The sequence below is a fragment of the Marmota monax genome, unplaced genomic scaffold (assembly GCF_021218885.2).
Source record: "Marmota monax isolate L192 unplaced genomic scaffold, Marmota_monax_Labrador192_F-V1.1 WCK01_AAM20220418_F8-fsc00313, whole genome shotgun sequence".
NCBI classification, from domain to species: domain Eukaryota; kingdom Metazoa; phylum Chordata; class Mammalia; order Rodentia; family Sciuridae; genus Marmota; species Marmota monax.
In genome coordinates, this window is record NW_026695173.1 from 750,796 (window position 1) to 894,974 (window position 144,179).

The 144,179-nt window shown below is 36.2% G+C and overlaps 3 protein-coding genes and 2 pseudogenes across 4 annotated transcripts; 4 read left to right on the forward strand and 1 right to left on the reverse strand.

Annotated features, from left to right (window-relative positions):
• Positions 1-22,068: 22,068 nt before the first annotated feature.
• On the reverse strand, positions 22,069-43,626 carry LOC124081868 (nuclear receptor-binding factor 2-like; the record flags this gene model as incomplete). The annotated part of the gene is made up of 2 exons (XM_058573863.1): positions 43,558-43,626; positions 22,069-22,608 (listed from the first exon to the last, which is right to left on the reverse strand). Coding segments are annotated over exons 1-2 (609 nt in total), but the record flags the coding sequence as incomplete, so codon positions are not given.
• Positions 43,627-43,893: 267 nt separating this feature from the next.
• On the forward strand, positions 43,894-44,415 carry LOC124081873 (cytochrome c oxidase subunit 8A, mitochondrial-like). Its single transcript, XM_046428237.2, has one exon. It carries the CDS (start codon positions 43,967-43,969, stop codon positions 44,174-44,176), a length of 210 nt encoding a protein of 69 aa, XP_046284193.1. The 5' UTR covers positions 43,894-43,966; the 3' UTR covers positions 44,177-44,415.
• Positions 44,416-45,516: 1,101 nt separating this feature from the next.
• LOC124081878 (zinc finger protein 626-like) lies at positions 45,517-92,536 on the forward strand. 2 transcript variants are annotated; one of them, XM_046428241.2, is made up of 4 exons: positions 45,517-46,100; positions 52,591-52,688; positions 85,599-85,725; positions 90,432-92,536. In XM_046428241.2, the coding sequence occupies exons 2-4, from the start codon at positions 52,629-52,631 to the stop codon at positions 90,845-90,847; spliced, it is 603 nt and encodes a 200-aa protein (XP_046284197.1). In that variant the 5' UTR covers positions 45,517-46,100; positions 52,591-52,628; the 3' UTR covers positions 90,848-92,536. The 2 variants fall into 2 exon arrangements, 1 of the variants encoding a protein (XP_046284197.1); XR_006848173.2 differs by lacking the exons at positions 85,599-85,725; positions 90,432-92,536 and adding an exon at positions 58,091-58,972 and having other exon boundaries at positions 45,529-46,100.
• A 12,391-nt stretch (positions 92,537-104,927) lies between these two features.
• Positions 104,928-111,633, forward strand: LOC124081869 (ski oncogene-like; annotated as a pseudogene).
• LOC124081880 (ski oncogene-like) lies at positions 111,448-112,719 on the forward strand (annotated as a pseudogene).
• Positions 112,720-144,179: the final 31,460 nt, after the last annotated feature.

A 144,179-nucleotide genomic window follows, 5' to 3' on the forward strand; every position in this document is an offset into this window, starting at 1 on the left:
CAATGATCTGCTGATTCTCTGTCCACAGCCCTAACCTTCCTGTCCCACCAATCATCTGACCATTTGTTGTGTACTGCCCTTTAACACATCCCCATCATGATCCTGAATGTCATTTGGTGCCTCCTTCTGTGCATGCTTGTGTCTTGGATTCAGGTCTCCATCTAAAGGTTCTGAGTCACCCACACCACAATCAATAAATCACAGATTTTAATAGTAGAAAAAAATTATAAGAAATCAACAAATCTTGAAAATTATAGAAGTAAGTTCTTCCTCACCAGTAATTTAAATATCAATAAAATATTTTGAAAAAAAACTAATCAAAACACAATATGACTAACAAGATTAAAACTAAAAATATGTTAATTATTTCAAAAGATTCTCTGTAGATATAATGTCACAAAAAGCCTAAAAACAAAATTATAAAACAAATATTACATTTGAAATTGTTGATAATATTAATATAAATAAGAGACAAAGTAAAATATTATATAAAAATAATTATGGAAAATCCTTGGAATACAATAATAATGAATATATTTGCAACTCAAATAATGCTTTTCCTATATGGAAAGAAAACACAGACAAAACTCAACATCATATGTGTGGGATTCACAGGGGTGGGTTCCAATGGTGGGGAAAATGCCACCTTGTGAGCATGATCCTGTCCCTCAAAATGAAAAGTAAGTATCACACTATTTGGGACGTCATTTATCAGCATTTTTGGACTATATATGTAGTGCTAAATTGGTGTTTACACACATGGATTTAGGAAGTATTTCCATTAAGCACAGGGGCCCATAAAATTATTATCCCTCATTCAGAGTTTGCAAAACAATATAACCTGTTGAGATCAAAATTCAGAGAAAAGATTGCATGAGCCTGGGTGTGCCAGGTATGTCTGTGCAAGAGGCACAGTGCTTGACTCCAGAAGTTGCCATTTGCATTGCAGTTGCTGTAAAGGTCACTCTGGATTTGAGCTGTGCCCAACATGCCCATGTGAATATACACTTGGCACTGTCAGGAAGTTTTCATAGGTCTCTTCTCAGCCTACTCTCATGATAGTATTAGAGGGTGTTTTTTCCAAATCTTGCCTCTGACTCCTCCCAAGTTTCTGCCACCTTCCCTCCACCTAGCAAGGGATGATGCATACTCCCCTTCCCTGTCCCTGCAAAAGTCAGGACTACAAGTTAGAGACCGCATCAACTCCCTGCTCTCTCAATTAAAAATGCATCTCTTTCTGGGTCTGCATTTCCCTCTCCCAGCTCAGCTGAAAGGAAAGATGGAATTCCTTGACCCTCACTCAAGCTCCTTATCAGGGCCTTCTCTCCAGCACAGGCTATAGGCCATATACACTCTGGCTTGGGCAAGAGGGCTCCCTTCTTGTTGTGCCCTTCTGCACTGAGCAAGGAGTCTGGAGACAGGGAAGAGTGTCACATGGGCCCAGGGTCCCGCTTTGAGAATGTGCTCTAGGTACTGAGAACCTCATAATCTCCTGCTCAAATAGTTCTGTATCCCCTTCAGGGATTCTAAAACCCTTGTTCTGGGTTTGAGGTGCCTGCACGAAGACATGAGAGGTGGTCAGCAGGAGGCTGTCTGTGAGGCTGGAGGAGAAGAAGGATGAAGCTTGAACATGTGGGTTGGATTTCCATGTGTGTGAACACAAGTCCCCTTGTCATTCCCTGAGAAGCAAGGAATGAATGAGAGAGGGACTGGGTCAAAAATATATGACTACACTATAATATCCAGAATAGAACTCCAATGAATTTGAGCATTTCTAATCAAACTCTAGCTTTTTGACCTATGAAGGTTTGTTTGCCAAGCTAGAAGAGTAGACCACATTTTAGTTTATAGTTTATTAGCTTGATTTGTACATTTAAATATTGAGGCATTCACGTATCAAGGCCCCTATTTATAATCTTGCCCTAGACCAAGCAAATATTAAGGGCAGGCCTATTTACAGTCTCTCTCTTTCCTGCCTTTAAATATTTCCATGCATCTCTCAGGTGAGAAATAAGCAAGTAACTAAATGATCAAAGAACTGTCCATATCCCTCACTCTCCTGATCTCTCTCTTTCTAAATACAGATTGTTTAACTATAGAGGAACTCAGCATACTGTCACAGAGGACCTGCAGGGCTCTGAAAAAAAATGAAGACTACCTCTGCCTAAGTAAGCCTGTGATCCACAGATATTTACCTCACATATACTTTGGTCTGTGATGGAGAAAACATAGACTATTTTAAAAAGATTCTTCAGAGAGGTATCTCCAAAACAAGCAACACACTGACACCCCTGAGAAGGCTGTGACTGACTTCTGAGGGGCTCAACTAGCTTTTTGTTGCAGTGGGTTTGTCTTGGGTTGCTTATCCCATATCTTAGAATATGCAATGCACAATGTGCTATTTCTTGCAATGGGTCTGAGTTAGGAGTTTAGAGCATCTTGACTGAGCTTCAAGATTTCCCCTCCATTACCAAGAAGTCCTATATCAACTGGAACAGCCATTTTGCATGTGGTAAGCAGTTATCATATTATTCCAGAGAAGAAGCACAATGTGCTTTCTATCCAGCAGCCCCATGATCCCAAATATCCACCCTGTTTCCTGAGATTCTTGAGAAACAACAAACAAGGCACTCTATGTCTCAGATGATACTGGATAGCTTAACAAGTAGTTTATTCATGTATAATCCTTAAGTCTTAACTGAGATCAAGACTTTGGCTGAGACTTCATAATATGATGCCCATCAGTAATATCACCTGCATCCTAAGGAGGCTCTAGGAAACTTTGGCAAAGGAAGCATAGCACTGGTGAAGAACTCAGGTGCTTGCTGAGGGAAAGTATACAGAAGGGCTCACACTACTGCAGAAGTTCTCAGGCATAACTTGGGAAGGAATTTGGAGGAGGCTTAGGTCCTATTTCAATAAGCTAGCTAGCAGAATATGGGTCATCAGTGCTAATTCATCTATAGCTATGCATAAGGAAACACATAAATTACAAATGCCTCAAGATGTATGAAGTTCCTTGGGCTGGGGATGTGGCTCAAGCAGTAGTGCGCTCGCCTGGCATGTGTGCGCCCCGGGTTCGATCCTCAGCACCACATACAAACAAAAATGTTGTGTACACCAAAAACTAAAAAAAATAATAAATATTAAAAAAAAGATGTATGTAGTTTCCTTTTGTGTGAATACTTGGCAGTGACAGGAGCTACCAAGGTAGATATGGATCAGGTTTCTTGCCAGCTCAAAGCCTTTCATAACTTGCATGGATGTACTCCAGCATTTCTCTCATGCTATTTCCTGCTACCATCTCTTGATGCTCTGCCACTCAATCCTTGATGACTCTGGCAACTGTCCACAGGGAGTTTATATCTGGTGATGTAGACAAATAAATGCCTCTCTTTCCATACTAGATTGGAGGCCCTTGAAAGCAGTAACTAAGAACAGTCCATCATCTTCATCCTCAGTAATTAATATATAAAAGGCAATCAAGGAATACTGGATAACTGTGAATGATGGGAACATGGAAACTGAACCAAAGGTATTTTTTAAAAGGATATAATCATTGCATATCAACCATGACAGAAAGGGTAAATTGAAATTAATGAGACTATAGGAGGATGGTGTTTGGAGAAAAGGAGTTTCCATGCTGGAGCAATGAGTTGCTAGCCCCTGAGTGATGAAGGTGCACAGCTAGTTGTTGGAACTGACAAAAGTGAAAACTGAGACTTGGAGTGAAGGTAAGCCTGGAGAGATGGCAAGCCTCTGAAGGCCTTCAAAACCATGTTGTGTAAATTGGGATTCATTCTAGGGTCTGTATTAAGCCACTGAATTGTTTCAAGCAAGGGGACATTATCTGTAGACTGCAGTATCTTCAAAGAGATCATCTGGATCAACAGTGGAAGCAGGAAAACAACACATAGGGCAATGTGCAAGTCCAGGAGAGACAAATGATGGTGCCACAACAAGGTTATTGTGTGGAGGGCATATGAAAAAGAGGAATCAAGCATGATTCCCAGCTTTTTAGTTTGAACAACTAGTAGATTGTTGTGAAATTTACTGACAAAGGAAACATTGAAGGAGAGAAGAAAGGATGATGAATTCTGTTTTTCATGCTGAGTACAAAATGCCTGTAAGTATTTGCATCTAATATATATATATATCTTTGGAGAATGAATCAGGAAGGAGCTACACATGGAAAGTAGTTTCTATTAGACAGTAATTTAGGCACCAAGAGTTAGTAAATGTCTGAATAGAATTCAGAAAAAGAAAAACATGGTTTCTTGGACATCAGGAAACTCTCATGTGTAAAGACGTAGCAGGAAGAGCCTAGTTCCAAAGAAGGCTTCTCATTAGAAACCATATGGTAAAAGAATATGACTATCAAAGAGGTAACCAGTGGTTGGGAATGGATCATATTGTTTCAGATATGAAGGGGAGAAATTTAAAAAAAAGCAATCTTTTAAAAGCAGGATTGACTTTAGTAACAGGAAGCCAAATGATTGTGCATCCACATGTCTGTCTCCTAAAAAAAGGAAATTATTATTTGAACTCAATTAGCATTACACAAAGGAGCCTAGCAAAGCATCCTGTGCTCCGTGTCCTCAGACACGTGGACAAAACAGAGATGGGAAGGAGAGGAGAAGGAAGACGCTTTAGATGGCAGAAAGTGTCTCATTGGAAGCAGAATTAGAACTCAGAGAAAACAGATGGTAGTGAGGCAAGCAGCTAAGCATTTCTAGGAGAGGAAACAATGAAAACAAAAGTATGAGTTAAGAGAACAATGTACAGTCTAGGAAAAAGAGTTAGTAACTTGGCTGGAGCAAAAGGCATTAAGTGTTAGAAATGAGGGTAGTGCCCCGGTTATTTAGGACCTTATATAGAAAGTCTAAATTTATTTGGTTTTCATTTTCAAGGTAAAAGCAACCTAAGAATTATAATAAAATAAGTGGCACAGTTATATTTGTGACTTGGAAAGCCCATTCTGTCAGTTAGCAGGGAGGATGGTCTGGGTTGGGGATGGATAAAGAAGAGACCCAAATCCCACTGGGAGACTCTTGCAAGGATGCAGACATAAGAGATGGGTTCCCCAGGGTAAGAGAAGTGAAGAAGAGAGATGAGCTGAGCTGCAGGTATGATTGAAATGGGAGGTGGGTAGGATACCAGAAGTTTGCTTAGGTGACTGGGTAGGATACCAGATGTTTGCTTAGGTGACTTTGTTATCTACTATATACTTGCACAAAAATAGAGATGCAAATCAAACACTGATTTTGCTAGGTGTATCAGTCCTTTGGATGAGGAAAAAAGAAAAAAAAATAGATTTAGGGGAGGAGAGGGGTGGAGATTCCATATGGCAGAGAACATTGCAAAACTGGTAGGTTATTCTCTTCTCCAAAAGAGAAAAAATACCATTAACAAAATTATCTCCTTAACTGCTCTTTTACCTGAAAGTCATTCTATAGCATTCTCCTTTCAAATATCAATTTCCAACTAGTCACTGCATGAAGTTCATTCATTTATTATTTACTTCATTAAAACATAATTACAATGCACCAATGACTTGTAAGTTACCGTAACTCTGAACAGACAATTAACACAAAACTTGCCCTCTCCTCAGAGATGAGACTTGGAGTGAAGGTAAGCCTGGAGAGATGGCAAGCCTCTGAAGGCCTTCAAAACCATGTTGTGTAAATTGGGATTCATTCTAGGGTCTGTATTAAGCCACTGAATTGTTTCAAGCAAGGGGACATTATCTGTAGACTGCAGTATCTTCAAAGAGATCATCTGGATTTAGTTGGACCCAAAATTTATAACCACCCAGTTATAAATCACGTAGTTTGACGCCATAAACGTTCTAAAGAAGTATGGGGCAGAACAAAACAAAGAACAACGAGGTGGAGCACAGAGGTTAATAAATAGGGTTTAGCAGATCTGTGCCCTCCCTAAACTTTGTATGTAAAATTCATTTGGTAGGAGGAATAAAGAAAAAGAAGGAAGGGTAGCATGCTCAAACAGGTCTCTGACCCTTAAAAAGTTAAGAAACACTCTATCTTTAAGTTCATTTGAGTACTATTGAAATACTTTTTCAACATGGAAAGGCAGAGACCAAGGAGAAGCTAACAGCTTGGCAATCTGTCTAGTCCACTGATATTGGAATATATTGTCTTTTATTTTTATTTTTGTGGTACTTGGGACTGAGCTAAGGGTCTCTTGCCTACCAGGCAAGTACTCTACCACTGGCTACACCCTCAACCCTAAATTACCTTCGTTCTTACAAACATCAAAAGTGACTAATCTTCTGACTTAGTATAAGAAAAGGCAACATGATCACTAATTCTTAAAACATAGTTATTTTAAAAGATAATATGTTCATTGCAGATTTCCAGGCACGTGAGCCACCTCCCAGGGCACCACCTGGCTGACACCTTCCCACCAGATCAAATAAACCACTCCAAGCTCCACCTTTTATAATCCACCCAGAGAAGACAGGAAAAGCTGTGGGAGTCCAGACAAGGTTTTCTAGCATCAAGATGGAACTAATGACAAGCAGGAAGTTCCAGAGCCAGCCTCTGAAAAGCAGGAGGGGGGAGCAGGAGAAAGACTGGATAGGATGGCAGCATCCAATTGTGGCAGTCACTTCCACCCCCTGGATAGTCCAGAACAACAAGAAGAGGGCAGGGCTGGGGATGTGGCTCAAGCCGTAACTCGCTCGCTTGGCATGCGTGCGGCCCGGGTTCGATCCTCAGCACCACATACAAACAAAAATGTTGTGTCCGCCAATAACTAAAAATTAAATATAAAAAAATTCTCTCTCTCTCTCTTTAAAAAAAAAAAGAAGAAGAAGAAGCCAGCTAGCCCTTCCTACAAAGGCAGCAAGGGAGGGGGCTATGGCGTCAGTAAAAAGAAAAAGGTCTACTCCGCGCTTGTGCAGGCTGACAATGACACAGCGCATGTGCATGGCCTACAATGAGAGAGTGCATGAGCATGGCCGACTGGGTGTTGTGCACATGCGCAGTATCAGGCTATGGTCGTGCTGGCTGAAGTAGATACTGGTTGGTGGTGTAAATGAGTATTTTTCCTCCCTCTTACTTACACTTCGGCTTTGGTTAGACTCACCACCCACCTTGTATTGTGAGGCGAGAAGAGGAGATGAGTCGTTATTACAAATTTAAAACAAGGACTGCCCATTCCTATGGAGGTAGCACTTCCAGTGAGGCGCATGACTTAGGACTTGAGTGTTTTTGAAAGGTAGCGGGTCTCCCTTTGGTGCATCCTACAGACATTCGCTGAGTGTCTGATGCAGAGTGCCTTGTCCTACATGGAGGAATATAGAGAAGCATTGATAACATATGATTTCCCTCATTTAGGAAATTTTTAATTATCCGCATTATGATACCAGAGCAGAGACATCCTTTGTGTTTTCAAACATAATATAAATGAAATCACACAGAATATCATTTTGTTTCCCTCTAGGTTCCTTTTGGGAAAAGTCTTGAGACTTTTTTTTTGTGTGTGTGTAGAAGTCTTTATGAGACCTAAGTACATCTGTCATCTTGTACAAGCATTAACTACTGGTGGACCTTTGAATTAATTTTGCTCTGATTCCAGGCATGCTCCACTTGTGCATATTCTTTATTGGATTCTTTTCTGAGATCTATTATGAATACTTTCTCCCAATATGCCTATTTTTTTTTTTTGATATTCAGTTATGCCAGGGCCAAGAAATGTAGTCATTACATTTTGGGAGGAATGATTGTTTGACACCAAAAGTAGCATTGATCAACTGCTACCATAGCAATCTTCAGAGAATGACCAAATGACTTCAGGATGCTGGAAATAGAAAGGAAAACAACTTGGCTTCTGTCTCTGGGAACATCTCTTAAATTTTTGTCCTGATGTAATTCCCTGATCCGCAGTCATTAGCACAGTACTTTCTTGAGAACTGCCTGGAAGTTTTCTATAGGTGATCCTCATCTGTGTTGCTTGCTCAACCTTTCTGTTATATTTCAGTTCAGTTAAGTCAGCAAGTGTTTAATAGTATTGTGTTTCTGGTATGTCCCCAAAAGTATGCTTAAGATATTTCAAAGTATGATATCCTGTTCCCTCCCTCCCAAAAGCTTCTTAGACCAAGAGAATGACAGGCATATATTGTATTAGTTTTCTTTTGTTGCTGTTATGAATTACCACAAGTATCTTAAATAACTCATTAGATGAGAAGGTCAACCCACTGAAAAACTGCTGTCTGAGAGTGGAGTGTTGGGGAGAAAAAAAAAGCTTTATGCAGTGGCTTTGCCCACAAATAAGCTTCTGGACTCTAGCAGGTGGTTGAAGATTACAGATCTAGGATAGGAATGGTGAGAGAGGGGCTAATAAAAGGAAGGGATATTCATGTCTTTTCTGTGACTAGGTAGTGATCATCCAGGAAATTACATGCTACCTTTTTTCACTAAATCCATGATCTGGTGTGTCTGGGCATGGCAGCTGGCAGCTGTCTTTAGTTTTAAGTGGGGAGAAACTAGGAAGGTGGGTCTTGTCATATTAATCCTATATTATAGTTTGGGGCAAAACATTTCTCAAATGTTCAACATGTTTACTTGTGGAGCTGAATAGAATCTGACCCAAAAGTTAATACAACAAAGGAGATACACGTAATAAAAACGATAGAGATGCCAACATTCAGTCACCCATGGGACATCTGCAGTCCCAAGTGAATAGTTAGTGCTTTCAGCAAAAGTGGTCTTCAGTTCCCTAAACAGAAATGTAGGCAACAGTTATCATCATAGTCCACATATCAGAGGTATTATCTAAACAAAGCTAGTGGAAGACTAATAATTTATTATTAGCTCTGTGATCTCCAAAATTAGTAATTTAAAGTCAATAAATAGCAAGTGAAGCTAGAGGATTTATTTAAGTTTTCTTTGGTAACACATTCATTAGCTCATGGTTCTATACATCAGAAGTTCTAGTATAACATGACTGGTTGTTTTCTGCTCTGGGTATTACAAAGCTGAAATCCAAATGTTTGTTGGGCTTTCTTCTCTAAAGGTCCTGGGGGCATTCAGCCTCATTCAGATTGTTGGCATAATTCAATTATTTTGGGGCAGTAGGGCTGTGGGTCCCTATCCCCTTCCTGGCAGTCAGCTGCTGCCTATATTCCTGGGCACATGGCTTCCTACATCTCCCAACTGGCTATGGAAAATCTCCCTTTATCCATTCCTTTTCAAGCTTCAAATATCTCTGACTTGTCTGGATTTTGATTTAAAGGATTTATGTGATTAGGACAAGCCTACATAGGTAATCGCCTTTGTTTACAGTCAGAGAATTTGGACCTTAGTTGCATTTGCAAATCTCCTTCACCATAGTAACTAGATAAGGGTTTCTCCACCATAGTGACTTGAATAACTGGGAGAAGGTGCTTGTATACCTGGGACCATGCTACAATTCTACCTATCATCTACATGGGGAGATATCATAATTTCTAACCTTGAGCCCAAGTTGATTATATATAACTTCCATGTAAGTGTTTTACTGTGGCAGGACAGAGGAAGATGATAATTTGTTATAGTAGTATAGGAGAGGTGGGGAGACAAAGGGACTTGAGATTGACTGAGGGGTTGTGGGTTTGAATGGGGAAGGCATTCCTGGCTCAGAGCTTTGTATATATTAAAATTAACTCAGGCTCCCCAAGGTTTCATTAGTGGGGAGGTGAGTGTTTTTATATAAAGGACTTTCTTGAGTTAAAATGGATTTTACAGATCTTTAAGCACCTAAATTTCCCTACATCAATAATTTTAATATTTGTTTTCTTAAAAGAAAAATGTGGGGCTGGGGATGTGGCTCAGGCGGTAGCGCGCTCGCCTGGCATGCGCGCGGCCCGGGTTCGAGCCTCAGCACCACATACCAACAAAGATGTTGTGTCCGCCGAGAACTGAAAAATAAACGTTGAAAAATTCTCTTTCTCTCGCTCACTCTCTCACTCTCTCTTTAAAAAAAAAAAAAAAAGAAAAGAAAAATGTGTAAAACTTCCATGAGATTTAAAATTTTACAAAGGATTTTTACTTTAGAGATTATTGCAATGTTTTTAAAGATTGTTGAAAAAAATCAACATTGCGGATTCATGGATTCTTTTTAATATCATGGGTTCTTAAGGCAAGTTTTACTTTCCAGAAATATGCATATTGTTTCTAAAGTAACATTGAGTGCATAGTTGCAAATCTTAGGATTTGAAGAGAATATTTATGATCTAATAGTATTTTGAGCAAAGCATTTATAGATGTTTCCCTCTACTCAAACTTAAAGAAATAGTTTAATAGTACAAAAACAATTTTGTTTTATTATGCCATCAAGGTGGATCTTTATTCAGTTCAGCACAAATTACAATTAAGTGTTAATACTTGTTAAATTTTGTGTATTGTCTTAGAATTACAATGCTGTGTTTTGATTTATATTCTCAATGTAACTAATGCTGTTATTGATTAATAATGTTTCGAGAGTACAGTCTTCCATTCATTCTGGTTAATTATACTTTGAAAAAAGATTACTGGACTGGGGGTACAGGGAACAGATATTGTGTTAAAAATAAAAGAAATAGTGATAAATAACAGTAATTAATGTTTGAGCATTTACAATATTCTAGACCCTGTTCTAAGCATTTTCTAAGAAATGTCATTTAATTCTCGAACTAACTTTATGTGGGTTGTTTTTCTCATTTTACAGATCAAAAGATTAAGGGCAAATAAATAAAAAAGTACATAACTTGCCCACTTCCACATACCTAATAAGTGGTAAGAGTTAGGTTTCAAACTCAAGTGGGCTGTCCAGAGTTCACATTGCCTTTCTTTATCACTTACATTGGAAGATGGAATTAGATTTCTGGCATAACAAATTCAATGAGGCAGAGAAATTAATTTGCCCTTTTATAGGGCATTTAAATCTTCTCAAACACCTATTCTAGTTGTTGAAATTTTCTGAGAAATCTATTTGACCAACAGATTGAGTGTTACTTGGTCGACTTTTGATTTATAATGGTTAATAAGCAGTTAACAAAGCATCTTAAGTTGAGGCTGCTTTGCTTCTTGAGAAGAATAATGCAGACTGCAGATGACTAGAGGCATAGAGATGATGACAGACACTTTGGTAATTGGAGGCAGCCAGAGAATGCTAGACTGACTTGATTTATTCATTTAAAAATTATTGTATTCCAACTTTTAAAATTTATGGTAATATTAAATCATGTTACTCTTTCTATACTAGGTATAGTTTTGTATTTTATTTGGTGTATTACATTCTGTATCCTGTTTTTCACTTAGGATTATTTGTGAACATTTTTCTGTATTGATAGTCATCTCAGTCAGTCTGATAGACTTTTAAGATTAACATACTCCATTGTGTCCTAAGGAATTAATTCCTCTTATTTATTTGACTTTATTGAATATTGAGGTTTTATATTGCACTTTTTGCTATAGTAACTCTTTAGTTTTAGACTAGAATTATCCTTTTTTAAAAATCTGGGATACTAGATGTATCTGGTATTTGCTTTTTCAATGATAAGACTAAAACACATTTGTCTCCTTTTTTTTTTTGTAACCACAGACAGAAAGCCCAATTTATCCTGAAATCTGTGTCTGAGTCATGCAGGCTGCTGTCTGGAGAGAAGAACCAATGTATTTGGGCTCTGTAGTTGTGCATAGATGGGCTGAGACCCTAGGCCTTGCTGACTTCAGTGTCTCATCGAGAGAAATGTGCTTCCTTAATAGCAGCCCAGGTTTCTATTCTCTTGTGCTTATATCAGCTCTTTTAGTGCTGCAAAGAGAAGACAGCCCTTAATGTTAGGTGTTACTTCCTCTCCTCTACTTAGGGGGTTTGTGTCTCTGGACTGTTCATCTCATAAAAATTTCTTCATGTTAATAGTGCTTTCATAATATGGAAACTATATATCATTTTAAATCTTCTTTTAATCATCTGAGCCCCAGAGACTTGGTCTTCCCTTTACTAAGGTATCTCCCTCTCATGACCTTGGCTGAGGTAAAGAGGAAGGAAGGTGAAGGTAGAGTAACATAGGGGTGGTAGTAAGGGTAAGGAGGAAAGAAAGCAGAAAACCAGTCTGAACTTCCTGTGGAGGTTTACCTGGTTAGAGATTCAAGAAAGCCCCCCACTATTTTCAGAGGGAAGATCCACTCTGGAATTGTATGGCTCAGTTCTGTTGAATTGTATGGCTCAGTTCTGTTCAGGTGGTTTCCTTTCTCAGCTGCTTCTTCAGCTTGACTTCTCAGTGGATTCAGGACTGCTGAAGGGAAGAGCAGAGAATGTATTAGGCCCTCCAGGAGGAAGAGTTTGTTTGAAAAAAATCCATGTACATCATTTTCATTTCCTTCTTGACTCTCTAGCTTGGGGCTTGGAACTTGGACTTCTGGCCAGTCTTTTAGGAGTCATCCTTCTCTTACTATCAGCAATGCACTTGTCTGATTGTATGACCTCTTCCCTGGCAGGACTTCTAGACTATCTAGCATACAGTGACTTGCAGAGTGCCTGCTTTTCGTAGTGGCTTCTGGGAAAGTTGCCTACCCTAATCCCACACTGTTCCCCCTGGTCTGCCTTGAGACAAAAAGCTGATGTCAAAAGAATCTGCATTCATCCCCCTTCACTGGCATTCAACACCTTTGAGCTTCTTTGTTGAGAATGGGGGGGGGAATAAACAGAAAGGGAGAGGTGCAGTCTTGGAGCCTTTCTGGAGTAGAATAAAAAGTCAGTTACACTCTCTGAGGTTAGGGCTCTGGGAGCTGAGCATGCTCTTGTGGATGGTTCTGTAAACACTGTTCAAGGTCTTGGGGCCCAGTTTTTTTTTTTTATTTTGAATTTCCTCTTTGCTTATTTAGCAGTTCAATTTGTTTGTTTTTCTCAGATGGAAACAGTATTATATCAGTAGTCATATACTATATGGAAATCTCAAATTATTAATAAAGTTGAAACTTGAGGTGTACTTGGCCCCAGGAAATCTTTCAATTCTGCCCATTTTCCCTGGACTAGAATCTAAGTTGCCAGTACCTGTCTTGGGTATCACTTCTGATATGATCCCTTCTTAGGGTTGTCTGTCTGTCTGTCTCTAGTTCTTAGGATTTTTGTTTTTCTCTTTTTTCTTAAATTTAGACCACCCAGTAGGCCTGGCCTCCTGACAGTGCAGGGGAATTGGCCTGTTTCCTGCTGAGTAGTCTGATGGAGCACCCTTATGAAGAATTGGATTCCTTGGGAGAATGATCTCTTTCCTTCTAAAACTGGCAGGTTTCCTTAGACCTATTCCCATCACGTCCTTTCCAGTCAGTGGCCTGGACTTTCTCCTTTGTTCCTGAAATACAAACTCTAAATAGTGATTTCAGTGTGAATTTCCTAAAACAAAAGGTTTTGTATAATGACAGGTAAGTCTGGATTGAGTGAGGATGAAGGGAGGAGCCACTTAGACAGAGGGGAGGGAGTGCAGGTTCCAGGTTCCTTGGCTGGAGCCCCAGCCCACCCAGAAACCCCAAAGAGGAATCTGGGAAGGTATTTAAGGAAAGAGTGGTCAGAGAGCTGTTGTGATAGAGTGAATGCTTCTTGTTTTCCCCACTCCTCTTTCCTCTCACTGATCCCACTGAGAGGCAGCAGAGCATACATACACACATGTCCAGAGATGTAACTTCTCATGGAGTTAAACATGAACTTACCCAAATATATAACTACTCCATTCCAAAGTATTTACCCAAGAAAAAGGAAAATATTACAGCAGCTTTATTTGGAGTAACTTGGCACTGAAAATAAACCAAATGTTCATCAACAGGAAAATGAATAAATACTTTTTAGTATGTCTATATCATGGAATTCTCTTCTGCTGAATACTAGTAGGCAAATTCATTGAAATGAACTGCTGATTCATAAATCAAATTGTATAGGTCTAAAAAACTTTATGCTGAGCTAAAGAAGAACATGCTGTCAGATTCCATTTATATGAAGTTCTAGAAGCAGTGTAAATAATGGGATAGAAATCAGAGTAGTGGTTTGCCTGGGGCTGAAAGGTATTGACAAGGAAGGGACATGAGAGAACTTTGTGGGATGATGGAAGTGTTCTATATTTTGATAGCAGGTTGAATTACACCAGTATAAACATTTAGCAAACCATGAAACCTACACTTAATATCTGTGCATTTTACTGTATTTGAATTTAATCTTCATTTTTAAAAAGTTGTATTGTAGTCTGGAAAGTTTGGAAATTGCCTCTGAAATGAGATATAACCTTATTTTGGCTATTTTTAATTTGTTGTTATTAGCTTAAAGATTTCTTGTTTTAAAGCATATCAGACCTATGACACTCCAGCTTCCTCTTCATTTTCCTTCATCAGAATGCCAATGTCCTGTTATGCCCTTATGCATGCAGGCTCCTGTGTAGGTTCTCTGATGATTAGACCCTTAAAGTGCTAAGCCTTCTGCCTTAATATTTTAAGACACAGCTGATAATATAAGCAGGAACTGGCACTGTGTGGAATCATAGAAATGGTGAGGTTTTTATAATTGGTTTGATCCGCGTTTAAATCCAAAGGTAGAGTGCTGTGTGGCCTTGACTCCATCCTTCTGAACCTAGGTTTACCTTTTTTCAAAGTGGGAATGATATCACTTCTTTTGTAGCTGTTTTCAGAATTAAATGAGTCAGCTTGCGTAGGATAGCCATCCCTGAGCTTGGCACTAAGAGTAATTAGGAAACATGTCAACTACAGGTCCTGCCCTCTCTCCTGTTCCCCATTAGGCAGGATCCCCTTTGGGCAGACCACCTGCTAGAGTGCTAGATGCAGTTTTCCCTTGTATGTCTCCCCTTGTTGAGAGCAGAAGTGGGGAATCCTGCTAGAAGAAACTGACTTCAAACAATTCTTACTATGTTTTAACAGTGTCAGCATGGAAGCTATGAATGAAAATATGCCGCAGTCTGGCTGGGCACAAATCACCAGCCAGTGAAGCAGGAACAAACTTTATTTCCAAACTCGCACGAATGCTACACACACAGCCTTCCACCAGGACATACCACCCCAAACGGAAGGCCCTCCTCCAGAAATCCCTTCTTCCACACTTTCCCAACCAATGGGAACTGTCCAGGAAATCCCTGTGAGAACTCCAAAGTAGCAGGCCAAGGCAGACAGCAGGGGTCTAATATACAATACACAGCTTAACATAACCATTATCATCTCAATGGCTTGCTGGCATCACCTCCCCACCACTCCATTCTGGCAAAAATGCCATGCGTCATTCCAACTCAGCTATGGCTCTCAGCATCTCCCCCCTTCTCTTTAATTAAACACCATGCATGTGGCTTAGGGACCATGCCTGTTAGGCTGTCCAACTACATATGGTCTTACCCTTCATTGGATGAGCTGACCGCAAAGCATCAGCCTCCTCTCTTAGGTTGGTACCACTGCAATTGGATCTTACCCGTCACTGACTACCAGTCCAGCATACAGCTATACTTGTGGATAGGCCTATGCACCATTGGGGGGGTGAGATTGTTTGCCTCACCTCTGTTGGCCCCCAAACTTGGCCTTTGCTAGTGGGGGAATGAGGATCTTTGCCTCACCTCTGTTGGCCCCCAAATTTGGCATTGGTGAGAGTAGGGGGGTGAGGTTCTTTGCCTCACCTCTGTTGGCCAACAAATTTTAGACCATCACTAGCAAAAGGGAGGAGGATGCAGAACACCAGGACACCAAGCCAAATGAGGGCTTCTTTGGAAAAATTGTACCACCGGTGACACCATCAGCAAAGATACTCCAGCACTACCACAATTCACTGCACCAACAGATACTTCACAATGCATACAAGTGATACATAGTCCCGGCAAGTTCTGCAAGCAGTTCAAAGCAGAGGAACCTATCAATATGTCCATTTCCTACCAAAGTAAATTGACTCCTTGATTGAGCATTACTTGTTGAGTTATTATTCATTGATGCATCAGTTTATACAGTTTACTATGATAGCTATCGAAGAAGCTGTAGTTTGGTTTTATCTTTGTCTTCACCACCACTGGGAGGAAGATAGGAATTCTGGCAGAATCCCAGGTGGATAAGGGTACCATATGAAGAGGCAGCATGCATTTATATGTGTGTGTCCTCTGTTCTCTCTTCCTCCTCATCTGTAAAATGAGCTTATGAAATCCAACTTCATAGAATTGTCTTGAAAATGAAATGTCACCAGGAATACAGATTGCAAGGCAAAGTGTATTCACTGCATTGAGAATTGTACAAATGATATGTACAATTTTTATTTTTATAGTTAGTATTATCATTTTTCCAGGAAGCAAGAAAAATCTCAGTAAAAGCCAATATGTAGGCAAGCTCTGGGTAAAAAACTACCTCAGTGATTTCATTTCAAAGGGTATTTGGAAGTGATCAGTTAAAAAGAAAAAAAAAAAGCAAGGTGATGGAAGCAAAGACAGAATATTAGCCTCTAAGGCAACTTCTGCAAGGTAGAATTGTTCAGTATACACACTGAACAGGCATACAAGGTAACCCTTGTTTTAATTTAGAGAAAAAAAGGCTTTTGTAAGGAAATAAGCTTTTAGCCTCCATCATAAAACCTTAATATTAGTTAAGCACTTAAAGTTGTCAATGCCTTACATGAATATTTATATATACATATCAGTGTATACACATCTATTTACTCATGTGTGAAACACAGAACAGAGAGGATAAATGACTTACTTAAAGTTACACACCTTTTAGCTGGTAGATACAGTATTCAAATTTCTGCAACCTGATCCTCACACTGACCCCATTAGACTTCATTGTTACTGTCTCTAAACTGAAGAACAGAGTTAGAATAAATAAATGCACAATCCTAGAATTATAAAAATGTTTAATAAGCAGAATATAGGAAGCAATAATAAATCAAAAAACTCTCTTTGGAAAATAGCAGTTTATCACATCACTGACTTATTGGAGAATTTTTTTAAAAATGTATATATTTTTAGTGTAGGTGAACACAATACCTTTGTTTATGTGATGCTAAGGATCAAACCCAGGGCCTCACTCATGCTAGGCAAGCACTCTACCACTGAGCCACAACCCCAGCCCTGCAGAATTTCTTAAAAAGAAAAACAACATATACAATTCAGAAAACATCCTGTGAGTTATAGGTAAATATCTTATCAGATTTTTTTACCAGACTAAAATCCTTTTGATAGAGAGTAAGTCAGATGACTTTGTTAGAAGTATTCCATTCACATCTCTCAAACTAAGGTAGTTAAATTTTTCAGAGTCAATCAAGTGTGTTTCAGTATTTGAACACATATTCCACAGTGCTCAGTGGACCACGAGCCAGTATTCTCAACTAAACTTTGGGGAGAGGTTTGATTCAAAGGTAGAGGGCTATGGGGTGTGACTCAATGTAGAGTGCTTGCTTAATGTGTGATGCCCTAGATTCAATCACTAGGACCAAGAAAAATTCTCATTTTTATTTGTATTCTTGGTTCCTTCACCCTTAATTTTATCATACCTGTAATGTCCCAGCCTTTTTAAATTTTATTCCTGATTTAGTACCTATGTTAGAGAAGCAGGCTAAGAACTGATTTACCCAACCCTCACTCCAATTCACATGACTACTGAAAAATCCTAATGAACAAGACTATTCCAAATATTTTTTTTGATTCTCCAGACCCAGTGCCTAACTGTGCCACCCTCACCTTTAGAAAATGGAAGGATAATCCACTTAAGACTCTTTACTTTTTTTGAGAGGGAGAAAGGGATACTGGGGGACTTTACCACTGAACCACATCCCAAGATCTTTTTAAGTTTTGCTCAGAGCCTCACTAAATTGCTGAGGCTGGCTTTGAATTTGTAATCCTCCTGCCATGGCCTCCAGTAGTTGCTGGGATTACAGGCATGTGCCACCATGCCCGAGGTCCCCATTTTATTTTTTGATAGGACATCACTAAATTGTTGATGCTGGTATTGAATGTGACCCTATACCTCAGCCTCTGAATTCACTGGGATTACAGGCCTGTGCCACTGAACCTGGCACAGGTCAGCCTTGAGAGTAAACCCTAGCAGCAAAACATGAAAAGTATGAGCAGATAGAAAATAAGTGGGCAAGCCTTTCATCCCTGAGGTAACTTGGTCCAGTTCTTAAAGACATTTTATCTTTTAAGTCAGATTTCTGTATCTATTCTAGACAAAGCAAGTTAATTAAGATATAAATCAGATCCTTGTCTTCCACAGCCAATCTGGCAATGACCAGAAAAGAACCAGTTTCTCACTGTCCACCAGATGGCACTGGTCAGCACTGGCTTTTATAAAAGGAGGCACACTTCCCACTTTAAGGTGAAAAAAAAAAGTCAGGCGCAGAGGCTTGGAAGACTGAGAATCACAAGCTCAAAGCCAGCCTCAGCAACCCAGTGAAACCCTATCTCTAAATAAAACACAAAATAGGGCTGAGGCTGTGGTTCAGTGGTTGAGTGTCCCTGAGTCTGAAGCACTAAGATTCCATGTTCAAAGCTAATCTGGGTCATTTAGGAAACCCTGTCTCAAAAGGGCTGTGGATGCCCCTTGGTGGTAATAAGCTTGCATTCCATACATGAGGCCCTGTGTTCAGTACCTACTACTAAACAACAAACAAAGACAGCAGTGGCACACTCCTATACTCCCAGTGACTCCTGGCGGCTCAGCCTATGGGCTGATACAGTAGGATCCTGAGTTCAAAGTCAGCCTCAGCAACTTAGTGAGGCCAAAGAAACTTTGGGACACCCTCTCTCTAATAAAATATACAAAGATGCTGGGGATGTGACTCAATGATTAAGTGCCCCTGATTTCAATCCCCAGTACCAAAAAAAAAAAAAGACAAGGCATTTAAGTTAAACACACATTCAAGCTTATCCAGTTGACCTGTGAATAAGGAAAACAACTCAGTGAGACCCTGTATCTAAATTAAAAAAAAAAATAGGGCTGTGGATGTGACTCAGTGGTAGAGTGCTCCCAATTTCAATCCCAAGTACAAAAAAAAATGTATGTATGTATATTTACACATATACACATAGAATATACACATATGTAAATAATATATTTGTATGTGAGACACAAAAGTACCCAGTGTAAAAAGCAATAGGTTCCTGTATTTTAATATCTTGAAATCACTTGAAAAAAATATGTGCATTTCAATAATCCTGATAAAACACTAGAGAAGAAAACAATTTTTGAAAAAAAAAAAAATGATTTTTTTTTTTTTTTTTGTAACCGGGATTGAACTCAGGGCACTCAAACACTGAGCCCAGTCCTCAGCCCTATTGTTACATCTTATTTAGAGACAGGGTCTCACTGAGTTGTTTAGCACCTCAACATTGCTGAGGCTGGCTTTGAAATAAATATTCTCCTTTTTCAGCTTCCCAAGCCGCTGTGATTACAGGCATGTGCCACTGCGCCCTGCAAGAAACTGATTATCTTGCAAATAATTTCCTCCTATCACATTTTTTTAAACAAGATTTCCAGGTTGTATGGATTACCATGGCAATATGATCTAGATAAAAGTATTATTCCATACTATTGAGTTTTTCAAAGAAATGTTTTCTGAAAAGATGAAAATGAGAACTCGGGATCAGGCATTAACACTCAGTTACTTATCTGGATTCAACAGGTAAGTCCAGGAGGACTGCCAAGCTTGATGCAAGCCTGTAATTCCAGTAGCTCAGGAGGCATAGACAGGAGGATCAAGTTCCCAGGCCAGGCTCAGCAACTTAGCCAAGACTCTATTTTTAAAAGGGGTGGGGATGTGGCTCAGTGGTTCAACACCCATGTTCAATCCTTGGTACCCCCCAAAAGGAACAGTACAGTGAGAGGCCACCACTAAGAAGAGACAAGACCCACCTTACTCATACAGAACAAATTATTTAGGGGAAGCAAGGTATTCTAAATCCCTTTAAGTGCCTCATACTAAACAGAAAATATGTAAGAACACCTAGCAATCCTAGCCAGGAAATGTCCAGAGGCTACGATTGATGTAATAAAGAAAAGAAGCATTATTTAAATCTACCCTGGAAGGTATTCTGCTGCAAAGTAACCATCACAGTCCTAGGCAAAACACACATAAACCAGCAACTCAGGAAGCTGAGAATTGCTTCAGGTAAGCCTGGGCAATTTAGCAAGACTCTGTCAAAGGGAAAAAAAAAAAAAAATTATGAGGCTAGGCTTAAAAAATCTGGGATGTTATAACACTGAGATAAACAAAGTAAGTAGTATAACTTTTAAGATGGTTTCATCTGCAACACAATAAGACAGGAAAAATATGACTTCTGCATTATCTCTTCACCCTTCCTACTTAGGCTAATTTCCTCACTGAACATAGAAGCCTAACCCTACCCACTGAGCCCAATGAAGTCCTCACTCCCTCAGGAGGCAGTATGTGCCTCAGTCTCACAATTCCACACAGGAAGTCCATGCTTTAACATACCTAGTGATCTGCAAATAAATGTTTTGTTTACATCCTCCTCTTCTCCAATCCCTTCTCCTAGAAAAAAGCACCCACTCACTGTGCTCCACCTGGTAAAGGTGCTACAAGAATGGCTGCAAGCAGCTTAGAGCAGCCTTGGGCACTTTCCAGGTGAGTTCCACCAAAGAAAGGCTTGGAACATTTAGCTCTTGGGGATTTTCACTTGATTTTGCTGAAAATTTCCTCAGGAAATTCTACACTCCCCTTCACCACCTTTAGAGGGGAAAGGGATTGCAAAACAATAGGGGAAAATCCTTAACACACCAAAATAATAATTTGATAGCATCTTCTTAAATTCCTATTCAAAGTTTACAATAGCCAGACGCCATACAGTTCCTTGCTTTTCAACCACCAACCAGTCAACAAAGGTATAAAACACAATTAAACTTTATTGATTTCTTACAATCAAATACTGCCAACTAGCATTACTTGTTTTTATGCATCATTAAAAACAAAGGATCATTCCTTAGAATTTTTAAGTGATGCATTATATAACAAAATGTTAGAACTTAAAATGCACCCTGATTAATTATGTAAACTGGTAATTTTTTTAAAAAGCATAACCAATAATTTGGTTCCTTTCTTCATAAAATGGAAATGTAAATATTTCTTCTGATAGTCTTGAGGTCAGCATTATGTTATTAGTGCAAAATGTGGGTATTATAGTTTCATCTAGACAGCTGTGTATCCTATACGCCTTACTTAAACAAACAAAATGTGCATAACAAAATGCATACAGTCAATGCATGAGAGAAAGCATGTTTCAAATACATGGCAGCCCCTCAGGACATCATATTATTTAGGTTTTGCAATATCATTTATGGCATTATAGATTAATTATACATAACACACTTTTATACGTTTTAACCCTGAAGAAAAATAATTGGTACTTGAGAAAATTATTCTAGGTACCCATTTGGTTTGCATTGGGAGAAAGTGAACCTCCAAGAGTTTACTGTCTGCCAGGTGGGAACCATTAACTCTAGTGGGTAGATCAGATATGCAATATATTTCACAGTGACTGTTTCCCACATCCTGGCAATGCTGCTCCTGCCAATCAGCCAGATGGTAAAGCACATCTGGAATTACCTTTGTATGTGGTTTTCCCTTTTTTTATTTTTTCTTCTTTTCTGAATTAACCGTGTTGCTGTATTTCTTCTGATCTCTCCAAAAGCCTTCTACTTCAATTATTCACAAGTCCTTTCAGAAAATCCTCAGCTCCATAAGTGGAAGTTGTGGAGATGGATAATCCATGGGAGGAAGATTGGGTATTGGAATATCCTTGGCTTTCCCAGTATTTGCTGCAAATTTCTGCCAGGTTGAAAAAGCTGTAGCAGTGTCTGAATGTAGTGGCAAGCTCCATAATGCTGACTTTTCTTTAAAATCAGCAACAAGGGGCTGGGGATGTGGCCCAAGCGGTAGTGTGCTCGCCTGGCGTGCTTGCGGCCCGGGTTCGATCCTCAGCACCACATACAAACAAAGATGTTGTGTCCGCCGAGAACTAAAAAAAAAATAAATATTAAAAAATTCTCTCTCTCTCTCTCTCTCTCTCTCTCTCTCTCTCTCTCTCTCTCTATCTATCTATCTCTCTCTCTCTCTCTCCCACTCTCTCTTTAAAAAAAAAAAATCAGCATCAACATCCAGCTCCTTATCTACTGGACCTATTAGAAGTCTGGCTTTTTCAGCCTTTAGTGCTTTATTTTCTTTCCTTAATCTTTCATTCTCAGCCACAAGGAACTCCACATGCCTTTTCAAATCTGCAATTTTGGTTGCCTGCTTCTCAATAATTGTTTTATCATCCTTCGGGGCTTTGCTTCCAATACATGGCTGTGTTGGCTCACTCTTTTGCTGAAGTAAAAATAGCAGTGTTTCTGGATTCCTGTCAAAGACTCCATGAATTTCAGATAGGTGTTTCTCTGTACAAGGGCTGTAGTTCTGAGAAAAAAGGGGACTATGACCCTCTGCATCCTCATCAGAGGGTTTGTGAGATGCCTGAATATGGGTAGGTACATCCTTGTCTGTTTTCTGAGCTTTTGATTGTTCTTCACACTTTGCCCTTTTCCACCTCTCCTGGATGAGGAGGAGCTGTTTCATGTGGCTATCCCTTTTTAATTCCAGTGATAAATGAGCCTATTTCACAAAAGGAAAATTACAATTTGCAGAATTTAATATTGGAAATCTTTTACTGTTAATATATCCTATTCCAAGAGCCTTTCTGACTTAACACTTAAAATTTTTATACTGTTTGAAATTTAGTAAAGATTCAATAACAATATCAAAATAACATAAATTAGAGAAAGGTATATTTTTTTTTACTTAATTGAAAGCACCATTTATTAAGTCAAAATCCTAATCTCAATAATTCAGACTTTTTCTGACTATGCCTTACACTTCCTCCATCTGCAATGCCATGCCATTTGTAATCATCTTAGAATTGGAGAAATCCTTTCTATTTAGACCTCAGTTCTATAGTAACCAAAACGAAGTCTTCCTGTTAACAGATTTAGAAAGCTCAATGCAGGCAGATACCAATAGCAGGTTCTATAGTATCAAAGACACAAAGATAAATATCCTACGATTCAGTGTTAAGAAGCAAGTGGGTTTTCCCTGCCACTGATATCCCTCTCAGAAATTATCTCCTTATTTCAATTAGACATATATGTACTAAGTACTTCCTAGGTACCTGACATTTTACAATCAAGAAATCAGAAGCCAGGTTTGGTGGCACATGCTTATAACCCCTGCTACTTAGGAGGCTAAGGCAGGAGAATCACAAATTCAAGGCCAGCCTGCAGAACTTACCAAGACCCTGTCTCAAAATTTAAAATAGGGCTGGTGATGTAGCTCAATGGTAGAGCACCTGTCTATCATGTACAAGGCCCTGAATTCAACTCAGACCACTGTTAAAAAAAGAATATTTAGATAAAGGTATTCTTAAACCTTAACAAGCCTTACCCTAGCATAGAAAATAAAAGTCACTGGTAAAGCAAATTTTGAAGTTAAGAACTTTTTAACATAAGGCAGGGGGCATAGTGGTACAAGAAGCCTGTAATTCCAACCATTTGGGAGACTTAGGAAGATCACAGTTCAAAGCCAACTTGGGAAACTTAACCAAACCCTGGTCACAAAATAAAAATAAATGAAAAGGGCTGGAAGGATGTGGTCCACAGGTAGAGCACCCCCTAGGTTCAATTACCAGTACAAGGAGGAAGTCAAAAATAAAGAAAAAAAAAAAAAAACAATTGTCTAAGAATTCAAGAACAGACAAATGGGAGACTTCATATTTAAAAAATCTTCAACAAGCAGATTTATCCAATTGGATCCAGGCATGGTGGTGCACACATGCAATCCCAGCAGCTCAGGAGCCTGAGGAAGGAGAACCACAGTTTCAAAGCCAGCCACAGCAACTTAGGGAGGCCTAAACAACTTAGCAAGACCCTGTCTCTAAATAAAAAATAAAAATAGCTGGGGATATGGCTTAGTGGTTAAGCGCCCCTGGGTTCAATACCAGGCACCAAAACAAACAGCCCAATGATGGTCAAATATAAGCTACTAACAGGATGCAAGTTTCACCATGCTTAAAAGAGCAGGAATGAGGTTGGGGGAGAAGGTTGTTTCTGCATGCCATGATATCAACACTTCACTTAGTTTGCACATTTTACATATTTTTAATATAGCACTTAAAGACCTACATTTGATCCCCCACCATCAAACAAAAACAGAAACTCTGCAGATTTTACAATTAAAGAACTTAAAGATCTTACAAGCAGTAACGCTATGATTAGTGTTTGGAGGGTTTTTTGCTACAATACTGGTGAATGATCCCAGTGACTAAACAAGGGTTAGAGCTCTTCCACTGAGCTATATCCATAGCCCTTTATACTTTGAGATAGAGTCTTGCTAAATTTCTGTGATTGACCTGGAACTTGTGATCCCCCTGCCTCAGCTTCCCCAGTCTCTGGGATTACAGGCATTCAATACCTTAACTGGCAGGTTCTATGCTTTAAAATCCCTATGGAAGGGCTGTGGATGTGGCTGAGTGGTAGAGTACTTGCCTAGCATGTGGAGTCCTACATTTGATCCCCACCATCAGACAATAACAGAAACCCTGCAGATTTTACAATTAAAGAACTGAAGATGATTTCATTTGAAAAATAATGTTTAGGGAGGATTAAAAAGTAATAAGAACCAGGCAGGTATAGTAGTGTATACCTGTAATTCCAGCAACTCGGGAGGCTGAGGCAGGAGGATTGGAAGTCTGAGGCAAGGCTGGACAAATTAGACTTTGTCTCAAAAAAATACAAAAATAGCTGGAGTTATTGCTCAGTGGTAAAGCATGCCTGGCTCTGTTCAATTCCCAGTACTTAAAAAAAAAATTAAAAACCTGTTAGGTACTTAGTCCAAAATAATTCCCATTTTGAAAATTAGCACCTGGCAACCAAGAATGGCCTTCCTTTTAGGCCCACCCCCAAAGACTCCCTAACTACTAAAACCAGAGCAAAGGTACCAAATAACAATCACAGGGTTTTTTAACTACTCCCTTGTACCTGACTATATATTTAAAAGACATTTTTTCCAGCAGGCTGCTGTGCCTTGCAGAAGGGCAGTCTAGTAGATATTCTCTGTCAATAAACCTTTGCTTGAACTCAGATGTATGTCTCATGAATATTTGCTCCAGCTACCCTAACAAAACCTTTCAGACCAGGTGCAATGACAAGCACCTATAATCCCAGCAGCTCTGGAAGCTGATGCAGGAGGATCTGAAGTCCACAGCCAACCTCATCAACTTAGCAAGGCCTTGTCTCTAATAATAAAAAAAGAACTAGGGATATTGCTCAGTAGTTAAGTACCCCGAGTTCAATCCCAGGTACTAAAAACAACAATAACCACAAATCTCTGATCTCAGGATCAAACTCTGGGTGACTTAATTTGAAGAAAATCCTTACTTTTCCTCTTTTGGTTGATTGCTAGGAGTCTGCTATGGTTTGAATCTTAAATGCCCCAGGAAGCCCAAGTTTAGAACATTTGCTCCCCAGCTATTGGCACCATGGTTAGGTATTGGAATCTTTAATGGGTAGGGCTTAGTATGAAGTGAGCAGCTTTGCTCTACCACATATTTCACCATGATGTTCTACCTTGCCACAGGCCCAAAACAACAGGGCCAATAAAACATGAATTGAAACCATGAAACCATGAACCCATTAAACCTTTCCTCCTTTCAAGTTGAATCTCTCAGTTATGAAAATCTACAAGAGAAAATTGGTAACAATAAGCAGCAAAGTCTTTGCTATGACTATACCTGATAGTGGCTAAGAAATCTTTTAAATTGAGATGGAGGAGGTGTCATGGCTTAGAAATGTTGACTACAGAAAGCTTGTAATGTTGTAAACAGCTTAAAGTGCAATTCTGGTGCGAACTCAGAAAACCAGAATGCTGATAAGAATGTGTAAACTAAAGGCCAAGCTCATGAGGTTTCAAACAGAAATAAGGACCCTACTGAGAACTGGACTAGAGGCCATTCATGTTACATTCTGGAAAAAAACTAGTCTACATTTTATGTATGCCAAGATTCTGTGAGGCTGAATTTGAAAGAGATGGACTAATTAACTTGGTGGAGGAAATTTCAAGGCAGTGGTCTGTGTTTAGCTTTCAATTAATATACCATTGAGAATGGGAACAAAAAAGAGAAAAGAGAGATTTAAAAACTTCAGTTTAGACAGAAAAGTAGAACCTTTAAAGTTGTGGCCAAATAAGGTACCACTGCTAAAGAGATCAGTGCCATCAAAAAGAAGCTAAGGACTTTGCGCCTCAGGAATCAGCAAGACCCATCATAGATTCAAAGACTTCTGTTTGATAAGAGAGCCCAGGGGAGCCCTACTCCCACAGAGTCAGGTAATTGTTTTCCTTGTGTTCATCTTTCAAAGGAATCAGAGTCTGCCATAGCTGTGGTCTAAGCAGGCCATCTACTGCTCCAGCTGGTAGCATACCTTGTCATCCATACAATGGTGCTTTTGCAAGCACGAAGAATACAGGAGTTATTACATGGGATCCTGGGGGATCCCATCAAGACTTCAATCAGCATGTGACAGTCAAAGCCCCTGCCAAGTAGCCCTTGAAAAGGCAATGTGTGAAGCTGTGAGAGTGAAGCTAAAGCTGCAATGGAGACCCCAGTAAGTCAGAGATACCAGGAATGGAGAATGCCTGCCAAGGGAAGTCACAGGCAGAGAGTAAAGCCGGCCAGAGTGAGTGGCCACATGCACTACAGTTGGCAAAACCAGGAACAGGGCTGCCTAAACCCTTTGGAGTTCACATCATATCACTGTGTCCCAAATGCAGCACATGAAGCTACAGAACTCAGTATTTGCTCTGCTGGGTTTCCGTCTTGATTTGGTCAAATCCCTTCTTTCTTTCTATGGTCCTATTCCTCCCATTTGGAATGGGAATGTCTATCCTATGCCACTGAATGTTACAAGTATGTAACTTGTTAAATATTCCAGTGGCTCACAACCAAGTTTGCCTTGAGTCTCAGAGTAGACTTTGGATTTGGACATTTGAGTAATAAATGGACTGTTAAGACTTTGGAGACTCTTAAAGATAGAATGAATGCATTTCATTTCATGAGATGGACATAAGCTTCTGGGGGACAGCAGCAGAATGTTATGGTTTAGAACTTGAATGCCCCCTTGAAGGCTCATGTGTTGACGGTTTGATCCCTAACTGATGGCACTATGAGGAGGGAGATAACAAACTCTGTGGAAGGGGATGTGAAACAGAAGGAAGTTGGGCCATGGAAGGCATGACCTTGAAGGGGATACTGGCACCAGCTCCTTCCTCTCCCTCTGCTTCTCAAGGCCATGAGATGAGCAGTTTTCTTCACTACAAACTTCCTACCATTAAGTTCTGCTCACTGAAGGCCAAAAACGTGAGGCCAAAAATGATGGGTCTGAATGACCATGGACTGAAACTCTGAATTTTTTTTAAAGAGAGAGTGAGAGAAAGAAAGAGAGAGAGAGAATTTTTCAATGTTTATTTTTCAGTTCTTGGTGGACACAACATCTTTGTTGGTATGTGGTGCTGAGGATCGAACCCGGGCCACACACATGCCAGGTGAGTGTGCTACCACCTGAGCCACATCCCCAGCCCAAAACTCTGAAATGTTTAAGCAAAAATTAACTTTTTATCTTTCTATATTGATTTTCTTAGGAATTTTGTCAATGTCAAAAACACAAAGAACTAATCATAAGTTCTATAAATATTCAAACTCATGGTACATTTTGAGGTTTATAATCTCAGTCTGTTTTTCATTTTGTGCTTCTATGGATTTCTTCATTTACTTATTTTTAATTACATTCTATATTTCATTATGTTTCTCTGTGAGACATTTTAAATATGTTTTTGAACAAGATGGGGTATAAATAACATTAATAATGGATCTACTTCCTATATTTTGTTTACTATAAACTTTTTGATATGCCTCATCCCTATATTAAGTCTCTTTTTCCCCTTCTGCAGATACAAGACACAGCTTTCTGCCTGATCTTTATTTGTATTTTAATGACTTTCCAATTTCATGCTTATAAGTGTCTGCTAGATTCTACCATTCCTGAGATGCAAATTAATTAGACGTTCCTTGTCCAAAGAAAACCAGGTGATTATAGTTTTGATCGAGCCTTACATGCCAGATTTACATTTTTCTTCACTTTGTTCTCATCTTTTGTTCCTGTATTAATTTTGCATAGCTTGTGTATTTTTCTTCATTAACATTTAAATCTGTTGAGATGTTCTATCTGCTCTACTACTGTTCAGATACACTGTGGATGAATTTTCTTTATCATTACCACCTACCTGAATAAATTTTTCTACTTGTCACTGCTGGAATTACAGAAGTGTGCCACAGCATCAGCTGTTTTATCTACTTTCTTATCAAATAGAATGCCTTTTGCAAAACTAAAGAAATGCTTCCCTTTGTAGAACCTTAAAACAGTATAATGCATTGGTGCATACCTAAAATCCCACCAGCTAGGGAGGCTGAGGCAGGAGAATCAGGAGTTCAAAGTTAGCCTTAGCAATTCAGTATAAGGCCATAAGAAACTCTGTGAAACCCCGTTTCAAATTAAACAATGGCTAAGGATGTAACCAAGTGATGAAGTGCCCCTAGGTTAAGTCCTAAATAATAAAAAAAAATAAAAAAAATATATATATCTCACAACTGGGAATTGTGGAAGGGGCCACATGGGGTATAAGATATTGAAATCTGGGGCACTTAACCATTGAGCCACATCCCCAGCCTTTTTATTTTTAATTTTGGTACAGGGCCTTGTTAATTTACCTAGGGCCTTCCTCAGTTGCTGTGGCTGGCTTTGAATTTGAAATCCTCTACTCAGCCACCGAAGTCACTGGGATTACAAGCATGTGCCACATGTCTGTTTTCAATTTGGAATTTTTAAAGGTTATTTTAGAAGGATAAAAAACTTTCAATCTGATTGCATGGTCATAGATTTCCTCCACAAATTCAAAACAGGAACAAATGCTCACCAAGAGAAATTTGGTAAAAGAATAGGCATCTCAGGAAAAAAAAAGAAAAACTAACAATTCTGTTTAAACTGCTTCCTCCAAATATGAAACAAGGCAAATATTTAAAGTGGATATTAAGAAATGATGGTGACAGGAACTAAGAAAATCTGAAGAACCTACTAATTCTTCCAGTAAGGCATGGTAGTGCATGCCTATAATCCTAGAGACTGGGGAGGCTGAGGCAGGAGGCTCACAAGTTCAAAGATAGCCTCAGCAACTTAGTGAGGCCCTAAGAAACTCAGGGAGACTCTGTCTCAAAATATAAAAAGGGATGGGGATGTGGCTCAGTGGTTCATAGGCAACTTTAATCCCAGGTACCAAAACAAACAAAAAAAAACTTGTTGTCAATAAGTCAATTTAGAATACAATGAGCTCATTCCAACACATCAGTTTTGCAACTCTAATACATGGCTATCTTTTAAATATTTTTTAATTGTAGGTGGACCCAATACCTTTATTTTACTTATTTATTTTAATTTGGTGCCGAGGATCGAACGCAGTGCCTCACACATGCCAGAGGAGTGTGATACCACTGGGCCATAAAACCAAGTCTAAACTCCAAATCAGCCCAGTTGGATATACTAATCACATTAAGTTCTATCTCCATGATTTAAAGCTAATATGATTTAACAGGCTATCATCTTTTCTTTAATATTTATTTTTTAGTTTTCGGTGGACACAACATCTTTGTTTGTATGTGGTGCTGAGGATCGAACCCGGGCCGCACACATGCCAGGCGAGCATGTTACCACTTGAGCCACATCCCCATCCCTGGCTATCATCTTTTCTAACCTAAGAATGTCACAGAATTTAGACTAGGTCAGGGTGATATTTGAAGCCCTTAGCAGTTTCAATTATTCAAATATCAGATTAGGAGGAATGCAAGTTTTTTCCATTTATTTATTCAGTTAGCTGGAATCTTTGGTTTTGTTGTTGTTGTTTTGGTACTGGTAAGTGAACCCAGAAGCATCTCAACCACTGAGCTACATCCCCAGTGCTTTCTTAGTTTTTATTTTGAGACAGGGTTGAAGTTGCTTAGGGCCTTGCAATGTTGCTGAGGCTGGCCAGGAACTTGCATCCCTCCTCCCTCAGTCTACCAAATTGCTGGGATTATGGATGTGTGCTTATGGAACTCATATGTAACATGACTTAAATAGTTAAACAATATGTCGCTTTTGTAGTGACTAAAATTTAATAATCCAATGGATAACAAAATATAGTTTAGGAAAGATTTAATAATACTGAATTCACAAGCCTTAATGTTGTACAAAAAAAAAAAAAAAAAAACAACATAAAACTCACCATAAAATACACAGATTTATGTGGTACCTGCCATCTGCCCATCCTGCAGCACAAATATCAAGTGTTTAAAATTCAGACTCCTTTAAACTATATTTACTATGAATTGACAGACTTCTTGCAATTGGCTCATAAGTTTTTAGGAACATGGCTGTGTATAAGATCTATATACCAAGGTGCCATTTATGCCATCTTCATGTTTCAGACAGAAGACTGGTTTAGGAGAAGCTGGGAAATCCATCATATTTGAAAAATACTCTTAAGCTAATTTTCTAGGTGATAAGCAGAATGATCTAACATGCATATGCAGGACAACAAACACTACTGTTGTGATTTTCATTCTAAATAAAGTGGTCAGAGATACTGGGAAAAACAAATTGCTCTTCATTTTTACAATCAGTATTTCTTAAAAAGACAATTTACCCGCAGCCTTCTTGTGACAATAAATAGCCTCTTCGTATTTCCCTGAAGCTAATAAATGGTCTGCTCGTCTGCTCTGCTGATGAGCCTAGAAGACAAACATCTATAAATTACTATTAAGTGCAAAACATGACTTTAGATAACAACAATAGACATTGAGGTGGAATACCTACTTACTGTAAGTCTTTGGGTTCTATCACTAGCAACTGCCCCAAACAAACCAACCTTTTAACAAGATAAATGATACTATTTGTTGTCACACCTCAAATCATCATCACAGCTTTATGTATATCAGGATCTTTGAAAAGAGTAGATAGAACCTAAAACTACTGCATCTAAATAAACCCTCTCCCAGTTAACACCAGGCACTTCAATGACCCACATTCTTCAACTCCAGAGGTTAACTAGAAAGAGTCACAATTATAGTATGTTACTAAAAAAATATATATATTTTTAATTTTTCAAACTTCTTTCAAAATAAGAGTTATTTCATAGACAATTCCACTAGTCTTCGGGTAGGGAGAGGGAGCATGGAATGAATAGATGAACTCTAGATAGGGCAGAGGGGTTGGAGGGGAAGGGAGGGGGCATGGGGTTACAAATTATGGTGGAATGTGATGGTCATTATTATCCAAAGTATATGTATGAAGACACAAACTGGTGTGAATATACTTTGTATACAACCAGAGATATGAAAAACTGTGCTCTATATGTGTAACAAAAACTATAATGCATTCTGTTGTCATATATAAATAAAAAAACTAACTTAAAAAAAGCTATTATCAGAGAACCACTTATCATATGGTAAAATTTAACTGTTATTATTATCAGTTCATTCTTCCCTTTCAACATAAAGCTGCTATTTGTCTCAGAAATGAGAAATCTGTGCTGGACATGGTGGTATTCACCTATAATCCTAGCTCCTCAGGAGGCTGAGGCAGGAGAATAACAAGCTCAAGGTCAGCCTCCGAAACTTAATGAGATGCTATTTCAAAAAAAAAATAAAAGGAACTGGGGATGTAGTTCAGTGCTAAAGCACCACTGGGTTCAATTCCTGGTACCATTTAAAAAATTAAAGAAAAAAAATTTGCACTTGAGGCACTATGATACCAATACCTAGTATTAAAGTGATTTTTTTAAAATCAGATACAACTCACCAAAAGAACAAAAGCAAATGACAATATTCTAAAATCAAATGACTTAAGTATCCCCACATGTAAAGGTAAACAGATTAAATAAGCAATACTGGCCTTTTATTTATCTATATATTTTCATGGTACTAGGGATCAAACCCAGAAGTGCTTTACCACTGAGCTACATCCCCCAGTCCTTTTAAAGTTGAGTCAGTGCCTTGCTAATTTGTTTTAGGGCCTCATTAAGTTGTGATCCTCTGGTCTATGCCTCCTAAGTTCCTGAGATTATAGGCATGTGCCATCATGTCTGGCTATTGTATGAATTTTAACCACAGAGTCAGACTAAGCAAAAAATATGTTCAAAACACATAAATGTTTTCAGGTACCTAGAAATGACAGGCTCTGGCGAAAGAGAATATACATAATTAAGAAAACTAGTAGATACAAGAAGTTATGATTAACATTGTTTCTCTAATGAATATATTCTGATATTATTGTTAAGGCTTTTCCTTGAAATCCCACAGACCATCATAACAAGGAGTGGCAAAGTGTAGACCTATACCTACCAAGAATCGGGGGCTCTGGTATCAAATTCTTGCTCTCCCACTGAAACAGTTAATTTATTCCAACCTTCAGGGCCCATTTGCTTACCTATAAAATGATGGATTTGGAACTGATCCATGGTACTGAAGTTTTAAATGGAATTCAAATCGTGAGCACTAGGTGAAGATGCAAATTCTGGGTCATTAGGTTTGGAATAAGGTTTAAGATTTTACAAAGGTATATAGCTAGTTTTATAGCTGCTGGCTCACAGATACATTTTGAGAGGCAAAAACAAGATGCTATTTGAGATTACTGCATTCTAGTACTGTCTCTATGATCTTTGTGCCTTTGGGGACTCCAATCACTTTCTACCCTGTGCTATGGATATTTGTGTGCCTCCATAATTAAACTTCAAGCTATGATGACAAAATAAATGGTTACTTGAACTTCTGAACAAGAACAAAAAGTTCCTAATAGGTGAAGTCAGGACTTCTTAGCTCTCCCATCTTCCCTAAAACTTCCCCATGAAAAAATCTAATCTCCAACTCTGCCCATTCAGGATTTACCTCTCACTATAGTCTCAGATATAATATTTTCTAATAAACACACTCATCTATTTAGGTTATTTCACACCACAGCAAATTCCTTTTTTAAAGTATAGTTGCTATTAAATTCTTATTAAATATCTACCAAGTGCAGACAGAGTAGAGCCCAGATTCCAACTCTCAGCTTGAACACTTTTATAAACACATGAACTTGGTTGGCTTTAACTATCTGCCTCAATTTTCTTATCTATAAAATGAGAATTATTGTGAAAATTAAACTAATTAGCACCCCTAAATGGTTTGTTATACTAAGAACCATGATAGACAATGAAAGTGGAGTTTTTTTTTTTTTTTTTAATCACCAAGCAGTTGACAATCCACAGTGGGACACACCTGTAATCCCAGCGACTTGGCAGGCTGAGGCAGAAGGGGCACAAGTTTAGGATTAGCCTCTAAAATTTAGAGAGACTTTAAGCAATTTAAGAGAATCCTGTTTCAAAGCTGGGGGGGGGGTAGTTAAAAAATAAGCCAGACATGGTGGCACATGCCTATAATACCAGAGGTTTGGGAGGCTGAAGCAGGAGGATCAAAAATTCAGAGCCAGCCTCAGCAATGGTGAGGCACTCAGTAAATCAGTGAGACCCTGTCTCTAAATAAATTACAAAACAGGGCTGGGGATGTGGCTCAGTGGCTGAGTGCCCCAGAGTTAATCCCCAGTAATCAAAATAAAAAAATAAAAAGTAAAAACATCTGGGTGATGTGGTGCACATGTGTAATCCCAACAGTGCAAGAGGCTGAGGCAGGAGGATCTGAGTTCAAAGCCAGCCTCAGCAATTTAGCAAGGCCCAAAGAAGCTCAGGGAAATCCTGTCTCTAAATAAAATATTTTTAAAAGCCCAGGGATGTGGCTCCATGGAAAACACCACTGGTTCAATCCCTTGTACCCCCTCCTCAAAAAGTGACAACATAGTTGGGCAGACTACATTAAAGTACATTTTTTTAATAACTAAAGATACTGCAGGAAACCTATTTTGGTAATAATTTTCTTATTTTCAAAAGAATCATTAAATATTTCCCATTTTAAAACTGATCTCCTTAAATACTGTTCTTAATTGAATCAAGTCATTAAAAGTAGCTAAGGTGTGATGACGAAAACCTGTAATCCCAGTTGAGGCAGGACTGTAATCCAAGTCTCAGCAATGTAGAAAGGCCTGAGCTAAAAGAAAAAAGAAAAGTAGTACATGTATAAATTTTTGTTATTTCAAAGTAAAAATTATGATTTTTTTATAATCCATGACTCCTATGTTACAGTACTCATATTGCCTTGTCCACTAGACACCTGAAGAATCCCATTCAGATTTTTTTTGTTGTTTTTGTTTGTTTGTTTGTTTTATGTGGTGCTAGAGATTCAACCCAGGGCCTTGTGCATGAGAGGCAAGCACTCTACCAACTGAGCTACATCCCCAGGCCCCAAATTTCAATCTTAGAATCAGATACTAAGTTAATAATGTCTCAAGGTTTTAAGTAATGTGACATTCAGAAACTTGGAAATACAGGTAGAAACAGGTTTGTAAAGAGAAGTGAAGCAGTCAGCCTAAAGAGTCAGAGAATCCTGACTGAATCTGAGGCTCCCTATGTTCTTAGACCCATGTATACTATACCCCTTCTTTTCCTGCTCCTTTGTTTAGAGTCCAATAAATCAACTCTTTTTGCTTAAGCTGATTTCAAATGGGTTTTCATCATTTGAAACCAACAAAAACCTAGCAAATATAACCTGTTACTAAGTGGCTGATCTCTCTAACAAATATTTTCTTTCTACATCTACTGGCTTTGTTTTTGGAACTGCGATTGGACCCAGGAGCACTTTACCACTGAGCTACAGCCCCAACTCTTTTCACTATCTTTTTAAATTTTGAGATAGGGTCTCAAAATTTGCTGAGGCTGATCTAGAACCTAGAATTTTCCTAACTTAGCATCCCAAGTTACTGGGATTTACAAGAATGTGCACCTGGCTATAGGCCACTTTTAAAATATACATTCCACACTGCACTCTTACCCAAAGGAAAAGAGTATCATCTTTGATAACCTTCAATTTATTAGTTCATTTAGGGGAAAATTGTATACACAAATGAAAAGAAACAAAATGCTAAAAAGTCCACAGAGGAAAATATACCATACTCCTGACTTTATAGTAGGGTTGTCTGTTAGGAGTCATCCACTTCCCACTTCTTTTCTTTTTTTTAGGAGAGAGAGAGAGACAGAGAGAGAATTTTTTAATATTTATTTTTCTTAGTTTTTGGCGGACACAACATCTTTTTTTGTATGTGGTGCTGAGGATCGAACCTGGGCCGCACGCATGCCAGGCGAGTGCGCTACCACTTGAGCCACACCCCCAGCCCCTTCTTTTCTTAATCAATAGACAACTAGCAAGCAGTATCTACAACCAGTAAACACTGAATGGACTACTCAGCATAATAAAAAAAAATTACATTTAAGATATTCAAGTCAGAAGTGGTGGTTTCAATCTCACAATCATTATCCACTCTAAATTTCAATGTTTTCATCTGTAAAATGTAAAATACCTCATATAGCTATTAGGAAGACAAGATAAATAATATACATATTGCCAATCCCATCACTTAGTAATTGCTGGACATATTTTAGTGCTCCACTGCCTTTTCCTAGAGTGCTTCCATTAAGCCCAGCCTCACTTGTGACAGGAGGTTAATTTTCCCTAAAATTTTCAGGGCAACAAGGAAAGGATTCAAACAGCCCACTTTACATTAAAAATTTCACTGTATATAATATAAGACAGTCACAAAGATGCCAGGAAAATGCAAGACTATTCCTCCTTGGACCATCATATAATTATTTTTCTTGGATTAGAATCTCGAAAGCAAGTGGACTCATTTACCTCAAATAAAGAGAGAACTGACTACTCTGGAGGGAAGCTCAGTTACTCAAGAAACATTCCAAACACTTAAGAGACAAACATATAGGAAACACTTTGACCTGCCTTTGCAGCACAGTTAAGTAAATCATGACCAATGGTCATATGTAAATTAAAACGTTACATCATCTCCCAAACTGGAAGCAAACAAACCAAGAAATAGAAATGATCTCACATAATTTTTTCCAGTACTGGAAAACTAAAAACAATAGTCCTTTCTCCCAATTTTGTAAAATTTTAAGACAAGGTCTCCCTAAATTATCAAGCCTAGCTCAAGAAACCTCAACCTCTCAAATTGCTTGGATTACAGGAATGTGCTTTGCACCATTTATCTCACATTAAGTTTTAACATGTTACCACCTCACACTACCAAAATTAAATGTATGAAATGAAATGCCTAAATAGACACTAAGAAATTTTATGTTACTATCTTTCCATATTGACCAAAAGGAGAGGAAACCCTCTGGGGAAAAATAATAATAATAACCAGATGAAACAAACCTACTCAAAGTTGAAAGACTATTTTTTCTTCAATGGAAGTGAAATTTATTTTTCTTTTTAACAATTTTTTTGGGGAAAGATGCATTATTTGTACAAATTTCCTTTTTTCCCTTGTTTTGGCAATACTGGGGATTGAATCCGGAGTACTGTCACTGAACTACCCCCAGAAATTTTTCTTTTTAACGTTGAGACAGAGTAACACTAAATTGCAAAGGCTGGTGTCAAACGTGTGATCCTCCTGCCTCAACCTACCAAGCTACTGGATTACAGGTATGCACCACCATTCCCAGCTTGTTCTAGTTAAACATTGGAATGACTATTTCAATTTCTTCCATATCTTAAAAAATTTCATTGTGAGAAATAAGCCTTAGGGCCCTTACTGTAAAACTAACATAAAAGAGTCAATACTACAGTGGAGGCAATAAATGCTGACATAGGATCTACAGTTCAATATAGATAAGGGCCAAGGTGAAATTAAAATGAGAAAATTAATAGAGAAGCACTGCTAAAAAGCATCCAAAGCATGAGTTTGATCCATATTTTACTCAGTACCCAAGAATATATTAGGTCAATACCTAAGTAATTACTTAATTTCTCTCAATGTAGGTTCATCTGTAAAACTGGGAAAAAGTTCTTACTAAACCCCAAGGATCCCTGAGGACACATGATTATAAATCCATGTAATAATAATCCTGTAATAAGTCCTTATACAATGAACTTGAACAATACTAGAATGTGTTTAGCAAAATTTTGATAGAGGCCTCTCAATTGTACTTAACAACACAATTATTTGTTTTGTATGGTACCAAAGACTGAACCCAGGGGCACTCAACCATTGAGCCACATCCCCATCCCTATTTTGTATTCCATTTAGAGACAGGTCTCAATGAGTTGCTTAGCTTTTAACTAGCTATTAACTCCCAATCTTCCTGCCTCAACCTCCCAAACCCAGCAGCAGGGATTACAGGCATGTATCACCACACCCTGATATTATTATTATTATTATTATTTTTAATTTTGAAACAAGGTCTTGCTAGATTGCTTAGGGCCTTACTAAATTGCAGAGGCTGGCTTTGAATTGCCAATGCTCCTGCCTCCAACTCCAGACCTGATGGGATTATAGGTGTGAGCCACAAGAGTCTGGCTCACTTTTAAAACCCTTCAAGTAAAAATTAATCTCTATTCCACTATTATGTTCCAATAAATAGCTAGGTAATAAATCAGATCTCTCAAATCTCAAATGATTTAAGAATTCAAGATGACAAACATGCCACTTGTCACATAGTTTATGGATTATGAAATTGTGCTAATCTTTTAAATATAATTATTTTCAAAAGATAACACAAGCCTGGCATGCTGAAACATGCCTGTAATCCCAGTAGGTGGGGAGGCTGAGGCATGAGTTCAAAACTGGCCTCAGCAACTTAGCAAGTACCTAAGCAACTTAGATTGACCCCGTCTCTAAATAAAATTACAAAAAAGGGCTGGGGATGTGGCTCAGTGGTTACACGTCCCGACTAATTTTTCGTAAACTGCTGACTCTGTGCTCTATTTTTACCACAATCACCAGTTTCAGACTTTTACTAAGCCATGACACACCTGTAGAGCAGCTGACGGAGGCTATGTGGCAGGCTGTAGCCAAATAAAGTGAAGCTAACTGGAACTGAACCAATGGTCATTTTGCAAGGACACTTGAACTTTGAAGCACTTTGTAAATGGCTGAATATTTCTAATACCCCTTTAAGTTTCAGTATTGAGTCACCCAACTTTCATTGCAAACTATGTCACCTTAAAACAAGAAAGGTACAAGACAGTATTCTGGCTTTTAAAAACTCCCTAATGTAGTCCAAAGTTTTTAAGTGTAAACAACAAAGGGGGGACGGGTCAGGAGAGGGGCCAAAGTAATAAAACTGGAAGAGTTTCTCAAACAGCTAACCTGCCAAAGTTAGGTTGGAATAATGACTTTAGATGATACCAGTGACTTTGAACCACAGCTGTGGGTTAGAATCTTAGGCTTTAAAGCTCAACAAATTCAAAACTGTATAAGGGAGACTTTAAGTTATGGGCTTATGGTCTTATTATAATAATGGCTAACTCATACTCTACTATGTATCAGATGCAGTACCAAGTGGTTTGCAACTATTTCCTCCTTTAACCCTAACACAAAACCTGAAACACAGCGAGATCAAGTAATTTGCCCCAGGTTAGGCATCAATTAAGTGACAAAGTCAGAATTTACCCAAGCAGTCTGGCTTCAGAAACTATTTTCCTAAACCACCAGGCTCCATTGCTTCTCTATATAGTGTGAACCAGTTCAAGGCTCTTCCAACACAGTAGGGTTGAGAGGTCCAATGTGAGAAATTAATCCTCCATAGTCCTTTTTCCCAATTCCACCAGCACAAATGAACTGCAAGCCCATGACTAAAAAGTTCTTCCTGTCTGCAACCTTAGGTATTCTAAGTTTTATAGATAAATAGATATCTATGTATCTATATCTCTCCTAGATTAGAAAACTCACAGATGCAGCGGCCAGTCTGGAAAGAACCATTTCTTATTGCTTTAAAGACTTTAGACTACCAGTACTTTTTCTGAGAACAACAAACAGCTTTTATACTTTATGATGCCTAAATTGATGAAACTGAGCTAAAAACAGAAGGTCGTGTTTTTTCCCCCAGCTATCCCTAATTTATTCGGGGAGAAGAGAGACTATTTATGAACCCGAAGGAATACAGTAAGTAGGTGAAAAGAAAACTGGAGTTAGGGGTTTTACTCCACCTCTCCAAAGTCGGGGAGCTTAGACTCGGGCCCCCTGTGTTGAAACTTACAATCAGCATTACACACCATTTCTGTCCTAGCCAACTCCCATGCTTCCCAGGCTTCAGAAAGGCTGCTATGTGGCACTTGGAGGCATCTCCCCCGCCACAGCAGAGGTGAGGGCATCCCCAGTAGGCCGCAGCCCGGGGCCCGGCAACAGTAGACACCAGAAGTCAGTGGGAGCTTCCCCGCAATCTCAGAGGAGGGCAAACTCTGAGGCGGCTTGCCCGGAGCCTCTATGAACTCAGGGCCTGCCTGTGGCCCTCAGCCTCTGCGACTGTCCCTCTAAGACTGCCCCCTGGCCTCAAGGGTCTGTCTGCACTCTGAGGACTGTACCCCACGCATGAGGCAAAGGCACCCACCGTGGACGCAATCCTGTGAGCCACTTACCAGGTTGAGTGGTGCTTCCCTTACTTCCAAAGACCTCGGCGCGAGCAGCGTCGCCAGGGCACATGGAGGGAAGTAGAAAAAGAGCGAGAGGCAGCCTTGGAGACAGCCGCCTCTCAGGGAGCCCAGAGAGATTGTGGTAGGCGCAAAAGAAGCAACCTCCCTACCACTTCCTTTTCCAGCGCCTCAGGCCGCCCCCTGAGCACTGCTGTGGCCACGATCAACTTCTGACGTCACTCGCCAGGGGCTGGTTCAAGGTGGGAGTGAGGACGAGCTGTAGGTGGGGCTCACGGAAAGCGGGCGTTCGGCTGATGTCTGCTTCAAGAGTTTTGTTTTGATTTTTTCCCCATGAAATATCTTCTGAAAGGGTAGTCAGATGTTTTGTGAGAGGTGCAGGCTTTTAGTACCTTAAGATGGCTATCTTCCAATATTGACTTCTCTCATTTCCTTCTCGCCTGACTTTTTTCTAAATTCACTCTGCTTAGCTACATCCTCTCTTGCACTTGTGTACCCACCTTTATCCTTGTACCTGTTGATGTTTTTCAAAAAATAGATCTGAGGGCTGGGGTTTTAGCTCAGTGGTAAAGCGCTTGCCTAGCACATCTGAGGCACTGGGTTCAATCCTCAACACCACAAAAAATAAGTAAATAAATAAAGGTATTGTGTCCATGTACAACTAAAAAAGCAAATTTGAGCAAAGTTAAACCATATACTGAACTGGGCCATGATGGGAGTTAACGTGAATTATTCAGCAGGGCTCTGCCTTGAAGTTGAACACAAACTAATAAAATAGCACGTGTTACAAACAGCCAAGTATAATGATGTATTTAACAATTACATTCCAAGCCATGGTGTTAGCGGTGTTTACTGATGATGAGTCCTTGCTTCCCCAATGTTGAAGTACAACACCAGAGAAGCATGCTGAGACAAGGTTAGAGTGGAAAGTAAAAGCTTTATTAAAGGAAAATACTTCTCCGGGAGGAAGAAGGGGACCCAAGAGGTGGAATCCATGGAAGGGAGAATGTGTTCCCCTTTTATAGCTTAGGTCTTCTTTAACTTTCCCACATTCCTGTCCTCTGTTCTGTTATCTTACAGTGATGGAATGTAAGTGTGAAGGCCCAAAGGGTGGGGCACAGGTGGGACAGAGGAGTAATCTGGGCTGGAAGGACTTTTGGGTTAGCATCTCCAAGTTTGCTGGGAGGAGTTTCATTAACATTTCTTTGGGATTGGCTCTGGACCTTGGGGAGCTTTTCTCTGACTCCATTCTCAATGTAGTCTTCATTTTGGGTTTTACTGGATGTTAGACCCGATTTACCTAACTACAATGACTACCTATCTTTAAATCTGTCTTCAATGGCACAAAATTATGTCATGAAATCCACTGACAAACGTGATGTATGCTGCAAAGATGGACCAGAGTTGTAATGAAGAATAACCAAAATGCAGTTGGGTGGTGAAGGAAATTTTCCCAGGGGTGTGTGATTTTTCAGATGGAACCTTTAAAGAGCCAGCTAAGGAAAGAGCCTTTCAAGGAAAGGAAATGCACTGCAACTCTAAGCTGAAAGAAAGAAAGAAAGAAAGAAAGAAAGAAAGAAAGAAAGAAAGAAAGAAAGAAAGAAAGAAAGAAAGAAAAAAAGAAAACAAAGGCTGCCTGGGCAATTGTAGCAAGACCCTGTCACAAAAAGGGCTGGGGAAGTAGCTTAGTGCTAAAGTAAGTTAATGCAAGAACATGAATGGCCTTAAGTACCATCTCTCTTTCTTCTTTTTTCTCTTTTTGAAGGGTTCAAGGGTTGAACCCAAGGGTGTTTAACCACTGAGTTATATCCCCAGACCTTTTATTTTTTTTTATTTTGAGACAAGACCTCACTAGGTTGCATACAGCCTCACTAAATTGCTAAAGCTGGCTTCAATTATGTGATTCATCTCCCTCAACCTCCCAAGTTGCTGGGATTAGAGGCATGTGACACTGCAGCTGGCTTTTAAGTACAATTTTAATGCATAATGAAGCACTTAGATTTTATTCCAAAGTTCATTGGAAAATAAGTGAAAGTGTTTTTTCTTCTCCTTGTTTTGCTTTGGTTTTTTGCAGTGCTACTACTGAGTCTCAAAGGAGAAGCATGTAAATGGACAGGTGGCACATATTTGTGTCTATTGAGACACGCAGGAGTATAATGGTCCACTTCATGCTTTGGAGCTCTGCCATTGAGGCTTATTTTTAAATGGACATTTTTTTTTTATCCCTAATCTTGGAGGAAACAGGATTGCCCTTCTTCCACATCCTAAACCCAGTTATCTATCCTTGAGCACACATCTATCTCAGGAATAAAGTAATTCAGATTTTGGGAGTTGGATCCAGAAGATTTAAGAAATCTCCCAAATTAACAAGTGAATTGTGACCCCTATTAGGACACACCTAGAATGTACCCTTTGAATAACCTTCAAATATCCTCTGTTCCCACTGATTGGTAGAATCAGACTCTGGAGACAGAAGTTCCCTGTGTTTTTACTTTTCTAACAAAGCAATAAAATTTATTTTTCCTTTTTTTTCTCAAAAACCATGTCTCATTATTGTATTGGCAACAGGGGCAAGAAGCAAATTTTTGGTAACAGAAGAATGGCAAAGTTGAGGCAGCCTCAATAATTTAGGGAGACCTTCAACAACTTAGTGAGACCTAGTCTCCATATTAAAACAAATAAAAATACAAAGGACTGGGGATGCAGCTTGGTGGTAAAGCACCCCTGGGTTCAATCCCCAGTACTGGAGGTTTGGGGGAATGGTGGGGGGTGAGAAAGAGAGTGCCCAAGAACTTTTGGAATGCAGGAAATACCCATGAACATTTGAAATGCAAAACAGGAAACACTTGGGCAACCCATGCATGCCCTTGGCCCAGGTTCTTGTCTGAAAAAAGTAACAGGACACGAGGAAAATAAGCTAGAGCTAGAAAAACTGGTGTGAAATTTTGTAATGGCTCTGTCTTCTGTCTTCAGCCCTTAGCTATTGCAACCAATGGGTTGCTGTTTCTCCCTCTGAAAATGCCTTGCATTCTCCCTTGGATATCTATCTGTTTTCCTAAATAAATTTGTGTCTCTGGTTGGCGTGCACTGAATTTTTTTTCATTCTTGTATGCCAAGGACCCCACTTGTCCTGAGTCAAGTTCCACTCTCTGGGACCTCCTCTAATGACAGAGACCCTCTTTTTCTTTTAGGTTCCTAGAATCAACTTAAAACATTATTAATATTGAACAGATCCTGCCCAGAAGCTATTTGTAAGTGTTCTTCTCTGCCACTTTAACCTTTCAAAACGTGCTGTATTGTAACAGTGGTCCATATTGTGCTTTGAATATAACCCTGACTGCTCTAGCACTGTAACATATTTTTATTTTTTTTTTATTTTTTATTTATTTTTTTTTAAATGCAACATACAAACTTTATTTAACAAAAGTAACAGGTAATGTCAAATAGGCACTTATATTAAAGAGAAAAACTGACTAGAAGAAATTTTATCTTAAACACCTTACAATAAGCTACTTGCAGTTGCATTTAACTGAGCTCTGTTGCTGTGAAGAATACAGCTCATGCACAGGTATGGATGAATGATTTGTACATTTTTCAAGTATTCACTGAATACTACCTTATATACACATATACATTAAATTTGAGAAAGATTTAATTGATGATCCCAGATAGACTTCATTTTTGTTGCTGTTTTGGAAGAGGTCGTCTAAAGAGAAGAATATGGGGTTCTGGCTCATGAATCATGTAATGAACCCAGCCTAGACTCTGTTGGACACCAAGTCTCCTCCACTCCTCTTCAGACATTAGATGAGTTTTGGGTACCTGTTTGGAAAGTTCTCTGGGTAACATGACATGCCAAGAGTTAATAATCCTCAGTTTTCTTCCTGCAAAGACAAGACTCCCATGATCCGGTACTCATAGTGCTCGTCGAAGTACTTGTCCGAGTAGTAGATCTGCTTATGGGCCATACTGCCGGCGCGCAGCGGGGCGGAAACGAGACGGAAACCGGACTGCAGAACGGGCGAAGCGGAACGCACGTCCGTCCGTTTCAGGACAGGGCAACGACTCGACTAAAACCCTGTAACATATTTTTAAAACAGACCTGTTTCTTTCTCTTCTTCTCTCCAAGCCTGTCCCTAATCTCTACTCCCTAATCCCAAAGGAAACAAGATTACCTTTCTTCCCCATCCTAGGCGGAGTTATTTGTCCCTGAGCACACACCCACCTTAAGAATGAAATAATTAGCCATTTTGACTTCCTGACCTTGGGCTCCTGCTGCAGATTGTCTGTGGTCTCATCCGTGTGATCATGTCTGTCTTGACGCCGCTGTTGCTGAGGGGCCTGACAGGCCCGGCCCGGTGGCTCCTCGTGCTGCGCGCCCAGGTCCATTCCAAGCCGCCGCGGGAGCAGCTCGGGACCATGGATATCACCATTGGGCTCACCTCCTGCTTCCTGTGTTTCCTCCTGCCGGCCGGCTGGGTCCTATCACACCTGGAGAGCTACAAGAAGCGGGAGTGAAGGGGTCTGTTCTCTCCCTCGCCCTGTGACCTGACCACCCCTGCCAGCCCATCCTGACCATGTCTGCATTCCTGGCTGGCTTCTCCTGGATCATGTCGTTCAATTCCAGTCAACTCTTCTGTAATCATGATTTCTCAGTGTTTCCATGGTGACATCTGGGACCACTATATTGGCCCTGCCTGGTGGGGTTCCCCTTGTAACAGTAAAATCTATTTAAACCTTGAAAAAAAAAAAGAATGAAATAATTCAGATTTTGGAAATGGCTTCAGATCTCAGAAATTACTATCTTCCAAATTAACAAGTGAATTACAACTCCTACAGATTTGGAATGTAGCCTTTGAGTCTGTTGGCAGCAGGTCCACCCTGGCCCCTGGAGCCCAACCTCCACTAGTTTGTTCTGCATGCCAGTGTGGCCAGCTCACAAGGCCATGGCGAACTTGCAGTTTTTGTGTTCCTGCTTGTCTGTCTGAGACATATGTGTCCCACCGGAATGCCTTGACCTTTTCCGGTCTGATGGACTTCTTGTTAAGGGAGGTTTCGGTACCTGACAATAATAGATGTTGAAACTAAATTTCTCCCCCCTCCCTCCTGCTTTTGGGTAGTTTTCCACTTCTGCTGCTTGGGGTATAAAAAAGTGTGTTAGCAATAAAGTGTGTGACTCCTGGATGAAGAACCTTGGTGTCCTCTGTGTCTTTTAACCTCGCCTTCCCTCGCCGGACTGGGCTCCCTTGGCTGGATGTGGCAGAGTCACCTCTTTAAAAGCCTCCAGTTTCTGCTAATGGCAGATTCACAGCTTTTGGGAAGCTGTGTTTCACCTTTTCTGATTAAGCCATAAACCTTTTTTCTTCTTCTCATAACCATGTCCTCATTGTTGTGTCAACAACAGGGACAAGGATTGAGCTTTCAGCAACATGATAGATATATCCTGGCCCTGAGACTCTTCCTGTGAAACCAGATATGAACATTCCAGGTCTTTAAGTACGAGCAAAAGAAAAATAAGACCCAACACATATATTAGCACTGACCCCAATTGAATGTTTAGATTTTTGCTCAACTGTTTATATATTTATTTATTGGTAGCAGAGATGAGACCCAGAGACACCCAACCACTGAGCCACATCCCCAGCTCTTTTTTTGTGTTTTACTTAGAGACAGGGTCCAGCTGAATTGCTTAGGTCCTCTCTAACTTGCTGAAGCTGGCTTTCAACTCCTAATCCTCCTTCCTACTTCAGCCTCCTAATTGCTGAGGTTACAGGTGTGACCACCACACCCAGCTAAACTTTCTTGTTTTCCTGTGGTCTGCATTTAATGGCAATAGTTAACCCATGTGTGGAATATGATCTTCTACTGCAACTGCAGATTGTTGTAACAGGAAGAAATATTTTTCTTTGGGGAACTAGTTAAATCTCAGCAGTAGTGAGAAATTCCAAATAGTTGTTTCATTGGTTATTTGGTTTACCAAACAGGAGGTGGCTCTTTGGCTTCAGGCACAGAAGGGAATAGCCAAAGCTAAGGGAGAGTCCAGCAGAACCTGACAACCTAGACATTGAGCAGGGAAGGGTGATAAAACCAGAGTGATTTTTGTTGTTATGGCATGGAAGGGAGGTTGGCTTAACTGAAGTGATAGAAGGGGTTATATTTTTGTTTTTGTTCTTCTCTTGTTGATGTTTTTTCTTTGTTCTTGAAGGATTTGCAGGATGCAGGCATCCTGAGGGAACTTGAAACTGCAATGTTAGAAACACTCAGCATCTGCTCTTGGTGAGGAGTGAGCCAGGAAACCCTTCTAGCTGTTTCAACAGGCATGTTTTCCCACAAAGGTAGAAGGACACTTTTCTTGTCAGAAGAAGGGAATAGTGCCTCCAGCTGCCTGAGCAACTGCTTCAGAGGATGCCAGAGTTGGAAATGGGTTGAAAGCCTGGTAGATGTGAGTGCTTTTGCTTCACTTTTCTTTATATTGGAATTGTAAGGGCTTTGCCTGAGTTTCTCAGCAAAACATATCACATTTGGGTCTTCATCTTCTCCCTCTCCTTTCTTTTTTATTTTGTTATAACATTGCTGATAGTGTTCAACAGCAGAACACTAATTCTAGATTTTTATGATTCATTTTTTTTTCTGAATAGCATTGTTATTGGCCAAAATATAGGGTATGAACTCTAGCCCTAGTGCCTGTAATTGCCAGGTTGCCCATGAGGGGAAGGTGTTCCTGGTATTGGCTGATGTGGGTGGGCATGGCCAACATATATGCTCTGTTCTTTCCAGGTAGACTGCTGATCCCATTCAGGGAGGCTCCCCTACCTCTACAGAATGGCTTGGCCCATTCCTTGCAGCTGTGTAATAGGGGTTCCCTTGATGCTTTCACTATATCCCTTGTGGCTTTGAAACTTACAAGTTGTTTTTTCTTTTTCCTTAAGATTTTTTTCTGATCTTCTCTAATCTTTTTCTTAACCTGCTCCTTATCTTCTCTCTGATCTTCTCCCTGATCTTCTTTTCCCTAACCTACTCCTCCTTGATCTTCTCCCTTATCTTTCCTTTAACTTTTCCCTGATCTTCTCTGATGCTCTTTATCCTAAATTTCCTTCCTCATTTTCTCCATGATCATTTTTTTCCTGATCTTCTCTGATCTTCTTTTCCCTAATCTTCTCCTAGCTGATCTTATTCTCCCTGATTTTCTCTTTCCTGATCTCTCCTTCATAATCTCATTTTCTCTGAATTATCTCTATAAAAGCTTACTGTTTCTGAAAAAGGGCAGAATCACAGTCTTTGAGACAGGAGTTCCCTGTGTTTGTCCTTTGCTAGCAAAGTAATAAATCAGCTTTTTCCTTTTATCAAAACAGTGCCCTTGTTATTGGGTCAGCATCAGGGACAAGGTCTGAGCTTTTGGCAACTGTTGAAGTTGGGATAAGATATCTACAGAAAGAGAATTAAACCCTCTATGGATGAGCATGTTTCCTGGGAATGATCCCCTGCCCTTTCTGTTCTTCCTCCCTCTGGCTTCTTCTGAAAGTATGAAATCCAGCATCTTTACCCTGATCAGGCCCAGCTGAGGAAAGTTCAATGTGGCAGCTTCCAGGTTTAAGCTGCTGTGCTTCCACCTCTTCACCCAGCAGTGTCTGTGAGCCCAGATCCAATGTAACTGCTGCAGGATGCCTGCAGTAGGTGACTCAGAGTGTTGGACTGGGGTGGAATTTTCCATTGCTACAGTGCACTGAATGGGGAAGTGACGGGTGAGAAAGTCATACTGCTGACTTCTGTCTGGCATTACTCCCTTGTGTAAAATGGGGCAACTGGGGGTGAAGCAGGCTCTGCTTAGGTATGGATATAACATGAAACTGAAGGATAACCAGTATTCTATTGAATTATTTGAGAAAAAAAAAGTAATATAATTTTCTTTTTGTCTCATGGCAAATAAATATGTTTTTATTTTAAAATTATATATATATATATAATTTTAATATATAATTTTATATATAATTTTAATATATATATGTATATGTATATATTCCTTGATAGCCATTATACATGTAATGTATTTAACAGATGTAACTTGAGTATAATACTTTTATGTGGTATTTTGTACTCTAGTTAAATCAAAAATCTTTCTGGGCTCTAGAAACCAATTTTTCTCAAACTTTATTATTTTTATTTTTTTGAATGTGCCTCCTCTTTCCTCCTAGGCCCCAGATTTACACTGTGTTGACAAGTATAGCTCTAGCTTTATGCTATCATGTAACTGTACACTGTCATGGTACACACATACTATAATTTCTACAGGTCTATGCTGCTTGGTGAGGAGTACTTCATATATACATAAACAGTTTTCATGAAGAAATAATAGCAGTTTCTACTCCATCTTTACTTCATGAGAATTTGTTTTGTGTTCTTATCAATACTCTGTATTCTTTTGGTTGTTGTTGTTTCTTACTGGAAATTTCAATCAGGGGCACACAGAGACTGGGTCAACATAGTTGCTTAGGGCTTTGTTAAATTTCAGAAGCTGGTTTTGAACTCAGGATTATCTTGCCTTAGCTTCCCAATCCAATGGGATTAGAAGTGTGTGCCATGGATCCTTGTTCTATTTTATTTTTATATTGAAATATATATTAATTCTGAAAATAATTTATTCTTGATATTAAGAAAGCATAGAATATCATTTTTTTTCCACAAATAACCACCTTTTTTTTGGAAAAGATGTCAGTAGTACCAGATGTATACTTTATTGTTTTCTAAATGGAAAGTTTATTATTATTAATATTATTATTATTATTATTATTATTATTATTATTATTAAGCTATGTATGAGTCACAAAAGTTTATCTGTTCATATTATATGGTATATACTCTTTTCTATAACTTCATAGCATACTTCAATGTGTATCAAAATGACCTGTTGCGGGTTGGGAGGGAAGAGAAGGGTTCATGGGGTAAGAAATGATGGTGAAGGGCTGGGATTTTGGCTTAGTGTTAGAGTGCTAGCATGGGTGTGACTTGGGTTCAGTTCTCAGCACCACATAAAAATAAAGGCATTGTGTTGTCTCCGTCTACAAAAAAAGACTCTCTCTTTAAAAAAAAAAAAAAAAACTTTATTAAAAAAATAAGTGATGGTGGAATATGATGTATATTATTATATAAATACATGTATAAAGAAGTGAATTCATGTAAATATACTTTGTATAAAACCAGAGAAATGAAAAATTGTGCTCTATATGTTTAATAAGAATCGTAATGAATTCTGCTGTCATATAAAATAAAAAGTAATTAAAAATGAAAAATAAATGATGGCATTATGTTCTAATTGGAAATAAATACTACTCCTTTTAAAAATTAGGAAAAAAAGGTCTGTTTGTCAGTGATAAACTTTATTAAGTATAAAACGTATCCTGAATATTTGGTAATACATAAACCCAGACTTAGGTATTTATAGTGTTTCAGCAAAATTAAAAAACTTACTGTAGAGATCATTTCTTCAAACATACACTCATAATTATATGAGATGCATTTTATACATATACATATATACTACCATTATATACAATTAATAAATGATTACTACCTCTCACATTACCACATTTATTTCAAATTAATTTGTCTTTTGAAAGCACCAATGTATGACACTCATTGGATATATATACTTGGTGTGCCTTCAAATTTGTCACTTTATGTATTATGTTCTTTTCTTTACTCTCCTTTTTATAGAATTTCTTTTTCCAAATTATTGAGATTAGTGAATTTTAGACAATTCAGTTTAACAGTGCAGTCTGTAGATTTTCTTTTTAACCTCAGGTAAAATACATCCCACTTTTTGTGGGCTTATTGCTATGTAAATGATTTCTAAAAACCTGCATATATAACACCCTAACCTGACCTTACTCTGGACTATTGATATCTGAGTGGAAGGGATCTCAAAGTGATCCATGAAAAAGACAGGATCCTGATGGGTCAGGATGTGAGATTGGTGGATGCTGAGTATACAGTAGTGAGTATTCATGAAAAAGTGTTGGTGGAGTAGATATGGGTAGAGAAAAAAAAGTGCTGTGAAGGAAACAGGGAAAGAATAAGCTCAAGGGTTCAGATTTAAAAAGTCTAGTGGTGGATCAATAGTAGCATGAGGGTAAGGGGTAGTTTCTTTGGAGGCAGAAATAAGGTACAAGCAAAAGAAGAAGGTAACTCTGTCACAGTCCCCAAAAGAAAGAGTCAGATGAGTGGATTATGTGTTTATTTCTTCCCACATTGGAGTGGAATTGATAATTCACAGAGTATGTTTAAGTAGGTAGTATAAAACCATTTCCAAGTAGCTTTACAAATTTATGTGGCCACAATCAACATTTGACAATTCCAGTCACATAAAATTTTGTACTTTTTCATCTCTTTTATTTATTTATTTATTTATTTATTCATTCATTCATTCCATTTTTTTTCATTCACTTTGCTTTATTGTTATTGTGTATATATTCCTGGTGAGTATTCAATGATACACACACACACACACACAGGTATATGTATATATAATGCTAACTTCTATAACACTATATTCAAAAACATTAAAGTCAGCCAGCCTCAGCAACTTAGTGAGGTAGTAAGAAAATCAGCAAAACCATATTTCTTTATAGAATATTTTATTAATGGCTGAGAGTGTTTCTTAGCAATAAAGCATATCTGATTTCAATTTGTAATATGAGAGAGAGAGAGAGAGAGAGAGAGAGAGAGAGAGAGAGATCTTACAAAAATGAAAAAAGTAATCAGTGACACTCTTAGTGTCAAGGATGTAAATAATTTAAAAGTTGGAAAACACATCTGAGTTATTAACTGCTGCTTTGGAAAGTTAGTCTTCTCTCCAACATATAAAAGTGAGAGAGGAATTCTTTATTAAGTTTTGTATAAGAAAAAAGAGGTGTTTTGATACAGTTTTTAGTTGACCCAGACTGAGTCAACTTTAGTGGGTGATTAGGGTTCTGCCAAGATGATAGATCTTTGAGTTATTTGGAATAATGTGATTATATCTAGTCTTCAAAAACAAAGATTAAGGTCTACTATAACACTATATTCAAAAACATTAAAGTCAGCCAGCCTCAGCAACTTAGTGAGGTAGTAAGAAAATCAGCAAGGATTTGGTCAAGGAAAAAAACATTTAAATGAAAAGTAAATGTATGAATAAACACATAAAACAATATTTAAGAAAAAGTTAACATTCAGAATATTTATGCAATTATATAATCACCAGTAATGTAAAAACAATGACAGCTAAAGAAAAAATGAATCAATAAAGGAACAAATAAGTAATGGAATTAATTAATTAATTAATAACTACCAAGTGCAAAGATGTAAAGTGACTGGAATTGTCAAACTCAGCTTGTAGCCATGACAAAGTGTAAAGTTACATGGAAATGGTGTTTTACTACTTACTGAGACATACCTTATGAACTATAAATTCTACTTCTAGGTGAGAAGAGTTGAACAAAGAACCCATTCACCTGGCTCTCTTACTTGGGAACTGTGCAAAAAATTACCTTTTTCTTTCTCCCCAAATTTTATTGCTACTTCCAACAACACTACCCCTCTACATTCATACCATCATTGTAGACTTGTAGCATATGAACTCCTCTACTGCTCAAGCTTTTTCTTTTTTTATTACTCTTTTTCTCCCTACTCCCATATAGTCCACCAATACTTATTTTGCAATGCAAAATCTGCATACTCAGCAATCTCCAGTCTTACATCTTACTATATCCATTTCCTGCCTTGTGCATGACCATTTTGAGATCCCTTGCATCAAGACATCAATAGTCCAAACTGATCAGATTTGGGGGTAAAATGTGCTGAATATTAGAGGTCAGTTACACAAGAAGAACGCTATAAAAAGTGGGCTTCATTTAAGGGTGAAAATAAAAAGAAAATCTATAGACTTCACTAGTTAAAATAAAGGATCCAAAATTTATGAGTCTCAATAATTTGAATTATACCTGTGAGTCTCTTATTTTGGGGGAAGGGATACGGGGACATTGCTAATGAATTTAAAGCTCAACCTGTTTTTTATGAGACAAAGAACAGAGAAGTAAAAAAAAATTAAAGAAACTGTGATATCATTTTCGTAAATAAAAATATAGACATATTTATTCACAAATTGTTTAACCTTATAAACAGTTATAAATGTCAATTCACTTCCCTCTGGGTTAGGTCCTAGTATTGGAAGAAAACTTTGCCTTAAAATAACCGCATTCACAAACCCTCAAATAATAATAATAATAATAATAATAATAATAATAATAATAATAATGTGACATGGGGACGATTTCAGGGTTGTGAAGCATACCTATAATATAAGTTACTTGAAAAGCCATCAGGAGAATTTTATACACTGTCTGAAGACATATATGTATAAATTATATATAAAAAGTGTTTATGAGTTCTGTAGTGAGGGTGCACAAGCCTAATACACAGTCTTTATTTTTTCTTGAGTATTTACCATTAGTAGTTTGTTTGTTGGTTGGTTTTTTAATGTGGTGCTGGGTGTCCAACCCAGTACCTCTTGCATGCTTGGGAAACACTCTACCACTGATCCATAACACTAGTCCCTAAAGTCCGTTACTAATTTTTTTTTTTTTTCAGGGAGTGTAGGTGTGTAGTCCAGGGGGTTGAATCCATGGCCTTATATCAGCAAAACAAGCACTCTACTGACTAAGCTATATTCTCAGCCCTGATCTCTAGTCTTTTAACAATGACAATGGCACAGCCTGTCATTCAGACTTTGAGTCTGTGCCCACTTGGCTCAGGTTGGAGGCAGTGCATGAAACCTTGACCAATCAGTCTCTTTGGTGAAACTGCCCAATCCTCATGCAGCCTGTGATGAGGGGGCGGGCTTCCACAATCTTCTGTTCCTTTGGTGTCTGGAGCCAGCCATTTTTTCAATCTTTTTGTAGGCTTTCTATTCTGGATCCGGAGCCCAGGTTTCTGTGTTATGCAGAAGCTGAAAACAAATCACAGGGAGATCCCTGAGAACCCTGAAAGCCAGGAAATGGTAAGTGTGCCTTGTTATCTTGAGACTGGGTAGGAAGGTGGCTTAAAGCTGACAGGAGTGGCAATGGTGGAAATTGGCAGTCATGGCTAGGGACTCTTCCTGGTCCTCTCCAGAATCTTGTGGCTAGAGGGTCTCTTTGGGGCAGCTTAGCCTTCACCTGCCTCTGACTAGTCTAGTGATGCTTATATCAGCAGTTGAAAAACTGGGCATTTTGTTCCATAATTGTATGGTGGATTTCAGCTTCTTTCTAAAACCCTTTGTGGGCTTCCATGTGCCATGAGTCCAGCATGTCTCCAGATTGCATAGTAGAGACTGAAATAATTATCAGGAGAGAACCACAATTCCATTTGTTGCACTCATGCATGAGATAGGCTATTGATTTTAGGGCTTGTTACTCATGAGGGTTTGTCTATTTATTTATTTATTTATTTTATTGTGTGTGTGTGTGTGTGTGTGTGTGTGTCTGTGTGTCTGTGTGTGTGTGTCTGTGTGCGTGTGTGTGTTTGTGTGTGGTTTTCTTTTTGGTACCAGAAATTCAACCCAGAGGCATTCATCCACTGATTCACATTCCCACCCCTTTTTTTTTATATTTTTATTTAGAGACAAGCTCCCTTTGAATTTCTTAGGGCTTCATAAATTTGATGATGCTAGCTTTTAACTCATTCTCTTTATGAGTCCTGAGATTTTTAATGTAGGGGAAGCAGTATCTCAAATCCAGAAAAAAATTGAAATCCAGAACTTCAGTTTAGCTCTCCATAGGTCTCAGAATAAACTCCTAGTTTTCTAGCTCTCTGTTCACATATCCAAAATTAGGGTTCTCTGTTCACAGTGAATAAGTCTAAAATAGAATAGATAGTATGACCATGGAATGGGGATAATGCGCCTCACTCTAACACACCTGGTGGCTAACTGAAAGATATGTTAATGAGCACCATTAAAGCCTATTTCTAATGTAAAAGACCTTGAAGCCCATTTGTGGGAACACCTTTAACAAAGTCCTTTGTCCAGGGGGGATTCCTGATTGAATTTGAAGAAAAAAGGATTGGTCACCACAGAAAGAATAAAAGTGAACCCATATGGTAATCAGGATAGGATTTCTTTTCCAAAGCCTATTCTAAATGCATTATGCTCCATGTTCTGCCCAAAACTATTAATAAAGTTCTAAGATGGCATACCAAAATGAGTTTTTTTTTTTTTTCTGGTACCATTCCTCATACCACATGGTGGGAGTTCTATTTCTTAGATTTTTCTCTTCAAAATTTATGAGACAAGCACCCAGATGCAATTGGCAAACTGAGAAATTTTGGCTCATCTCAAAACTCCACTTTCAGCCTTATAAATCATTATTTTCCCATGTTTTATTTCAAGTGGATGCATCATTTATGTTTTTCTACAAGAACTGAAGGGCATTTTTAAAAGATTTTAATTCATCACTCTGAGATTTTCATATGAGAAGAAAGCAGAATAAAATTAGGTGACATTAAAAAGAATGAATCTCTCCTAAATGAGGTGTATGTGTCCCAATTAAGAAATTTTAAAAACCGTAATGGGTCATCAATTGAGGGTTTATTTATTTATTAATGTATTTGTTTGTTTACTTATTTATGGTCAGACCATTTTATTAAAATAACCCACAGAAGGGGTTGGGGTTGTGGCTCAGCCATAGAGCACTCACCTAGCAAGTAAAAGGTCCTGGGTTGGATCCTCAGCACCACATAAAAATAAATAAATAAATAAATAAATAAATAACCCACAGAAACATTCCAAAAATTTCAGGAAACTCTTCTGGTGTGGCAGAAAAAATAAAAGTGGGACTAACTTGAATTTAAATCACATGCTAGTTCAATCTCTCTCTCTCTCTCTCTCTCTCTCTCTCTCTCTCTCTCTCTGTACTGGGGATTGACCTCAGGGCCTCATGCTTAGAAGCAAGCACTCTACAAGCTTAGCTATTTACTTAGCCTCATGATTTTGGGGGAAGAAGACCAGGGACTGAAGTCAGGAACACTCTACCACTGAGCCACATTCCTACCCTCATTTTGTATTTTACTTAGGGACAGGGTTTCACTGAGTTGCTTAGTGCCTCACCATTGCTGAGAATTCATGATCCTTTTGTCTCAGTCTTGTAAACAGCTCATATTACAGGCATGCGCCACCATACCTGGCCAACTTTAATCTTAAGGGCTAAAGTACACAGCAAATTAGATCAAAGTACATGTCAATAACTTGGTACATTATTATATATAGACCTATATTTTATTTACTTGTATGTGGAGCTGAGAATTGAACCCAGTGCCTAACATGTGCCAGACAAGTGTGCTACCACTGAGCCCCAGCCCAGCCCCCCTGGTACATTTTTTATGGGGGACATTGGAGATTGAACTCAGGAACACTTGATTATTAAGGCACATCCCCCAGGGTTATTTTCTTTTACTTTATTTAGAGACAGGATCTCACTGAGTTTCTTAGCACCTCACTTTTGCTAAGGGTGGCTTTGAACTTTTGATACTTCTTCCTCAGCCTCTTCAGCAACTGGGATTACATGCTTGCACCAACACACCCAGCTCTTGGTACATTTTTAATACCTGTTTTACATAGATTTTAACGAGTAGCCTCAACTTTTTTTCTAATATATTTTTGACTTGAATCCATAACCCAGAAATCAGTGAAACAGAATCTATTTTTTATCTCCAACACTGCTTTCAGTTATGACAGAGTCTGAGTTAAGATTCCCCATTAAAGAATTTACTATGTGTTGGGTCTCATTCTGACCTCACATATAACCTAGTTCTGAGTTTTAGAATATCTGAAACAAGGTTCCCAGAAATTCCAAATATTTTGGAGTATTTAGAAAACACCACTATCTGAGTCTTGCTTTCCAGGGAACAGTTTGGATTTTAAGTGTGTAGCTTCTGAAGGGATGGACTAATTGGATGCTTTGCAGCTGGAAGGCATTTTCTGATATACTTTCTATCTAAAAGGTACTTCATTTGTTTCCTTTTATTAGATACTGTGAATAAAGATATAATAAAAATAGATGTGTGGCAATATGTTTAGCAAAAGGATCCCAATTCCTTTACATATATATCCAGAGTTATTATTAGTGGATTGTATGACTTTTTTATGAAGAATTATTATTTATATCTTTTTATTTTTTAAATACTGGAGATTAACTCCAGGGCACTTTACCAAGTCTCCAACACTTTTATTTATTTATTTATTTTTGAGAGAGGGTTTTACTGAGTTTCTTAGGACCCTTGCCAAGTTCTTGAGGCTGGTCTTTAACTTGAGAATAAACCCCTGGTTTTCTACCTCGTATCCTCTTAAGCAACTGGGAGTACAGGCATGTACAACCTTGCACTGCTACCCCAAATTATTACTAGTGGATTATGTGGCATTTTTATTTTGGGCTTTTTTTATTTATTTATTTTACAGTGAGGGTGAGAGAGAGAGAGAGAGAGAGAGAGAGAGAGAGAGAGAGAGAGAGAGAATTTTAATATTTATTTTTTAGTTTTTCGGCGGACACAACATGTTTGTATGTGGTGCTGAGGATCGAACCCAGGCTGCACCCATGCCAGGCGAGTGCAATACCGCTTGAGCCACATCCCTGGCCCTTTATTTTGGGCTTTTAAAGAACCTTAACGTTTATATAAAAATATATTTATTAAATTTATATTGTCACCAACATTTTTACATATTTGTCTACCCTGGAATCCCTATTAATTATGAGATATTTGCTTGGTTTTGTTTGGTTTGGTGCTGAGTATTGAACCCAGGGGTGCATACCACTGAGACACATCCACATTACTTTTTATGTTATATTTTGAGACAAGCTCTCAGTAATTTGATTGTAGCCTTGTCATATTAATGAGGCTGTCTTTGAACTAACAAATCTCCTGCATCATTTTTCATAAGTTCTAGAATTTCAGGCATATGCCACCATACATGACAATTTTAGGTTTTTATATTAGCCATTCCAACAGCACTGCATGGGCTGCAGAATTCTATTTGATTAGTGCATTAAATCCCTGAGGCAAGTTTATGTGAAGTAGCCAGTGTAGGAGTGTTGTGTAAAGATTAGCAAGGATTGTGGAATGTGATAGACCTTATTATCTAAAGTACATATGTGAAGATAGAAACTGATATGAACATATTTTATATACAAACAGAGGAATGAAAAATTTTTCTATAAGTGTAATAAGAATTGCATTTTTAAATACAAGGCATTCCATTGTCATGTATTTAAAAAATGAAACAAAAAAAGATTTCTTTATATGTATTGCTGAAAATCAAACTCAGTGCTTTGCACATGCTAGCAAAGTAGTCTACCACTGAGACACAACTCCAGCCCATGTACCCAGCTTTTTATACTCTCTTTGTAGTAATCAGAAACAACTTTAAAAATTAAAATTGCATTTATATCACTTTTCCTAGTGCAGTAATGTATTACCAACTAAACTTATTCTTAGTATTTTTAAAAAAAAATAATATAATGGATGACTGTTATTTTTTTCCAGAGATTATTTTAGCACTTCTTTAGGGAATGGTGAAGGGTCTTCTCTTTTTTTCAGAATATGGATATCTCCTATTATCAAATGGGCCCATGCTAAGTGAGTTGAAAATAATTATTTTAAAGTTCACACAATACACACATTTCCAAGACTATAGGGGCAAGGGAAAGAACAATATTCACAAACAAGAAACTATTTCCCATGGAAGCATAGTATCAGTGTCCAACCTGGAGTGTAATCCAGATCTTTCAGTGATAAGGTAGTGTAAAAACCACAACAATAGATTTTTGGGATCCTCTAAATTACCCTGAATGGCTTTAAATCATTTACTCTTCTTCAAAGTAAAATTTCTGCTACCTACTTAAAAAAATAAAGCACTATGAATGAGAAAGGTGAATGAGACTTAAGTTCTGTGGAAGTAATGAGGTTGACCTTTAATTATAGTTTATAAATAGTCAAATAAGGAGGGCCTTAGAGTTGTCTCATCTTTTCCAACACATGATGTCGAATACTTAGATGAGCTGACATGAGATAATGAAAATGCATTTCAGGGAACTGCTATCACAGAAATTTTCAGGGTAGAATCTTGGAAATGTGGGAAAAATATATTCATATACATATGCATTTCTATAAAAAATAAGTGATAAGTACATGAGTATGAGGGTAAATTCAGTGTGCCTCATGCATTGTAGGTTGAAGGTAATGATAAAGTAGTAACTGAAGAGATCCAGAACTCTATAATTGTGGGAGACATTAATAGCAATTTAGAAAAAGAAAATACAGTTAAATCCCTTTAGATATACCTCTGTCCTGTGTTCTTCTTATGAATTTGATTCTGCCAAATGAGATTATATGAGTATGGTTCTCTAAATTTATGTTTTCTTTTGTTTTTAGGATTTTGTCAGCTATGTCATGTAAAGCCCTGTCCTAAACTCACTTTGGGGGCTCTTTTACCACCTGTTCTAGAATGCAGAGCAGAGACCCACCTCACTCATTCTGTGCAATGAATTGACTTTTGTGAATCTTTGCAAACAATGATTGGAAGAACAAGCATATTGGATGGTCTTTCATATCCTATAATATGGTTGTCAGACCCTGTGGGGTTAAAGGGTAGTTGCTTGCTATGTTAGAGAAATCTTCCCTATGAGAAGGGCTTATCTATATTTTTTGTTTGGAAGTCCCATAAACAGAAGAGAAGCATTTATGGTTACAAACACAGGAATGCCAGAAGCCATTAGATGTGAGAAAATACAAAAAATAAAATCCTCTCTTAGAGCTTTTAGAGGTAAAATGTTTATTTCTGTTTTCTGTAAGAAAACTAAAATTTCTCTTTGGCCTGACAATATTTTGATGTTTTAAACTTGTTTGGAATTTCTAACTGTGTTTTGAATTCACCTATGCCTGGCTATCTCTTGCCAGATAACCACACTCTCTAAAACCTTACTGGTGCCTCATAAATCCTGGCTCCCACTGACCAAATAACAATTCTAAATCTCAGTGGCAGTTCATAAATTCTAATGTTTGGAGCTTAATTTATTTTCTTCCTTGAAATGTTAGCCATGTAGATCCTTAACCTGCTATCTGCCTTTGTGTTATGCTTGTCAAAATCTTGTTAGCTGTAAGTACTCTAGACACCCACCTCCTTTATAACTTTTTGTGCTGTAAAAACTTTTTCCTGAAGATCAGGGGGATGATCTCTAGCATGGTTTTTTTTTAAGAGATAGTCCTGGAGAGATTTTTTGTACACAATACAATCTTGTTTAAATTGATGTAAAATTGGAGTTGCTGGTCTTTTCTTTGTGTTTTGGTTCAACATTAACCTTTTTTTAACTTCACTGTAAATAAAACCAAAGAACACCACAAAACTCTTGTAAATGAGCAGGTGCATAAGAGTCATTCTTTACTGAAAGCACATTATTCATTATAGAAATGATATAAGCTTAAAAATTAAAAGATAGCTCAAATATAAGGGAGTTTAGGAGTTAGAATTTTTTTTTCTTTCAGAATATAGGTAGTAAAGTAGGACAAAAGAGAAAATGTGAAGCATAAATATATTAAGTAGTATTCAAAAAAATTACCAAAATATTTATTACAGAAAAAAAATCGTATCTATAGAAATGGTTCAAAGGAAGCTTTTTTTTTTTTTTTTGGTCAGGAATAAACATTGGACAGGAATGGAAGTTTTGGTTCTCTTTTAAGTAGTTTTACTCATAGTGAATAATCTTTATACTATTTCTGCACTTTACTGGTTGGAATTAATTATAATTCATATGTCTGCAAAAAAGGTACTGAATGCAGAGAAATATTATTCCTCATGTTTAAATCACCTACATTATTTGATCTTTCCCTTTTTAAACAAAAAATCTGCATAAAACCATCTCTTAATAAATATCTCTATCTCTATATTAGCAGCAACTGAATTATAAAATATGCTATGATAACTTGTCTCTTCATGTACTTAAAGACTATGAATTTGCTGCTTAGCCTTTTTGTATAATTTTCTATGGTTTTCTCTTGTTATTTATATCTCTATGCAAAGTTTTATACCAAGCTCTTAGAATGTGCCTTAATTCCTCTGTGTAGCAATGTAGGATCCATGTCTTATTTGTGACATTTTGTTCCCAGAACTGTGTCTAAAGGGAAACATGTACAAGATGATTATCCAGGAAAAAATATCTATCTAATATTATATTTTATTTTATATTTAATTATATATTTATATATACATATTATTTTTATTATTTAGAAACACACTTTGGTCTGAAACTACAGTGATACTAGTGTATTTTACTTGAATTGGTTGTGAGAAAAAATCTAAAAAGTCTTTTCTCTTTGTTGGTTGGTGATTTCTGCAACCTCAGGAACCTAGTAAATAATGGCAGAAATAAATAAGTAACTCTTTAGTTTGAGGCATCAAACTAGATGATGATTTGCTTCTGCTTTCTATCTTGATCAATAGAAACATACCTTTAAATTTACATGGAACACTTTTGGAATTCTGTTCTGTTAGTTCTTCTAAAAAATCAATGAAAGTGAAAAAATAATGCAGGAAAGATAAATAATTAATTTCAACAATTCACTTCTTAAAATAAACAATTTTTTTTCAAATTACCAAAAATTCTGAAAAGTTAGAAAAGTTAAAAGCTTTAGAAATAGTCTAAGGCAATTTCTCTTTTGCTCAGGACAGTAGGCTATATCTCCAACTCATTCCTCTCTAGAATTCGACTGTGTGCAAATATGAAAAACAAAAGTGCTAAGATGCCTCACATGGCTTATAAGTTTTAAAATCCTGACAAGAGCTCAAATCTGCCATTTTTCTACTTTACAAAATACAAAATCTTCAATCTGTATACTTAACAAACATTTGCAGAAGTGTAATTCAAAATGACCTAAAAAAATGAAAAAAAAAATCATTGAAGGACTAACCCACTGACCATGAAGGACTTATAATATTGAAGTCCTTATATTAAATGTCTTTTTATCATTGTCAAAATTTTATGTGTTGACATTATCAATATATTAATCAAAATTTAAAAAAAAATAATAGTAACTATCTTAGTTCCTATTTTACTTGGTCTTTAAAAATTAGTAGTAATTAATATTAATAATTTAATGCCCCATACTTGTTAAAGTATGAAACATATACTTTAAAAGCTATGGCTATAGCAAGTGAAAAATCCAGCCTAATTTCCTTTTAAGATTGGGAGCTATCTCATCACAGAGGAATGAAAAGTTAATTTCTGCTTCATTATAAATTACTGTGATTTGTAAACTTGCTTGAAATGCCTGCCAATGCCTTGAACTCACCCATGTCTGGTGTTCCCTGATGAGATAACAACTCTCCCTGAAAATTTAGTGATGATTCATAAATTCTGGCTTTCTCTGACCAAATAACAACTCATTCTGAAACTTTAATTGTGCATTATAAATTCTGATGTTGTAATCTAAACTTACTCCCTAAGTACTGAACCATTTAGACAATTAACCTACTACCTGCCTTTGTATTAAGCTTGTCAAAATCCTGTTATTCGTCTAAGTTCTCAAGACTCCCCAATTTTGCAACTTTTTGTGCTATAAAACTTCAGTCCTAGAGAACTAGAGTGCTGTCTTCTTTTCCCATGGGTTTCAGGAGAGACTATTATGCTCAAATGCAGGACCCCCAAAAGACCATCAGAGACCAAGATCAATGTAAGCAGCAAAGAGGTGTTTATTGAGAGCTAGCTCAGTCCTCCACACAAACAGCAACTGGTGGCTTAGAGGCCCTGAGCCCAGGGTTTGCAGCAGTTTTATGTACTCTTTGGGGAAGACAGGTACCTCACATACACCATAGCATCTCTTAGCAAATCATCACAAACCTTGGGAAAATCATAAACAATTCTAAAACATGATTAGCACATTCACAGGTGGGAACAAGTTGGATAAGGGTGATTGGTTACTACAAGATGGGGATTCATTTGAACTGATTGACTTAGGCCACAAGTGGAGTATGTGCTGAACTATATGGTTTCCCAAAATGTTCAACCACCATAAACTATTGGAAGGGTCATCTGGCATCCCAGGTATTTTCCCTGTCTCATGCTGATTGGTGGCTGCTAGGGAGTTGCTATGGGTCCCCACCTAGCCTGACTGAGTCAGGGAAAGCAGGCACAGCAAATCTCTCCTATTATTTGTAGATAAACAACTCATCAGTATGGGTATGTGCCTAGGAGTGCTCTATGTGTCTTTCCAAGGACAAGGGTCATGCCCCTTTCCTTGGACAGTCTTTGCTCTGAGGTAGAGGCTGGTTTCTCACCTTGTAACTTATGTTTTTTTAGTGTAATTTTTATCTCTATCTGGACACAATGCCTTTTTTTCACTTATTTATTTTTATGTGGTCCTGAGGTTTGAACCCAGGGTCTTGCACATGGGAGGTTAGCACTCTAATGGTGAGTCACAATCCCAGCCCCTTTGTGTTGTTTTTATTGGGCATTTTTAATTTAGGGGGTTTCTTCCCAGTTCAAAGTTTAATCTGTCACCTAAAAAGAACAGAGATAAAAAAATTAAATAAAATTTGATAGTTATTGTCATTATTTTATATTAATTCCTGAATAATATACAAGCATATATAATCCATAAATTCAAATGACCTTATATGTAAGTTTAAATGAAAATGTTCTGTTGGTTGGGTTAGTTCCCACTTATGTAAAAAAAAAAAAACCTTGCCTTAAAATAACAGCAGCCTGAGACTCTGGGGTACATTTCTCAGATTAAAAAAAAAAAAAAAAAAAAGAAAGCAGCACTCAACGACTTGAAATTCTAGCCCTTATTCATGCCTGGATTGGATAATATTCCTTGTCCTGTCACTCAAAAAAAGGGCTCACGTCTGTCAGATTCAATGTTCATGATCTGAAGCCCCTTCCAATCAAGATCATTTTGTGGGAACAGTCCAATCCTGTGTGTTATCAGGGAGGAAGTGGGTGGGCTTTCACTTCTTATCTCCTGAGTCCTCCATTTTTGCCATTTGTAGTCTCACACTTCAGAGTCACAGGTTATTCTGCTGTGCAGGAACTGAGGATCCCAAGTAGCCCTACTCCTGAGAACCAGGCAATGGTGCGTGTGCATTGGCCTAGCAAGGGGGGCTGGGGGAGGAAGACTATTGGAACCACAAGACTGGCTGTGTTGAAAACAGGAGCTAGCAGATTGGTACTCTAGGCAGTCTCTGGAGTCTGCAGGCTTAAGTCCTCCACCGGGTTGCTATGTCCTCAGTCCTACTGGCCAACCACGTGGGGTACATGTCAGTGGCAGAGACTCTTTGCTGTCTTCCTTATGCTCAAAGGTCATCCTCAGCATCTGCATAAAATACTATGTGGCAGGTGTGTTCCTGCAGCTCAGATTCTGAAGATTGACAGATGAAATAATTATGAAAATAAAATCTACAATGGCCATTTTCCTTCAAGAGAGGAGCTGTCATTTTGGGGTACCTAATTTCCTCTTGATCTAGCTAATTTTCATTTTGACATTCTTTTATTTTTATTTTCTTCATTATTATTATTTTGTTAAAGTTAGGTGAACTGAGGGATACTGTACTACTTAGCCATATCCTTGGTAGTGAAGCCAAATTTACAGACAGGTTGTTAGTGTAGTTAGGTAAATTGGGACTAATATCCAGTAAAATCAAGAATGAACACCATATTGAGAATGGAGTCCAGGAAAAAGGGAATTGAAAATGTCCCCAAGGCCCTGATCCCATCCCAAAGAAATTTTAATGAAGCAGCTCACAGTAAACATGGATATGCCAATCCAAAAGCCCTTCCTGCCCAGATTACTCCTTCAGCCCACCTGTCCTCCACACTTTGGGCCTTCCCACCTATATTCCATCACTGCAAGATAACAGAACAACAGCAATGTGACAGGAATACAGAATAGCTGAAGGAAGACCTTAGCTAAAAATAAAAAAAAAAAAATCCCTTTCATGAATTCTACCTCTTGGGTCCTCTTTTTCGTATGGGGAGAAGTCTTTTCTGCTGTCATTTAATAAAGCTTCTACTTTCCACTCTAAACTTGCCTCACAATGCTTCTCTGGATTTATATTTCAGCATTGGGGAAGCAAGCATTCTTCACCAGTAAACAGCCCTAACAGTAGGTTAAAATTTATTTTGAGAAAGGTCCTATCTAAGTTGCTGAGATTATTTTTGATGTGGTTTGATTTATCTAGACTTTGCTATTGCAATAAAGCATACTGTTTTTACATAAATATTTATTCATATGGGGATCTCATTTATATTGTGATCTTTGATGATTATTTTAATATTATAATTTCATAATATATGTGAATAGTAGGTCATGATAAGTTCTTATTTTGCTCTTATAATTGAAAAGATTTTTGGCTAAAGTTACATATAACTTTGTAGATGAATTTTAAAAATTTATGCTTTGCTTTCTTACTTCATTTAAAGTAAAGCTTGTTGATTTTTTTTTTATTATTGCATTATTGTTATATTTAATAGTCAGGTTTATTTTAACATAACCATAAAACATGGACTATAATTTGCTCCCTTTCAGTATCCAGTAGTTCCCCTTTCCCTATTCTCCTACTTTCTTCTATCATATATTTATTTGTAGTTTTTTAAAATTATTGCTTTATAGAATACACATAAAAGTAGACTTCACTGTGATATATTCTTGTTTGTACATATAAATTTTGGTGAGCTATGTTGTGGGTAAATTTGAAGGAAAATTATCACCTTTATAATGATGAATTTTATTATCTGTACATGAGATATATAATTTAGTCTTTTATGTGCTTTTCGTGATTTTTATTTTCTCATAAGTTCTACATATTTTGTTTCTAAAAATGTGCACATGTGAAATACCACTTGCATAAGGCACCTATGTAAAATTTATATGCTGTGTTTTAGAATGGATATATTATGAAATGTGACTGGCCCTAGTGACCATTTTTCCTTCAAATTATTATTTATCTCTTCCAATATGTGTATTGTATTGAGCAATGCCCTTCAGCTTCAAGTGTTTGGAAGAGTACTATTGCATACTTATATGTTATCATGGTCACATATGCTCTACTTTCAGTAACTCTCTGTGATGGGGAGTATCATGTATATTCAATAGCAAAATAGTTTCCACAAATAGGTATGAATTTAAACTTCTTTTGAGTTAAAGATTATTCATTTGTTTTAAATGTTCAGCAGTATTACTTAATTTTTCCCATGATGGTTTTTTATTTTACATTTCTTTAATTTCTAAAGATTTTGAATTTTTATAGTTAATAAACATATCTCATGTATAAATTTGCAGTTCAAACTTCTGGCCTTTATATTTTTTTGGATTAAAAGATGAGAAAATGGATTAAAAAATGCAGCTAAACTTTGATATCAAGAAAAAGAAAAAAAGTTTAAATTATTTTTAAAAATTGCCTTTTTTCCCTCATCATTTATTATAGGTTTATTGTGTGATTGTAAGTGTAGGTTATTTAAATTGGGTTCTAGGGCTTATCTTTGGAAATTATTACAGGAAAAATAAATAAGAAATATCTCTACGCTATGGCTGCAGGAAAATGAGTAAATTTCCTAAAATCATATGGTAATTAAATTGTTAAATGACAGCTTTATTAAATATCCACTCCTTAAGAATTTTCTTCTGGAATATTTTTGGTAGTGAATCATGAATTCTATTATCTGGATTTTGCAGTTTAATATAAAATCATATGGAATGAAATTTGGGAAATCCTAAAAATTTTCATACACAATTTGTTGTTTACTTAATGATATGTTGTGGAGATAGCAATTAATGAACATATTTATTTTTAGAAATAGTTACTTTCTTTTCAGTTTCTAATAACCTTTAGATTTATTAACTTACTGAGTCACTCAGGGCCACTGATGTGGTTTTAGATTTTTTTTTGTTTTGTTTTGTTTTGTTTTTATTTTGTAATCTCCAGGCATTTACCCTTCTAAGAAATCTTCTTGAAAGCTGTTTTTATTTTTTTTAAGGCTTTGGCAACCCAATCATTTTTTTTTATTGTTGGTTGTTCAAAACATTACATAGTTCTTGATGTATCATATTTCACAATTTGATTCAAGTGGGTTATGAACTCCCATTTTTACCCCATATACAGATTGCAGAATCACATCAGTTACACATCCATTGATTTACATATTGCCATACTAGTGTCTGTTGTATTCTGCTGCCTTTCCTATCCTCTACAATCCCCCCTCCCCTCCCCTCCCCTCTTCTCTCTCTACCCCCTCTACTGTCATTCATTTCTACCCATTGTATATTTTCCCCTTTCCCCTCACTTCCTCTTGTATGAAATTTTGTATCACCCTGAGGGTCTCCTTCCATTTAGATGCAATTTTCCTTCTCTCTCCCTTTCCCTCCCACCTCTCATCCCTGTTTAATGTTAATCTTCTTCTCATGCTCTTCGTCCCTACTCTGTTCTTAGTTACTCTCCTTATATCAAAGAAGACATTTGGCATTTGTTTTTTAGGGATTGGCTAGCTTCACTTAGCATAGTCTACTCTAATGCCATCCATTTCCCTGCAAATTCTATGATTTTGTCATTTTTAATGCAGAGTAATACTCCATTGTGTATAAATGCCAATTTTTTTTTTTTATCCATTCGTCTATTGAAGGGCATCTAGGTTGGTGCCACAGTCTTGCTATTGTGAATTGTGCTGCTATGAACATTGATGTAGCAGTGTCCCTGTAGCATGCTCTTTTTAGGTCTTTAGGGAATAGACCTAGAAGGGGAATAGCTGGGTCAAATGGTGGTTCCATTCCCAGGTTTCCAAGAAATCTCCATACTGCTTTCCAAATTGGCTGCACCAATTTGCAGTCCCACCAGCTATGTACAAGTGTACCCTTTTCCCCACATCCTCGCCAGCACTTGTTGTTGTTTGACTTCATAATGGCTGCCAATCTTACTGGAGTGAGATGGTATCTTAGGGTGGTTTTGATTTGCATTTCTCTGACTGCTAGAGATGGTGAGCATTTTTTCATGTACTTGTTGATTGATTGTATGTCCTCCTCTGAGAAGTGTCTGTGGGTTATTTGTTATCTTATTGTCTAATTTTTTTGAGTTCATTGTATACTCTGGATATTAGGGCTCTATCTGAAGTGTGAGGAGTAAAGATTTGTTCCCAGGATGTAGGCTCCCTATTTACCTTTCTTATTGTTTCTTTTGCTGAAAAAAAACTTTTTAGTTTGAGTAAGTCCCATTTGTTGATTCTAGTTATTAACTTTTGTGCTATGGGTGTCCTATTGAGGAATTTGGAGCCCGACCCCACAGTATGTAGATCGTAGCCAACTTTTTCTTCTATCAGATGCCGTGTCTCTGATTTGATAAAGGGGCTAAAAGCATGCAATGGAGGAAGGATAGCATCTTCAACAAATGGTGCTGGGAAAACTGGAAATCCATATGCCACAAAATGAAACTGAATCCCTTTCTCTCACCATGTACAAAAGTTAATTCAAAATGGATCAAGGAGCTTGAGAGCTCTGTTTTTGAAGAGTATCTTAACATGAAAGAAAAAAAAAGTAGTTGTGTTTCCCCTAAAATCTATTCTCAATGCACTCTCTTCAAAATGGAGAGAAAATAATATTTCCTCAGACTGACATCCCTGTGTTAGGAGCTAATAATACATTTATGGTCTTTGAAGAAATTTCATAGAGCTCTTTCTCTGGGTAGTTTTCTGTGGGCTGCTGAATTGCCAATTAATATCTAGATACCCATGTTTTTTCATCCATATGATGGGAATAATTTTAGAGGGCACAGATGAATAATGCTCTTCATGGAGGCTATAAATACCTATATGTTCTGTAGTGCACAGCTGACAAAACCCCTGGAAGACACTGTGCAGATACTAATTGGTTAACAATTATCTGCCACTCACTTAAATTTTCTTTCAAACGCTTGTAATAACTTTTTCACTTTAGTCATCTTTGTCATCCACATTCCCGAGTATAAATGTTTAAATCTTTCTTTTCTAAATTCCAGGTTCCATTTCTCTTGTGGTTTAATGTGGTGCAAATAATTATGTTTTTTTTCTTTCTTTTACACTGTGTTTCTAATAAAAATGTTCTTTGCTCCAAGTCTATATTTGCCAAGTCCAGCTATGTTTAGAAAATGACATAGAAAATTGTATTTAATATATAAAGGAGAGTTGAGAATACTTCTTGCTTGTGTCTCACTTCCTTAGAAACTGAAACAGAACTGTGCTTGGTCCTGAGAAGGGAGCACCATAACCAATCATATATATATATATAATTTGATTGATTGTATAGTCTCTTCAGAAAACTCTCTGCTCAGATCCTTGGCCCATTTCTCGATTGGGTTATTATTATTATTATTATTATTATTATTATCATTATTTTTTTTTCTTACCTTTTTGAGTTCTTCATGTACCTTAGAGATTAGTGCTCTATTTGATGTGTGAGGGGTAAAAATTTCATTTTAGGATGTAGGCTCTCTCTTCACCTCACATATTGCTTCTTTTGCTGAGAATAAACTTTTCAGTTTGATTCCATCCCATTTATTGATTATTTTGTTTTAATTCTTGTGCTATAGGTGTCTCATTAAGGAAATTGGGGCCTAATTCCACATGATGAAGATTAGAACCTGTGATTTATTCTATTAGACACAGAGTATTTGGTTTAATTCCTATGTTTTTGATACACTTGGAGTTGAGTTTTGTGCATGGTGAGAGATAGTGGTTTGTTGAATAGGCTATCTTTTATCCAGTGCATGTTTTTGGCATCTTTGTCTAATATATGATAATTGTAATTTTATGCGTTAGTCTCTGTGACCTCTATTCTGTACCATTCTTCTGCATTCTGTTTTTTTTTTTTTTAATTGCAAATGCAATGCTGTTTTTGTTACCATTGCTCTGTAGTATAGTTTAAGGTCTGGTATAGTGATGCCACTTGCTTCACTCTTCCTGCTAAGGATTCCTTTAGTTATTCTTGGTCTCTTGTTTTTCCAGATAAATTTCATGGTTGTTTTTTTTTTTTTTTTTTTTGTATGAGAAATGCCATTGGGATTGTGATCAGAATTGCAGTAAATCTGTATAGTGCTTTTGGTAGCATGGCCATTTTGATAATAATAATTGTGCCTATTCATGAGCAAAGTAGATCTTTCCATCTTCTAAGATCTTTTTTTTGAGTTTTTTTCTTTTTTTTTTTATAACTTTCTTTTTTTTTGAGAGAATTTTTTTTTTAATATTTATTTTCCTGTTCTTGGCAGACATAACATCTTTGTTTGTAGGTGTTGCTGAGGATCGAACCTGGGCCTCACGCATGCCAGGCGAGCACGCTACCGCTTGAGCCACATCCCCAGCCCCTTGATTTTTTTCTTTAGGGTTCTGTAATTTTCCTTGATTGATCCTTCACCTCTTTCATTAAGTTGATTCCCAAGTATCTCTTTTTTGCAGTTATTGTAAATGGGGTAGTTATCTTTTTTTTTTCTCAGAAGATTTTTCACTGATATATACAAATGCCTTTCATTTATGGGTGTTGATTTTATATCCTGCTACTTTGCTAAAATTTTTTATTAGTTCTAGAAGTTTTCTGGTAGAGCTTTTGAGTCTTCTAGGTATATAATCATATCTGGCATTTGCAGGTAAATGGATAGCATTGGAGAAGATAATGCTAAGTGATGTTAGCCACTTCCAAAAAAAAGGCCAAATGTTTTCTCTGATATAAGGAGGCTGACTCATAATGGGATAGGGAGGGGGAGCATGAGATAAATAGATGGATTCTCGATAAAGAAGAGGAGTGGGAGGAAAAGAAAGTGGGCAGAGGATTAGCAAGAATGGTGCAATGTGATAGAGACCATCATCAAAAGTACATGTACAAAGACACAAATTTGTATCACCATACTTTACATACAACCAGAGACATGAAAAATTGTGTTCTATACATGGAATTAGAATTGTAATTCTTCTGTTGTCATTTATTTAAAAAAATCAATAAAAATATGAAAAAAAGTTCATAAATTATATACATTAAATGTGTTCATGTTATATATAGAATATATGTGTGTGTGTGTGTGTGTGTGTGTGTGTGTGTGTTTATAGATCTAGGGAAAGGCAAGTCTCTTTCCTAAATTTTAAAAAAAAATCAATTAATTTATTAATTTGTTCAACTTGCTAATAGAGCAGAATGCATTTCAGTTCATAGTACAAAAATGGAGCACAAAATTTTATTTCTCTTGTTGTACAGAAAGTATAGTTACAAAACCCATGTAACTCTACTTTGTGTACAACAAGATTTTCATCTCATTCCACCATCTTGCCTACCTCTATACCATCTCCCATCACCTTTCTCCCCTTTGTCTTATTCAAAGTTTCTTCATTTCTTTCATGCTACCTCTCACTTTCCTCATTGTGGATCACCATCCACTTAGCAGAGAAAACATTAGGTCTTTGGTTTAGGTAGATTGGCTTACTTGCCTTAACATGGTATTCTCCAAACTCCATCCATTTACTTCCCAAATCCATAATTTTATTCTCTTTTAATGCTCAGTAATATTACACTGTGTATATGGATATTTTCTTTATCCATTCATCTATTGAAGAGCATATAGATTGATTCTATAGTTTACCTATTGTGAATTGTTTTGCTATGAACATCAATATGGATATGCCTCTGTATTCTGCTGTTTTTAGCTCTTGTTAGTCTAAACTGAGGAGTGGGATAGCTGGGTCAATTTTGGTTTCTTTCCAAGTTTTCTAAGGAATCTCCTTATTCTTTTCCAGATTGGTGTCACCAATTTAGAGTCCTACCAACAGTGTAACAGTGGGCCTTTTCACCACATCCTCACCAACATATATTTTTGCTTGTATTTTTAATAACTGCCATTCTGATTGGAGTAAGATTAAATTTTGGAGTAGTTTTGATTTGCAGTTCTTTAATTGCTAGAGATGTTGAACATTATTTTATTTATTGATTGATTGTTTATCTTCTAACAAGTGTGTCTCTTTAGTTCCTTAGCCCATTTTATTTAATGATTGGGAAATTTGGGGGTTTTTTTGGTATTAAGTTTTTTAAGTTCTTTTTATCCTGGAAATTAGGTTTCTATCTGATGTGCATGTGGTAAAAATTTGCTCCTATTCTCTGGTATCACTTTTCACCTCACTGATTGTTTTTTTTTTTTTTTTTTTTTTGCTGAGAAGAATATTTTCAGTTTGAATACATCCCATATAGTGAACTTGCTTCTATTTCTTGTGCTTTAATAATATTCTTAAAGATGCAAAATTTTAAATCCCTTACCTGGGATTACAGGAGTATGACATCATGATAGTAACACAATTCACCTTAATTTCAAGCCCACTTTCTTAAGGGGCTTTCATCCTAGGAAGAAAAAGAAAATGTTATAGACTGGCCATTGGATCTAAGGCCATGTCATGAAATAAGGAATATACCATTAATCAATTTAAATAATAGACTCAAATCTTTGGATTTGGGGAAAAATACACACACACACACACAAACACACACACCATACACTTTCTGGTTAAATCTCCCTGCCCTCACTGAGGGCAGTTTCTCTCTAGATTTTTATATCTCAGGAGAAATATTGGTAAAAATATGTCTTTCACCTGTAGCATAAAAATAAGTGATCATGTCCTTCATCTTCCTGAACTCAGGACAAGCATAACTCTCAAATATAGTTCTGTGAACTGAGATTTTCTGGAGTCTTGACATAGTTTTGAGGGTGCTGTTTCAAAAATACCTATACTTGATTAGTAATATTTTAGTCACATAATGGTAATTTTCACATAGTGGAAATTTTGGGTTATACTATAAAACTCAATTTTTATTATTTTTATATGATTTCTAAAAAACAATTATTTTTTCACCTAATATAATTTTAAAGTTCAATCTGTTTCCATACAAGAGAAGTTAACTGAAATTTTACAGGATTGTCAGTGAATTATTTCCATCCATAAATAATATATTTACATATAATTTATAAATTCAAAAGACCTCATATTCAAGATTAAATGCAAATGCTTTTCTGGTTTGGCTGGATTTTATTTTTCCAAAGATACCTGCCTTAAATTTGCTGTGGACTGAGGATCTGGATTTCAATTCCCAGAGCCTCAAAAGAAAAAAAAAATAAATGTACAGACAAGACCCTACAATTGTGACATCATTTATTTCTGGATTTGAGGTTATCTCCTGTAACTCAAAAAACTCACTATGCTCAGATTGAGCATATGAAGACATAAGTTGTGTCCAATCAGGAGCCCTTATATAAGCATTTTCCAATCTACACATATTCAGTAAAGAGAAGCAAGTTTTGACTATCTGGTGTGTAGTCTGCCAGTGTGGGTATCCATTTCTAGGCTACCTCACTTATGTTCAGTGAACATGATTTTTTCTCCTGTATAGGTACTTATTGATTTATAGAGGAGACACTTGGTTCCTAAAAATACAGTAAATGATGAGTGTGTAGTGAAATCCTGAGACTGGGTGGTGAGTCTGGTTGAAACTGGCTGAACTGACTATGGTGGGAACTGGCAATGGTTGGCTAGAATCCTTGGTGTAATCTTTGGTTTATGCAGTCCTGTGTCTTCTTCTGAGAAAGGCCAGCAATGAATCTCCACTGGCCAGTCAACTGGACCATATATTAACAGTAGACCCTGGAAGTCCTATAGTATCCTATAGAATATCTTCAGCACTTACCTTAAATTCTATGTGAGAACATTTGTGGCAACATTTCCGAATCTTCTTAGATTGTGTTGTGGATTCTGGAGTGGGGAGATCATCACAATCACAACTCCATGTATTTTTTTCCTCCAGGAGAGGGGTGAGATACTCTCTAGGTATCTCATTTTTTCTTTCCTCCTAAATTAATTATCCTTCTTTTTGGAGATTGTGGTGTTGTGGATTGAGCCAGAGGTACTGTACCACTTTTTTATTTTTATTTTTATTTTTTAATCTTCAAACTTTTTTATTTTTATTTTATAATGTTCAAACAGTTGCTGAGTGTGATTTTAAATTTGTGCATCAGTATTGTGAGTGGTATTTATATATAAAATTTTAGTTTCCTGTTCAATGACAACTTCCCCTTATCCCAGTATTATCAGTTACTTTTTTGCAGTATTATCAGTTAATTTACCCACATTATATTTCAAATGAACATGGTATTTTCAATTGTTATACCAAAAACTGAATGAGACTTTTAAAATATTCTTTTCTCTCTTGGTGCAGTTATACATGCATATTAATTCCAGAGACTCAAGTGGCTAAGTCAGTTAGATTGCAATTTCAAGGTAAACATCAGAAACTTAGGTAGACCAATTAGACAATTAGAAAAATCTTTCTCAAAATTTTAAAACATGGTCGGTATGTAGCCCAGAGTTAACATGCTCCTATTTCATATCCCCAGTAACAGAAAAAAATCAAAAAAAAATTTGTTGTTATTGTTTATGAGCATTTTATATGATTGAAAATTATAGAAGAATCACTTGATCTTGGAAAAATCATGTTTCTATACTTCCTTCGTGTCTCCAAGGACAGACAACCAGAGTGTCTTTATGCTCAGATTTCCTTTTGTGGAATGTATATGAGAGCATTCTCATTCCCTACTCTGGTATTTTCCTGGAACTGTGTTTTAGAACTATGTAATATGAGGATCCCACAGCTGGCAAATCTAATGCCCCTTGTAAGTCCAGACCAGTACTTGTGGCTTTCCTTGTTCAAGAGCAGTATAAATGTAGAGCATTTAGTTTCTCAAAGAAGTAACTGAGAGAACTCTCAATTTCCATTTTTTAAAATGTCTTCACTAATTTTATAGTCTAGCATTGTGTTTCTTTCTTCCATATTTATATAATTGGAGTCTACTTATTCTTCCACTTTTCCAGAGTAGCCATTCTAACAGCTGTACTCATGCAGAAGATCTTATAGTTGGATGGTGCACTAAAATTCTGATGCAACCGTTTTAGATTCCAGGGTGCCTTATGCTAACTGGAAAAAAAAAATGATGTACACCTATTTTAGAAATAAAGAGGTATCTGTGATGTAATCATTTTTCTTCACTAGTATTTGAGATTTTAGCCCATTAGAATATTTGCACACCAATGTGAAACCACTCTTTTTGATCAAGGGAGATTTGCACCTGCACAGTTACCAGTGCTTTCAATGCTTTGAGATTTCAGATATAGTCCATTGAATGGAAAAAGTTAATATCAGGACAAATTACTTACAGAAAGAATTGGTTAGGTCTGGTGTTATTAGTTAAATGAGCTGGGTGAGAGAGCTCAGGAAGTGCTAAACTGCCACTTTGGCATTCAGTGATGGTCTGTATTTCCCTGTTAATTTTTTTGGTACTGTCTAGATAAAAGTTCAACTGTTAGCAACAGCTATTTGCAATTTTAGAGAATGTTGGCAAATCCCTCTAAGAGATTAAGGGATTCCCTTAAGATTTAACACCTCTTCCACTATGGTCTAAAGGAATAAAGCCCATGGATCTTGCATGGCCATACAAAACCACTTATTTTCACTCCCGTGGAATTGATACTCATGTATATCTTATTCCTGCCTCTTTGTGTACAGTTAAATTATCATTTAAACTAAAGGCAACTTACAGTTAAATAATATGTTTCAAACCCAAATCAATCTTCCTTTATTTATATTAACACTGGATTTAGGCATTTTGTTCCAGTAATTTTGCATACTACTCAAATCAGGAAAATCCTCAAGTGAATTCTACTTATCTCTTGGTAGATATTTTTCTTTTTAGTTTTCCAATGCCTCTAATTCCTTTACAGTTTTAAGAAGGACTCAAAACAGGAGTAAATATTTATATGGTGTATCCATAAATGGAGGGAGGCTTATATTTTGCTTTTATTTTTATTTTATTTTTTAAATTATTTCTCTTTATATCTGCTGTTTGGTGGATGCTTGTGTATAATTCCAGTGTCCACAGACATTCCCCACACAAGTCCCTTCTTGTGATCTGTGCCTCTTGTTCCAATATCTACCTTGAGGTTGGATTGTAGCATTCACTCACATTAAATATTTTATTGATATGTTTTGATTTATATAGTTATAATCATTAACAATAAAAAGATGTTTGCATACATTTGAATTGACCTATGTAGTTTTCTTTATTGTGATTTCTTTATCTTAAAATTACTACACTGTTGTAATATTATAACATGCATTAGTGTCAGGTAATGATCACTAATACATTTGCTCTTATATATGAGAGAGTTCTTGCCTAATTTTATATACATTTAACTTTTCAGGAAAATTTTAGAATATTTTGCTTTGATTTCTTCTTTAACAAAAAATAAAGCATGGTAAAATTTGACCAGTTATTATTAAAGTGTAACTTGGGAAAAATGATCATTTTTATAATAGTTTTATCCTTTGTGAATATGTTGAATATTTGACTCTTTTATGTACTTTTCTGTATTTTTATTTTCTTAAATACTGCATATTTCTTTTGTAAATATACTTACATATGAAATGCAACATTCATATGACATCGGCTTAAAACATGCATGGTATTTTGTAGGATTTGTCAAACTGGATATAATACATCAATGAAAATTCTAACTCCTAGTATTTAATTTTTACAAAATTTAATAATTATTTCTTCCTGTTTAACCATGTCCCTTGGTTTCAACTCTGGAGGAATATGGCTGTATTCTCATGTACAGTTGCTGTAATTTTAGTCTCTGTTTCTTGTGTGGGTGTATCATATACAATTGATTACAAAACAGTTTCTACAAATGGGTAATAAAAGCTTAAATTATTGTTTTCTTCTTTTTGTGAATGCATTTATTCCACATATTCATCAATACTATTTAATTCATCTATATGATGTGATTTTATTTAATGTTACCTAATTTCTAAAGTTTTTGAGATTTTGATTATTGAACACTTAGATATATCCTTTTTTATACGGCTCTTCAAAAATTTATTCTGATTTTCTTTTGCAATCTGTTTTATTTCTTCTTCTTATAAGTGTTTAATTACATGTGAGGAAATAAGTTTTTTTTTAACTTGTCAGTTTTGCACCTTTTAATGTAATCATTTGATGAATAGATTTTTTTGTATTAATATTTTGTAATTTATAAGTTTATGAATTATTGTATGATTTTGAAAAAAAACTATTTTTTTTTATTTTGTGATATTAGGGATTCAACAAAGTGTCTTAATGCTGAGTATATTCTCAGCTCTGTTTTAAATTTTATTTCCATATACGGTTTGCTCAGTTTCTTCAGTTGGCCTTAAATTTTGAACTTCATGCCTTAGACGCCAGAATTGTAGATATTTCAGGTGTGCACCACCATATGCACCCTATCTTTTGTATGTAAACTTTTTTTTTTTTTAAAGAGAGAGAGAGTTTTTTTAATATTTATTTTTTAGTTTTCAGCGGACACAACATCTTTGTTTGTATGTGGTGCTGAGGATCGAACCCAGGCCGCACGCATGCCAGGCTAGCGCACTACTGCTTGAGCCACACCCACAGCCCTGTATGTAAATTTTTCAGCTCTGTACGTTCTTATATATTTCAGTATTATTTATTAATAACTTATATTCAGCATTTAATGTGTCAAAATATGTTGTTATATTTTATGAGTGAACGGAAAAATAGCATTTTATTTTTATTTTTTTTAAAGTGAGAGAGAGGGGAGAGAGAGAGAGAGAGAGAGAGAGAGAGAGAGAGAGAGAGAGAGAATTTTTTTTTTAAATTTTTATTGTGGGTTGTTAGAAACATTACATAGTTCTTGATATATCACATTTCACACTTTTATTCAAGTGGGTTATGAACTCCCAATTTTACCCCATATACAGATTGCAGAATCACATCAGTTACACATCCATTGATTTACATATTGCCATACTAGTGTCTGTTGTGTTCTGCTGCCTTTCCTATCCTCTACTATACCCCCTCCCCTCCCGACCCCTCCCCTCTATCTCTCTCTACCCCCTCTACTGTAATTCATTTCTCCCCCTTGTATTTTTTTCCCTTTCCCCTCACTTCCTCTTGTATGTAATTTTGTATAACCCTGAGGGTCTCCTTCCATTTAGATGCAATTTTCCTTCTCTCTCCCTTTCCCTCCCACCTCTCATCCCTGTTTAATGTTAATCTTCTTCTCATGCTCTTCATCCCTACTCTGTTCTTAGTCACTTACCTTATATCAAAGAAGACATTTGGCATTGTTTTTTAGGGATTGGCTTGCTTCACTTAGCATAATCTGCTCCAATGCCATCCATTTCCCTGCAAATTCTATGATTTTGTCATTTTTAATGCAGAGTAATACTCCATTGTGTATAAATGCCACATTTTTTTATCCATTTGTCTATTGAAGGGCATCTAGGTTGGTTCCACAGTCTTGCTATTGTGAATTGTGCTGCTATGAACATTGATGTAGCAGTGTCCCTGTAGCATGCTCTTTTTAGGTCTTTAGGGAATAGACCTAGAAGGGGAATAGCTGGGTCAAATGGTGGTTCCATTCCCAGGTTTCCAAGAAATCTCCATACTGCTTTCCAAATTGGCTGCACCAATTTGCAGTCCCACCAGCAATGTACAAGTGTACCCTTTTCCCCACATCCTCGCCAACACTTGTTGTTGTTTGACTTCATAATGGCTGCCAACTTACTGGAGTGAGATGGTATCTTAGGGTGGTTTTGATTTGCATTTCTCTGACTGCTAGAGATGGTGAGCATTTTTTCATGTATTTGTTGATTGATTGAATGTTCTCCTCTGAGAAGTGTCTGTTCAGGTCCTTGGCCCATTTGTTGATTGGGTTATTTGTTATCTTATTGTCTATTTTTTTGAGTTCTTTGTATACTCTGGATATTAGGGCTCTATCTGAAGTGTGAGGAGTAAAGATTTGTTCCCAGAATGTAGGCTCCCTATTTACCTCTCTTATTGTTTCTCTTGCTGAGAAAATTTTTTTTTTTAGTTTGAGTAAGTCCCATTTGTTGATTCTTGTTAATAACTGTTGCGCTATGGGTGTCCTATTGAGGAATTTGGAGCCCGACCCCACAGTATTTAGAACATAGCCAACTTTTTCTTCTATCAGATGGGGTGTTTCTGATTTGATATTAAGCTCCTTGATCCATTTTGAGTTAACTTTTTTGCATGGTGAGAGAAAGGGATTCAGTTTCATTTTGTGGCGTATGGATTTCCAGTTTTCCCAGCACCATTTGTTGAAGATGCTATCCTTCCTCCATTGCATGCTTTTAGCCCCTTTATCAAATATAAGATAGTTGTAGTTTTGTGGATTGGTTTCTGTGTCCTCTATTCTGTACCATTGGTCCACCCGCCTGTTTTGGTACCAGTACCATGCTGTTTTTGTTAATATTGCTCTGTAGTATAGTTTGAAGGCTGGTATCACTATACCACATGATTCACACTTCCTGCATAGCATTGTTTTTGCTCTTCTGGGTCTTTTATTTTTCCATATGAATTTCATGATTGCTTTCTCTATTTCTACAAGAAATGCCATTGGGATTTTGATTGGCATTGCATTAAACCTATAGAGAACTTTTGGTAATATCACCATTTTGATGATGTTAGTTCTGCCTATCCATGAACAGGGTATATTTTTCCATCTTCTAAGATCTTCTTCTATTTCTCTTTTTAGGGTTCTATAGTTTTCATTGTATAAGTCTTTCACCTCTTTTGTTAGGTTGATTCCCAAGTATTTTATTTTATTTATTTATTTATTTATTTTTTTGAGGATATTGTGAATGGAGTGGTTGTCCTCATTTCCATTTCAGATGATTTGTCGCTGATATACAGAAATGCCTTTGATTTATGCATGTTGATTTTATATCCTGCCAATTTGCTGAATTCATTTATTAGCTCTAATAGTTTCTTTGTAGACCCTTTTGGATCTGCTAGGTATAGAATCACGTCTCCTACAAATAGTGATAATTTAAGTTCTTCTTTTCCTCTTTTTATGCCTTTAATTTCTTTCATCTGTCTAATTGCTCTGGCCAGTGTTTCGAGAACTATGTTGAACAGAAGTGGTGAGAGAGGGCATCCCTGTCTTGTTCCAGATTTTAGAGGGAATGCCTTCAATTTTTCTCCATTCAGAATGATGCTAGCCTGAGGCTTAGCATAGATTGCTTTTACAATATTGAGGTATGTTCCTTTTATCCCTAGTTTTTCTAGAGTTTTGAACATAAATGGATGCTGTACTTTGTCGATTGCTTTTTCCGCATCTATTGAGATGATTATATGGTTTTTATTTTTAAGTCTATTGATGTGGTGAATAACATTTATTGATTTCCGTATATTGAACCAGCCTTGCATCCCAGGGATGAATCCTACTTGATCATGGTGCACAATTTTTTTGATATGTTTTGTATCCGATTCGCCAGAATTTTATTGAGGATTTTTGCATCTGGGTTCATTAGAGATATTGGTATGTAGTTTTCTTTCTTTGAAGTGTCTTTGTCTGGTTTAGGAATCAGGGTGATGTTGGCCTCGTAGAATGAATTTGGAAGTTCTCCCTCTTTTTCTATTTCCTGAAATAGCTTGAAAAATATTGGTATTAGTTCCTCTGCTGTATACCCATCCGGTCCTGGGCTTTTCTTAGATGCTAGTCTTTGGATGGTTTCTTCTATTTCCTCAATTTATATTGGTCTGTTTATGTTGTCTATATCCTCCTGACTCAATCTGGGCAGATCATATGACTTAAGAAATTTATCGATGCCTTCACTATCTTCTAATTTATTGGAGTATAAGGATTCAAAATAATTTCTGATTATCTTCTGTATTTCTGTAGTGTATGTTGTGATATTGCCTTTTTCATCCCGTATGCTAGTAATTTGAGTTCTCTCTCCTCTTCGTTAGCATGGCTAAGGGACTGTCGATTTTATTTATTTTTTCAAAGAACCAACTTTCACTTTTATCAATTTTTTCAATTGTTTCTTTTGTTTCAATTTCATTAATTTCAGCTCTGATTTTAATTATTTCTTGCCTTCTACTTCTTTTGATGTTGTTTTGCTCTTCTTTTTCTAGGATTTTGAGATGAAGTATGACATCATTTATTTGTTTTTTTTTTCTTTTTTTAAGGAATGATCTCCAAGCAATGAATTTTCCTGTTAGAACTGCTTTCAGTGTGTCCCATAGATTCTCATATGTTGTGTCTGTGTTTTTATTCATCTCTAAGAATTTTTAAATTTCCTCCTTGATGTCTTCTATAACCCTTTGATCATCCAGTAGCCTATTGTTCATTCTCCAAGTGATGCATGATTTTTCCTTCCTTCTTTTATCATTGATTTTCAGTTTCATTGCATTATGATCAGATAAGATGCATGGTATTATCTCTACTCCTTTATATTGTCTAAGAGTTGCCCTGTGACATAATATATGGTCTATTTTTGAGAAGGATCCATGTGCTGAGAAAAAAGTTTAACTGCTTGATTTTGGTGGTATATTCTATATATGTCAATTAAGTCTAGGTTATTAATTGTGTTATTGAGTTCTATAGTTTCCTTATTCATCTTTTGTTTGGAAGATCTGTCCAGTGGTGAGAGAGGTGTGTTGAAGTCTCCCATGATTATTGTATGGTGGTCTATTGGACTCTTGAACTTGAGAATAGTTTGTTTGATGAACACAGCTGCACCATTTTTGGGGGCATATATATTTATGATTGTTATGTCTTGTTGGTATATGGTTCCCTTGAGCAGTATGTAGTGTCCCTCTTTATCCCTTTTGATTAACTTTGCCTTAAAATCTATTTTATTTGATATGAGTATGGACACTCCTGCTTGTTTCCGAAGTCCATATGAGTGATATGATTTTTCCCAACCTTTCACCTTCAGTCTATGTATGTCTTTTAATATCAAATGCATCTCTTGTAGGCAGCATATTCTTGGGTCTTGTTTTGTGGTCCATTCTACTAGCCTGTGTCTCTTAATTGGTGAGTTTAAGCCATTAACATTTAGGGTTATTATTGAGATATTGGTTGTTCTTCTAGCCATATTTGTTTATTTATGTTACTAAACATGGTTTGTTTTCCTCTTTGATTATTTCCCCCCCCTTTACTGTACTACCTCCCACTGTTGGTTTTCATTGTTATTTTCCATTTCCTCTTCCTGTAATGTTTTGCCAAGGATGTTTTGAAGAGGTGGTTTTCTAGCTGAAAATTCTTTTAACTTTTGTGTATCGTGGAAGGTTTTAATTTCATCTTCCATCCTGAAGCTTAATTTCGCTGGATACACAATTCTTGGTTGGAACCCATTTTCTTTCAGTGTTTGAAATATGTTATTCCAGAATCTTCTAGCTTTCAGAGTCTGTGTTGAAAGATCAGCTGTTATCCTGATTGGTTTACCCCTAAATGTAATCTTCTTCCTTTCTCTTGTAGCTTTTAAAATTCTCTCCTTATTCTGTATGTTGGGCATCTTCATTATAATGTGTCTAGATGTGGATCTCTTATGATTTTGCACATTCGGCGTCCTGTAGACTTCTAGGATTTGGGATTCTGTCTCATTCTTCAAGTCTGGGAAGTTTTCTCATATTATTTCATTGAATAGATTGCTCATTCCTTTGGTTTGGACCTCTATACCTTCCTGTATCCCAATGACTCTTAAGTTTGGTCTCTTTATGTTATCCCATATTTCTTGGATGTTCTGCTCATGGTTTCTTAACAGTCTTGCTGAACTGTCTATGTTCTTTTCAAGTTGAAATACTTTGTCTTCATTGTCTGATGTTCTATCTTCTAAGTGTTCTACTCTGCTGGTAGTATTCTCAATTGAGTTTTTAAGTTGATTTATTGCTTCCTGCATTTCTAGGATTTCTGTTTGTTTGTTTTTTATAACCTCTATCTCCCTGTATAGTTGATCTTTTGCTTCTTGGATTTGTTTATGTAATTCATTGTTGAAGTGATCTTTCATTGTCTGATTTTGCTGTCTAATGTCTTCCTTGATACTCCAGATCATCTGAAGCATGTATATCTTGAATTCTTTATCTGACATTCCATCTGCTACAGCTATTACCACTTCTAAAGTTGAGTTGACTTACATTGCTTGTGGTCCTTTTCTTCCTTGTCTTTTCATACTGCTCACATTTCTTTCTGCTTGGTGAAACTGTTGTGTTATTGAAATTTCCCCCCTATATATTTATATTGCTCTTGTATAGTTGAAAAGTCTCCCTTGCAGGGTCGGGCGGTGGCGGTGCTCCTCCTCCAATTGGTGTGATCTGTCTACCACGCTGACGGGCTGCTGGGCTTATTCTGCCAGTCGGTCGCAGGTCTGCCTATCTTGTAGGTGCGGCCGGCGGCTCTGCTCTGCCCCTCCTCCAATTGGTTTGATGTGTCTGCCACCCCTGCAGACCCCTGGGCCTGTTCTGCCAGTCAGTAGCAGGTCTACCTACTTTGCAGGTGCGGGTGCCGGCTCTGCTCTGCCCTTGCTCCAATTGAGGTGATGTGTCTAGCATGCCGGTTTGTCGCTGGGCCTGTTCTGCCCGTGGGCGGCGGCTCTGCTCGGCCCCTACTCCAATTGGGGTGACGTGACTACCATGCTGGCGGGTCGCTGGGCCTGTTCCAGCCATGGGCGGCGGCTCTGCTCTGCCCCTCTGGCTTGATGACAACATGAGAGAGACTCGGGTGTTTGTGACTCACTTTCTTTACCAGGAGACCATCTGTTTCTGTCGCCACTGGTATCTATGAAATTATCTCCTCCACCGCTTTCTGATGACATCAGATCTCTGCCATGTTGGTATCCCATGTGAATGGCAGCATTTCGTTCCCTTTGCCGGGTGACTAAAGCAAAGGGTGGGTCCTGATCGGCCCTCACAAGCCCCGTCTCAATCCTATTGCCACTGCCTATGAAGGCTCGGTTGGTATTTACCTCCAAAGTATTCAGCAGCACCCGGACCGAGAAGCAGTTTCCGCGGGTTCTTTAGCCCTGGGCCAGAGCAGTTCTGGGAGCCGGGATTTGGCTGCTCCGTGCTCGGTGTATGTTGTGATAGGAGCAGTTTCCAAGAAGCAGTTTCCACTGGTTCTTTAGCACTGAGCCTGAGTCATTTGTCTGCGAGACGCAGGCGAATGGTACCCTGAAATTACCTGTTCTGTAGCTGAATGAGCTGCAATCAGTTGAAAACAGGGATGGTGATGTCAGTTCTCCAAGATGGTGTCCGCTGCCTTCCTCTGTGTTCTGACCTGTGTGGAGAACCAAATTGTACCACTTCCCTCCCTGTCTCAAACCCAGAATTCAGCACTGAGCACAGTGACTGCACAGCTGGCAGGAGGCCGCAGAATCCACAGCGCTGTATCTTTGTGTTTCTATCTCATCGTTTCCCAGCGTGTGCCGCAGACTCTAGCCACGGAGTGATTTGCTGAATAAGCAGCGTGACCCTCTGTGCGGACAAATCTCTTGTGTTTGAGCCCCGGTAGCTGATCCTCGTGCGATGGAAATCCTTCCTCTAGGTTTTGGAGCACCCCAATTTTGCTGGAAATTCCTAACAAGATAGGTTTTAGCCTTTCTAACTCGTCATTCCCCTGCACAGTGACGTGGTACACGGGGGTGATGCACTCCCTTCGCCGCCATCTTCCCTTCCCCTGAGAGAGAATTTTTTAATATTTACTTTTTAGTTTTCATTTTATTATCACACTGTTTTCCCAATATCCTAGGATGTTTTAAGAGTTTTTTTTGTTGTTTTTTCTGTAGTTCCACCATTTATTTTATTATGAGGTTTACCCTGATTGATTTAACTTCATAACATCAATCATGTGGCATCATGGTATTTTGGTCAGCAGCAGACTTTATGTCCAACCATGGATCTAGCAAATATCTTAGCCATGTACTAGTTAATACCAGTTAGATTCTGTCATTGCACTCAGAAAATTGGAAAATTGTAGAAGATTCTTAGTATAAATTTTCCAGAGTGTATTTCCATAAAGTGAGAAATCATATATGCATATATTTGCAATTATATACTGTATAATTGATATAATTTTTATTTGTTGAATTTTCAAATTTGCTAGTGCTTTTTTAAATTTTATCTGCTTTTCTTTTTATTTGTACTGAAGATTGAACCAAGGGGTGCTTAACAATGAAGCCACATCCTCAGCCCTTATTTTTTTTATATTTTATTTAGAGACAGAGTAGTGCTGAGTTGCTAAGTGCCTCACTACATTGCTCAATACAATATATATAAGACAATATATAATATTGTCTTAGAATTTATGCTCCTTTTTTCTTATCCTCCTCAGTCCCTGGAACTACAGTTGTCCATCACTAGACCTGACTCATTTGCTTTTTAAAAGCACCAATATTGGTATTGGTAACTCTGTGTTATGTTTATCTTTAATAGTTTCTAATTTTGCTCTTTTTCTTAAGACTTTCTATACTTTCATTATTTAAAATTTACTTTTCATTGGGGTGGATGATTTGATAATAAATTCTAGTCATTTTATGACTTACTAATATTTTTGTATGTTTTATTTTCATCTCAGGTATAGATGAATTCCAATTTTTGCAGCTGTATGAAGGTCTAAGTGAAACATAATAACCTGTATGCATATTGTTAAAGAAATGGAACCACAATTTTACCCAGTTTTCTTTTTTTTTATGACTTTTGGACTGTATATGTCCAAAGGACATAAAATCAGCATAGTACATTGACACAACCACATTAATGTTTATAGCAGCACAATTCACTGTAGCTAAGCTATAAAAACAACCATTCAATAATGAATGGGTCCATTCAATGATGACAGGATAAAAAACTGTTGTTTATGTACACAATAATCTATGAATCAGCCATAAAGAAGACTGACTTTATGACATTTGCAAGGAAATGGATGAATCTGGAGATTTTATGCTAAGTATATAAAACAATTTCTTTAAAACCAAAAGTTGAAAGTTATTGCTGATATGTGAAATCTAAAGCTCATAAAGTGGGGAAGGGTAAGAAAAGAAGATCAATAGATTGCACAATGGTAAACAAAAAATAAATAAATGAATAAATAAATAAATAAATAAAAAGGGATGGGGAAAGAAATATAAAAGATATATATCTCTAAGTGAATTCTACCATCATAGCCACCAACAAGGACAGAATTTTAATTAGGATAAGATATATCCCATGCTTGCATAATACTATAAAATTGATTTTACTGTCAGGTAGAACTAGAAAGAACCAATAAAATAAAAAAAAATCATATTTATTTGAAGAGCTATATGTACATTCTACTATAAATATCATACAATATAAACATTGATCACAGTTTCTCTCTCTCTCTCTCTCTCTGTGTATGTATATATATATATATATATATATATATATATATATATATATATATAATTTTGTATGTTAAAAATGTTAAAGTTATAAAAAGAAAGATTCAAACAGGATTGTTGTTGCTTTTTTATATTAATAACATACATAAATCCAATAAAATATTTGAAATTAAATAAACTCTTGAATATTTCCATTAAGTGGTCTGTCTATCTTGTTACATTTCAAAATTTGTCTTATACCATTGGTATTGGAATTACTAGAGATATCACTATACATTCAGAACAGCCACCTCTATCAGAGAAATAACAAATAAGATTTTACATTTTAGTAAATCTCTGATTAGTGGTTGTACAATAAAAATCTGAGGATTCCCTTTCTTAATTACCATAATTTTCTCATCTGAAAAATATGTATAATTTAGATCATTATATAAAAAAATTACAAAATATATATTTTTGTGATAATGCCTGAGTTTTATATTGTGTTTCATAAATTTGGAGTATGTGCATTTTTTTTGAACTTTAAACACTTTTTCTGCAGACGTAGATAATAGTATCATTGTGTTCCAAAACACCACCTACATGATAGTCTACTAACTCTCATTTCCACTTCAATTACATTACAGAATGTGCAAATTTTCATGTGGTAAATGTGTTATTTATTTACCTATTCTTATTTTAGGAATGGTTAACATTTAGGGATATAGCCATTGATTTTACTGAAGAGGAGTGGGAATGCCTTCAGCCTGCTCAGAAAAATTTATATAGAGATGTGATGCTAGAGAACTATAGAAACTTGGCTTTCCTGGGTAAGTTTAATTTCCCTTTAAAATTATTAAATTATAATTATTATTTAATTTACTTCTGTTGCAGAGTATCTTCTGGGAACTTCTCTATAAGGATGAGTTTCAGATTTTTGTTTCAAAGAAAAAGAGTATTTTTAGTACAGATATTTTACTCTCTCTCTCTCTCTCTCTCTCTCTCTCTATATATATATATATATATATATATATATATATATATATAAAATTTTACTCTTTAATCTGTCTCTTTCTTGGTGTGTTACACATCCTTCACTTTAGATAAGTTGTACCTAGCATAATTTAGTGATGAAAACTATTGTAATGTCAAGGAGAATACCAAATTAAAAAATGTTGAAATAGTTGTTATTCAGCAGAAGAAATTTTCAGAAGCTTAGGTTTATTTATTTTGATTGTAATCATTGAACATATACTGCCCTATATTTATCACATTTTTAAATTCCTTGTTGTTCTCTGCTTTCTTCTTTAGTGATGTCCCAGTTCATTCAGATTATCCATCAAAACTTACCTTTTGTTGTTAGGGCCAGAATGATCTGTTTCAAATCTTCTTGTGAGGAAACCCTTAAAGAAGCAAACAGAAGAGAGAGACACACACACAGTGAAAAGGAAAAAAAGAAAAAAAAAAAACCAAAAAACGGCCACCCCTCTTCACAGCTGCACATATAATACCCCAAAATTACATAGCTTCTGATACCATGACTACATTCTAAGCCAGTGTTTCTTTAACCCCAAGTGCTATCTAACAAAGATTAGGTACAGTTATTATACAAAAATAGAGCCCCTTCTCCCTAAGGACATTACCACAGAAACTAGATAGTGCACCTGTATAGTTGTCTTAATTGCTTCAAGTAGAAACTGCTGGGCATTAGAATTGTGGGACTCAGGGTGACTGTTACCATCACCCTGACCCTTTCCTGTCTATTTCCAAGGTCGGAATACCTAATATCTCCCCTCTTTTTCAAGGCCTTTTGAATAAATAATATTATTTATCTCCTTAATAATGGTGGGGGCAAAAAATAGGGCAGGAATAGACAGTAGCCAGTGCCAACATCAGTAAACATCCACATATGAATATTTTTGACCCAGATGAAATTGAGTAAACATGAAGTTAACCAATCCAACAAATCCAAAATCTATCATATTGATGAAACTTATTGATGATATCTTTAAGGTAATATAAGCCTTTTGAAATGAAATTACTATTAGAAGTTAAATTGATTGAACACATGTTATTAAACTTCTGATATCCTTTATGATGTAACAATAACAGACAATCAATTGCAGCATTTTTGTCAAGTATGGCTTTACAATGTTTTTTTTTTTTTTTTTGGTTCTTCATTAAGCATATTTACATCCATGGAGGCATGACTAATACTGTTTATGATAGCATAGGTGAGCTTTATAGTAGTTTTATAAGCCTGTATAGCTAGTTCAGGGAAACCCACTAAGGAGAATGTCAAAGCGTCAAATTCTGCCTTAGAGAGAAGCTTCACTTAATCATCACAGTTTTTATCAAGAGGAATAGACCATTTATGAATAAATTGCACAGGATGGTGACCTATTAAATACTATATGGATGGTAAGGACACATTATTCTGCTAAGACAACACTGAATACCATGAGACATTTTTGCAGGTATATAATAATTCCAGACAAAAGCATTTACAGAGTTTTGTGTGAGTTTAGAAATCAAAGCTGTAACAAAGTTTTCTAGAGTACATTCTAACCCTATTTTAGCCAACACCTTTTGAGCTGAGGCTGTTAATGGTTTTAAATTCCTCCAATTAACTAGAATTATAGTATCTTGGGGTCCTCTTTTAATGTTTCTCCTCTTTTGAGGAGAATGATTATTCTCTTGTTTGGATGGACTCTTCTCTTCCAGGGCTAAATGAAACTTAGGAATCAGGTTGTGAAGTACCTAATGTACATTTATAATTGCTATTTTTCATGCATGAAGATAGAGTCCAAACAGGACATGTTGGCATAAGCGTAGCATTCTATGCTTTTCTCCACATGATCAAAGACATAGGATCTTGTCATACTGGTCAGGTGGAACCTCTTGAGAATAAAATATCTATTCAATGCAGATGACCAATTATGAATATTAACTTTCTGTTGTATATTGAGCACATTAACTGTAAATAAAACAAAATTTAATGCATATTAACATAAGACAGGCTAGATCTTTCTTTGTTTCTGTTTTAAAAGTAAAGTATTAGGATACAATTTTCTCACTCAACAAAAGCTCATCCAAAAGAATTATAAGAAATTTTATGATTTAAAACTCTATCTTATTGATTAAAAATTGTGCAAAAAGATGAGATGTAAAGGCAGGGGCATTATCCATCTTTAAACAAATAGGGCCTCCAGGAGCAGATCATGCTTGGTTTCTTTCCATGCTGTTTGCTGGAACTGACTTGAAATTTTCTTGTTTTAGATTCAATGCTGTTAGTAATTTTTTTCTTTTCTTTTTTTTGCAATAATGCATTAGTAATCATAAATATTTTTATGTGAATAAATCATTATGATTCTATTTTGTAATTTTAAAATATTTTTTCTATTTTGATTAGTGATTTAATTTCTGGATCATTGTTTTTTATTGTGGCATGCTTGGATTCTTTTCATACTATATATATATATATATATATATATATATATATATATATATATATATAGTCTTTGACTATACTATCAACCCTACACTTCCCACTTCTCTTTATATATCCTATAAGTCTTTTAGTTTTTACAGTAGTTTACAAGTTGTTTAGACTTGTCTTAAACTTGGTACTGCTTAATAAGCCTCTCCCATATTGGTAGAATTTCAGCTTTGCACACTAGGAATGCCCCTGTCATTTTTTCTTAAAGAATTATTCACATAAACATTATGCTTATTGATGTTAGTATTTTTCAATTTCACTCTCTAAACTTTCTTTAAATAGTTATTTAGTGTTCTTTGAGTAATTCATAACTGTCAGTATCCTAATGTTAAATTCTTAATGTCTTTTTTTTTTCTTTTTTTGTCACTTGGATTAAGCCATGCTTCTCTTTGTTTATATTTGCTGTACTATTTTTATTTGTTCATAAAGGGGCCATCAGTAGATTATATAGTCCATTTTTTTTTGGAAAAAAGCATAAAAACTTTTAAATAAATAAAAATAGGCAAGAACAATGCTGCCTCCCTGTAATATTTGCTAATTGGGAGGCCATGCAAAAGTACTTCATGTTTGAGGGAAGTCACAGAAATTTAGAAACAGCATGGCTCAAACAATATTAAAAAGACTTGTGTTGTAGTTCATGATATAGAATTTTGGGGGTAATCTCAAGCACTACACATGAAACATTAAAAGTTAGATGACCTAAAGATCCAGAATTTCCAGTACTAAATATGTATCTATGAACAATTAAATCACAAAATTGAAGAGATACCTCTGCTTTTGTGTTTAGTGCAAACATTTTTTTCAGTATTAAAGCTAGGGTTTCACTGTGTGTGCCCATCAATATCAAATGTATAAAAATATGTAATTATATACTATTATTATTTAATAATAAAATATTTTGTCTTTTAATGTGTTATAAGGAATATATGCAGGACGTTGCATTAAGTGAATGGTGGGAGGCAGATATTAAGTTGCAGGAGCATTTAATTCACATGTGGAAGTCAGAAATTTATTGAGTAAAATTTTGCTCACCAGGTACTGTCTTTTGTGTAAGGTTGATATTGTAGTCAAAGTCTCCATATTTTTATTTTATTGAGCATGATAGGGTCAAGAGTTTTATGTTACCACATAGTGAGTGTATTATGTTCTTCATAAATACTAGTAGAAGAAATACAATAGCTTGTAAGAACAAAATTGATAATTAAATGAAATAATGGTTGTGTTAATTCATTCTATTTAGTCATTTTACCTTGTATATATAGTATAAAATACCATGATATATTTATAAATAAATAGTTGTATTTATCAATAAAGAAAATTCTCATATCACACAAATGTAAGAATATAAAAATCAATTTATTTTTCTTGATTGTCATGTGTTGACTTCATCCAAGTATTATGGCCATAGGATATGCAAGGTTTTTATAGTCTTTTAAAATGTGTTTATGAAAAATTTTATAGACATATATGTGTATATTTCTTAGTAAATTTTTTGTTCATATTTCTTTTTAAGAGTCCATTGTCTCTTTACCCTTGTTGAATATTTGTGGTATTATCACTCAAAATCTACTAGTTATTTTCATGTCTCTATGTCAAGGTAGACAGAAACCATTTGTGGACACTCTTTGAAAAAGCTAGAAATGTTTGTATATGTTTTACATTTCTCTTATTCTACTGACAGTGAAGGTAGCTGGTAGATATTTCCTAAATACACAATACTATCTTATGCAGAACAGAAGGCTGTTAATGATAAACATAATATACTTTTCTACACTTTATTATATTACTCTTCTAAATGATGTACTCCAAATGGATACTTGGTCTCTACAAGAATTTGGTTAATATTCTCAAGGTAATTTTGTCTGTAAATTTTTATTGAACTAATATATTATTTTTTGATTTATGGTGACTTTGGACTTACTAATCTGCTACACTCCTGATGTACTTTTTTTACCTTAATTTCATGTTATGTATGCAAAATATATTTATCCCAGTCTAATAGGTATTGTTTTTTTTTCTAATTTTTGTTTACTTAAGCCATGACTCCTAATCATACCCAAGAATATTCACCACAAAAGGGCCTAAAACATATATTTCATGAAGTGATAAGTGCAAAATATAGAAGTTGTGATCTTGACTATTTACAACAAATGAAAATATGGAAAACTACAAGTGAGTGTGAACACCAGAAATCATATAAAATATCAGGCCTTGTTCACCACCAGAGAATTCATACTGGAGAGAAGCCCTACAAATATAAAAAATGTTGCAAAGAATTTAGTAAAAAACAAGGTCTTATTTACCACAGAGGAACCCATAATGGAGAGAAGGCCTACAAATGTACAGAATGTGGTAAAGCTTTCAGTCTAAAATCACTCCTAATTTGTCACTGCAAAAATCACACTGGAGAGAAGCCCTACAAATGTAAAGAATGTGGCAAAGCTTTTGGTTGAAAATCAAACTTTATTTGCCACACCAGAACTCACACTGGAGAGAAGACCTACAAATATAAAGAATGTGGCAAAGCTTTCAGTCGAAAATCAAACCTTATTTGCCACAGCAGAACCCACACTGGAGAGAAGCCCTACAAATGTAAAGAATGTGGCAAAGCTTTTCATCAAAAATCATACCTTATTTGCCACAGCAGAACCCACACTGGAGAGAAGCCCTACAAATGTAAAGAATGTGGCAAAGCTTTTCATCAAAAATCATACCTTATTTGCCACAGCAGAACCCACACTGGAGAAAAGCCCTACAAATGTACAGAATGTGGCAAATCTTTTCTTCAAAAATCAAACCTTATTTGCCACAGGAGAACTCACACTGGAGAGAAGCCCTAAAAATGTAAAGAATGTGGCAAAGCTTTTCGTCAAAAATCAGACCTCATTCACCAAAGCAGAACTCACTGGAGAGAAGCCCTTCAAATATAAATAATGTGGAAAAGCTTTTACTCAAAAAAGCAGGCTTTATTTGCCACAGAAGAACTCACACTAGAGAGAAGACTTCAAGTGTAAAGAATTTGGTAAAGCACTCAGTCAAAAATCACACCTATTTGACACAGGAGAACTCACACTGGAGAGAAGCCCCACAGATGCAAAGTATGTGACAAAGTTATTACTCAAATATTACACCTTATTTGCCACAGCAGAATTTACACTGGAGAGAAGCCTTACAAATATAAGGAATGTGGCAAAGCTTTTATCAATTAAACAGGCCTTATTCACCACAACAAAACTCACACTGGAGAATAGACCTACAAATGTGAATAATGTGGAAAACTTAATAAAAAATAAAACTTTATTCACCACAGCAGAAGACATCCTGGTGAAGGTGAAATGTGAATAAAGTGATCATACTTTTAAAGAAAGACTAAACCTTTGGGCTGGGGTTTTCGGTCAGTGGTAGAGCGCTAGCCTCATATGTGTGAGATCCTGGGTTCAATCCTCAGCACCACATAAAAATAAATAAGTGAAATAAAGGTATTGTGTCCAACTATAACTAAAAAATAAACATTAAAAAAGAAAGACTAAACCTTATTAACAACAGAATTTATACAGAAAAGAACCCCTACAAATTGAAACAATTCAGCAAAGCTTTTAATAATAAATCAATTATTTTTCATCACTAGGCTCTTTATTTTGGAAAGAAGACATATAAATGTAGTGAATGTAGAAACATTTTAAATTATTTATCATACATTACTGGACATCAGAGAAAACACACTGGAGAGAAGCTCTACAAATGAGACAATTGTACTATTCCTCTAAGAAAGGGATAACATTTAATCCTCTCCACAATAACCATAGCATAGACAAAGTTTTGAAATGTGAAAATGGACAATGTGACAATGCCTCTAAAATTTATTCACCAATGCTCAACACCTGTAGATACATACTGGTTAGAGACAATACAAATGGGAAAAAAATTGTAGCCACATGTTTCTTAAACACTGCTGATTTTTGGAGAATTCATTGTGCCCAGAAATCCTAAAGGGTTAAATAATATTTCCATAACTTATTCAAATTTTAAATTCTTTGAACATCTGAAAACTCATACTAGTAGTGAACATTAAACAGATTTTGTCCAAATGTATGCCTTATATAACAATGAAACATTTGTAATAAATGACTTGACAAATGTGAGAGTATAGTAAAGTTATTATCTATATATTACAGCTTGATGTATGTATATGAGGATCATTAAAATACAGAACTCATTTAAGTATAGAAAATAAGTAGTTGTCTTTTAACTTTTGCTTAAATTTATTAAGCATTATCAAGTTATTTTGTAGAAATATCAGTCATAAATATCCTACATGCATAGTGAAGAAACCTCATCTTTGAAAGAATATAATTGTTTTTCTAAATCAAAAAATTACTATTTTCACTTTTGAATACTGAGAAAAGAATTATATGAAATATGTTTTTGATGTTTAACACTGAATTGTAACATTTTAAACTGTATTTTTTGTATTTCAGTTTAAATTTAGGTATTTTTAAACACAGAGCCACATTCCTAAGCCCTCCCTCCACTTTTTCAAATTTTGAGACTGTCTTGCTAAGTTGCTTGAAACCACACTAAGTTTCTGAGGCTGAATTTAAACTTCTGAAACTACTCAGCTTCCCAATTTGCTTGGATTACAAGCATGAACCATCATGCCAGGTTTACAGTGCATTATTTGTTACCTATATTTACCTTATGTATGCAATATGTCTTTATGACTGAATTTATTTATATGTTAACACTCATTTATTGCATCCTGTTGTTAAATGACAGACATCACAGTGTTCCACTTGTCTAAATGTTCTATGTGACAGTAACACATACTATTGAGTAAATAATATTCTAGCATCTCTTACTACTTCTACAGATTTTAATCAAACTTAATGTGGAATACAATTTGCATAAGTCATATCATTATTTATTCTGTTTGTATTTATGGTGAAATTAAGAGTTATAAGAAGGATATAGATATAGGGAAATAAGCCCCAGATTTTCATATCTTGAATTATAAATTTTAAAATTTTAACATTTTAACATTTCCTAGTGATTTGAATAGACTGAATTTCCACAAACTTAAAGGTAGCTCTTATGGGAGAGAAGAGCTTTATCTTTCTTGTGTGTGCATAATGGCCTTCTAGACTTCAGCCTCATTGGAAACATTTTTTTTTTCTGTTAATGAGGTCAATAATCAGTGTTTTCTTGTACATTAGTAAATTTTGACATCTTTGTTATTCTATAGGTAGTGTTATTTCAGGGCAGGAATCAGAGAAATGGATGTGGATACAAGGTTGAGTGAGGCCTTATACTTATGACAAAATAATCAATGAGCTATGTTTTATAGTCTCATTTTCTATGGACCAAGTAGTAAGAGGTAAACTGAAGGTTGTATGTAAAGATTAAGTTAATTATCATAAAATGTTGGCAACCAGCTACAATAGGGTAAAGTCTTCTTATACATAGAATCCATACAAAAAGCATATTGAATATCATTCACAATTTTATTAACATTATATAATTCATGAAAAACTCAGTTTACAACAACATATGCCTAATAACAAGGTCTGGGGACATTGTACACTCTCCAATATAGACATATTTATACCAATACATGAAACTATACTAAATGAGAATTAAAATCAATTGGATCAACACAGAACAATATACAAATGAAAACTTGTAAAGATTTAAGCAAGAGACCAATGGTGGATGAAGTGTGGCTTCCAAATGGTTTGGGAAAAATGGACATAGAATCAGTTAAAGGTAATTGAAGAAAGATAAGTTACCCACTTTTAGTTAGAACAGCATTTGAAAGAAAAAAGAGTCACAAAGTAAGCAAAGATTATTCAAATCCATTTGTATTCTTTGTAGTATTTTCCAAAAGTTTTCTACATATTTTATTGCAGTCAAATTGGGAAACAATCCAGAAAGTTAAAAAAGACATGTATTGCTCCTCTGGTTTTAAAAGCAAGAAAAGGAATAGAGAGAGATTTATTGAGCTAGAAAAAATTACTAATTAGAGGTTTTTAAAAAAAAGAACTCAGATTACCAGAGTCTAAGTATAATGTATTTCAGCCATCCCTGGCTTCACAGGGCATTTTCCCTTACCAAAGAATTTGTTCACTTACATACAGCTTAAAGAACATTGCTGTTTTTAATCAGTCTTTTTCATTAATAACAATGATGTACCTTTCAACAGTTTCCAGCCACAAAAATACACAATTTCAGAAATCTTCTGGTTCATCCTCCATATATTCTGCCACAATATTCATGAGGACAAGATAATATAAACCTTTTGGCAGCCCCATCAAGGCATTCACTTCTTTTAATTTTAAGGCCAAACATATAATGCATAGAAAAGTATGATACATGGAGCAACATAATTTTACATGGAACAGCATAATTTTACTTAGTAAAAATATTTTTTTTCAAGAAAAATATATCTCAACTCCTTTGTCTTGGGATTACATTAGAAAAAATATGAGGTAATTATACTGTGTATTATGACATTTGGCTATGAGCCTTAAAATTACCTTAAAATAAAAAATAATATTTAATGTTTATTTTTAAATATAGTTTTTATATTTCAAACATTCAAATCAAATTCCACAGCAATCAATGATACAAAAAACATGAGAAAAATTACTGCAGTTTGGTGTCTCATCATGACATTTCAATACCTGCTGTAGATTGCTTGTGGCTTCCACTTTTAATTTAAAATATAATAATTTTTCCATACAATTTGGGTGAAATGGTGGACAAAATCTCCTGAATTTTTTCCTGGGCAAGCCATCATACTTGAAACAACTGAACCCCAAATCAAAATATGTTTACTCTACGTTCTAAATATATCCGTTCTTAACTAATCTAGCATAAAACAAATCCACTTTCTTCTGATCGAATATCTTGAGCCCAGTGGTATGGAACCTGGGAGCTAAAAGAAGTATGACATAAATAACGAGGTCTTTTTTTTTGCATAAGGCAAATTGCACTTTTTGTATTTGATTTATCTGCTTTTGAAGATCTACATTTCTCTTCCTACAATGGTATTATGATTGATGGTGACTTGTGTGATTAGAGGAGGCTTAAAATGCAGCTACATGTGTTTGAGTCCTTTCACTAGTAAAATAATACTGTAATTTGTACTCTAATAGGAGACTCAAAATGGTGCTAGACAAACCTTTTTTTTTTTTTTTTTTTTTAATCTGCCTCTTTATTCATGGTTTTCTAACGGTTTTGATCTAGTCAGTTCAGACCATTTCTGATTAATGGGTGTCATCAAGATGTAAATTCCCTCTATGTTCAGTAGCAATGAGATAATTCTTCCCATTAAAAATAAAAACATTCTCATAGAGTATTTGCTATATTCTAAGGAACCACTCTTGATTTTGCTTTACTAAACAAAATAAATTCCACATATTTAAGTCCCAAAGTAAATGGCAATGCATTAATCTAAGCACCATTAGGAATATAAGAATTACAAGATATCACTTTGAAATATAAAAAAATAAGAATCATAAATGCTCAGCCATTACCATCTAAACTATACTAGAGATTTTAAAATGTGATCTTCGATGTTCTACTCACTCTCATAGTAAGAGGCCTTAGACTCAAAAATATTTAATCACTCACAAAAGGTCACTCAGTGAATGCATAACAGTTCTTATTCTAAAGCTTTTACAGAATTTTTTGATAATACATTGCAAAATCCCACCTGTCTTCTTTAGAAATAAGACACAAAGTTTGTTTTAGTCTGTTTTATAATGCTATAGAAAAATACCAGATACATGCCAATGTATAAAAAGAGATATAAATGCATAAAAATATTTTCTGAGGTGCTGGAGTTGTGGCTCAGTGGTAGAGTGCTCACCTGACACATGCAAGAAGCTGGGTTCAATTCACAGAACAACATAAAAATGAATAAATAAATAAAATAAAGGGATTGTGTCCAATTACAACTTATAAATAGTTAAAAATATTTTTTTGTGTACAAAGTTCTGAAGATTTATGTGCATTGTACCAGAATCTTCTCAGCTCCTGTGACAGCCCCTTCACCTGCACTACACATGAGATGGCATTATGGTGAGGGCTCATTTGATAGGTAGAGAGAACATAATGAGAAAGGAAGTCACAGAAATTCATAAAGAAGAATTGCTCTTTTTGTAACAACTGGCTTTAATAAAAACTCTCCTGTGTCTCATGAAAGTTACATTAACCCTTTCCAAGAGCATCTCCCCCAGTAATCTGACCACAACTTACTAGATCTCACTTAAACATTCCACTATTTTCCAACTTTCTCCCTTTGAAACTAAGTTCCAAACACATGAGCATTTGGGGGACATACTCAAATCATAATGAAAGTAATATGAGAGAGACAATTGTAAAAATGAGACATAAATGCCATTTCTTAGTAGTTATAAAGATTCTAGATACTACTATAAAATGCTTTAGAGTGTAGAAATTATTTTAGGTTGATATTTTATTTTAAAGACAATAGGGGATTTAATTAAATTACTTTTTGAAGAATGAATGAATTTGAATGTGACAAGACTAATGGGCTAAGTATATCAAAATAAGGGAAAACTCTGTGCAAAACCTCAATGGATGTTTAGTAAACCATGCCCTAGGAATAAAAAGAGAATTCTGGGCTTTATGATTATGCTATATCAAGCCAAAAGTTTACTGGAAAAAATCTTGTGGCCCTCAAAACCAGAGAAAATATTTATATGAAAGATGCAGTGAACATCAGTCTCAAGAGCTTCCTACTTAAACTATCTGCTTCCAAATACTACATGATTCATAGTAATTCTCAGGAGTATTATCTTTCTTTCAATTTCAATTTTTAGCTTTCTATGTAGTTACCACACCATCTCATGGCCAGATCAATATTTTCTTGAACTTCTTCATACATTAATCTATACACTATCTCACATATGCTTGTTTCTAGATTGTCAGGGATCCCTCCTAGTGAATTCTGAGATGTGTGAGAGGTTGAACAAGCATAGAAATTTGCTTATGAAAAATAAGCCATTTAGTAGATGGGAAGTAAAAGGAAAAAAGATGCAAAAGTCCTCATCTAAACTTGTATGTGCTGATACTACACAAGGTTATTTAATGATGTCTAGTTTGGGGTAGGGAAGCAAGTTTTCCTATACACTATGATACAAAGTTCATCAAATATGGTTGTTACAGACTTTTTGAGAACACCTAAATTTATCTTAGTAATTTCTACATTGAAAAACTACTATTACATTTAAACAAAACTATCCATTGCAATAAATCTGAAACAGTTCTTTAATATTGCAGAACAGAAAATTGATGGCATCATTCACTGAATGCCAATATTTCCAATAACACCTCACACCACAATATATGTACCTTATGTAGTTTAACACCTATAGGGGTTCTTAACAAAATGGATAGATAATTAAAGAGTGAAATGAGACTCAGAAACAATTAATTATGGTAAAAATTATTATTACCTTATTTCAAATACTAGTGCAACCTTTTGCTTTTTTTCCCCCAAAGTTATTTTTTTTTTAACCTTTGGTATGACATTTCACTTTATTTATATAACATGATAAATAGTACTGTTTTTTCATATGTTATCTCTGATGCATCTCATATATATTTGCATACCTCAAGACCTTAGCAGATTTCTATACACATTATTCACTAGAGAAACAGTAGTTACTTCTGAAATCTATAGTGCTCTTTTCAAATGAGGTCTTGCAGTTTTTTTGAAATATCTGAAAAATTATAATGAACTTATTTCTAATTAGCATATATTAAATGCCCAATAAATATTTGTGAAAAGGATGAAGAAATAATAATAGCATTTATATAATCTGTACAATATGGTATGTGGTATTTCATGATTTTAGCTACAAATTATTGAATATTATAACAATCTTACTATGTAGGTATGATGAAACAATAATAAATAAAAATTGCATGCTGCATTGTTAGTAATTCACCAAACAATTTTTTCACTACCAGACAATCTGATGTGTGGTTTTTGTCAACTATTATATTATGAATGAATGAAGCTTAGTAAATGAATAATTGGAACTACATACTTGCTTAGGGTGCCTATCACTCATTGTTAAAAAAACCTTTAGCTATATAAAATTTTAATACTCTATGTCACATTGTGATATAATGGAATTTTGATAAAATGTACCTTAATAATGCTTAAGTCTGGGGCTGGGGATGTGGCTCAAGCGGTAGCGCGCTCGCCTGGCATGCGTGCGGCCCGGGTTCGATCCTCAGCACCACATACAAACAAAGATGTTGTGTCTGCCGAAAACTAAAAAATAAATATTAAAAAAAAAGAATAAAAAAATTATATAAAAAAATAATAATGCTTAAGTCTTTCATTGAGTCTTATATCAGTTTATGAAGTAAACTTGCTATATGTGATTTACTCAATTCTACGTGTCTTATGTATTAAGAAACTATGGAGAATGCAAATTAAAGTTAATATACTAATATTAACAGCAGAATCACCACAGGAAAGATGAAAACAAAGAATTGGGAGATGCCACCATTATAGATGTAATTTTCTCAACATCTTTTCAATGTACCTAACCCACTATTGATACCAAAATTAATGAGCAACCTCTTCTCATGCTGAATGTGCATGATGCTATTATATAAAATGAAAACAATTTCAAATGTGTCAGAGATGCATTTTACAACATTAGTTGAAAATACAATTGATTGTTCAGTGTCTCACTGTGTTTGACTGCAGCAAATACCTTCTCAGTGTGCAAGATAAATGGGTAAAAATTAAAAAAAAATATCAAGTAAAATTTGTGTTAAAGAATAACAGCTATTTTTTCATAAGGAAACTGTTAATGTCTTTTTGAAACAACATGACAATAAACTGTGCCCTATCACATAACGGAAAGCAACAATTCTGGTAAATTTCTTCATTTTATTCTTTGAATATGCCAAGTATTATTTGGCAAACTTCCACATATATTTTTTTTTAATTTCAGAGGTGTAAATTATACCTGGTTTTCTCTAAATTGCTACTTATTTAATATAAATTAGTTGAGAAATTATTTCTGCATGTGCTGATAGTGAAATATAGTGAGGAATGGAAGTCATTTAAAGCTCTATGAATTGTAATCCCAGAATGGTGAGAGGAAGCTGTATGTAATCACAAGAAACATATTGAGTACTATTAATTTGTTCCAGATATTTATTTCCCTTAGTATCCACTTTTCACATAAACTAGTGCTTTTAAATGAAGCTGACTATTAAATATCATAGAAAAGGCCATCAGAGTAATCAGAAGAAGAAATTTAAAAGAGAAACAATCAAATCATAAACATCTGGTTTAAACAAGAACTGGTCAACTGTTGGATCTTAGCTTTTGACTTTACTAAATTTTCTCCTATCTTTCTTTTGATGATAACTAAGAGGATGGTACTTCTATTAAGACCATTACCAGAACAATTTACAGCAATTTGTTTTTCTAAAACACGGATAAAATTGACTTGCTAACTCAGGATAGAATCTAATGAGTAAATCTTGTTATGGTAAGAAAAAAAGTATAACTACTCAACAAGAATATTGGCCTTTTCAAGAAAAAAAAATATTAGGGTGAAAACCAATTTGGAAAGATAGTATTGAATATTTTATATCAAAGAAAAGGCAGGAATATTTAAAATAGTTTTGATTATAAGATGCATGTAAAAAATATAGGTAGTTTTCAGGTCTGATGTGGTGGTACATACCTGTAATCCCAAATATCATACAGGCTGAGACAGAAGGATCCCAACTTCAAGGCCAGCCTTGGTAAATAAGTGAGACCAAGTCTCAAAATAAAATATCAAAGAATTTTGAATATATATGAGTGATAAAGCACCCCTGAGTTCAGTCCCCACTGCCATATAAAACAGTAGTTTCCAAAATTTACACCCAAATCAGAAGCCTACACTCTATCTGCAACTATGTAGTTTTAAAAGGCCATTAAAGTTAACCATACCTAGTACTAGTTGTCGGATTATATTGATCACAATCTTGAAATATATACCTAGAAGACGCTTCACAGTGTATTAGGTGTTCCCATTATTTTTTTATAATTGCAATGAGAGAGGGAGGAAAACCAATTTATCTTATGGGGCCACTTCTTTCTCTTCAGGCCTAATGAATCAAATATTAAAAGGATTTAGTGTTTAATTAATTATCATTTATGATATGTGTTCTGTGATTTTCTGCTTAATCTACTTTGGACACTTTTTTATTTCTGATTATCAGCATCTGTACAGACCACCACACCCCACTTCATTTTTTAATAGTTACAAGTCCCTGTGTTCATGCTTCCTCAATTAGTTATTCTCTTTTAAAAATGATTATGTGTTGCATTCTTTGTCTACAGAAAATTTATGAAGGTTAAAAACCCATAAGCATTTTCACAAATGTGACTTTAAGGTACTTTTCATCACAAAACACACACCAGAAGTAAGAATGATTTATTTCTCTAATTTATTAGCCTTTCTGACATCCAATATCAGGACAGGAATGCTGCTCATGGAGGGATGTTCTTCCCATCAAGAACAATCAATACTACTTTCTTCTGTCCCATCAAATGTTACAAAAAGTGCACATTTTACTGTGTTTCAATTCAGAACTTTACTTTCCATCATTTGTGTTTAGTGGGTTTTTACTTTCTTTTCATCACTTTGTTTTTTTTTCTGTATTGTCTAATTAATTTTTTTTGTGTGGTGAGGAAATAGATCACTAGAATCTTCTAACACTTGCTACATTCAATCACTTGAGTACTCTCTAGCTAACATTTCTATTAAACCATCATTTTAATGGTAGAACTGAGGTATGCTAACAAAACTATTTTTAAGATCTACTGCAGAATCAGAATAACTTTCTTGAGCTCTGTAGTTAGCACCACTATTTCTGTCCACAAACTCTGCTCCCTTTGTTTTATTTTTCTTCTATATTGAGTAACTCTCTTTGAAATGAGGAACAAAAAAACAGCTTTTTAAAATGTTATCATTTATGAAAATCTATTTTTATTTATCATTTAAAGGACAGTCTATTTCAGTTTAGAATACTAGGTTGAATACAAGTTTTCCTTTAATTCATGAGGTTATTCTGTATTTACCATCTATAATTCATCATTAGTGATAAATACTTGGGTCCTATTCTTGCTTTTTAAAGCTGAATATTTTTTTTTCTTTGCAGAAAATTCTCTTTTTTTTAAGCATAGCTACTTGAGAAATTCTGGACATATATTTATCATATTTAAATTTTATTTTCTTGATTATAGCATTCAATCAAAATGGAATATTTCCAGACCTGATCTTCTTTCCAGTATATACATGTAGGAAACTGGATAAAATATGGAAAATAATATGTCTGTTTTTCAGACACCAAAAACAGGCATAGCAGGTGAGTTAAACCATAAAAAATAAGTTCAGACTGGTGAAGTGAACTATAACTATATTTTGAAAATTGTTCTTAATAAGTGCAGTTTGATAAAATGCAGTTAAAACTTATGGGCAAAGGGGAAGTAAAAATAATCAAAGCATACCACTGTAAGAAAAATTTGAAGTCTGGCACCTGAGAGCAGACTGTGGGGGAAACTTCATGTTATGATAGGAAAGAATCCCTGACTTTCCCTTCACCCTCTCACCCATTTAACCTCACCAGAAACAACCAAGATGCTTACAATAAAAGGTTTCAAGTTCAATAGTCCCACTCTTTTCAAATACAAAAAGAAGTTAAAATTCAACTGAACACAAAATCTTGTGTGAAAAATTATGGGGATCTGAAACATCATATAAAAAGTTAAAGATGATTCTTTGTTGTTGTTTTTTTTTTTCATTGTTCTTGTTGTTGTTGTTGTTTTGTATGTGTTTTATTTTGTTCTGAGGGTGTGGCTATTTCTTGGTCACCTGAACTCAGCACAGAAACTGTTGTTTTGATGAAGTATCAGTGGCTCACCCACATTAAATACAGACACATATTAAAAATATTTAAAAAGCCTAATTACCAAAAAACATGTTGCTGCTTTCTTCATCCACATTTTGCTATTTAAACTATTTTTTAAAATTTTTGATTTTTTTTAGTCTTGAAAAGTAGACAGTAAAATAGCTTCTGGAAGAATTTACAACCAACTGCATGAGGGTCTGGGAAGCTGAGAGGCTGGAGAAGGGCTGGGAGGACCCAGCAGGAAAGGGTCTTTCCGTTTGTTACTGGAGGCCAACTATAACTAAAAAGAGAGAAAAATCAATAAGTGTTTGTAAATCAGGAAATTATATAGATTATTAAATTAATATCAGTAATAAAAAATTATATTATCAAGAAAATAGAGAAATCATGAACAGGATTATAAAAAATAGGTGTAAGTTTTATTTTTAGAAGTTTATTGGTGATACATAAAAATAAAGATGAATTTTATATTTTGATTTTAAATGGAAGGCAGAGAAATATGCAATTCATATAGTATTTCAAAAACCTTACTTAAGTTACAAAAGTATAATCAATTGATAGCTTCTACTTATTTTACTCTCTATCTTCCTTGGCATTTCCCCTGAGGTCACAATTGTAGAGTGTGACCAATAACTAAGCAAATAACTAACCAAGAAGACAGTCACTGATATTATACTCTTTTTCAGAAAACCCCAATGAATTTCAAAGCAAAGAAGTGATACAACACCTATTCATTTTTTCTTTGGAAAATGGTCCCTCTTTTTAATCAGATAGAAGAGGAAATTTGCCAACCTTTATCAACATGTTACTAGAAATGAGTATGAGTTAGCTTCATTTAGAAGTAAACTGAAATAAAATAATGCCATTGCACAGTATCTTTTAGGTATAGCCTTGAAAAATAAAAAATGAAAAAAAACTTTTTTCCAAAAAGTAGAATACTTGGCAGCATACTTCATCCTTAATTTCACGTGGAAGAAGAAGTTACCTCAGGTAAAATGGTACATAAACTAATAGGAAGAAATAAAGACTTGGTCAAGGGTCTAGGAGAAACTTTTGAAGACTAAAATTTGGGGGATACAGTAATCAGGATGGATCTCTGAGCAAGAAAATGCGTTGTAAATATCATGCAATTTCATGCTATCACATACCAAAGCACATACATCATGGACATTCTAGTAGACAACCAAGTTGACAACTTTACTTGCCTCATTGTTTTTATCCAGCCTTGGATGATGCCCAGGATGAATGAGGACTGAGTACCATAGTGGTTTCCAGTCACTGCATTTTAGCTATCAAATGCTTCTTCCAAATTTCCAGCCAGCTAGGAGGAGGGGTCTATCTCTAGGTTCTTGACACAGCATCATTCTTTTCATCATTCTTTCATAATAAATTAACAAGTGGACCTCTTTTAACCCAGAAATAATTTTAACCAGAAAAACCCAAACATTTTTTTTTTACATTTTGCTTTTACAGACAATAAATGCTAAGCAAGCATCACTAATAAAGTGCCAATAGATCATGCCTAAAATTGAATCAGACCACACTTAATGAAAATAAAGATATTACTATTGATCTATGAATAACAAAATAAACAAAAATCTGCTGCCCTGGTAGAATTCTAGAACAGGTGATGGGGTTGCTAATACTTCTTAAATTTCACATCATTATATCAAGTTGTGCTACCAAGAGATAAGACCACATAGATCCAGGAATAGGGTGTCAAAGTTGAAGAGTCTTCACTTATGATCACTCCCATTAACCCACTTGGCAATTATATTTTCTTAAACCATTCCTCTGCATACTCCAGTTTTAGAAATCCTATTTTTTTAAGTAGACACTTTTCCAACAGGATGCCTAACAAGATTCCAAGTAAAATTTAAACTACACCTGAGGACTTTAAATTCTATGTACTAAGAAAACAGAAAGCAAGAGGAGAAATTACAATCCTTGCTAGGTAAATTCAATCTCGTTATCCAAAGGACATTGATTCCATGTTGCAATGGAGATAAGAATCAGATGATTTAATTTGAAAAAAGATGATCCAATTCTCTACTTTTTAGTACTCAATTGCCCTACAGGAATTGTAAACAGACCAGTACAGTAGTTGTGTCTTGAGAAAATTATGGTGAGGAGGCTCAACTGATTTGAGGATGAGTATGAGTTTCACTCAATCAGCTAAGTTATAGATACCAAAAGAAGTACATTTAGGGGATCTAAAATGAAAAGCAGAAAAGACACAGATGACCATTAATTTGACATTCAGTCTACACAGCTGTCAAAACTGTAATAATTGCACTGTTTTCCCTTCTTATCAGTTTTCTTCAGGAATAGAGTCTCACCAGTACCATAAACTAAGTACAGAACTTAGATTGAAAAGTAAATTTTTGTGGTGTCACTATAGGGAACTGTTCTTTTTGGCACCATTGGGACTGAAGGATTCATTTCCCAGACAATTGCTGAAAGTGGTCTTTTCAAAATATTTTCTTCAATAGAAGAGAGTTTTTTTCTGGCTATGACCATTCTAGGCTTCCTACACTCAAGACTATTTGAAACTCATGTAAATCACACTCCATGTCTCAAGTAGGAACAAATATTAGAGTTCAAGACAACTCCAAAATTTCACTTTGACTAAGTTGAAGCCTCTTTTGAGATTAGACTGCAACCTCAGATTCTGTGTGCTCAAACATGCTTCCTTCCCTTTATTTCCATTGAGCTTATCTGAAGCACCCTAACATATAGACTTCCAAGATGCCTAGTCATGGTATTAATCTACATCCTGTGGAGCCCTAATTAAAACTCAAATGCATCCTTCATTTACTTTCAGACATTCTGTTTTCCAGAAGTTCTTGGAAGCCTTTTGCCACTGGAGATAACGTCCTCTTTTCATGTGGATGTTTATCTCATTTAATGTTTCTCTTTGACTGTTACTTTAATTCATAGTGGGTTAAATAGACTTGTATATTTGAAGATCCAGATCTCTAAGTAAAATAGTTAGCTTAGTTTATGGGCTTATAATACACAATGAAAAAATTTCAATACATTTTAATATGAATTTAGATCCATGAATAAAATTGGAGGAAATAAAATAGGCTTTATAATGATGTAATTCTACACTACAAAATTATTATTCTTTTTCAAAAATGATAAGAATTTTGGAAGATAACATGGCACCAAGAAAAAGAATCACTACTTTTTTATATATAGTATTGCTTGAAAAAGAATAATAATGTCACCATAAATTTATTACATAATATGAAACAAAAAGCTTTATGAACAAGTTCTGTTTATTCTTGTCAAAATATATTTGAAGCAAAAATACCAAATCCATGAATCTCCTCAAAATAATATAAAGATAAAAGGAATAGCATTTCTACACAAATCATGTAATTTTTATGATATTATGTAAATTTTCTAGACATAGATGTACAAGCTAAATACACTGATATTCTTTCTCAAGGCACATTTATTTTGAAGCATAGTTCCATAAATCTGCAAATACAATTAAATTTTACTTATTATACACAGATCAGTACCTCAAAAGTAACCAAATACCTGGAAGTAATTAATTTGGCATATTTCTATTTCCCAGACAATAAGGTCAGCTTTAATATAATATATCTTCTACCTTTTCAGTGACACAGAATTTTAAATTTTAAGTAAACTTCTCCTGTAGGCTCAAAATTCACCATATAACTATGGTACTAATACAATTAGTGATGGAGGTTATAAGAAAAATTCTTAGTACTTTTAAGAGAGTTGTTTTAAATGAAACACTAGATCAACATATGATCCTTCAAACAAATTATAATAATGCATGCACAGAAATAAATTTGGAATAAAGAAGGTATAGACATTTATTAGCTACAAGACTTTGAAAACACATGCTTTGGACCTAAAAGACAATTATTTTGCTTTGTAATTACAGCAGTTTTCATAGCTGTGTGAGGAGTTTTAGGTCCATGTTTATGTTTTGAGATCTCACATGCTTCATTAATTCAGATGTATTAATGTAATATATGCTTATATGAGTAATTTGCAATTATATGCCTCTCTCTCTCTCTCTCTCTCTCTCTCTCTCTCTATATATATATATATATATATATATATATATATATTTTTTTTTTTTTTTAGAAATTCTTGGTAATCACACAGTTTCTAAATTAGAGAGCAATTACCATGCATGCTAGAAAATGCACAGTGGTTTAAAAAACTTCTCATCCCAGAGTCTAGCCTTAGAGTTTTCACATAGTTGATGGTCAATAAATTTATATGGTTCATAAATTTAAGATCTGTTGAATCTTATCTTGACACTCAAGATGGTCAATGTGAAACCACAACATTTAAGACTGTATTTTCCTTGAATATTATATTAAATACCCAAGGAAAGCAGATGAAGTGACCAGAAAAGAGTGTAGCATTTATAGATTTATACTTTAAAAAAATATTTTAGGAAGTATTCTCAATTGAAAACTGATGTTTGAAGCCTACGTTCTATACTGCATGCTTTCACTTAAGTTGTGTCTGTGGTAAAACATCAAAATAGTCATATGAAAAGTAGGCACTTTGCCTATTACTTACCATTTAACCACAACTCACATTTTGAGACTGTACATACTAATTGAATGGACAGGTGTGTGACAATGTCATATTTCAGGGAAAATGCCTAAAATGGTGTAATAATTATTAATAATACTCCTGTCTTATCCAGGACAGTAATCTGGTAGGTAATATCTCATACTAAGAATATAATGTTGTCCATAAGATTAATTTTCTAGCATATTTTAAATGTAGTCTCCAAGGCAAATTTTTATTTAATATGATCAATTCTTACATTTTTTTAAAAAAGCTACATAATTAAAAAATGAAACTTCTGAGATCTTGACTATGTCCAATTTGCCTTTATGTCTGGTTTCCTGCTTGTATCATGGTGTTTTGATGACTTTTTTTGGAGAAGATTTTGAAGCAAATAAGTGTGATACCTTCTGTTTTCTTCATTTTATTCAAGATTGTTTTGATTTTTTAGGGTCTTTTGTGAATTTTTGGATGTTTTTCTCAAATTATTCATTTTTATATGTATTTCATAGAATATATGAATCATTTTAAACTTTGTGGAATTTTTTTAAAATTAATTTTTTCAATCCATGATTGCAAGATATCTTTCATTTATTTGTTTCCTTCTTCAATTTTATTCATCAATAATTTTTACCAGCATTCAAATCTTTCAATTATATGGTTGAGTTTTATCCCTTTGTGTTTTTTTGTAACTATTGTAATGAGGTTGTTTTTTTTTAATTCAAATATTTTATGAAATTTATTTTACAACATTATTACTGTGGTAAACATTAGTATATCACATACTCAAATATCATGAAGAGAGCAAATTCTACATACTCTTATTTAAAAAAATCAAGAAATGAGATTAAGAGTATGTTGATTAGCTGAATCTAGCAATTCTAACAATGATTTCATTTTTTTTTATTGTTCAAAACATTACAATGCTCTTGACATATTTATTTCATACATTTGTTTCAAGTGGGTGAAGAATTCCAATTTTTACCAAGTGTACAGATTGCAGAATCACATTGGTTACACATCCACATTTATACGTACTGCCATACTAGTGTCTGTTGTATTTTGCTGCTTTTTCTATTCCCTACTATCCCCCTTCCCCTCTCCTCCCCTCCCCTCCCTTCTTCTCTCTCTACCCCATGTACTGTAATTCATTTCTCTCTCTTGTTTTCTCCCCCCTTTCCCCTCACCTCCTCTTATATGTAATTTTGTATACCAATGCGGGTCTCCTTCCATTTCCATGCAATTCCCCTTCTCTCTCCCTTTCCCTCCCACCTTTCATCCCTGTTTAATAATAATCTTCTTCTCATGCTCTTCCTCCCTGCTCTGTTTTGAGTTGCCCTCATATCAAAGAAGACATTTGGCATTTGTTTTTAAGGGATTGGCTAGCTTTACTTAGCATAATCTGCTCTAATGCCATCCATTTCCCTGTAAATGCCATGATTTTGTTATTTTTTTAGTGCTGAGTAATGTTCCATTGTGTATAAATACCACATTTTTTTATCCATTCATTTATTGAAGGGCATCTAGGTTGGTTCCACAGTCTAGCCATTGTGAATTGTGCTGCTATGAACATCGATGTAGCTGTATCTTTATAGTACACTCTTTTTAGGTCTTTGGGGAATAGTCTGAGAAGGGGAATAGCTGGGTTGAATGGTGGTTCCATTCCCAGCTTTCCCAGGAATCTCCATACTGCTTTCCAGATTGGCTGCACCAATTTGAAGTCCCACCAGAAATGTATAATGTACCCTTTTACCCACATCCTCACCAGCACTTAGAAACCACAATTATATAACATTTTTATTTACAATTAAAATTTGTTTTATAAAGAAGAATCATTAGTCAACTAGACACCCAGACAATGAGACTTGAGACATTTTGTCCTTCTGTCATGTTTCTAGCAAGTTGTTTTCACTTACAGTCTGTGTAAGTTTTCTAGGGCTGCCATAACACAATAATATAAAATAAATGAGAGAAATTCATTTTTACACAGTTCCAGAGGCTGGAAGTTCAAGATCTAGTATTAGAAAATTTTATTTCATCCGAGGTCTCTCTCTTTGAGTTTAAAACAGTTGCCTGATCATTGTTCCTCACATGGATTTTTCTCTCTATGTTCATATATCTGAGTCCTAATCACGTCTTATAGTGACACTTGCCATATTGAATTAGGGTTTACACAGAAGACTTCAAAGGCCCTTGTTCCAAACAAAGTAGCATTCTAGGTACTGTAAGTTAGGATGTTAAAATACAATTCTGAGGAGTCCCAGGCTATCTTCAACAGTAACTCTAATTGTGGTTTGGACAAGTTCTGTTTCCCACCATCTACATGGGGTACCATGTTGTCCTTTTCTACATCCTCTGTTCTGCTCTATAATGTTCACTCTTGTTTTTATATTTAATTAAAATTGTCAGGGGTCTTGACCTTTCTTTATGTGAAATGTAGTGATACTGAGGTGGCTTTAATATTTTCTTGATTGCACAGTGACATTTGCCTACCTTTCCTCAAGTTGCTAAATCCCCAGATTAACATGAGTGTTTTTTCTAGCCTGAAGTAATAAGAGTAATTTCAAGTTATTTCCCGTTGTGGGTCCATCCAAGTCTAAACTGAAAATTGGATCCTGACTATCCATCTAATTGGGTCAAAGCCATCCTTCACCAGCCCCAGCTTAGCACAACTACTGAGTGATGCATAAAGGTCCAATACATTGTGAATTGTGTAAGGCCACAGAGGCAGGAGAGGAATAGAGTATAATGTGAAAACTTTACCTGGAAAATAAATGACCTACTTATAATTTCTATATCCAGATAATTAAATAATATTTATTTTAAAATATTTTTCCTGTTAATAAACTCACCATTGTCTTATGTGTCAGTAGGGTTTAAATCCTTTAAAAGTCACTGTTGAAAAAAATTAAATTTTATTATCAAAGGATTATCAATCCACAAAATTAATTATAAAAATCACTAGTGTTTAACATCCAAAAGTATTGGCCCATTTTTGTGACTGGTAATTCTATGTTGTTGAAGAAGAACATTGAAATAAATTATTAATGCATTTTTATTACATATGACTTTTATTATCATTCATTGTTGTTAATTATGTTATAATTTACCTTATTGAACAAATAGTTGACAATTTTATATTTGTATTAAATATTTTCAGTGACATGGGAAACTATATGCTTTTCTATTACAAATTTAATAATACAGCATTGTAATTCTTGAATATTATAATAATTTATTATGCTTAGTTACTTTTAAATTATTTGATTAAGTACTATATAGAAGTTAATGCTTCAGTTTATTCTTACAGATTTTGAGTGTCTCTGCAACAAAATGAATCCACTGTTGTTGAACCTCTTTAGAAATAATACCAATTTAGTTACTATATTACTTAGCTTTAAGTTTCAGTTTGCCATTTTTCCTAGATACTCAGTAAAATATTTTTTTCTTAATGTTGTTTTGTCTTTAGTGTGTCTTTTAAAATTATAACTTTCACTGATACACACTGAGAAAAGCAAAAATCCCTCCAAAGTCTAGATTGTCATCATCCAATAAGTTGAAGGCCCAAATTGAACACACGTCTCAACTATACCAGTGAAGACAGAATTCTACCAATTTTTAACAGATATTTTGGTAATATACAGTCAAGATGAACAGATACTTTACCATCAGTTGGGAATTCAGCATTATTTGTATGTTACTATGTCATATTTTAAATATCAAGTGCAAAAAGTGAATTTAGAATGAATAAAAAATATGTGAGTGCTTTTTGTTTTTTCTAAGTTTTAAAAGTTTGAGAACTAACAATTACTTATAAATAATAAACATAAAAGCTCTATATTTTATACTTAAAAGCTACCTATTATATAATTTTTCATAATTCTTTTCCAAAGGAGATTTGTAATCTCTGAGATGAAAAGTGCTTTACTTGTAGTCATAAGCTATACATAAAAAGTAAATGCAAGCATTGGCAGAAAGTCATAATTATTCATATTAGTTATAGGTTTACAAAGTCACATTGATTTATAGCCATCGGCAGTGCTGCACCTACCCGCCATCCAGCTGCCTCCATTCATGATGCCCTGTCCCTTCTTCATGCCTCTATTCTGCAAGACCATGTTGGATGGCAAGACCATCTTGTGCTTCGTGGTGGTGATGAGAAGCACCTGTTCTTGCCTCAGGTCCTCATCTAAGTGCTGTGCAACTTCTTGCTGTAGCAGATCAACTCGATGTGCCAAGAACTGCACATCTGCTTCTCAGGTTGCAACTTCCTACCAGCAGGAGATCGCCATCATCGTGGAAATCCTCCTGCAGGTCTAGCAGGAACACTGATGCCCAGCACCTGTCAACAGGCTGCTCTAAGGCAGCGCCAATCTGCTGCCCTGAAAGAACCTGGTGGCCGGCACTGGGGCTGGGCTTGGAGCTCAGTGAGCACAGCATCCACCTGTATCCTGTGTGCTTTGGCAAGTGCAAGAGGCTTCTGGTGGCCAAGCTCTACATTAGCTATGCATGGCCTGCATCCAGTGCCTCAACTGCCACCTAATGTGCCCTCCACAAAAGTTCATGGCACACTCACGCAAGGCTGTGGAGAACAGCACCTGCCATTGGACCTCGGAGTCAGAAAAGTGGACACCAAATCTTGGTGAGCCAGGACTACACAGGCAAGGAGTAGCAGGTGTGCCTGGGCCGCTTGTGGACGACATAAAGGAGAATTTCAATTGGCAATAGGTTGCCCCGGGTCTCCTCCAAGTCCTCCCAGCCCCTGTAACATCCAAAACACATGCTGCTACCTTCCAGTATTCTTGCATCTTCTGAGAAGGAAAAGTAGTCCAGTTGCTTGTGGATCTGGGCTTCATTCACACTCTCCAGTGTCTGTCTACTTTCAGACTCTGGTTACCTGTAGTTTCAAAAAGTGAAAAAGAGTGCTCCCCACATATGCTGGCCCTAATCTAATGCAGCTTTAACTGCTACAAGAGCTCCTAGACTCCTGTGGCCTCTACCATTATTGTGGCCGTTGCACCATGGTCCTTGCACCATCATTCCTACATAATGTGGTCAGCAGCCCACTCATCACCACTGTTGTCTTGGTCCCAAGCCTCTCACTATTTTCATCCAGCCATGGAAGCAAAAGTGAAAGCTGACCACAGTCACTCCATGTACCCTAGAGATTCTTGGACCTGTATCTGCTCCTGAAGAGGACAAGGACTCAAAGGACAAAGTTGAAATCAAAAATAGAAAGGAATTCATCTCCTGCTTGTCTTCACTGTCCTTTACCTTGCCCAGCTCTGCCAAGGAGCTCAGTTGCCCAGGAGTTCAGCCCTGCCTGCCGCTGCCCCAGATGCTGCAGCCAAAATGGTCATTCTAAGCAGGCTGGAGGCAGAGCTGGAGCACTTCTAAATGGCCCAGAAGGGTGGGCTGGACAACAGGAAGCCAAAGAAAAGTTTGTGAACAAGGTGATCAAGATGCATGTGAAGCAGAAGAAGCTGAGGGTGGTCCTGAAGGCCAAAAGAAGCCTGGACAAGGAGGTGAACTTCCTGCATTTGGCCAAAAAAGAGAAGCTTCCCATTATCACAAGAATTGCTCTATGACAAATTTTAAGGGGTGGACTACACTGGTGTGTCACTCAGCTGCAGAAATTTAATTAATTCATTTGAACTGATGCATAGTATTTGTCACATGGGTATGTGAAACTGTATCAATTAGTAATGTGTTAAAATGTATCCAGCCACTCAAGAAACCATGAAAATTTAGTTTGTTTCCATTCTCCACAAAAATACTAAAACACATTTGAGGTGTTTTCATTTTTTCCTCTCTGTATTTTGATGATGCCCTAAGAATCATTTATTTTCCTAGTCCCACATGATAAAACAACATCCTCACTCAAGTCTTTCATGCATCACTGGTTTTACTTGTGTAGGATAGATTCTCCATTGTGTGGTATCTTGATGAGAGAGATGCATTTCAAATTGTAATGTTCATTTTAAGGTTAATTTGTGTAAAGTTTTCTGCAACATACTGTTGTAAACTAGGTATGTGAGTGTCTGACTTCATATAGTTATGCCAGCACCAGAGGTCATTTTGTTCTTATTCATATACTAATCTACTTGATGAAACATGGTCTCAAATGATTAATTTAATTTGGATATTCCTTGATTGCATTCTCTTTTTTGAACTGTTTCTATTTATTTGGATCATTTTTCCTTTAGTTTCATTTTTTTTTTCACCTATAACATGGGAAAAATGAGAGTATGCATCCTCACTCCCCTAAGAGTTTTATAAAAAAGCTTCATGTGCACTTTGTAACAGAGAAGTCAAAATCCTCATTACCTACTATTTGCCAAATGCAGGATAACTGTCAAATACATATATTTCATACAAAGTTTGTCTTGGAGAGAGAAAAGCTCAGATTAAGGTAAGACAAGACAAAATTTTGAGTAACTTGAAGTCAGGACCCAGCAGATGCAGGACCTAGAATAGGCAGTGGAATCTTTCAGGAGTTAAGTCTAGAGAACTGAATTGAGGAGCAATATTTCAATAGTTGTAAAGTCAATAAACATGGGTTTGATCCTGAGCATTAACTGTAGAAATAGTATAAATAGGTATTCCCCATATTCTAAATATTTTACTTAGACAATGTTTCCATGAAATAGAACAAATCATTTATCTCCATCTCAAGGTTCAGATGGGTTACACAAACTGCCCAAGGTCACACAACATGAGTCACAAAAAAGAAAGGTGAATTCATGATTATATGTTCACAACTTCTGAGTGTTCAACTATTCTATTTCAGGTATTGAACTAACTGGTTTCTGAGTGATCTTGTTTTAGATTGAGAAAACTCCAACCATTGGGTTATGTGTGAGGTCCAATTATTGCCATTTTTAGGTTTCTTTTCTGAAATTTTAGGATAAAAATGGAAAGCTACTGAAGTCATAACACAGCTATTTGCATTTCTGGATAAAACAGGAGATTCATTTGTTGCCACATAAATTAGAGCAGAAAGTTACTGAAATACTTAATAGTAGGATTGAAATATTTGGTGGCAGGTAGCAGTAATTAGTGAAAAAAATGAGTTATTTGATGTTTGTAGACACACAGCCTTCTCAAACTTTATACTGAAGTATAAAATTCATGCATGTATTGTTATAAATTTCTCTTGGTATTGCATGTGTCTATCTTAATGTTTAATTCAGCAAAAGTATTTTAAATAAATAAATAACATTGTCCTCAGTGACAGTACAAAATTGAAATTTTCCATTTAAAAGTACAATGAGACTAAAATATTTATAATGAGATTAGCAGTGAACTGAAAAACAGCCATACAAATATTATTGTTTTTTTTTTCTTCTTTCTCTCTCTCTCCTTTCTTATAGTTTTATGGGGTACAAATAATTCACCTTCGACATCTTATTGTAAGCCAGAAAAATGCCCATAATACAGGTAAACATTTGAAAGCTTTGGAGATGGCCTAAGAGTTCTCTCTTAAATCAGACATCTACTTTTTACTTAAGAATTTCACTGCTCAGCTCCAGCCAGTGTGAATCTTAAGATCAGACTAGTAAAAATTTGAACATACATAAATGTAGAGGTATCTGTGCCTTAAAAAGAATCTATTCTTTTACATACTGGATAAGTTGGCCAATTATGAAGGACAAAATTATCTCTGAGCTCTGCAGGTGGGAACATGAGCCCCGAATAATTTTTCTCAATAACAGCAGTTGGGTGCATGGACTAGTGTGTGTGTGTGTAATTGTGTGTGTGTGTTTGCATGCACATGAAAGCACACACATTTTGAGGCTTAAAGCCAGTGTCTATTTAAACTTTAGCCCTACCAGATACAGTTCCACCATGGGAAAGTTAATCCCAGTGTCTCCCTTGTGAACTAGGGTGTTTCTGGTTCTTTTCACCACCTGGCTGGGTTCTAGAATGTTTTGACTTCCTGTTTGAGTCTTGAGCCTGCACACACATGGATCTTAGATGGTCCATAAGGAAGCTGTAGTCAACTTTCCAATGGGGTGAAAAAAATACAGTCACCTTATGTGCCCCTAGGAAGGCTGATTGCTCTTGTGCTCAGAAGGTGGATGTTCAAGGGTGCAGAGAGAGTTGGTACATAATATTTCTTTTAACAATTCAAACTGATTAAAAATAACTAGCATAATGTATTGGATCTTGTCACCTAGGTATAAATTTATGAATTCATGATATTTTTCTTTAAACAGAAAATCCTCTAGCTAACTTAGGAAGATACTGAACTACCAGTTCATTGTTTTGAAAGTTGGGCAATAGAGGATAAAAATTTAAATACATATTTTACCTCTTTTATAGCAATGGGGAGAATGGCAGAAGGGCAGAGAGATCTTGCTTTTATCATTTTCTTTAAGAGCCAAGGGGCCATATTTAGGGATAGTGGCCCTAAACTCTGCCACTATCTTGTATACTTGTTTACAATTTGCCATTCAGCAGAATTTTGAACTGATTTCTAATTCCTGTTTTCATTTCTAAACTCACAGCCTCATGTTTGGTGGTGATGATGGATTTCTGGTGCCCCAGTGTCAGGGAGAATAAGTGAAAAGGACACCTTGGAAGAACTGGGTCATTCCAGAGGTGAGAATTAAAAGTAAATTAATTAATTTATTTTCATATTGAACCCTGCTTTTTGAGTGTGCTAAATATAGGATTCAACAAACAACCAAAAGATAGAGTCGGTTTGCTATCATTTTTCCATAGTAAGAGAAAAGAGGAAAAAAAAATTGATTTAAGCTACAGTCTGAAGCTGAGGTTGGAGACCCCTGGCGAGGGTTCCTGGTTTTTAGGTGAGGAGGTCACAGGAGTACTGCTGCCTGGGGATCAAGGCTGAAGTTTCTGGAATGATGGAAAAAACCTCACCTGATTATTTTCCTCAGCAAATTCGTTTTTTTAAAATAATTTTAATATTTATTTTTAAGTTTTCGGCGGGCGCAACATCTTTGTTTGTATGTGGTGCTGAGGATCTAACCCTGGCCGCGCGCATGCCAGGCAAGCGTGCTACCGCTTGAGCCACATCCCCAGCCCCTCAGCAAATTCTTAACTAATAACAGGAGCCAGCTGAGAAAACACAGAGGTGCTTTGACCACAGCAGATCCCAACCTCCTCAGAAATTTCCAGGCCTCTTGTTCTCTGTTGGATTCCAGACAGATAAAATTGTCCTGGCCCTGCACCATTCCTGGCATCATCTCTCCTGTGAATCACCATAAATCAGGGCTGGGTGTGAGCAGAGGGATTTTCTTTTTTTGATTGACAAGCTGCTTCCCTGGTGAAATTTGTCTTTGCTTACTTAGTTAAAAATAGTTGGAGGTGGGAAGGGGTTCTTGCCTGAGTCCTCCACATCACTAGTATCTGCTTTGGATTTTAAATATTCCTATGTATTATTATTATTATTTCATCCAGAAGTTTCCATGAACATGCTGATGTGGGCCTCTGGGGGCCAGAGTGATCATAAGTTACACCATTATTTGATGGATCCCACTGGGGGAGATGAATTTCTCAAAACCTCCATTACCCACTGCACTCCCAATTAATTTTAATACAAATACCGGGTTTGGCCTCTCCTGCACACTTTTAGCCATAATACATGAAGCCATACTGCTTTGGTTAACCAACCTCAGGAGTTGCAGGGGCATGGAAGCTTCCGGATCTCTGGGAGGCTGGGGTAGATTTCTTGCCTGGCTCAGGCAGGACTATTTACTGCAGGGGAATCTTAACCTGCACTTTCTACCTTCCTACCACAGAAATCCTGGAAACATTGATTCCTTTTTTTCCCAAGTCCCTCTTCTGTCTCAACTCTCTGGCCAGTGTGTCACCCAACCACCCCTATAGTTCTTTGAAATTCTCTCTCTCTGTGTGTGTTCTTGCAAACACATCTTTATCCCCCAGAACCTGATGTTACCTCTTTATCTGCCTCTTTGTTCACTGAGGAGTTTTCTCCTCTATGAAACCTTCTAGAAGAGACTGGATGATTGCATAGCTCAGTTCAGGGGAAGAGGAAAGTTGCTGTCTTCCAGAGCAGAGTTGCTGGGCAGGAGGGCTTATTGAGAGTCATGTTAAAACTAGAGTTTTGATTTGAGACTAGATTTCCCAATTTTCCAGTTTCCTCTGTGTTTCTTTCACACAAGCATTGAAGAATGAATTTCACAGTCATTCATGGAAGGGAAGACTCAATAGAGCAGGATGTATTTAAGTGAAAAGAGATAGAACTCCTATCATGTGTGAAAAGACCTCACAGCAAAATACCCATTCTGTTGTGCCAACTTAGAAGTTTAGATATGGTACTTGGTAGAGCATAGAGCAAGATATATATTTAATAGGCATGAAGAAGTACCAAAACTATTGTGGGTTTACCCTGATCTTTCTTCCTATAACTTTATCTGGGTTCACCCTTACCTTCTGTTTTCCACCTCTAGAATAAAGGATTTAGCTGGAGGTGTTCCCACAGGTGAGCCTCAAGTTTTTTTTTTTTTTTTTTAATATTTTCTTTTAGTTGTAGATGGACACAACCATTTATTGATTGACTGATTTTAATGTGATGCTGAGGATTGCACCCAGAGCCTCACACATGCTAGGCAGGTGCTTTAAAACTGAGCCCTAACCCCACCTTAGCCCAAGGCTCAAGGTCATTTATATTTGAAATAGACCTTTGCTTTGGAAGAAGTGCTCATTATTATTTTTTCCCTTTAGCCTCCAATTTTAGTTCCTTTGTTTATGACTGACCATTGATATTCTTCTTCAAAGTGTGGGGATCACCCTACACAAGGTGAATGAGAGTTAATCCTGCTCTCAACAGGTGTCCCTGAAAGCTACTAATACAGTTGCAATCCAGTGGAAGGTAGAGGAACTCAGTTGTACAGACTTATTTTCTCCTGAAAAATACTAGGTAAGGAAAGAAACTGGAGACCCAGCCCTTTCCTTGAATTAGTCAGCATCCAAGCCCATTTTCATGACATGTTATGCTCTAAACACACAGTTGGGTGAGATCTTATCCTCTGTTCCAACTGTGAATTCCTTGAGGTTACATATTTTAAACAAAAATTTATGCGAGGCTATTAGGTTACTGTTTGGACTGAGCTCTTACACTAGGCTCCAGCAGACAAGAGCAAACCAAAATGGAGTGATTTATGGTAACCAAAGCTTTAATAAAGGAGATACTTCAAAACAAATAAGTTTTGCTGAAAATATGAGATTATATCTGAGTAAATGTAATAAGGAAGTCCCTCTGCGTTAACCATAACAACAACAACAAAAAAATACTAAAGTTAACCAATGTATGTCCTTTTAAATTGTTGTCTTTCATCATTTCCCCCTTTCCAAACACAATTGTTTTCCAGAGGGAGCTCTCCATTTTGTAGGATGCAGTTGGATCCTATTAATGAATCATAAATAAAAGCCAATTAAATTTATTACTAGGTTTGTTGTAATCTTGTCATTTGACCTCACATCTTTATAACTTTTGCAGCCACCCATTCCATACATAGAGCTATTTCCTACAGTATCTCCAGTGCTCTATGTCTTTTATGCCTCTACACCTCTGCTAAAACTGACTCTCCTGTTTTCAACTCTCTTTGCTCCCTTTTTACTGGTCCAACTCATCCATTTAAAATCAAGTCCACCTGTGGCCACCTCTGTGCTGGTCATAGAGGCTTGCCTGCTTCTCAGGGCTCTCACATGGAAGCAAATTCACTGCTGTGGGTTAGTTTCCTGCACCAGATGTGACATGTTGTTTAATTCTTTCTAGTTCGAGGCTCAGCAAGGACATTTTGAATTAGGTGGTTCCTGCTCATGTTTTGGAGACTATGTTGGTGAGAGGTATCAGGTTGGGTCTTTGCTTACTCTTTAACTGCCAGGGCTTCTGGCTGAGCTGAACTGCATGAGGATAAAGAGAGTGATCTCTTGCTAGATGAAAATATTTTTAACCCTCTAATCATCCTGACTCATTTGACTCAAAAGAACTTGTCAGAAACTCTGTATTCCCATCAGATGAGCCTAAAGTCATTTCTGCTGTGAATGGTGGCAGTGAGTACTTCCATCATAATTCAGGTGAATCCACATTGTCTCCCTGGGAAAGCACAAATTCTCTACTCTCAACTCTACCGTGTAGGCTGAGACATATGCATGCAGATCCAGGAGACTCATTTTGTTTCAGAGTAGGTAGAGAGGTCAGGTGAATCTTAAGTTTTGCTATTTTCCTATGGCATGGTCAGGTTTCTTTATTGTGGCCTTTGCTATGTCAGCCATATATTTGCATGTAGGTTGCAATTAAGATGGAAGGCATCATGAGCACTTGACAGACTCTGACTAATTCTACACTTAAAGTGTGTCCACTGTGCTGGACATGGTGGTTCAGGCCTACAATCCCAGTGACTCATGAGGCTGTGACAGGAGAATCATGAATTCAAATCCAGCCTCAACAGAAACAACAGTGAGGTGCTAAGCAACTCAGTGAATCCCTAATTGTAAATGAAACACAAAATAGGGCTGGGGATGTGGTTCAGTGGTTGAGTGCTCCTGAGTTCATTCTCTGCTATGTCCCCCAAAATTTATGTCCACCATTTATTTCCATGATCTTTTCTGCCTATGGATCAAGATCAATAAATTCCTTTTGTTTCATCTAATGCCCTGGTGTTTTTGTAGAATGTTCTCTCCAAAATAATTGACTAGGATTAATCATGTTGGGATAATAAACATGAACTCATTTTTATTTCAAAGCCTTCTTTATCAACTGGTTGACTTTATTTATTTATTTATTTGTTTGTTTATTAAAAGGTTGTTTTTTAAAATATTCATTTTTTTTGGTGTAGATGGACACAACACAATGCCTTTATTTTTATGTTGTCCTGAGAATCAAACCTGGGTCCCACCCATGCTAGGAGAGTGCTCTACCACTGAGCCACAAAACTGGGATTTTTACTGAACCCTCTTCTCCTTTCAACTTCCTCATAGAAGGCCCAAGGGCCTTAGAGTGGACATATGAGTCTGTACATATCATAAATGCAAGTTTCCCATGCACAGGTGGAGTCAACAGCCCAAAAGAGCAGTTGTCCATCAGATAAATATAGAGACTCACCATGTGTGTATTACACATTGTTCATATATGGAGGTTATATTGTACATAATGGGTATACATGGATTATATCATTATTATGCATATTTTTAGTGCCTTAGGATGAATTTTCTTTTCCTTAATGTGTTTGTTTCTAATTTGATTTTGCTTGAATTTTATTATACCTTTCTTTCCAAAAGCACAACCTACATTCTGTGTGATTTCCTAGTATTTGGCAAATATATCTAGGCACTATTGGATTTTACAAATTCTCTTATTTGCACATTTGTTTTATCATTTTGAGTACCTTTGTCTCCTGGAAAAATTATCATTATTAAATGTAGAAGAAGCCTAAAAGTAAAATAAAGGGAAAATAAAATATTAGAGTCATTATAAGTTGCATATCAACTCATGGACTTCCTTGTCCAACGCTGCTTTCTTCATTTGGTGACCCTCTTTGTGGAAGAGTGTGTCAGAGTAAGGTCATAGGTGATAATTGAACCTGTTTTCTGCAGTTTTATTTTCAGAGATGAATTTAGGTGCTTCCATTCCAATGAAAAATTATGCCAAGATAGAGAGTGATGCTCTTTTTTTTAGTTTTATTAATTTTATTTTTTAAATACATGACAATGGAATGCATTACAGTTCTTATTACACTTATAGAGTATAATTTTTCATACCTTTGTATATAGAGTATGTTAATGCAAATTAATGCCTTTATCCATGTACTTTTTTGCATTACAATTCTTATTACACATATATACCACAATTTTTTCATATCTGTTTGTATATAAATTATGTTGACATTCAATTCGAGTTTTCATACATGTACTTTGAATAATGATGTCCATCACATTCCACCACCCTTGCTAATCCCCTGCCCCCTCCTTTTTCCTCCCACCACTCTTCCCTATCTAGACTTTATCTAATCCTCATGCTCCTCCTCCCTACTTCACTATGAGTTAGCCTCAGTATATCAGAGAAAACATTTGGCATTTGTTTTGGGGGGGATTGGCTAACTTAGCTTAGCATTATCTTCTCCAACATCATAAATTTACCTGCAAATGACATGATTTTATTATTTTTAATGCTGAGGAAAATTTCATTGTGTACAAAAGCCACAAGGGTCACCTGACAACACACGTGATTTTCCAGAGCATGTCATTAATGATGCTACAGGTTTCTGCAAACAGAAGATAATCAGAAGAAAAATTCTGTTTAGCAAGTGGAAAATTGTATGCAGATTCTCTGGCCATCAAGGGTCAGGTATGGTGGCTCTGGAATGCGATTGACTCCTTTTATCTCTATATAAGTTTGTAGCTCCTACTTCTGTAGTGATTTGCCTTCATCTTTGCTTGTCTCCAACAGCAGATAGAGCCTGTGTTTGGTCTTATCTGTATTTCCACGGCCTTGTAGCCCTGGCCTGCCCTTCTATCTACATTTTCTTTTTACATTCTGAACTCTGCTCTATTCTCATGCCTGCTCTCCTGTTATTCCCTATAACTGCCATGAGGAAGCCCAGTCAGTTAGGGTCCCAACCCTATGATGAGCATCTTTCAGACACATGCTACTTTCCCTTAAATTTCATACTTTTTAACCTTCTGTACCTGACTTCCTTGACATTATTACATTTTTCTGCTGGGAATGTGGCCTTTTTAAGTTAATAGCACATAGATCTTTCTCTGGGGATTTTCATGGGGAACAAGTCTAACTCAAAACTGGATTGTTAACTTAGACACGAAAATGAAAAGTATCATATTTTATTTATTTATTTTATTAGTTCTTTTTAGTTATACCTGAGAGTAGAGCCCATTTTGATATCAGATAAAAACATAAAATATATCTTATTCTCATTAGGATCCCAGGCTTGTTGATGCACTCAATGGTGACATTCTCTGTGTTGTGCTCCTATATATACATAGAAAAATTTTATCAGGTTCATTCATTTTTTTACTATTTCCTTTTCTTACCAGTTTCTCTTTTTACTTCATTTCTTTTTGTCTAATACTTGGAACTTCTATTCTTCCCTTCTTCCCTTCTTAGTGTAGGTTAGCTTCCAAGTGTCAGAGAAAACATTTGATCTTTGTGTTTTGGGGGATTGACTTATCTCACTTAGCATGGTAATATCCAGATCCATCCATTTACTGGCAAATGTTATAAAGTCATTCTACATAATTGCTGATATATATATATATATATATATATATATATATATATATATATATATATATATATACACACACACACACACACACACACAAACACACCTAGGTTGACTAGGTTGACTCCATAGCTTAGATATTGTGAATTGTGCTGCTGAAGACATTGATGTAACTGCCTCACTATAGTGTGTTGAGGATAGCCTCTTCAACAAATGGTGATGGAAAAACTGGAAATTCTTATATAGTCAAATGAAATTTAATCCCTATCAGAACAGAACTCAAAGCATATCAAAAGCCTTGCAAGTAGACAAGAACCCCCTTCATCTAGTAGAATAAAATGTAGGCCCAACACTCTAACATCTAGGCTCAGGAACTGAATTCCTAAAATACACTCATAAAGTTCAAGTATTAAAATCAAACATCCACAAATGGGATGCCATCAACCTGAAAAGTGTTAAAATTGATGAGCAGTCATCCTGGATAGAAAACTTTGTTGCAAGACCAGAAGATTTTGAGATAATGGAAAGCTTCATTCCACATAAGGCCTTGTCTCTTTAGCACAGCAGCAGGAATATAGCCACTTACTGAGGTGTATGAAAATGGAATTTAAGAAAGTCTATCAAAAATGTTAGCTTTGAGGGTTATGGTTAAATAAAGAAATCCTTTTCTTAGCCAGGCTTGGTGGCACAGTCCTGTATTCTATCAGTTGTTGAATCTGAGAAAGAAGGACCCCAAATTCAAAGCCAGTCTCAGTTATGGCAAGACACTAAGCAATTCAGTGAGACCCCTGTCTCTAAATAAAATACAAAATAGGACTGTGAATGTGGGTCAGTGTTTGAGTGCCCCTGAGTTCAATTCCTTGTACAAAAAAAAAGAGCAAGAAATAAAAGAAAAAGAAAGAAAGAAATTTTTCACCATATGAGGATGATCTGCTTGCAGTCAACCCCAAGTATTCACTCATATTTTCAAATAATATATTGCTCCATTAAACCACCTCACCTCATGTGGAAATGAGGTGTCCACTGAGATGGCTCCATTTTGTAAATAAGTCACCTATCTGGGATTCAAGATTAGCAATGAGCATAATTTTAATGTCCGATTTAAGGCTGGTCATCTTGATTCTTATTGAAGTCAGGAACCAAAAACTGGTAAATAGGTTTCTAGAAATGTCAGTGTTATAATTTAGATATTAGTTTTCCTTCAAAAGCTCATGCACAAAACAATGAAAGAAGGTTTAGATTTTAAATGATTTGATTATGAGAGTCTTCCCTATTCAGTGCATTAATACTCTAATAGGGAATGAGTGGTAACTTGAAGCATGTAGGGAATGGTGGGAGGAAGAAAGTCCCTGGGCTCAGGCTTTTTTAGGTTTATGTTGTGAACTTCTTGAGCACAGCATTTCCTGCTTACTGGCACAATTTTCCCAACTACTTTCCTTCATCACTCTCTCCAGTCATGATGTTCTGCCTCATCTCAGGCCATGAGAAATATAGTTAGGTATCTCTGAACTGAGACCTCTGAAATTGTTAGCCCCTAGAAAAAGCTTTTTTCTCAAAAACTTTTCTGGTACAGAATTTTGGTCACAGCCATACAAAAGGTAAATAAAACAGTCAAATTCTCCCATATTTGAGGAAAACTCCTGTGAGGACTTCAAAGGAACACACAAAATATTTTGTTTATTTTAGACGAGAGAGAGAGAGAGAATTTTAATATTTATTTATTTATTTTTAGTTCTCGTTGGACACAACATCTTTGTTTGTATGTGGTGCTGAGGATCGAACCTGAACCACATGCATGCCAGGCGAGCACGCTACTACTTGAGCCACATCCCCAGCCCCCACACAGAATACTTGACTCATACACCAGAATTCCAAGCTTTCATTGACAAGTTAAAATTGCCAGTCTTATAGCAGCTCCTGGTCTAAGATGTCTGAAACAGAAAAGGTGTTAATACTATATGTATAAATGAGAACCAAGGTATATCCTTGAAGTTCTCATACACACATTAAAGACATACTGTGATCAGTGATCTGTTTGTCAGAACAGCTTGCCCATACAGTGAAGAGTGAGTTCTCCTTCCTTTGGGGAATGATTGCTACTTGTTGCATATGATAAGAGGTTGAGAATCCCACTCTGAAGCATTTACTTTGGGGAAAGATTTCAACAGTGTACAGCAGAGATGAGAAATTTCAGAAGATTTCACAAAGTAGGAAATATTCAAATGACACATTAAACATATTAATATGAATGTACAAGGTAATATTTAAGGAGTCAAAATTCAAGCCAATGGAGACTATTTTACACTCACCAGGAAGAAAATAAATCACACACACACACACACACACACAAACACGACTAATGTCACAGACTTGTTAAATTATTGGAATTGTCAAGTATATTGTGGCAAAGTAAATGGCAAAGCCACTTTGAAAAATGAGTTGTTCTATCTACTCAGGTATACATTATGAACCATTAATTGTAACCTTAGTCAGAACTGAAGTAGAAAAAAACAAATCTATGAGAATGCTCTAACTGGCCCATACGACTGCTGCCTTTACTGCTGGGAAATGTTTCTCCAGCTGGCACAAAACTCAGCAGTTCAGGACTCTTATACATGGACAGTGAAACACAATTTTCACTCAAGTTCAAACACAGCCTTAGCAACATCTCAGAGAAAAGCAAAAGGTAGTGGTCTCTTGAATGCCAAGGACCTGAAGGATAAGACAAACTAGAAGGAGAAAAATAAAAAGGTGGTAGAGAAGGAGGCTGAGGGAAGGAAAAAAACCCTGCTGAGGTTGTAGAGGGGAATAAATAGGATGTAGAAGATGTGAAAAAAAAAAGATAATGCAAAGCCCAGTTGGCAGAAATCAGAAATTGAGGTGACAGGAGGAGAACCCTTCCATGAATTTTGGGATGCAAATTCCCTTGGAAAATAAGAGTGGGGAAAAAAAACCTAGGATGTGAACATTTTACCTGCTTGTAGCTTGAAGAATAACACCAGAAGTGCTAGGCCACTGCATTACATCCCACCGAGCCCTCTCCATTATCTCTAGATTTACTTCAAATCCTCTTCTATCAGACATCTACAAGCTGGGAAAGGGTCAGGTTTGAAAAGAATCGGTCAGCTTCCCCCCTTTTTTCCTTTTTCTGTATTAATGAGTAGAGAGGAAGTAACACTTCTCTTTTATTATTTGCTTGTTTTGTTTAAAGAAATGCATAGGAGCCAGGTTTGTTGCTCAGTGGTAGAACAATTGTCTCATACTGGTTTATATACTCAGCACCACCAGAAATTAATAAATACATAAAATAAAGATATTATGTTTATCTACAACTAACAAAAACTATTAAAAAAGAAAAAAAATAACACTAGATAGAAAAGAATAATAATACTTACCACTGAGCTCTATAGAAGGGGATTAAGAGAAAAAGGGAATCAAGTGGTTTTCTGGGCATGATTAATGCTATATCTTTTGATATAGGAAATATAACATGGTATGTTTGTTTGTGGTAATTCAAGGATCTCTATCATTTTTATGTTTGCCTGTTCTTCTTGTGCACAGTAAGATCAAATTTGCTACATAAAATTTGTAGGAGGGAGTAAATGGAGAAATTTAAAATGACATTCAGGAACACATTATAAAAATTGATATGAGAAATTTGTTGATTGTGATACTTGTATTGTGCATTTTTACACATATCATAACAGTTTATACTTAAGATATATACAGGTTAATATTTTCAAATTAAACCTTCATAAGAGTGTCAAAATTAGGATGTATCTAAATCTGAAGCTAAAAAGAAAATATACAGGTAGAAATTAGTAAGCCATAAAATGACTAAAAATGTATTAGCAAATCATCTATCTCAATAGCTTAAAATAGTAAATTTTATGAATATAATATCAAAAATTTTAAGCAAAAGAACAAAATTATTAAATATTGTAAATGATCACACACAGAAAGAATTACCAATGTCAATGTGATGCTTTATAAAGTTAAAAAGTTGGGTGCTATGATGAACCCCTGTAATTCCTGTGACTCTGGAGGTTGAGGCAGGAGAATTATGCATTCAAAACCAGCTTCAGCAAGACACGGTTTCTAAATAAAATACAAAAAAAAAATTGCTGAGTGTGTGGCTCAATGGTTACGTGCCTCAGAGTTCAATCCCAGGTACAAAAACAAAAATAAAAACAAGAACAAGCAAATAAGATGGAAAGCGCTCTGGCAAATTTGAAAATTCAGCAAGTAAAAATTATATCAATCATTTACCCTATAATTTTACATATATGCATAATAATTATATCTTGCTTTATAAAAATACACCCTAAGATTATTTTTCTATTTGCCAAATATCTGAGTATAATGACAAGAATTGTGATAGTAAAACAAAAGTGACTCCATTTGGTTTTGTGACTCCATTTTGTAAAACAATCATGCCAAGTAGAAGGGTCATGATCAGGGCAAGATATTCTTTTTCTTTTTGTTATAGAAAACTTTAAGGACATGGAACTACCTAATGGGGCATTGTTTCTAAAGCTAGGGTAATGGGCCTCTGTTTCTGTAACTGGGGTGACTGGGCAAATTGTTACTGGCTAAGTGCCCCACCACCAGACTGCACTGTCTCGCTTCAGAAACTTGGCTTATTTGCATTGGCTAGACCCACCAAATGTCCCTTTTGCAGTTTTCAGGCTTATAAAGAGCGCCCTTGCAATTGTTCAGGGATTATCACAGTAACAACTTTATGTTCTGGTTAGTCATCACTGCTGTGCTTCCATAAATGTTTGATTCAATTAAACATGAGTGGGATGATGCTTTAACTGTAACATCTTTAACTATAGCATATTTTAACTAAAAATATTTTTATATTTAGAACATTTTAATAATTTTTAATCCATTGATTTTTTTTCTATTTATACCTTAAATAACCCTTATAAATTTATGAATTTAGATAAATTAATCCATTTTAATAAGATGAAGTATTTTCTTACTTATACTAGTTGAATTGAAATGCAGTTGAAAACTCTTTACATCTAGTATGTAGAATTATACCTGTTGGGACTTTTAATTTATAGTAACCTTGTTTTTCTGATAACACAAAATAATTTCAAATTTCTTTTTAATTTACCAATTTTTGAAAACACAAACATTTTTTAAATTTTTTACCTTATTGAATTTAAGGAGTTAAGAGTACTTGATATTATATTTAACAGTTAGCATTTTCAATTTGTAAACCTATTAGATGTTTTAACAAACATATCTGTGATTAATTTCATACGTATCAGATCTAATTTACATATTTTTAAATAAAGTATCAGACAATTGTATTAAATTGCATTAGTAATTTTTTTTTTCTTGTTAATGAAAAATCCTGCAGACAATGGATATTAGACACTTTGTAGACAACATTTTAACAACTGTTTAATCACCTAGAAAAAAACCTGGTTCATTGGTAATTTTAAAGATATTTTTAATTTTATTTATTTTCTTAATTTAAATTTAACCTTTTAAATCATATTAACCAAAGGCATTTGGATCCATTTTTTTTAAATTTATGAGCTCATATGTCTTTTTTTTTTTTTTTTTTGGTATCGAATATATGTAGATATGGCAACGCATGGAGATGGAGACTATAATGGTGCACCTACACAAAGCAAACAGAAAAACAAAAGCTTTGTAGCTTATTTTTTTTAAAAAAACCTATTTGATTGAAAGTTAACCCATATAAACTGGCCTTAGAATAAAGCAGAGTGTAATCAAAAAAACATTAAACTATGAATTTCAGATCAAAATCATCAATTTAACAAATACAGAATTTTAAAAGCCTTTCTGACCTTTTTCCTAAGGTGGTCCTGGTCATCAAAGCTGAAAAGAGTTAAGGGAATATAGACAAATGAAGGGGTCTTATTTTTTCCTGAAGAAACTTCCCAAAGATGCAGCTACATTGGGAAAGTCCCCCAGGTTTGGGTTCCATTTTATTTATTAATTTTTTTTCTTAAAGAGAGAGTGAGAGAGGGAGAGAGAGAGAGAGAGAGAGAGAGAGAGAATTTTTTAATATTTATTTTTTAGTTATCGGCAGACACAACATCTTTGTTTTGTATGTGGTGCTGAGGATCGAACTCGGGCCGCACGCATGCCAGGCGAGCACGCTACCGCTTGAGCCACATCCCCAGCCCCTGGGTTCCATTTTAAACTGTTTTTTCCTAATAGTGGTCACCAAAATTTAGCCAGACATTGAAAAATATTTGGACAATTTTTTTAATAGTTGGGAGTTATTCATGCTGGCAAATACTGAGAAACAAAAGCCAAATTTCCTAGAAAAAAATATGCTTTTTGTTATTCAATTTAGGAATAATAATTTTATAAAACACTCTATTTCCAATCTTTCCTCTATAGGAAATGACATGATGTACCCTGTTGACCATCTGGTCCAGTTGCTAAATGAAGGCAATCTCTAGAATTATTTATTTATTTATTTATTTATTACCTTTTTTTTACTATTGTCATTTTTATTCCTGTTGGCAGCTCTTAACATTTTAATGCAAGCTTTGGTGAGCACAGTTAAGACCTTTTTAACCATTTTTTTTTAACATCAGAAAGAAACTGAGGTAGAAATTCACACAACACAAAGGGGACAAACAAAAACAAACCCAACAGACAAAGACACTGACAAAGACAAAAACCAGAGCCAGATGTGACTTAGGGAGGCCAGTTCTCTGTAGAATTTTCTTGTCTCATGATGTTGGTGGAGTGAAAGAGTCCTGATGAAAGAAGAGCAGTTATGAAAACAAAAAGGGTTCATGCACAACACACAGCTAGACAAACAGAACAAATAACCAGCAAGTTAGACAATGACAAATGACAAACAGCAAGATAAACATTGGACAAACAACAACCAGTGAGGTCACACAGGAAGACCTCTAGTGGGGCAGAGACTATGTCTTATTCTGCCCCCAGGAACAGATGAGACCCCACTTGGAGGCCTGTCTTGTCCTGCTCCTGGCACAGAACAAATGAGGTCACACAGGAAGACCTTCAGTGGGACAGAGATAATTACTCTTGTCCTGCCCCCAGGCACAGATGAGGCCCCATAGGGGAGCTTTGAGGGAGACAGTGATGTCTTGTCTCATCCTGTTCCAAGAATCTGTGTAAATGACTGCATCCAATCTGTCCTTGTTGTCAGAAGAGTCAACTCACCAGGTCTGACATGCCAGCAGATGGCTTCTCAGAGTGTCATAAAATGTATTAGAATAGTCCCCAGAGTGGGGCTGAGGAATGTCTCTCAGGAGCTCCCCTCTTCTCTGGGGCCTGAAGTCAAAGGACCAACATTCAAGACAAATTTGGCATGAGGGTAGGGTAGAAATGGATCCCGGATGAGCTCCCAGATGTTATAGTTAAAGCCATCATCTGTAGGCAGATCATAATTAAACGGTATTAAATTAACTGTAAAGGGGCTAACGTTATGGCTTAGCAGTAGAGTACTTGCCTTGAATGTGTGAGCACTGGGTTCAATACTCGGCATTGCATAAATTAATAAATAAAATAAAGATATTGTGTTATGTAAAAAAAATAAGTGTAAAGTTGTAAACATTAAAGTTAAAGCCCAGTATTCTTAGTTTGAGACAGATAATACTGACTTGCTGGATGATTAAGGCAAAGGCTTAAACATTTAGCTTAAAATAAAGGGGCTAAGAAAACCAAGATGTTCTTGCTCACTGTAGTGGGCTAAATCATATCTCCCCAGATTTTCTGACCAACTAGACCTTCATAAAGTGATATTGTTTGGAAACATTGCCATTAAGTTGAGATAAGGTCACATTGGATTAGGATGGGACCCTAAATCCAATTACCTATATCTTTATAATAAGAGAGATCCAGGGAAACACACATGGGGAAAGATACTGTCTGAAGGCAGAGAAGGAGTTAAGCTTCCTGCCCCAAAGCCAAGGAATGCTAAATATTCCCAGAAACCACAAGAAGCTGAAGAAAGACCCAATAGAATCTCTTCTTAGAATCTCTAGAGGGAGCAGGATACTCTGGACAACTTGATCTTATTTCATCCAGCCTCCAGGATTGTGAAAAAATTTATTGATTGAGTTGAAGCCACACTGGTTGTGGTATCTTGCTTGGGCAGCCCAAGACATCCTGCCTCTTGGTCTTCCAAAAGCAGGCAGGTCACCCTTGACCTTCACCCTGTTTTCCTTCTCATGTCCCAGCAAATGTCCTTGAACAAAACACCTACCTCCTGCAATTCCTTTTCTCACATTGAGAACACCTCCGTATCACTAGCTCTGTTTGCAAACTTCTAAAGACAAACTCCCCTGTGGCACTGTTTCCTCATAGGACCATCTTGGTTCCTTTCCCCGTTCCACCAAGCCTCTTTAAAAACTAACCTTACCTGCTTCCTCTCCATCAGACACATTCCTAAATCCTCCAAACCACTTATGTAGATGCTTCTCATCCTCCTTGAAATCTCTGTGGCCTTGGGTCCTCCCTAGCCTCCTACTTTTCCTAGAATCTGAAATGTGAGTGTCTCATCCGAGATGAAGATTCAACTAAGACATTTTATTGGGGGGCTGCCCAAAGAGGAAGAAAAGGAGAGGCAGAGACCAGAAAGAGGAGAGAGGAGGGAAGAGAGGAAGAGGAAGAGAGTATAGAGAGGAGAAAATGAAGAGTAAGAGGGCAGAGAGGAAGAGGTCAGAGAGTGTGAGCTTCCAAGCTTTGGCTTAAGTAGGGTTGTGTAAGTGACATGGCAAGTCAGATTGGCAGGATGACTCAGGAACAACTAGTAGACACTGTGTCCTGTGGAGGTTGGTCAAGAAAACTTTTGAATTTGGTGTTCTTTGGAGAGGAAGGGTAGGGGTAAGGGATTATGTGATTTTTTTGTAGTATTTTATTTTATTTTTTAATATTTATTTTTTAGTTTTCGGCGGACACAACATCTTTGTATGTGGTGCTGAGGATCGAACCCGGGCTGCACGCATGCCAGGCGAGCGTGCTACCACTAGAGCCACATCCCCAGCCCGGATTATGTGATTTTCTTGCGAGATGAAAACTTAACATCAGCGGGGAGTCTCCCACACACCCAACAGAATCTCTCTAATATCTGGTTTTGGACTCATTTTCCAATTCCCCTACCACTGCTCATTTTCCTGTTTCTCATCTTTCTGCCCCTGTCCCTGATTTTAGGCATTCAGGTGAGTTTAGGTCCTCAAACTCCTCACCCACCACCTTCTTAGCTGACTTCCTTGATTATCACATCTATGTTCACAAATTCTTCTGTCCTATGATCTATTTATCACATACTTTGGAGAGTCCCCAGTACATGCCTGAATGAATTCACCACTGAAGCTCAAATGTACATCAGTGGGATTCATTCAAATGTACATCACTGGGATTTATGTGTCCAGAGCTGTGTTTAATGTATTATCTAATGCCTAGCATAGATGTTTGTTTTTCACATACTAAATGAATGAGTGAATGAATTGATAGCTATTTTTTTTTTACAAATAGCCCATTTGCTGACAAACTCAATTAATCCAGCAATGCATTTGTTTCTCTACCTGCACCTGCAGAATAGCTCCTCTTCTCAGTTTTTACCCAGCTTTTCCCTAACAATAATGAGTTTGCAACCTTGGGTCATTTTCATTTCCTCTCTTTCTCTTGTTCTATATCAGTCTTTTGAACTCCATATCTTTAAAGCATTTCAAATCTCTCTGGTACTTTTTTCCCTATCCCAATTCTTAGATTCCAGATTGGTCACTTGTTTTTGAAGTATTTTCTGTATCCAATTCCATCTATTCTATTCTTCATAATGATAACCCAAATTCTCATATATTTATCACTTTCTCCCAGCCCTCATGGTGGTGGGGTTGTTGAGAATTTCAGTCATCGTGTATGCTGGACTCAAATTGAACCCAATCTCTTCTAGTTAATTGCTGGAGATTATCTCAGCTGATAACATCATTTTCCTGGGCCTCTTTTGTAAAATGTGAAGATAATGGCACTGATAAGGGCACAGTGCCTGGCACATAAAGAATGTCAGTAAATATAAAGGTCATGAGGATAAGGGGGGTGGCCACATTGGTGATAGTGACAGGGGTCAGAAGTCCAGTCCCCTTTCTTTCTTGCTCAAGCTGTAATATTTCAAAAGCTTCTGTAAATCTTAATCACATGACCATCCATTCATGGGCAGCCTCTTATATCCCAGGAAGAAGAACCAAGAATTGATCAGTCAGGAGGATGCTAAAAGCATCAAAGAATCATTGATGCACAGATTGAATGCAATAATCTTTGGAGATATTTTAGAGAGGTATAAATTATGGCACTAAAATTAGAATGGATTCTTAGGTTACCACCTGAAGATATTGCAGCAGACTTGAAAAGCTGGTATTTCTCTATCCCCTTTAATTTATTCCTGTCCAAGTTACCTGCTCTAGGTGACAAACTGTGAGCTAAGATGATTTCTGTTACTTCCAAACAGAAATATTTAACTGCCAACCCACGTTTCTCCAAATTTTCTCTGCTAAGCAGAGCCTGTCCTTTCACCTTTGGTGACACTTAGTGTGAGCAAGAAATCATTTTCTGATTTTCTAAGCCACTTCAATTGGGGTTACTCATTACTGCAGCACAATCTACTCTATACTGACTTTCTGGGGTCAGGAACCCAAGCCAGGGAGGGATGCTGTGGCATCAAAGAATCTCTTAGGCACCCTTCCCACCTTGAGTTATATGCTTAATAAAGTGGACTGCAGATGTTTAGATATGATGAAGTGATGAGAGCTTTGTGGTTTTGTCTTGAAGGGGCAGTGGTGCTGACATTAATAATAGTATAGGAATATATACCTATACTAGTACCTATACCCTAAACCCAGTATAGGAAGATCACCTCTGCTCTGAGGCGTCCTTACCTACACCACTCCTGCACTGGGCATGGAGTAGGGTTTCATGCCAACACACACCTGCTCCCCTCATGTCCACCCTTCCTGCCACATGTCCTCTAGTTACTTACCAGGACTCTCCCCATAATGATTCCATGTTTTCTTCCTTCACACACCATGTTCATGGCTCTGTCTGCATGGAGGCCTTTATCTCTTCATCCTCATGCCTTGGTCTGCAAATGACAAAATACCATCTCAAAGAGGTATTTCTTTCCCTGGCAGGATATTGGAGCCCCCTTTCCTATGTCCCCATCACAAGTTATGACAGATTTTCTTGTTCATTATTTTCAGAGGATGGTATTTGCATATTTTTTATTTATTGAATGCAATTACTTCTTAAATGTCTTATTAGCTTTTCCACTGCTGTAAACAAAAGAACTGACAAGAAAAATTTTAGAGGAAGAAAATGTATTTGGGCTCCTGGTTTCAGAGATCTCAGTCCATAGATGGCCCAATTCCTTGCTCTGGGCCCAAGAGGAAGCAGACCATCATGGAAGAAGACCATAGGAAACAGAGAGAACTTCATTAACCATGGACAAAATATATGATCCCAGGGACCCATCTCATTCAGCTACCTCCCACGTGCCTACAGTTACCAGCCAGTTAATTATGAATGCATATCAGTATATTAAGCCATTAATTAGGTTACAACTCTCTGAATGTTCTTGCATTGTGTCACACATGACCTTTTGGGGGACACTTCATATCTAAACCATAACATTAAATGATATATAAAAACATAAAAAATACATGTTAATGAAGTACTCTATGGTGTTTTGATATCTGTATACATTGTGTAAAGTTTAATTCAAGTTAAAACATCATTTCTTCTTAAACATAATTTTTTATGATGAAACTCTCAAGATCCTTTCTTCTTGCTTGTGACATATGTAGCATGTTACCATCATCTGTAGCCAAGCAGTACTGTAGAACACCACAAGTGTTTACCCCTGTCACAACTTAGTACCCACGGATCAACCTCTCCCCATTTTCCCTCCCCACCACCTCCCCAGCCTCTAGTAACAACTGTTCTACTCTCAACTCATATGAAATCAACTCTTTCAGATTTCACACATGATCTCACTCATGCAGTTCTCGTATTTCAGTGCCTGGCCTGTTTCACTTAGTGGAATGACATCCAGGCCCATCTAATGTTCTTGCTAATGACAAAAATTTCATGCTTTTTATAGCTAAATAGTATTCCATTGTGCTGGCATAACACATTTTCATTGTCTGTTTCATTACTTGATGGACATTTAGGTGGTTTCCAACTATTAGGTATTGTGAACAGGGCTGCAATAAACATAGTTGTATAGATTTTTTTAATACTGACTTAATTCCTTTAGATATATACCCAAAAGTGGGATTGGTGGATTATATGGTAGTTCTATTTTAATTTTTAAGGAACATATATAGGTTTTCCATAGTGGACCTACACATTTATATCCATGCTCACAGGGTGCAGTGGTTCCTATTTCTTTGCATTCTTTTAGTCTTTTTGATAATAGCCATGTTCTCTAGGGTGAGGTGAGATCCCATTATTGTTTTAATTTGTATTTCCTTGATGATTAGTAATATTTATCATTTTCATGCATCTTTTGGCCATGTGTATATCTTCATTTGAGAAATGCCTATTTAGATGTAGTGCACCAATTTAATCAGCCTATTTGGTTTTGTCATTGAGTTTTTGAAGTTATTGTAAATCCTGGATATCAACCAGATATACATTTACAATATTTTTTTTACACAAACTGTACTCTTTTCGTGGGTAGCTGTCACTCTCTCTATCTTTTTTTTTTATTCTAGTATACAGTTCCATATTAAAGTGTTTGATTTTCTGTATTATTTTCCTTTTATTTATTTATTTATTTATTTATTTATTTATTTATTTTTATTGGTTGTTCAACACATTACAAAGCTCTTGACATATCATATTTCATACATTAGATTCAAGTTGGTTATGAACTCCTAATTTTACCCCAAATACAGATTGCAGAATCACATCGGTTACACATCCACATTTTTACATAATGCCCTATTAGTAACTGTTGTATTCTGCTACCTTTCCTATCCTATACTATCCCCCCTCCCCTCCCCTCCCATCTTCTCTCTCTACCCAATCTACTGTAATTCATTTCTCTCCTTGTTTATTTTCCCATTCCCATCACAACCTCTTATACGTAATTTTGTATAACAATGAGGGTCTCCCTCCATTACCATGCAATTTCCCTTTTATCTCCCTTTCCCTCCCACCTCATGTATCTGTTTAATGTTAATCTTTTCTTCCTGCTCTTCCTCCCTGATCTGTTCTTAGTTGCTCTCATTATATCAAAGAAGACATTTGGTATTTGTTTTTTAGGGATTGGCTAGCTTCACTAAGCATAATCTGCTCTAGTGCCATCCATTTCCCTGCAAATTCCATGATTTTGTCATTTTTTAGTCCTGCGTAATACTCCATGGTGTATAATTGCCACATTTTTTTTTATCCATTCATCTATTGAAGGGCATCTGGGTTGGTTCCACAGTCTAGCAATTGTGAATTGTGCTGCTATGAACATCGATGTGGATCTACATATTGTGGGGTCGGGCTCCAAATTACTTAATAGGACACCCATAGCACAAGAGTTAAAAACAAGAATCAACAAATGGGACTTACTTAAACTGAAAATTTTTTTTTCTCAGCAAGTGAAACAATAAGAGAGGTAAATAGGGAGCCTACATCATGGGAACAAATTTTTACTCCTCACACTTCAGATAGAGCCCTAATATCCAGAGTATACAAAGAACTCAAAAAATTAGACAATAAGATAACAAATAACCCAATCAACATTTACAAAATTTTCTCCTATTTCTTAGGTTGTCTCTTCACTCTACTAATTGTTTCCTATGATGTATAAAAGATTTTTAGTTTGATTTTCATATTATTTACAAAACTATTTTTTAGATTCCTGAACTCTTGTAATCTTGTCCAAAAAATTACTGCCCATTTCAACATCTGGAAAGATTTCTTCTATATTTTGTTCTAGTAGCTTTATAGTTTCAGGTCTTATGCTTAAGTCTGTAATATATTCTGAGTTATTGATTGTAACTGCTGAGAGACAGATATCTATTTTCATTCTTGTACCTGTAGATATCCAATTTCTAGCACCATTTATTGAAAAGACTACCCTGTCTCTAATGAATGTTTTTGGTGGATTTGTCAAAAAATCATTTGGATGCAAGTGTGTGGGTTTACTTCTAGTCTATGCTGTTTCAGTGGTTTGTGCCTGTGGTTACCATTGCTGTGCTGTGTTTATCACTACAGCTTTGTAGGATAGTTTAAAAATCAAGTAGCAGAATGCCCCCTCATACTTTTTTCTTCTGCTCAAGATTGTTTCAGCTATTTGGAGGTTTTTTTGTGTGTGTTTGAATGTGTGGTTCCATATACATTTTAGATTTGTTTGGTTCTATTTCTACAAAAAAAATGTTCTTAGTGTTTTGATATAAATGGCATCAAATATGTATGTTAAGTTTGGCACTAGGGCATTTTAACAATATTGACTCTTCCAATCCATGAAAATGTATTTCTTTCCAGTTTTTTTTTTTTTTTGTGTGTGTGTGTGTTCTCTTCAATTTCTGTCACCAATATTTTATAATCACATTGCAGAACTCTTTCACTTCTTTGTTTAAATGTATTCCTCATGATGTATGTGGGGGCTATATGTGTGTGTGTGTGTGTGTGTGTGTGTTTGTGTTTGTGTGTGTGTGTGTGTGTGTGTGTTTAGTGATTATATATAGAATTGCATTCTGGATTTTCATTTCAGATAATTTACTATGGGCATATTGCAATGCTAGTAGTTTTTGTATTCATTGTGTATCCTACAACTTTGGTGAATTCATTTATTAGATCTAAAAGCAATTTAATGGATCTTAGGGATTTACTATATAGAATATTATGTCATCTGTAAGCAGTGACAGTTCAACTTCCTTTTTTCCAATTTGGATGCCTTTTTTTTCTCTTGCCTAATTGCTCTGGCTGGCATTTCCAGAACTCTGTTGAGTGACAATGATGAAGATGGGCATTTTTATCTTGCTCCAGATCTTGAGACTGCTTTCAGCTAATTTCCATTAGTTATGGTGCTCACCAGTGGTTTACTAAAATGGCCATAGTATGTTAAATTATGTCCCTAATAGACCCAATGTTTTCATCATGAAGACTTGATGTATTTTATTAAAGGCACCAACTGCATCTACTAAGATGGTGATATGTATTTGTCTTTCATTCTGTTGATGTGGTATATCATGGTTATTGAGTTTCCTGTGTTGAACTTCTTGCATCCCTGGGATGAATTTCTCTTGATTATGAGGGATAATCTTCTTAATTATTCTTTATTGCAAATGTATGTTGTCACTGTCTTTGTCCATCATCCATAGGCAGGGCTGGATAAAGCTGCATGCAAAATGTGGCAGAGGGGTTTCCTTCAAGCCAGTCCCTCAGTAGAAGACTTTCCAGATGGAGGCATCAACCTTTTCACCAAAGTTTCCTCCTCAGCATTTAGTTAAATTTTGCTCTTAGACACAGTAGGAAAGAGGGCAGTGGAATGAACACACTGTGTTCTCCAAGTCTCATGAGGTTATGGTGGAACAGCAAGTACCAAATCTTAGAGACTCCAGAAAATACACACTTTATTCTCACGTCATGTGACCATGACCATGGTCACAGACTCTCCAATACAGGATTTGATAGCAATTTCCCAATTACTTGTGATCTGTGATCTGAGTCAATCCCTGTCTCAAGGCAAATGGGGAAGAGTGATTGTATATGAGGTGATGACTCTTGATGTTGTAGAGATAAAGGAGGCATGACATCGAAGACAGTGGAAACAGTTGTATTTGGCTGCAGCCAGGTTCATAGGGTGCAGCTTTCTATAATCAAATAATCCCCTGAACCCCGAGTTAAGGTAGTTTCAGAACTTTATACCCAGCATGTAAAAGGAAGGGGCTCAGAAGTTCAGTCTGAAGAAGTTCACATTTAAAAAAAAAAAAACAACTTTTCTTTCATTGTTTTAGGCAAGTTAAAACTTCAAGGACAACACATGAGAAGGGGGGGCTTCTTCTCCCCTTTCTTTCCCCCCTGCAAGCTATTACCATGGAATCCAGCTGGTAAATTCTCTTATCTTAGAAATGTAGACATTTATATGAAGCTCCAGCTAAAGATCAGAGGCCTTGTTAAAGGACGTGTCTATATTTTAATCACATTTTGCATTTGCAAACACCCTTCAACAAACTACTACACTGGATACAAGTTTGTGAAAAAACGGTTAAGGGGGTGTCCAAATCCAGGAGTGTTGATTCCTTCCAGGCCAGTGGCCAAGTAAAATAGAACAACAGGAAAATAGAAAATTTACCTACTTTAAACTCTTTTGTAGAGACTCTTTTGCTGATAGTCCTAAAATCAATTATGGTGAAGATTTCTGGAGAAGCCCAGTAAAGATTTTCTTTGGAGAAGTGTTTTCCACTACAATGAAGCTTCAGCTCCAAAACAGCACAGATCACTTCTAATGGTTTTATTGGTCAAAGCAAAGTCCAAGGCCCAGGCCAATATTGACAGGAGTATTAGCATTCTCTAGAGGAACAGAATCAACAGGAAGTATGATTATAAAAAGAGTATTTATTAGACTGGCTTATGCAACCAGAAGTTGGAGAATCCGCAATGGCCATCTGCAGCCTGGAGAGCTGGAGGAACCAGCAGCTGCTCAGTCCAAGAAGCTGAAGCTGCAGATCAAAATAGATCAATGGTGCTACCCTAGTCCAAGACCAAATGCTTCAGGGGAATCACTGGCAGAGTCCGCTTTGGAAGAGTGAAGAAGTGAGAGTTCTATGTCCTCAGAGGATCCCAACAGCAATCAAGAACCCCTCCAAGAAGAATCAAGCTTCCATCTGCTGCTGCTTCATTGTTCTTCTAACTTTTATTCCATCTAACCCATCATCCTATTGGATGGTGCTTCCATGCTTAGGGAAAGTCTCCAATGCAGCTGGCTATCTCACATTCCAATCATTCCTAGACACACCCTTATTGACACATTCATAAGCCTTGTGGGCTTCTCTTAATCCAATCAAGTTGACAATTCAAATTAACCATTACAAGAGGGTCTCAGTTATCACCTTCAGCAGGGACAGGTAATAGAAGTGGGTAGCCTGAGAACAGTGAAGTGCAAGCTAGAGCAGTAAGTACTTTGAAAAAAATTTTTCCATATATATGATGTTTTCTGGCCATCATACTTTGGTTATACCATATCGCAGCTTTTGCTTGGAAATTATCTTTCTTCAGTTCATATGGTCTCTCCTGATCAAAATTTCTCTTCTCTTAGAGGTGGTACTGTTTCCTATTGCCTTTCCCTTTAGACTTCAATCTGTCTACCATATCACATTTTTCTCCTTGTCTCCAAACTCAGAACATTCTCTATAATCAGAATGAAAACATGAACATTTATATAGTTTTCTATCTATTCATTTTCTCCCAAGAGATGTGTTTGAGCCAACGATGTTAACCAGTCACTATCTTAAAACTAAGAAAGCCATTTCATCTATCATTACTAAGCCTCATATACATGCAGCAGATTGATTTTTTTTTAAATTTTTGCAAGAGCTGTATCACAATTGCGTGAAAGCAGCATTATCACCTGACATCTCACATCTTCTTTCTACATCGTGAATAAAGAAATGCAGGGGATTCCACACATGCACTATATCAAAAGAAGCATTTTACAAGGCAGTGATTGTTGCAAGTGTTGGAGACAGTTCCTTTCTTACAGTAATCATGGCTTATAACAGTCTTCCTGATTTGAGACCTCAAACACCCCCCAATCTCTTCCCCATGTCAACTGCAGCTGCTCCCCAGGGTGGCAAGAAACCTGGACAAAGAGCAGAGAGCAGCCACACACAGCAGCCACGATAGTAGAGCCCTGGGCATGCACCATGTCTTATAGTTTGCAAAGTAGGCTACATCCGGTACCTCTTTTCAACTCACAACCCACTTTGTTATCAGCAAGACTAGTGTTATATCCATTTTATGGAAGATTGAAACAAAACTGAAATGTGAAGTGATTTGCTCAGGGACACCCAATTCTTTAGATATGAAATTATCATCTAGTGACACTTGTGTGGCACTGTTTATAGATGGTCCTCTGTGGTTCCTTTGGGATAAGACCAAGCTCCCAGCCAGGATACGATAGCAATTTACCAATTACTATTGTCAGCTATTATTCTTTCTGTCTGCTAACTTAATTCCGAGACAGTTAAGCATGCCCCATACTTGACTGGATTTTATTTTATTTTTTTAATATGACTTTGAGCATTAAGACTTGGGAGCCAGAACTTTGGAGAACTAATATATGTTTAATGAGTGAAGTCAAGACTTAGGTCTTGAAATTTTTCTTTTCTTTTACATATCAGGCAGGCCAATATCAAAAGAACAACTCTTGGTGAACAATGACCTGGTACATTTTTTTCACAAACAGAATGAGGACCTTTTGTGTCACAATGAATGCAATGCAGTCTCTTGTGTTTTTCTTTGCAATCTCTTGGTTTGTATCAAGTTCAATATATGTGTGCTTCTTATGTTTGAATTTATTTAAGAGTTAATTTCCTGGCTCTGACATTCAGCTCAGGAATTTCAGCAGCAATTAATCAGAGCTATCCCTATCAGAAACATCATTAATCTTTACCAGACAGAAATGCTACTTGTGTTTTTCTTTGCAATCTCTTGGTTTGTATCAAGTTCAAGATATGTGTGCTTCTTATGTTTGAATTCATTTAAGAGTTAATTTCCTGGCTCTGACATTCAGCTCAGGAATTTCAGCAGCAATTAATCAGAGCTATCCCTATCAGAAACATCATTGATCTTTACCAGACAGAAATGCTACAAATCAACACAATACTCCTTGCATAATGCAGAGGATTTGTGATAGTCTCAAATGAAAAATGATTTCACATCTGTGGCTGTTGTGCAGGGACTCATATCAAAAAAGCAAGGTTTGGGGCTCAAGCACTTGAAAGAAGATGTGAAGAACTTTTGGGATGGTAGACATGCTACTTCTGAAGGCAGCAATAGCCCATAACCAGCCTCTAGCTTCTATCCCTCAGCCCCCATATTTATTAAATAGATTTTTTTTTAATTCAGGTCAGACAAAGAAGGCACATCAACAACATTTGACTGATGTAAGAGCATGCTCACAAACAAATGCTTTTGACCTTGAGTACATAAATTGAATCTGAGTGTTTATGACCTTGGCTACTTGCTAAAAATACAGCCCTCTGGAAGCCTGGCCAGGTACTAACATACTTGGTCTTTTTTTGTCCTTAAATGCCTCATGGAATTGAGCATTTTACAAATTCTACTGTAAGGAGCAATGCTAACCTCTCCATTCTTAAGGTGGAACACAGAATGCTGTTTATCTCTAATTCTTACAGACAAAAAATAATAATCTTGTTCTCTTGCCACCTGGGTAAATAATTTTTAAGTCCACCAGTTATGCTTAACAGGTAAAATGGGGTAAACTTGGATACCTGGGCTGGCCATGCCAGTTGTTCACTGGAGCTGTTGGCTGCTGTTGTTTCATTGTATGCATCATCCATTGACTGGACTTGAAGGCCTTCATCCTTCTTCTTCTCCCCAGATTCAATCATCACAATGAGGAAGGTTGATGGGTATTTTCAAAATACAGAGATCTTACTCTACTGGATATACTTTGGATTCCTAGACTTCTTGATTATCTTGCAATTCCTCATTCTGGTAGTCTCTCATACACTTGCATCAGTTTTTGCTGTCGGATCTATAGAAGCCATTCATCCCATGGCCAGAGCAGCTGCACATGACTCATTTGACTACTTCTCCAAATCATCTATGCCACTGCTGCCACTTTTTTCTTTGGCCAGGGGCTGGGGCCTGGGATTCAGCAATTCATTGGTAGTTCAATTTTCAAGGTTCATGTTTGCGCACAGTGCTGTCAGAATCCTTATTTCTGTTTACAAGGAACCCATCCCATTATGTCACAGCTCTCCATAGCAGTTCACTGTAATAGGACTGAGGCAACTAAGTGTTGTATGCTTCTGGGTGCCCATATGTGCCACTACTCCCATAACAATCTCCATTAAACTATCAGGACTGAGATATCTCTCACCTGCAAATATCCTAAAGACTACGCCAGTTGCTGTGTGGGTGTTGAGTCCCAGGATGTAAAATTTTGGTCTCTAGCAATTGAGAGATGTGAGACAGAGTTGACAGTGTAGTCATGCCTATGCAGAGGTAACAATAGCTCCCAGGTAGCCCAGAGCATTTAGCCCTCAGACTCCTGCATCATTCCATAGGCCTTTTCATATATAGGCCAGAAAATAAAAGTGCATGATCAATAATTTACATAGTGAACACATGCTCAGAAGAAAATGTTTATGACAATGCAATGAATGTATACACTAAATCAAGGTATTTATTACTTGAATAAATGATAATTATATTAATCATCATCATCATCATCATCATAATAACAGTAAACTGTTGGAAGCATCAACAAAAGTGTAGCTATAGCCATGTTTGGCCTTTCCAATGATCCACCCTTTTAGGATTTGTCATCAAAAATCTACACACATGAAGTCTTCTGCAATGATCTATTAGCAAGGAGGTAAGAGCTCTGCATCCACAGGCCTCAAAAATATGCTGTATTGTGATATGACTAGAACACAATCCCCCTGTCTAGGATTACTAAAAGCCATCTCCAGATGGTATCTAAACATGCTCATCATTCTTGCAACTTATCATTGATAAACTGTTCTATGGCTGCATCTAATGATATCATATATTCTGAAGTCATGTTTATATTATTTTGGTGATCTAGAATATATATATATATAACTGAATATGGCAGAAACCCATTCCTGTGCTGCTGATAACAAACCAACTGTTATGTAATTTTGCAACACAACTTTTTGTATTTGATATTTTTCTAGAGATAGAGCCTGTTCTGTATGATTTAAGATTTGGCTGTGTACTCTGTATCTTATACTCCAAGGATACATAAAAATAAAGAAAATACCTCATCCTAATGAGTTTTAAATTTTATTTATCATATACTCTTCTCTTTAGCTATAACCACACCATAATTTTCCATAAGCTGAATGGTTTGAACCGAGTATCCTAATAATGCCAGAAGAAAAAACAGAAGTTCAAACAAATTGAGTAACATTTTCAAATTAAATCAAAGTTTAGGCAGTAAAAAATTGTCTGGATAAAATGGAGACCAACAGACTGTTGACTACAATAGATAATGTTACCTTCAATATACATTGAAATATGGGTTTCAATATTTAAACCTTAGGAAGTGCGCCAGAATTAATAAAGGGGTGATTAAACCAGCTGCTTCTCTGCTTAGCATTTCAATTTTGCCTATTCATAAACCATGAAACAAGAGCCAATATTGTAATGCATGTCTGTAATTTCAGTGAATCAAGAGGCTGAGGAAGAAGGATTTTAAGTTCAAGGCTAGACTCAGCAACTCAGTGGGGCCTTAAGGATCTTCGTGATAACTTGGCTTGACTTTAAAAACAAATGTGCTGGAGATGTGATTTGTGATAAAGTATTCTGAGTCCAGTCCTTGGTACAAGCAAAAAAATTCTGCTTTTTTATGCCACTATCTAACTTCTAAGACAATAATGAAAGATTGATAATTCATGTAGTCTAGAGGATGTGAGTTATGGCTTTGGGGTCACTTAGAATTGATCCTGAATTCCAGTAAAGTTGCTTAATATTCATGAGACCTTTCAAATGTTATTTCACACTGAACAGCTATGTAAACCTCATCCATTACAAAAAGCAGAATGATACTGAGTGTCAACATATCAGCAATTCTTTAGCCTTATCTGTACACATAAAGTTGACAATGTGTTTTTACTCCTCTTGTAGCCAAAGTGCAAAGTATATTTCCCAAACTTTGTATCTGAGCTCTTATTTTTTGTGTGTGACTTATGCAAATCTGTGACTATGAAAGTGTATTAGACAGAAAACATTTTGAATGCTTTGTTTTTGCTTTCATAACACTGGCACCTCC

Coding starts and splice junctions, on each gene's coding strand:
- LOC124081873 (XM_046428237.2), top strand. CDS start 43,967: ATGTCTGTCTTGACGCCGCTGTTGCTGAGGGGCCTGACAGGCCCGGCC.
- LOC124081878 (XM_046428241.2), top strand. CDS start 52,629: ATGCAGAAGCTGAAAACAAATCACAGGGAGATCCCTGAGAACCCTGAA. Junction 52,689..85,598: donor ACCCTGAAAGCCAGGAAATG/GTAAGTGTGCCT, acceptor TTCTTATTTTAG/GAATGGTTAACATTTAGGGA. Junction 85,726..90,431: donor TAGAAACTTGGCTTTCCTGG/GTAAGTTTAATT, acceptor TGTTTACTTAAG/CCATGACTCCTAATCATACC.